General features: G+C 37.2%; 6 protein-coding genes across 11 annotated transcripts; 2 read left to right on the top strand and 4 right to left on the bottom strand.

Annotated features, from left to right (window-relative positions):
- Window positions 1-8: 8 nt before the first annotated feature.
- On the bottom strand, window positions 9-17,813 carry xirp2b (xin actin binding repeat containing 2b). 3 transcript variants are annotated; one of them, XM_030125796.1, is made up of 8 exons: window positions 17,699-17,813; window positions 14,893-15,052; window positions 14,154-14,282; window positions 12,842-12,931; window positions 12,449-12,589; window positions 2,330-11,789; window positions 988-1,118; window positions 9-141 (listed from the first exon to the last, which is right to left on the bottom strand). In XM_030125796.1, exons 2-7 carry the CDS (start codon window positions 14,941-14,943, stop codon window positions 1,027-1,029), a joined length of 9,963 nt encoding a protein of 3,320 aa, XP_029981656.1. In that variant the 5' UTR covers window positions 14,944-15,052; window positions 17,699-17,813; the 3' UTR covers window positions 9-141; window positions 988-1,026. The 3 variants fall into 3 exon arrangements, with proteins under 3 accessions (XP_029981656.1, XP_029981658.1, XP_029981657.1); XM_030125798.1 differs by having other exon boundaries at window positions 14,235-14,282; XM_030125797.1 differs by lacking the exon at window positions 14,893-15,052.
- A 24,654-nt stretch (window positions 17,814-42,467) lies between these two features.
- Window positions 42,468-67,359, top strand: csrnp3 (cysteine-serine-rich nuclear protein 3). Of its 3 annotated transcripts, none has more exons than XM_030125323.1 (6): window positions 42,468-42,727; window positions 43,741-43,781; window positions 58,186-58,360; window positions 62,033-62,292; window positions 62,464-62,760; window positions 64,710-67,359. In XM_030125323.1, the coding sequence occupies exons 3-6, from the start codon at window positions 58,192-58,194 to the stop codon at window positions 65,832-65,834; spliced, it is 1,851 nt and encodes a 616-aa protein (XP_029981183.1). In that variant the 5' UTR covers window positions 42,468-42,727; window positions 43,741-43,781; window positions 58,186-58,191; the 3' UTR covers window positions 65,835-67,359. The 3 variants fall into 3 exon arrangements, with proteins under 3 accessions (XP_029981183.1, XP_029981185.1, XP_029981184.1); XM_030125325.1 differs by having other exon boundaries at window positions 42,469-42,727; window positions 58,186-58,354; XM_030125324.1 differs by lacking the exons at window positions 42,468-42,727; window positions 43,741-43,781 and adding an exon at window positions 54,935-55,343.
- Window positions 67,360-70,514: 3,155 nt separating this feature from the next.
- galnt3 (UDP-N-acetyl-alpha-D-galactosamine:polypeptide N-acetylgalactosaminyltransferase 3 (GalNAc-T3)) lies at window positions 70,515-76,848 on the bottom strand. Its single transcript, XM_030124440.1, has 13 exons — window positions 76,711-76,848; window positions 76,322-76,423; window positions 75,949-76,224; window positions 74,985-75,524; window positions 74,137-74,309; window positions 73,402-73,551; window positions 72,965-73,199; window positions 72,776-72,893; window positions 72,430-72,630; window positions 71,359-71,490; window positions 71,030-71,131; window positions 70,750-70,902; window positions 70,515-70,663 (listed from the first exon to the last, which is right to left on the bottom strand). The coding sequence occupies exons 4-13, from the start codon at window positions 75,479-75,481 to the stop codon at window positions 70,550-70,552; spliced, it is 1,875 nt and encodes a 624-aa protein (XP_029980300.1). The 5' UTR covers window positions 75,482-75,524; window positions 75,949-76,224; window positions 76,322-76,423; window positions 76,711-76,848; the 3' UTR covers window positions 70,515-70,549.
- A 222-nt stretch (window positions 76,849-77,070) lies between these two features.
- ttc21b (tetratricopeptide repeat domain 21B) lies at window positions 77,071-89,727 on the bottom strand. Of its 2 annotated transcripts, none has more exons than XM_030124438.1 (29): window positions 89,543-89,727; window positions 88,331-88,460; window positions 88,113-88,223; window positions 87,842-88,008; window positions 87,588-87,710; window positions 86,918-87,075; window positions 86,174-86,258; window positions 85,948-86,046; window positions 85,641-85,833; window positions 85,443-85,540; window positions 85,130-85,330; window positions 84,650-84,779; window positions 84,409-84,566; window positions 83,756-83,980; window positions 82,948-83,186; window positions 82,711-82,783; window positions 80,745-80,855; window positions 80,524-80,662; window positions 80,223-80,329; window positions 79,878-80,066; window positions 79,549-79,659; window positions 79,367-79,463; window positions 79,105-79,255; window positions 78,862-79,023; window positions 78,548-78,743; window positions 78,098-78,322; window positions 77,819-77,939; window positions 77,657-77,724; window positions 77,071-77,577 (listed from the first exon to the last, which is right to left on the bottom strand). In XM_030124438.1, the coding sequence occupies exons 1-29, from the start codon at window positions 89,564-89,566 to the stop codon at window positions 77,500-77,502; spliced, it is 3,969 nt and encodes a 1,322-aa protein (XP_029980298.1). In that variant the 5' UTR covers window positions 89,567-89,727; the 3' UTR covers window positions 77,071-77,499. The 2 variants fall into 2 exon arrangements, with proteins under 2 accessions (XP_029980298.1, XP_029980299.1); XM_030124439.1 differs by having other exon boundaries at window positions 79,382-79,463; window positions 89,543-89,726.
- Window positions 89,728-94,215: 4,488 nt separating this feature from the next.
- scn1laa (sodium channel, voltage-gated, type I-like, alpha) lies at window positions 94,216-127,548 on the bottom strand. The gene is made up of 26 exons (XM_030124437.1): window positions 127,337-127,548; window positions 122,550-122,863; window positions 120,260-120,378; window positions 120,002-120,091; window positions 119,778-119,906; window positions 119,576-119,667; window positions 118,140-118,310; window positions 117,944-118,007; window positions 117,682-117,823; window positions 113,226-113,432; window positions 110,780-111,049; window positions 107,895-108,027; window positions 107,564-107,802; window positions 107,300-107,473; window positions 106,850-107,206; window positions 106,213-106,695; window positions 104,650-104,782; window positions 103,769-103,923; window positions 102,783-102,956; window positions 102,453-102,575; window positions 98,347-98,613; window positions 98,182-98,235; window positions 97,939-98,076; window positions 97,698-97,802; window positions 97,330-97,600; window positions 94,216-97,226 (listed from the first exon to the last, which is right to left on the bottom strand). Exons 2-26 carry the CDS (start codon window positions 122,811-122,813, stop codon window positions 96,043-96,045), a joined length of 5,538 nt encoding a protein of 1,845 aa, XP_029980297.1. The 5' UTR covers window positions 122,814-122,863; window positions 127,337-127,548; the 3' UTR covers window positions 94,216-96,042.
- Window positions 127,549-128,810: 1,262 nt separating this feature from the next.
- Window positions 128,811-135,283, top strand: slc38a11 (solute carrier family 38 member 11). The gene is made up of 12 exons (XM_030124966.1): window positions 128,811-128,983; window positions 129,066-129,198; window positions 130,166-130,240; window positions 130,328-130,462; window positions 132,104-132,169; window positions 132,274-132,380; window positions 132,539-132,618; window positions 132,727-132,797; window positions 133,940-134,101; window positions 134,200-134,312; window positions 134,666-134,797; window positions 134,902-135,283. Exons 1-12 carry the CDS (start codon window positions 128,972-128,974, stop codon window positions 135,139-135,141), a joined length of 1,326 nt encoding a protein of 441 aa, XP_029980826.1. The 5' UTR covers window positions 128,811-128,971; the 3' UTR covers window positions 135,142-135,283.
- The last annotated feature ends 2,089 nt before the right edge of the window (window positions 135,284-137,372 follow it).

The raw sequence follows: 137,372 nt of genomic DNA, 5'->3' as shown, positions 1-137,372 counted from the left end.
TCAAGTTTCTCATCAGATCCACCACTTCCTGCAGGGGGTTGCGGCATAAGTTCGTTATCGTAGTTCCCTTTGGATTTGAGGAGTTGTTTGTAATGGTGTAGACAGTAGAAGTGTCCATGGAGAGATACGTAATTTCCTAGACTGAAAAAATAAGAAGAAAAACAAAACCTGTTAAGATCTGTATCATATAAAAAACAAGACAACAAACTTTGACCTACTGTTCCCAAAATGTACTGAGATCTATTCTGGGGCACTGGCACTCTATAAACTAAATTTGGTATGAATTCAACCAATAGTTTTGCTGCTACAGACATGTGCAATTCTGCCCATTATAAGTAAATGGGGGAAAAACAGAATTAATAAATTCATAAAAAATGGAAACTTTCACCTATTTTTCCCAAAATGTAATGACTTCTATTCTTGGTCATCAGCAATCTATGAACCAAATTTGGTATGAATTCACCCGATAGTTTTGCTGCTATAGAAATTTGAAATTTCACCAATTATAAGTAAATGGTGGGGGGGGGGTTTAAAAAATCATAAAAAATTTGAACTTTGATCTACTGTTCCCAAAATGTAATCACATCTATTCTGGGTCACTAGCAATCTATAAACCAAATTTGGTATGGATTCACCCAATAGTTTTGGTGCTACAGACATTTGAAATTTCACCCATTATAAGTACATGGGGAAAAAAAAGTTTTTAAAAATTCATGAGAAATTTTAACTTTCACCTGCTTTTCCCAAAATGTAATAAGATCCATTTTCGATCACTGGCAATCTATAAAGTCAGTCTGGTATGAATTCAACCAATAGTTTTGCTGCCAGAGTATTAACAAACAAACAAACTGAACCAAAAACGATACCCCTTGCCTCCCCTTCAGGGGGCGGAGTACTAATCAAATACCATTATCAATTATGCATGTAAAACACTTAGCAATGCAAAGTCCACTTCTTTATGTTTGAATTTTTTTGTATTATATTTACCTTAATGTATTTCTGCAGTGCTCACAGCGGAAACAGGTTTTATGGTACTTTTTTTTGTCCACTATCAGCGCATCCATCGGATAAGCTCTCCGCCGACATACTGTACACAGCTCCGACTTCGGAACTCGAGCCTGTTACAACGACATAAAATGTAATTCATTACATCTTTTCATTCATGTTACAGACATTGTCTTTAGGATGCTTCACAAGGCAACAGGCGGTTCTCTCCAAAGCATCAGCCGATCTTGCAGTGGTTTTAAGATGAAGAAGGACTTCACTGACATGTGCATGCAAAGATATTCATGCATCTGTCTCAGTTGTGCTTGGGTAGAATTTTTGAGCACAACAAATAAGCTGCAACTTGATTAAGTGTGATTATGACTAGAAGTCATTGTCAGTATGCTGGGGAAAAGGCAAAGCTAATGGACAGCTGTTCAAAAATCAGTCCATTCTAATTATAACTGCATACAGATCAGTCTTGAGACGGCATTCTTATCAGAACCATTGCACCAAACATCACGGTTCACTGGCTTGTTTGCAGTTTTCAATCGATTCTCACAATGTTCCTCAGCACAAGGATGGCTGGGTGTTATCAGTGACTTAAATAGGCCACTGAAATGCAGCTAACCTTTAAATACCTCTTTTTGCAATGACTTCCAAATGAAATTTTCTCATTTGTTCTTCAACCTTTCTTAAGTGATTTATCATCCTTTTAATATTTTATCCTCTGTACTTTTCAGTGAAAATAAGACATTTCCTATACTTAATTTACTGTTCATGTAGATGTTCATAAAAGGTCAAAGTTAATTCAAAGTTTATTATATAAGAACAAACGACATTGAAGCAAAAGGGACTTTTTCGGCAAAATGCATTATTTAAATGTATTGATAGGATTAGTGGATTAAAAGTTATTAAAATTTTAAATCAGTTGATGCTTTTGGTTGTTTGTGGCTGTGATCTTCGGGGTTTAAGCCATGTCAGATGGTTCTATAAGTGGGTAAATCATCAGAGTAACTTATAGAGTTACTTGCTTCTATTTTCATTCCACATCAAAGCTTCTCCCTGAACTCCATGCAGACTATATAACTCCATTCTCTGAGGAGGACAACAAGGTCTGGTTGAAAATGTCAGGAAAACCAAGTAACTGTCATTTCATCATTCATGTATTTGTAACATTACAAACTTTCAGAATCTGTTACCAGTACTTTTAATGTTCCTGCATATTTCGTATGATGCACACCATCTTGGTAACAATCCCAAGCAAATATTTATTCAAAGAAAATCCATCCATCCATGAATACATGCCATTAGTCACTGGTGTTACATGCTTGTGGTTCTTTACCAGATGAGCCAATCTCCGTATGATGTGACATAACTTGTGATGTCTCCTCAGATACTGTGTAGCCAAGACTCTTGAAAACTGTCTCACTCTCTGTCCACGTTTTGTGGAAATTCCTCAGCAAGTTCTCAGTCGCTTCTTCATCGTAGGTTTCTGTTCGCCTCGCTGCTTTTCGTTTAACTGCATCAGCGTAGGAGAAAGGAACCCGCTGAGTGCTCTCGGAGTGCTCAGTGACAGTTGTCCTTGTTCCAGTGACCTTGTTACCAAACTCATCAACATTTGAGAAATGTTCTGTGATTGATTTGGCTTGAGAGATGGCTGCTGGTTCAGCTGGCACACTTTCTACTTCATTTTTCTGAGGAGGAAGGGGGGTGCTCTGCCGTGAGCCTCCTTTTTTCTCTTGAGACTTTTCCCTCTTTGAAGTGTCTGCTGTTGTTTCAGTCAGGCTTGACACAAGCTCCTCCTCATCCTTTTTCTCATCTGTGAATAAAGAACTTTGCTCTCCGAGTTCAAAAACATTTTTAATAGCCTGGATGTCAAAAGTTGGCATTTCCTGTTCTAGGATGTCCGCTTTCTCTTTGTCACACTCTGTGCTTTCGGAGCTATTGTGAAGCCGCCCTGCTGGTGGGATAAGCTCTTTTCTGATATATGTTTTCTCTTCTGCTGATTCAAATTTGTTTACAAGACTAGACAGGTCTGCTCGGGGAATCTCATCCTTTTCTTTGTTCTTACTTTCTGCAACGCATTCTTCCATGTCTGGGCCCAAACGTTCAGGAATAGCAATCGGCTCCTTGCGTACATAAGTCTTATTAATTCCAGCCTTTTGAGCCTCTTCAAAAAACTCTCTCTTTTCTCTTACAGATGCAGATGACAACTCCTCAGTATCGTCCAGATCATCTGGGTCATTTTCACATGAAGGCAGGTGAGAGTCAGACTTATTTTGTACTTCAGTTAGATTGAAACACTCTGGATCAGATGTTAATTTTACATCTACCTTCTTTTTAGTTTTTTCTTTATCCTCCACAACCTGGGTGTCAATTTTGATTTGCCGATGGAACGATGGAGGAGATTCGACTATCTCTGATTTCTTCTCTGAGATTTGCTGCTGAGAGAGAATTGGTGGTGGGGTGACACCACGCGACAGCTTGGCTGTTGTGTCTTTAAGTCGAGCCAGATTTTCAGCCCTGTCGAAGGTGGGAGATGGTGTGATTCTAGTCATGCGTGATGGGGTGTCACACCTGCGTGGTGGTGGTGTTGGAGGTGTGGGTGGCCTGTGCAGCAGGGTGGGCGATGGAGTAACTCTCTGGGGTGAGTCAGTTCTCCGGGTGGATTCGATGGTGATAAATGAGGGTGAAGGAGAACGCATCTTCAGTAAGGGTGAAGGTGCACGAAGGTCCATAGATTTAACATAACTTACTTCTTCTTTTCTTCTCTCCTGTGTGGTTGTTTTCTTTGTTTGATATTCTACTTTTGCAGAACCAATGCTGATCTTTGATATTCTCGGTGACGCTCCACCTGCAACAGCTTTCTCAGAAACCGCCTCACACTCATGTTTCTCCATTGTCTCATTATCTTCCAGATCCATGAGTTTACTCTCTGCTACTTTCATCAAATGTGAAAGAATTTCCTCATTTTTTTGTGCATCACTTTTGGCCACAGTTTGCTCTAATTCACATTTTGTCTCTGGGCTTATGAGCCAGTCTGGAACCGTATTAAGCAGAGTCTTCACAGATTTCCAGTCAGATTTTTCTGAAACTCTTTGTAAATCCATGATGTGAGAGATTAACAATTGGACCTGCTGCCTCTGAGATCCATCTGATCTTCCTGTTGCGGACTTGAACAGTTCACTTTGCTCTGATTTGCCTGTTACTGTAATTGGGACAACCCTGCTGTCTTCTGGGGGTTCCTGCGACACTGAGACTTCTTTTTTCGTCACAGATCCCTTCACATCCTTTTGAACAACTTTTAGTTCATGGGAATTCTGATTGTCTTTGCTCTCCTGGGTAAAGACTTCTTTCTTGATGTGAATCTGCTCTTGTTTTACACTTGTGTGAACTTGGGCGACAGAAATTGTTTCCTGAATTTGAGTTTCAGATGTTGACTTTTTGTTTTCTATAACCTCCATTTTTGATTCTATGCAGATCTCTTTTCCTTGGCCTGACTGCACCACACCTTTGGATTTTTTGTTCTTCTTTTTCTTCTTTGCTGGTGTTTGACTTTCTGAAGTTGAGCTCACAGAAGCACCGTTGGCAGAACGAGATGGACTAACCTTCTTCACCTCCTGTTTTGACTCCGTCTTAACTTCACTGATCACTTTCACCTCTGTAGCTTCCTTTACCTCTTCTTTTAAATCTACACAAATACCCTGTTTCTCATTCTCACTGGATACTTTTATATCTACTTGCTTTTCTTGCTTGTTGTTCTTTTTGGCCTTGTGGTTCTGCTTGCCGTTTTTTCCATTTCCATTTACGGGTTTGTCTGTTTGCACTGGTTGATTGGAAACCTTTTCTGGGCTCTTGGTCAGAGAATGATCACTTTTCTTCTTGTTCTCATGCTGTTGTGATTTTGGTGCCTTTTCTTCTCTTTGAGCAGCCAATTCTACCACTGTTTTATCTTTGATTGTCTTGTTCTCAGTTTGTACTTTATTGAAATTTACACTCTGCACAGTTGTAAGAGCAGTATCAGGGTTTACTGTTTGAGCAGAGATTTTCTGTGAAGATTTAAGCATTTCAGCTTCAGATTTGTCCCAGTCCTTTGTCTTCTGATTCATTAATTCTTTCTTTCCAGCACTTGTCATGTATTCTATTTTTGCACCGTCAGTGATCTGGCCCTGGACTCTGTCAGCCATGACAGACTGAGTGGATTGTTTGGAGGAAACAGAGACTGTTTTCTGAGTGGCTGTATGCATCTCTTTCTTAACAACTGCAACAGATGAAGTCTTTTGAATAGAGACCACCTTAGAACTGTCATTAGAAACCATTTGCTGTTTGGAGGAAATAACTGTTGAATCTTGGAGGAATTTCTCTTGATTGGCACTGACAATGGCATTGCTTTTGGAGCTGTCTGAGACTACAGCATGCTTGGATAATTCGCATGATGGGGAGTCTGAGGGCACAGTTAATGCTGCCTTTTTATCCTTCTGCCGTGTTACATCTGATCCACTGTTATTTAACAGATCTGAATCTCTGGTGGAAATCACTTCAAGAGCAGCAGTGACTGAGTCGTGTATATATGTGGGAGTTGGAGTGGTTGGTGGTGTGTTTTCCTCCCTTAGCTTCCGATACTTTCCCTCTGCTTGTATCAGTGGTGTGTTAAATTTAGTCATTTTCCCTTTCGTGGAGGGAGGAGGAGAGGGCGGCGGAGTGAATTTTACAGGCATGATATGAACTTTCTTTAATGGCTGTGGTGATTCAGGTGGTGCAGGGATTTCGCTTCTAACTGTTTTTGTTGTCTGTGTCATTGTTTTTGATTGGTTCTGACTCATTTGTACCATTTTTCCTGATGTTACCTCCGCTGTTTGTGTTTTATTGATTTCTACTTTATGCTCCAGCTTCGGGACTGGGTGTAGATTAGGACCTTTTACTTTTTTGACCGTCATCTTCTTTGCTCTCCCTGGTGAAGGATGAGCTGCCTGTGCTGGCATATTCTCCAGTTCATGCGGAGAGGGAGGAGGGGGGAGGAAGTCCTGCTCGCTGGGAAGTGGAGGTGGTGGAGGAGGAAGGTGATCAATGTCAGAATCAGCAGATGGAGGAGGAGGAGGAGGAGTGGGAGGAGGAGGAAGAAGGTCAGTATCTACTAGAGCTGGAGGTGGTGGTGGGAGGGGCAGGTCAGGCTCTGGGGCTTGAGGCTTCATAATGTAAACATCAGTTTGTACTTTAGTTTTATCGAGTTTTATCATGCCCTTTGGATTTGACTTTAGATTACGGAACTCAGTCTTCAGTGTTTTTATTCCATGGTTTTGGGTTATGGTTCTGTGCTCCACCACCGTCTTGGTCTGATGAGCTGACTGCTCCACCACTTCTGATTTAGTTTCACATTCTTTAGTGATGGTGTGATTTTCTTTTGATGTTTCAGTCACATTAGCTGTTTTTATCTTTTGTATGTTTCTCTGTGTGTCAGGATTTAAGTTTTTAACCGGAGGGCTCTGCTTCACCTTCACTCTTCTGTAAGCACCGAGTCTGACTTTGGGAGTTTGACGTTGTGCTGTTTCTAGCAGTGATTTAATAGTGCCTTTAACGTCACCCTTTATCACTTCTTCTTTCTCCAGCTGGGTTTGCTCCTGAGACTCATACAATGACCTGATCGACATCTTGACATCACCTTTTACATCACCCTCCAAACTTGCGCTCCTTTGCAATCTTGGTGATGGTGGAGGTTCCATGAAGAGCTGGATTGTTCCCCTTACGTCACCCTGAACATCAATTTCTTGCTGGAACTTCTTCCGTTCACTAGATGCATCTTGAAGATTTTGCATTGCCATATGAATATCCCCTCTCACAATTTCTTCCTTTTCAACTTCCTTCACTGCTTGCTTTGCTAGCTCCAGAGATTTGAGAGTTGCCTTAACATCACCAGGAACTAAGTCCTCAACAACTGCTTCAGTTCTGGAGGTTGCTGATTTCTCGAGGGATCTCAGGGCACCTCTAATATTCCCTGGTATGATATCTGGCTTCTCTACCTCCTTATAGCGCCTTTGAGCCCTCTCAAGACACCGCAGAGCTTTTGGTATGTTGCCTTTCACCACCTCTTCTTTTTCTACAACAACTGACTGATTCGCTGACTCAGACAATGAGCTCAAAGCAGCTCTTAAATCACCTTTAACTATTTCCTCCTTTTGTAGTTTTTCTAATGAGATGCTCGGTTCTGACATGAAGACTTTAACAGCATTGTGAACATCTCCAGGTATGACATCTTCCACCGTGCGCTCAATTTGTGCTTGACTTTGACTGAGGATGAGTTTTGTACCTTTAATGTCACCTCCGACGATCCTTTCTTTTTCTACTTTTTCTGCTGTTTCATCTGGTTCTACATGGAGCTGTTTGAGATAGTCGAGAGACCCAGACTCAATACATGTGGAGTAAAAACTGACGTGTCCTTTTTCTGTCTCATCTACTTTTATCTTCACAGACTGACTGAGTTTGTCTGCACTTGATAGTTTTTGGAGAGCACTTTTTATATCACCTCTAACAATGTCCTCTTTTTCAACAGAGGCAGCCTCTTGTTTATTTAGGAGGGAGTATAATGTCATCTGTACGTCTCCTTTTTCATCCTCCTGAATGAGTATTCCATGTTTTGCTGACCTGCCCTCTTGGAAAAGCTTGTTTATAGCTTCCTGAATGTCACCACGTAATATTTCCTCCCTTTCAATACTGCTGTCTCTCTCCTGGTTGAGGAGCTGCTGAACTGTTGAACTGATGTTACCCTTCTCTTCTGAGTCTATGACAACCTGGCGCTCCTGTCTTTCGTTTCTGTTCAGCAGGTTCATCATGATTGTCTGCAGATCTCCCCTGATGATGTCTTCTCGTTGAATCTCTGGAGCTTGTTGATTCATTAGCTGGTATTTTGCCATCCTAACATCGCCAATTTCATCTGCTTCAATTAGTATTCCCTTTGACTTCACCATCTGTTGGCTGTAAAGTTCCTCAAGAGTTCCTTTGACACTCTTGCCTATTATCTCTGTCTTCTCCATTTTTGACTCATTAAAGTCATCAAAAGGTGTTGTTTCAAAGAGCCATGTTGTTGTCTTTACATCTGCTTTGGGAATTTCCTCTTGAGTGACAGTAGTATCCACCTCTTCATCGGTTTCCTTAATATGGTCAAGAGGATTTTTCTCAAAGAGCCAGACTGAATGTTTGACATCTCCTTTTGCAACATCCTCTTTTTGAACAGTTTCAATCAGATTTTCAGAGCTCATGCTTCTTATTTTGTCAATAGACTGGGTTTCAAATCTCCACTTTGCTGTCCTGACGTCACCTTTTTGTATTTCACTCACATTAACTGTTTTGACAGATTCTGCAGACAGGGCGTCAGATTCAAAACGATGTTTATTCATTCTAACATTGCCGCCTTGAATATCATCCACTGTTTTTATCAAAGCCTTTCTTTCTTCAGCAATCCTATCAAGAGGCTGCGTCTCAAATTTCCACTTGGCAGATGTGACATCTCCTTTTTGCACATCCTGTTGCGTGACAGATTTGATTATATACACTTCATCTGTGTCTTTGATGGCATCTAGGGGCTTGGTTTCAAACAACCACCGAGTTCCGACTACATCTCCATGCGTTACTTCCTCACTTGTGACTGTGGTGACCTCATGGTAGTGACCCTCTTTATCCTGAATGGCATACAGAGGCTGAGTTTCAAACATCATGGTGTAATTCCTCACATCGCCCTTCTCATCCTCTTCACGGACAATTTTTTGTCTTTTCAGCTCTGTATCAGTCTCGGATGAAACCTCCTGAATTTTATCCAAAGAGTATGTCTCAAATATGAAGCGACCCTGATTTACATTTCCACCTTGTACATCATACACAGTGCGGTTGCTGATTGATTCCTCCTGGCTGTCATGTATTGTGTCTATAGACTGGTTTTCAAAGAGCCATTTGCAGTTCACCACATTTCCTTTCTGAATGTCCTCTGTCTGAACTTTCTTGAGGTTTTGCATGGCTTCCTCAGATGTAGAGGTCATGATATCAGATGTCTGGTTTTCAAAAATGTACTTCATCCTTGACACATCTCCAGATCCAATATCTATCTCAGTGATGCGCTTAAAAGAGCCAGCCTCCTCCCCAGAAAGGTTTTCAAGTTTTTCTGTCTCAAAAAGGAAACAGGCCGTCCTCACATCTTTCCCTCTAATATCCTCCTGATTCACAGTGCAAGTTTTCATGACAGTCTCAGTCTCATCATGAATGGTATCAAGTGCTTGTGTCTCAAAAAGCCATGTGCAAGTTTTCACATCTCCCTTGGGCATTTGTTCCAATTCATTTTCACCTTTTAAGTCTGCTCTCTCATACAGAATGTCCATCGGTTTTGTCTCAAATAACCATTTGCAGGTTTTCACATCACCTTTCATGGTTTCATCATAGCTTCGACGAGTCGCTACCATTTCCTCATCTTCTATATTGCTGAAATACTTAATAGCATCCAGGGGCTGTGTTTCAAACAACCATTTGGCTGTTTTAACGTCACCAGATTCAATTTCTTCTTTGGATATACCCTTGATAATTTGGTATTTTGTAATGCTTTCATCAAACTGGTCTATTGGCCGGGTTTCAAACATCCATTTGCATGTTGTTACATCTCCTTTTACAACCTCTTCCCGGCGAACTGTTTTTACCTCATGGAAGTGTCCTGAGCTGTCCTGCATTGCATAAAGCTGAGAAGACTCGAACAGATTTTTATTTGATTGCACAGAGCCAGATGTTACACCCTCTATCAGTATTTTTTGTGATTCATCTATTTTGTTTAATGCTGAAGTTTCAAAGATTTGCTTGTAGTTTAAAACATCTACTTTGTCAATTTCTTCCAGGTCGATTGTGCGGATGACTTCCTTCTTTTCCTCTCTGATCTGTTCCAGGGGTTGGCTCTCAAACCTCCATCTCTGATGTCTGACATCACCTCTCTCCTCCTCAAGTGCTACAGTTTTCTTCAGTTTGCCAACCTCAGCAAGCTCCTTAATCTCATCAGGTGTAGCCGTTTCAAAATAATGTCTTGCAGATTTCACATTACCTGCAATTATTTCCTCTTTTGTTAAGGTTGGAGTGTTTGAATCATCTTTTAATGTATCCATTGGCTGTGTCTCAAAAACCCAACAGTTCTTTCGAACATCTGCCTTGCAGCTTGTGCCATCCTCCTGTGTGAGGTCGTCCTCAACATTCACCGTACGAGTGACCTCTTTCTTCTCTTCTCTTATGTGCTCTAAAGGCTGACTCTCAAAGCGCCACTTTTGGTGTCTCACATCTCCCTTCATGTCTTCATTTACTGTTGCCTTTTTAAGTTTTCCAACCTCAGGGCAATTCTTCCTGGCTACTTGAGGGCTGCTTTCAAAAAAGTTTCTTGCAGATCTAACATTGCCCCCAATAATTTCTTCCATAGACTGAGGTCTGGCATTTGAATCATCTTTCAGAGAATCCATTGGCTGAGTTTCAAACACCAGGCAGTGTTTGCGCACATCAGCTCCAACAATCTCTTTCTTCTCCATTTGTGAGCTTTCCCAATCGGTGAGAGAATTTAATGTCTTTATCTCAAACAACCACCTGCCCCAGTCTCCCTTATTGCTGTCCTCCATGGAGAGACTACAAACAAGCTTGTAAGATGAGGATTCAGTGTTTGTTATGTCCAGGGGCTGGGTGTCAAAAAGCCAACGTGAAGCAATGGAATTCTCCAGTTCAGTCTCAATTTTACGCACAGATTTAATCTCTAGCATCTGGCTCGACTGTCCCATGAGGATGCATTTAAACTGAGTGTCAAAAGTACTTGTTACTGTTTTCACCTCTCCATTAATTTCCTCTAACACTGACCTTAGGATCAGGAGGTGGCTCTCATCAATGGTCTCAGTGTGTCCTAAACTTTCCATGTACTTATTGTCAATCATGTAAATGGTAGCATTTTCATCCTCCTCCGTGAAAACAATCTCTTTTGTTAAATCCTCCTCTTTATGCATTTTGTTTAGGCTGTCCATGGTCTGAGTTTCAAATAGCCAGGCTGCAGCACGCACATCTCCTTTGTTAAACTTATTGAATTTATTTTTATATTCTGTAGAGCTCATATCTTGAGAGCCCAGCTCATCCATGGGCTTAGTCTCAAACATCCAAGCAGTGCGTCGCACATCCTTTCCAAGAATTACCTCCTGTTGAGTTATTTTCTTGTTGTCATCTTCATCCAGAGTTTCATCCTTGATGGTATCCAATGGCTTATTTTCAAACATCCAACGCATCGTTTGCACCTCTCCAGGTAGAATCTCTTCCCATTCCCCGTATTCTTCATCTGGATTCATATCATTTGGGCTGTCACCGTCCTCCTCATACATGTACTCTTGACTCTCGACGTGGTTGTTTTCAGTTTCATTAAAGTCAGTGAGGAGCTCTTTCTCAATATTTTTCCGAACTTCTGGATGAATATGCTTGTAGAGACGTTTCAGCTCAGACATGCTCCTCTGTTTGAAGTATGCTTCTTTACTGAGGGGGTATTTGGAGGGGTTTGGTGCTTCTTGAGGCTCAAGTGAGTAATCACATGCTGGAATATGTTGACTCTCAGATGGCATTTGCAGTAAGTCTGGAGGTGGGGGTGGAAGGTAGTCAGAATCATCAGTTGGCGGGGGTGGAAAGTCATCATAATCCATCACTGCAGCTGTGGTGTCTTGTGTTGCTGCTGTAGCTGATGCTTCACACACCTCACTAGTCACCACGTTGTTTTGTGTAACATGTGATGACCACTTAGATCGATTGATGTCATGGTGACCAATCTTTTTAAGGGACAAAAACAACATTCATCAGTAAGTAACTATAAACTCATCACGTTACTCATGTCAAAGTAACTGCTTATTTTCTTTCATGTTTCACCTTATTGTAACACTTAACAGATAAAGTGTAAAAATTGCATCATAAAACATGAAGAATAAAAAAACACACCAGATACAATAGATCTTGAGATATTTGCAGTCTTGAAAAAAAAAACATCATCGTGAGTTATTCATTATGTCAGTTTCTCAAACTACATGTAATACAAAAGTGAAAATAACTAAATATACTGAGTAGAGAGAGTGAAACTTGGAAATCCTAGGCGCATTCACTTTCATGTCTAGAGAGAAAAGAAGACTAAAGCATCTTGTGGCATTCTGTTCAACAATGAAGCTGAGTATCTTAATAAAGACTGAAAGCAGGGACAAACAGCTCGCCTTGCTCAGTCCAAAACCACTAATTAAAACATTAAATGTTTTTGTTAATTTGTGAAGTGAAGCTCCAGGAAGGACATTTTTTATTCTGTCTTACATTTACATTGAACTGACAGTTTTAATTGTGGTACTAATCTCTCAATTCTCAGCAAAAACAAATAAATAAGCAAATGGTGACCTTGAGATATTCTTCAGTTTTTAACTGTTTCAGGTGAAATGGAAATAATTACCCTAACTGGTTTGTGTGGCGCAGCTTCCTCTATTGTTCTCTCAAAGTGATCTCTCAGTTCTTTTGTAGTGTATCTGGGAAACTCGTCTTCATTTTGATGGTTTTCATAGCTGGATGCGAAGGTGTTATCACTGTAAGACATCTATTTACAAAGAGAAAAAATAAAAGGAAATTAGTAAATGAGGACAGTATAGAATGGTTAAGAGGCAGTATCATTATCATATATGCTACACATTTCTAAACTATCAGTCTGTTAAACAAACATTAATTATACAAATCTGATTGATTGCAATCAGGTTCAGTTTTACTCAATAAGACAGTCTGAGTATTTAGCTCATTAACAAGGCCTTTTCACAGAGCCTGCAGGAACGCAGTGTTGTAATATGTTCAGTACCATCATTTCTTGGTTGGAATTTAGCTGCTGACTGCCTGGGAGGACCTGCCTGCTGCCACTCGACACAGTCACCTCCGTGTTAGACATTTCCTGTGATAATGAAGACAGTGGGTGTCAAACACAGTGAAAAATATGCACACACCACACACACACTGACACATGCATACAGATGAATTCCGTCGTCTAATTTCACCACCTCAAACCCTCTTTGTCAGAGCCACAGATGTGAGTTTACTCCACTCCAATTTACTGTGCCAGCCAAAGCAAAATAGTAGACAACTGAATACCATGCAGAGAAGATGCTGGACCAGATTGCTTGCTGCAGTTTGAAATTACTAATCACAGATGGAGTCAAGATGACAAAAAAGATTCCAAGCTGTTTGCTCATACTGTATCACAGCAATCTAAGCAATAGCACAATCCTTTCTATTGCTCTGTTAAGTTTCTGTCGACGATAAATGGCTACAGTAAAAGCAATATGGAAGTGCCCTGGAGGCTCTGAGGGCTGTTACCATTAGTGTCAACGATTCTGTTCACTACAAAAAACAGACACTAGACAGAAGCCAAATATTCCTAAACAATGTCTCGTATCAAACCAAAAAAATCTCCCAATGGGGTGAATAAATTATGTTTGGCTGGATTTCATTTAAAAAAAAATCCCAATTACCAAAAGAACATATTGGGTTTTAAAACTACAAATAAAGGCCAAAAATCGATGCAAATTATTACAAGTGACAAAAACATTTAAGACAGACTTCATGTTCTTAAATTGAGAGTTTAAAAGAAAACAACACAAACAACCCGGATCTCTGTTAATTCTATGAAAACCATTGTCATTGGTGAAAGTCGGCTCAACATAAGGAGGAGTATCTTATTAAAAAAAAAACTAAGTTATACATACAAAGATATAGCTATATTAAAGTAATAGTACTTAGCCAATGAAAAACATGCTCAACAAGAGTATTTTTTATTTTTTCTCCTCAGAAAGACTAATTTCCCAGAAAGTAGGCTTTGCTTTCTTGGAATTCTTTTTATCCAGACTGTGGCTTAAAAAAAACACACTTATTGCACGCTCTAGTACTGGAGCATTAAGATGTAATACAACTCTCAATGTTAATATTTAGCCCTTAATGTGCATATTTTACTTGCGAAGGTCCTCATGCAGTAATACAGATGGAAAGCAAATGGAAGCAGGCAATCAGAAAAAAGCACAGGAAAAAAAAGGCGTGTTACTGTGTTTTGACCACAGGCTTTTCATTCTCTTTCATGCTGATATTATCCGCCTGATGCATGTACAGCTTAATATGTATACCTGTACAGTTCTGTGTTGAAAATGAAACTGGGTAACATTGTGTGATGTTGCAATTTCCTGGGCTTCAAATTGTCTCCTTACACTGGCAAGTCCCCCAGGCAGGGAACAGACCTCCGACTCCTCCATGACCTAATGAAGCAGGAAATATCATTAGCTGTCTCCACTTCTACATGACCTGAAATCAGACGGATGCTTAATAGGCCTATTCTGTCTGGTAAGCATGAAGCGCGGGCTGTTTATAAATGCACTCCAGCTAATGGTTGTGTACACTTCAAGGGCCGTCTCAGCAGACACACAAATTTGCAGCATATAATGTTAAAATAACACTTTTACATTTAGACACAAGCTGGAATTGTGAGAGTGCTTTCGAGGTAACAATACTATTTTCAGGTTTTTTTTTTCTATGTTTTGCCCTTGGCAGGTAGTTTCATGTTCCCATCTATTTATACATATATGCAAGTATGCTGACCCCCATTTTTCCAACTTCAAAACTGTCATCACCCACACTTATTCTACATGACAACAGCAACAACAATGTTGACAATTCCGACTTAATGCAGACTCTCCAAGCACTGTAATTGAAGACTAAGCGTCGCAACATACAACAGGGAGTCTAATGGAAGCACAATATGGCCACTTAGAAAATTGGAATGTAATTATGCAAGTGTACTTGTCACTGCTGGTAGCTCATACATGCTGTAGCCAAAGCGATACATTGTCCATGCACAAACTAAAGTACCCCGCTGGGGATGGTGTTGTCTGCTCGCTTGGAGACAGCTGCCTGGTACATGGCCTCACAGTTGGTCAGTGGGATGACCTCTGAGTCCTCAGAGTGAATCCGGTTCCTCTGGTTTAAAACTTTAAGGAAGTCCTGCCCTGGTTAAACACGCTGCCAGCAGCTACAACATAAACAGCCAAAGTACCACTCAGTCTTAAAAAGAAAATACTATGGGTTTGCAGCTGAGGAATGCCTTCACTCATTTTTCAGAAGCATTTAGTGGTGTAAACACTGGCAAATTAAGCATCCTTTATAGATATGGGGATGCTTTGTTTCCAGGGCCAGACTAGTTTCTATTAAACAAAGCATTACTGCATTAGAGGCAGTACATTAAAGATTATTCAGCTGTACATTACTGAAATAGAATGACTTGAAACTACACACAACACAGAAAATCCATTATTTCATGTATTATTTATGTATTATATGTCTTTTATTATGCTCTGAGAAAAATAATAATTATATATTTTTGTATTGTTTATAGTTTTTGCAAACTACGACCATATCTCATATGTTTTCTTTACTTAGTGAATGTACAGTATGGGTTTTTTGTGAACCCTTACATTTCTCCAAGATGATATGACAGTGGTAGTAGGTGATATCTGCCAATCCATTTACATTAGACTTTTGTATTAACAGTAGTATTAACAGTTATGGACATTTGTTCTAGCTATTGGTAATAATACTAGGACCAGCCGTTCTACTTTTTAACAGGTCAAGTTCAGTTTGCTGTCCATCCATGTGTCTTCCCCTATTTCCCCCCTCCTCCCCCTCTCCCCCATTCTCTCTCTCTCTGTCTCTCTTTAACCCCAACTGGTAAAGGCAGAGTGTCATGAGATAACTTGTTATGATTTGGTAGTATGTAAATAAAATTTGATTGAAGTTGATTGATTTCGGTATCTTCTTCAGGATACTAATCATCCTCAGTATCAGTAATTCTAACATTTAACATTCTTAAACTAGTGTTTCACCTTGAGATGTTCACTTTGATAACTTCATGATTATTATTATTAATGACTGTAATCATAATTTGTTGGCAAAGAAGGCACTGGTGGTATTCTATAAATCTAACCCATATTGGAATGTATATTGAGATTTAGGTGATAGGTGGTATGACAGTATGTGCAGCAGGTTTATGTGTAAAATTACATCTGCTAACAGTCCAGAAAAAGAAAAAAACAGTCAGATAAAAAACCTTTTGAGCCATTAACACTCACAGACTCTGTATACAGACAGCTGCTGACACAATATATTTATGTGTTTGTGAAATCAAAGTATTCACACCTCAGCTATTGCAGTTATATTAACATGTTGATGCAAATAACAGGATGAATAATGAACAGTGTATGATGTTTGCAGTAAAAAAAATTACATCCATTCTTTACTTTTGCCTTATGGTGAAGTAGCACAACGTCTACAATATATCTATCACACTATAATATTAAGAATAATGCAGGCAAAAGCTGCCAGACTGAAGATATGAAACGATAGTTCAGATATGTAATATTCTGGCCACAAAGCACAGATTTAATCATGTCTCATCATTTTTCAGTCTACTGAAAGTTCAATAAAGTAGAAAGGTAATGAAATGCCAAATTAGGTCAAACATAGTATAAATCTTAATCACTTTTTAACGTATGCAAAAGAGGAAATGATAAGATTTTATAAAGCCAAGCCTTAGACTTGGGCAGGAACTATTTGTCGTTGGTTTCTAGATATTGTGACAAATATTTGTTTTTTTGGGTTTTTTTTTTCCACCACCATTCTGTAACCACACTGCTGTTAGATGTTTCTGATTAACCACCTACCAGTGTACCCTAGGATCAACTATTTTAGCCTTGGAGGAATGGTGGGTATGTTTGTGTAAACCTATCAGTCTATGAAGACAGATGAGTGACGACTATTGCAAACTAAATTTCTTCTTCTTGCTTACATCTCTATTTTAACAGGTGAGAATTAATAGGCACAAGACTGTGGATGGAACTCAAATATTTGTTTTTTTTTTTTGTGGTAGAAACTAAATTTTGCAGCCAAAAAAAATCTGTCAACAGTCTGTGGCTATCTCATGACACGTTGTCGAGTTGACAGCTCAAATAACAAGAAAGTGAAGTAATCTAGGCGCCATGTACATGCAAAAATAAATCAAGCCTATTTTAAACTTAACCATGAAGGGTCGTGTTTCTCTTTGAAATATAGAGGAAACTTAGGAGGTCAAGGTTTTCCTTTTCAAAAGCTCTTTGAATTACTGCTCTGATTGTCCCTGTATTTGCAATTACACTTCAGTATTTTCATTGCTTCATGACAACAGACAGTACAAAGTGTAAAATGACACAAAATCTCAAGAAACTGTCCTTGACGGTCTGTTTGACATAACTGAAAAGAATAAATGTAATCTCTCCTTGAACATAGATGTGAGAGTTTATTGAGTGTTTTAGTTGTGGTTTGTTTGCCTGAATCCAACATAAGAGTTATTTGTCTTGTATCATCATTTTAAGTGAAAGTGGTGAGGATAATGAATAATGTACATAAAATATACTCTTAATATTCATAGCTGAAAAATTACATCTTTTCATGCTTACTTGTTTTTTCCACTTTAGATGCTAAAAAGCACATCAGTGGAGTCATCACTGTCCACTGCTTTCTATGCATGCAGATTTCTCTATATTAAACTGTGGTTTAAAAAGACACATAAATCATGGCATTATTAAATTAGAATTCTAAAATAACAATGCACACAAACTCCTCCCTCACTGTATTCATTACCTACCAGGTAAGAGGGATAATGGTATAAAAATATGAGCTCAGTAGGTAGAATCCCACACGATGACCAATGCACCCCCGGCCTGCAGGGTCGTTCCAAGCCAAAAGCAAATCCCAGTCAGTGTTGGAGACCAGCTCCAGTACTATGTATTCACTTCTGTCCAACGAGCACACAGTGACAGCTGATTTTATTTTAGACCCTCCGCCCACTTTCAAAAGAAGGGCCTGGGGTGTTTTTTTTAGAGAGTGAGGCCTCCGTGCCTCTCATGTCAAGTCCCCAAAAAATCTATATGGAAGTATTTCCTGTGACTCCTCTGCAGACCCTTGTGTACTAATAAATCAGGTCACTCTGGTTTCATCATCACAGCTTCCACCAGAGTACACTGCATACTCCAGCAGCTGTTACCGCCTGTCATGATATGCCAGATTATGCACATACAAATGCATAACAAATACACAGAGAATCTCATCATTCACTGCTCCTGAAAATCCCAACACAAAGTGCGTGTCAGACAGGTGCGAAATCAAGTGACAGTACACAGTGGTGAAATGTGGCGGCCGTACACTGCGCTTTGCACTTGGTATGAAATGGGGTCAATGATGTAATGCTGTGTGTTGAGGAGAGGTAGGTTAAGGGGGCCGTAAATACGACAAGAGACACTCCTGAGTGGAAGTGTGGAAGTGCTAGCCAGCTCATCTCGTTTAGCCCAGCTGGAGACAGTGGCGCCAGGCTGACTCTGGTATCCTGTGGAAGTGAGGCCAGTGTTTGGAGACTAGACATGTCTGCCAGGCATCTGCACAACCCTGCTCATCTGCAGCATGTGTAACTCATACCTGCCGCTCCACAGGCCACCTGTCTTTAAGAGACTCTCAGAGGAATTCACACATTGGACTAAGATCCAAAGCAGGCTGAGGGAGATTTAACTAATGCAAGGACTAAAAGTAGAAGCAAAACTGAATATTTAGTTTGAACTAAAATTTAATGGAAGCTAAATTAACCATGTAACATGAGCTACAAAAAAAGAGTGAGAGAAACAGGTAAAATATATGCTATTTAACCCATAAAGACCCAGTGCTACTTTTCTGGCTGTTCCCAAATGAATTTTTGTCTCTACTTAACCTTTATTAAGTGATTTATCATCATTTTATTATCATATTATCCTCTTTATTTTGCAAGTTTCAGGGCAAATCATGTATTTTCCTATATTTAATTTGAAAGAAAATGTAACTTGTTTAGCAAAATACATCATTAACTGACCATAAACAAAGTGTCTCCATCCACTGTCATTTATCAAACTCTATGGATTTTATTGGTGAATCAATGTTGTAGAAGATGACAGTGTTTCCACGGTAACTACGAGCCTCTGAACATCCAAATGGGTCCTGCAACGATGACAAACTGCATTTTACACAAATTATTTACATGTATTGATAGAATTTGTGGATTAACAGTAGATAAACAGTTTACATGAGCAGATGCTTTTCTGTCATTGGTGGATGTTTGGGTCTTTATGGGTTAATAGAGAACTAAAGTCCCATCACTTCTATTGTGCCCTATTGGACCTAACTGTAGCAAAAATCTAAACTTTGTGATCCTGTGTGAATTGTGTCATCATTTACACATTTGTGAATTTAAAAGAGAATTTTAGGAGCCAAGAAACTCATGGTCCGCATAGCAAAGAGAGGACAGAAACACCTTTGTTTAGTGTTCAACAGTTGAATGGAATGCTACTCTCATCACAGATACACATCTAACACCAACACAGCTGTTACATCAACACATTTCATGTCAGTCATTGAGTGAGAGGCTAAACAGTAATAAAAGAAGCAAAAATCATTACTTGTCTGGTCCCATTAAAGCTGCAGATGCACCTTCAGTGACTCTGAACAGATTGTGGAAGGGTTTAGCTTATTACACTATTTGTAGATTTTCTCAACCTGATAGTTTTACATCAGCTTTTACATAAACATCATATACACAAATGATAATCAGTGAATAATTCTAACTATTTGTCTCTTACTGACTTGTCATTTACTGCAACACAATTTTTGTCCCGAAAATAATGTCCCATGGGGAACAACCACAAGGGACTGGATTGCAGCTTTCTACTCATAAGCAATGCTTTTGTAAATCATTTTTAGGTCATGCATTTTTTGCTCAAACTTTAAAAAAAGAAATCTAATAAGTTCTTCAAGATAAAAATGAAACTCATGCACTAAGAACTAAAATTAATTGAAAATTAATGATTAATGAATGAAATCAAAACCAAATTGAAACAATAAATAAAAATAAACTTGATATAAATGTTAAAAAAACCCTGATAAAGAGGTCACATTTATGTTTTTGTGTTCATTCAGGAAATTAATCATCCTCAGTACCAATGATTCTTCTAACATTTAACATTCTTAAACTGGTGTTTCACCTTGAGACGTTCACTTAGGTAATGACTTCATTATTGATGTAAATAACAAATGGCTGTAATTGTATTTTATTGGCAAAGGCATTGCTTGTACACTATAAATCTAACCCATATTGGAATTTATAATGAGATTTGGGTGATAATTCAATGATAAGTGGTGTGACAGTATGTGCAGATTTATGTGTGGAATTACATCAATGAACCCTAATGAAATCAAAACCAAATTAAAATACAAAATACAAATAAAAACTTGATGAAATGTGAAATATCCCTGATGCAGAGGTCACATTTATGTTTTCATGTTTTCATTAAAATGATCGATCTCGCTGCTTTTAAACTTGCAATGGACATTTTTTTTTTTTTTTAAACTGTCTTTACATTTCTTATTGCACATGCATAGATATTGTGTTTATTTGTCTGTAGTGTATGAAAACTATTTGATGTTGATTTGATTTCAGTCTCAATCAGGATTTAATTGTTTTCATTTAGTCAAATTAAATACTACTACTACTACTACTACAACTACTACTACTACTACTACTACTACTACTACTAAGAAGAAGAAGAAGAAGAAGAAGAAGAAGAAGAAGAAGAAGAAGAAGAAGAAGAAGAAGATGTTAGTGGAGTATTTCAGAAATGTTTTATATTTTAAACGAAAGCAGAAGTCATTTAACTGTCCCATCTTATCAAATACAGGAAAAAAACATTGAGGAAATCAGACGATTGTAGTCAGTGTTTCAAGGTCTCATGTTCTTTTCATGACAGCCCTGCTTTATTCAGCTCAAAACCAGTCCTCTGTGATCCATAGCGGAGTTAAGCCATGCAGTGAGGGCAAAAGGCAAGGCAAGAAAAGATTGTATTTAATTCTCTATCTCTGTGTCACACAGTTACACACATTCACTCACACAGTGTTTTTGGAGCAGCACCAGCCCCGATCAAGAGAATTATTTTTCTTCAAACACTATAGGCTTTTATGTTTTTCCAGAATCTGTCCTTCTAGCAATTATAGTCCGTACATAAAAGCAGTACTGTCTGTCTTTTATCCATAATATAGGTGGACAGTTGGACTGCAGTGTGCACAGTCTCCCTGCTCTATTTACACAGTATAATTATCAACTGAAGGTTCACATTACTGTTTTATTTCAGATCAACTGTATTGGAACATAGAGCTACAAAATGAGTCACCATCCAAGTACATGAACCCTGCATACATGAGTATTATTGATTTCTGTATTGACCAGTATTCGCTTTATATGTAACATTTCCTTTTAAAATTACATGAACGGGCTCATAATATAAAACGAGTGTTAAAGTGTAGGACGTGGTATCGCATAAATAATCCAGTACAAATATAAAAAAAAAACAGGGTTGGCATTGCTTGATGTATTTTCTGCCAATATGTCCTTGAGCAGGAAAAACTCCTGGTTCTTCCTCCAGAGAAATTACCCATTGCTATAACCTATCAGTGGGGAGTCTTACAGTGTAAATGTGCAAACCTCACTCCTCATGCAGCTCCTCACCCAGGCTGCTGCTGTAAATATCTGTGAGCTCTTTGTCACAGTGCCTGATTAAATAAGAGCAAGGTCCCAAGGAGGGGCCTCTGAGCTATTTACATTACAACAGTTAATTTGATTTTTGAAGAAACAAAGGAAATGTCATAGAGGCTGACAGGCATTTTGCCTGCTGTGCAGTGGCTTTACTCATAATAAGTATGATTCTGATGTCAGCCGCAATGAGCACATTGTGTACTATCTGAGGATCATAATGAAAGAATGGTGTTGCCTAATTACAGTATAATTAAAACACACACATTCTATTTGAATGTAATTTTCATGTATTGTTTATATCAATTATAAATGCATAAAAAATATAAATAAAAATAAAATCAGCAGTATAATTGTATTTATGGCTGTTTATGTGATTTCAGTCTGTAAATACATTTCCCTGTTTCATAAACAAGCAACAACACATTTAATTTATTACTAACATCCGCCTGACATTAAGTGCAATGCATACATTTGCCTGTACAGAATAAATCCATCATTTCATAAACAGACAGAATATAGACTCTGCTAATTACCAGGCCTGACATGACTGCCACAAATTTATTGCAACAAAAATAGTCATAAAATCTGCAATAGAAGTGACATATGACAGCTGCTGTATGGTACCTCCCGATGACATAAAAAGTAATATATAAACAAATTGCAAATGAATTTATGCAACTCAGCTACATTGTTTGAATAAGTCAGACAGCAAATTTCTCACTGTGCTTTGGAAGTTGTGTTGAAATATTGCCAACAGTGTTTCCATTTTGATCCTCTCCCCGGTAGAGGCTTGGTGTGGTTCACATCAGTGAGCACTGCATGCGGACCACAGGCAGATCGCACGATGGGGTGCATGACAATGAGCCGCATCCCCACCAGCCATTAGAAATGAGGCTGTGATTCACAAGAATTCATAGAGTTGTTTATACTTGGACAGATTTAGATTTAGAGTGATAGATCCAGACTTCAAAAACTGTGGTGGAGCTCTTTCACCTTAGATTATTTACATTGAGTTCTAATACTATAGCTGTCAGAGATTACAGGTGGAGGGATGCAACGTGTAAGAATAGAGATGAAGCATGTACCATGAATCCCAAGAAGTCGAAAGGATGACATCAGATGCGACACTATTTTAAGAAATGGTATGATGCAGCTCCCAAGTGTCTGTACACTGTGGCGTCACATTGAGTAACAGACAGAGGCTGCTCTGTGTGGTGGTATCTGCAACACACAGAAAGTATCACGCTGTCCTCTTGAACACAGGCCACCTGGTCATACTAAACAGAATGACACACTGCTACACCCAGAAACACTACAAAACAAAAGTCCGAGAGCAAACAAGATAAAATGAAATGATTTGTTTGGGGGGCAGGGGAATAGCACTTTTCTCTCTATCAGAAAATTCCACAGTGGATCCAATTAAAAGAAAAAAGTGCAATTTTTAGAGGAGAGCTACAGTAAAGCAACAAAACAGTGTGTGACACTTACGTGTGATTGGTACTAACTCTGTAGTGGGAGAGCCAAATAATAGAGGATTTGTTCATTATCAGGAAGGCTATTATCTTTGACAAGCTAGGTCTCTTGTGGTCCAAAAAACATTACAAGATCCAATTTGTACCAGACACACAGTACATCCACACACTTCCTCTGCTCTGAAATGACAGTCCATCATGTTTGTCGACAACCAGGGCTGACATAAAACAAAATGTTAGGTTTTAAAACTGGTCACTTTTTATTCAATGCATAATACTGTGCAGAAGTCTTTACCTAACAACCTTTAGTATTATTGTTTTTCCCAGGTTGAAATGACCATACATTTATTTTATTATTTATTGATTTTTATTTATTTCTCATTCTCTTTTACTCCCTGTTCCTTCAGATACAACAAGAAAAAAAAAAAAGAAATATGTGCACAGCCTTGAAAGACACAGAAAAACTCAACTAAATGGGTTGTAAAGGTTAATGTGTCTATTTAGTGTGACCCCTGACCCCATGACAAGCAGGAGTATAAACAGTCAGAAACATTTGACATGTGCTGAAAGAAACCTGGTTTCAAACATCAGAAAATGAATGCAATAAATCGCATATTGTCTGAAAAAAAAAGCGCTTAAGATGTGTTAAGTGCAAAGGGAGGTCACATTAAAAATGACCACTTTGTATTAAGATACAATCAGGATATATATCAAGTATGAACAGCAGTAAAAATAAAAGTTTTTGGGGAAAAAAAAATGCTTCTATAACCAGAGACTGAGAAATGCAGATGTGTATTTGCAACTTTACTAAACTAAAAACCTACTTTGGCACATTACTGTATATGCATTTGTACATATGTAATGAATATACAGCAAGAGACCACTGTAATTTCCTCTGAAATCAGTATGTGTGCATGTATGACAGCCATTCCATTCCTGTGTCTGTTGAGTTCTAACACAAGTACACCTTATTCTACTGAATAAATACCTGATCTATGTCTTGTTTAAGAGGAAGAAGTAAAAACACCACTACTACAGCAACAACTACTGCTACCACCACTACTGTGGCCATCACTATCTTCTTGCAATAGGAAAAAACAGTGTCATTAGTACTGCAAAAGTAATTGGAATACAAAAATAACTACTGAAAACTATTGGACTTCTGCGCTGACAATATTCCCAAACTCTGAGGACTGGTTTTTCTATCAGGACAATGCTCCTGGCCTCAGCTAGGTCAATAAGGGTGTGGATGACGGACCACCAGATGAAGACCCTGTCATGGCCAGCCCAATCTCCAGACCTGAACCCACTTTGAAAACTTCTGGAATAAGATGGATGGTCACAAGCCATCGAACATTGCTGAGCTTCTTGAATTTCTTTGCCAGGAGCTGCATAAAGTCATCCAACAGCAATGGTGAGGAGCCAAGAAATGTGAAAGCTGTGATGGAAAATCAGAGTTATTCCACCAAATATTGATGTCTGAACTTTTTCCAAGTTACATCATTAGTATTGTGTTGTTTAGAAATGAATATGAACTGGTTTTCTTTGCATTAGTTGAGGTCTGAAAACACCAGCATTTTTTTTGTTATTTTGACCATGTGTCGTGTTCTGCAAATACATGCTCTAAATAACAATAATTGTATTTGGAATTTGGGAGAAATGTTGTTGGTAGTTTAGAGAATAAAACAAAAATACAAAAATGAATCTATAAATGGTAAAATCAGAGAAAGTGATAGTTCTGCAGTGGTTTCTTTTTTTTTTTTTTTCCAGAGCCGTATATATTTGCAATGCTTTCAAAATAGAAAGAGATTTCTAATATTCGTACTTGTACATTGCAAATATACTAGATATGTGACTAGATATGAAGGAAAATGTAACACAGGCAAATGATAATGACGGTAATGATAAGTGATAAAGTATCATTTCTAATTATATGCAAAGTGTTTAGCTTTATGTATGCAAATGCTCTCAGCGGGCTGCAGAAATACGGCAATGAGAATATACTTCTCAGCTGCTAATCGACACCTCAAGGCTCAGAAATACCTCTCCTTTGGTTTTCAAATTGTTTGCAAATTAAATAAGCCCCTGAAGGTGCTTCTCCCACCGCCTCTTTAGAAAATTAGGCAGAACGAGTCTGAAGTCGAGGCAGTGCCACCCTTTCACTTGGAACCTGCAGCAATGAACCTTCTCACACAAAGCTCAGCCCTCACATCAAAACATGTTACAGACTGAAATCAAATTCTAGCAAGAGAGGAAAAATGCTAAACAGGCATCTGAGAGAGGCAAAAACAAAACTAAAGGCAGAAATCCTCAGGAGGCGTCTTTCACCGGATCAAAATATGTCTTTGCTAACTGTCTTCAAACTATCTGTGCTTACTCTGAAATTGACACTATGATCTAATATCTCCTCCACTTCCACTCACTCGAAATAATACAGGTGCTGTTGCTCTGGGCATAAATACAGAAAATCTCCACAAACTGTCATGCTAACACTGCTATTTTTGACATTTTAGTGCTGCTGTGCAGGGATTAGATGTTCACTTTAGACCTGAAGTGGTTTACAGTATTTGGAAGGCAGTTAAAGCTTCCCAGACTCTATGTTTGTCACTGATATATTTAGTGTGGTGTTGGGTCACTGGCTTCTGTAGAAAGGTGGTTTCCAACATGATCACTCAATCTGAATACAAATAGAACACGCAAAAACACAAATTAAAAAAACAAGTGTTAATATTGAGAAGCTCAGACACCAAATACAATAAGGTATAACTAGGTAACTAGTAATGATTCAGTATGAACTATAGGCATTTAGCATGTAAATACAAGTACAGCATTTAAAAAAAGTCTGAATCATACACTGTATATAAAGATGGATGCTGTGTCAGGTTTCCTCCCACTGTGTAAAAATGAAATTGAAATCCCATAGTCATGGGCGCCGCCATGATAGATAGATAGATAGATAGATAGATAGATAGATAGATAGATAGATAGATAGATAGATAGATAGATAGATAGATAGATAGATAGATAGATAGATAGATAGACAGACAGACAGACAGACAGACAGACAGACAGATAGATAGATAGATAGATAGATTAAAAAGTGAATATGAAAACGAAAATCAAAGTGTTGCAGAAAAAATCAGAAATTTTCATAATGAAAGTCACAAATTTACAAAAAAAAAAAAAAAAAAGCTAAATGTCTTGTTTGCAGGAGTGGCACCTGCCAGACTGGGACTTATGCCTGGATGAAATATATTAATAACAAAATAAGTAGCTGGGATCGGCTCCAGCGACCCCCATGACCCCAGTGAGATAAAGCGTTTTTAGACGATGAATGAAAGAATAAATGAAAAAAAAAAAACGTTAGCTGTGCCATCTATCTCATCTGATTTCCTATTTTTCTCATTTTTATTCTCATAAAGTTGTATTTCCGGGGTGTGTGTGGGGGGGGGGTTGTCAGAATTTCATATTCTTGCAAATTCATGAATTCAACCTCAGAGAACATGAAGGTTTTGTTCTTATAACCCTTTTGGAAAATTGCATCACTCTCCATAACATAGTTTATTTATTATAAAACACCAGTGAAAAACAAATGCTTTTAAAAGTACTATTTTACAGATTTGTCCAGCAGATTTCCTGTTGTGATTTATTACTGTTTATCACACCGCCAGACCGAGCTGTGAATATTGAACATTTGTATCTAATAAGACTGAACACAGGGATTTCTCTGAAATCTCCACTCACTTAGTGCCAGCTGTCCAAAGCTGCCCTTTATGGGAAAACACTGATTGGAGGATGGTGATGGACATCTGATAGAAGCAGCTCATTTGTAAATATCTACGATGGGAATTACACGATTTATATTCCATCTCTCTGTGCTGTTTAACGTCCTCATCATTTTACACATAATTATCTTTTTATCCTCCTTTCATGCACGTGTAGCTACCTGTTCATTTTATCTCACCGCTCAAAAATGATGTGAATTTCCCAGAAAAATAAATCAACCCTCAAAAATCCTTCTGACTAGTGATTATAACAAACCTCACACACATGAAAGACATTTCTGTCAAAGAAGCGAGCCAAACAAGCTCCATACAGAGAAAATACAGATCTGAATCCACAATCCAAACTGCCAATTAAGCAAGAAAATATACTCATTACTGCAGTATATGTGGCTGTGAGGATAAAACACATAAAAACTCATGGATTGGTCTCTATACGGCAGCTTTCGTACCCTTGAAGCTGCTGTGTTAGTTGTAATGTTCAGTCTATTCAACTGTAACCCCAGAGATTTTTTACATACTCATTAAAACACTGTGAAAGTACCGGATGAGACAGTTTAACTTCCCATGGTAGAGTTATAACACTCTTTGTTGTACAGAGACAAATGTCATCTGGAGGAAATAACCCGTCTTCTCCGCTGACCCACACATACAGGTGCTTTTAAGATTCCTCACAACCTTCAGAGCTGATCATCAAAAACAGAAAGACCTTTGTCTGTGCTGCTCAGTGGAGTGAGGTCTCCTGGTCCACACTGTCCAAGGCCTGTATGTGTGTGTACTCGAGCTGTGTCGTGCATCCAGAGGTGGCTGTGTATGTGTAGTGGTAATTGAATGGATGCGGTGTCTTTCCTCATGACTGGACTGAACTGAATTGGTTGACTACACACCCATGCACCACTCCCACTGTGGTATTGCAAATGTTCAAGACGTGCTTTTGGACTCCCACACTGGCTCAGCGACTCTACTTCTGGGAATCCTGGATGAATGCCAGTCAGTATGACAGTAACTAAATTAATATTAACTGCGTGGCACACTACTGAGAAGTCAGTCTCACAGCAAGAGTAAAGTGCTACAATAACACGAAGGGATTCTGTGCAAAGATTTTCTCAGATTTGTGAGCTGTTGTTGAAAAGGCCATTGTGCTGTCAGCATGAAATTAATTCAAATTCTGTTTTCACTCAAGCCTTACAATCTAATTTTCTGAGAAATATCATTATTATCTCAATGAACTGCTTATTAAATGGGTTAAATTCCTGGATCAAATAAAGGGTGGATTGACAGTGGATTACAACAACTTATTAGTATTGACTGAATTTATATATATATATATATATATATATATATATAAATAATATTGGAATAAAAATGAGTAATATCATTCATATTTCACTTTGTTAGACACTGCTTTGTCAAGAGTCTTCAGTGACATTATATTACATGATGAATAAATATGATAAATAATGAGATGAGATATTCAGTTCAATTCAATTCAATTCAATTCAATTCAATTCAATTCAATTCAATTCAATTCAATTTGAGTTTATTCATACAGTATATACAACATTCCCTGTCTCTAAACTATTGGTTCAATAGAAAAATTCTCCCCTCAAAAATGCTTTTCCAGAGAAATTTTCTTCAGCGAACTCAGGAAGAGCCATAGAGTAGGGATCTGTCTTCCAGGACAGACAGACTACAGACAGACAGTAGGTACAGTGTGTACTGATGTTTAGATTAATCAATGAATGCTGCAAATGTAAATGTAAATGAAAATGTAATGTACAACAGGAATTTACTTGTATTACTTCTAGAAGGTAATAGTATTCCAATGTGTCTTAACCCTTTATCGGGCAAGTGACTATTTTTGGTCATTTCCACATGCATTACAAGACAGTGACAGCAGCAGTTCCAGTGAGGACAGTGAGTCAACAATCTCAGGTCTCAGCGATGGTCTCCAGGGTCTGTAAGGTCCACCTCTGCATGAACAGTGAGTGTACCTGCTTTGTTAGGTACCATGAAGTAATGGTACTAATGTAACGAATGATGTTCAAAGGGATAATGTGGATGTGGACAGGTGTCTGGATCAGCACTTATGATGGTCTAATGTTCTAAAATACATGTTCCTTTCACTTTACATGTGTTTTTCTTGTATTTTTCATATACACTTCTTAATTTTTTTTTTTTTTGGCCACTTATGGGTAAGGAACCAAATATGATAACTTCATTAACCTTGATTTTCTACATAGCGATAAAAAATTTTGAAAAATTTTACAAAAGTAATGAAGTCTTATGTCCTCCAGTAACACACTAAGGTTGAGGTGTTGAATCTCAGAGTATTTTTATGAGCGTCCTATAAAGGGTTAAAGGTTCAACGTATAATCTTCACTGACATCAAGTGGTGATGCTGCCGTTTGCACTGTTCTACCTTCATCTCGCCCTTTGTTGAATGTTAAAGAACTCAGCGGTCACTTGTTAGAATTAGTGTTTGTTTTGTCTGTTTTAAGGTTTTTATTTAAAGCTGAAATAGCTGAAATTAGGGGGGAAGTCCCTGAATTTGAAGCGCACTCATTATTACTTAGCAAAAAAACTAAAAATTAATGGAGATGACGTTTTTCGATGCTGTTACAGAAAAGTGAGGGAACTTTTCCATGTTTATGTGTCACAGGCCACATCATCATATCAGAATATAAGTGAGAATTAAAGCTGTCAACCACCTATTTAACCCCTGTCTTGCCTAAAAACACAAGTGATTAGACAAAATTGGAGATCACAGATTAGATTTTTTATTGTATATCCTAAAACATAGGCAAAGAATATATGCAGGAGACTTGTATGCTTGCAGACCACTTGAATTCGAATATACGGATGGGTAATTATGGACTTTTTATTTATATATTTTTTTACATCAAGCACTGCAGGTTTAAGGGAATGTTATCTCTGATCCACATTTATGCACCTTAATGTTGGTATAAAACTAGTATAAAACAGAATATAGAAGATAAAGTCTGTTTGGAGCTACACTAGATAAAACATCATGGAGAGGTGATGACCTGCTCCGTCTGCAAACATAAACAACTCATACTAACATAACAAAAACATAGTGATGCTTTCAGATTGTACACTATTTCTGTTCCTTTATCTCCAAAGCACTTCACCTATAAAAACTCAAGGTTAATATTCGCATGTGCTTTGTGTTTGTCATCAATAAATCAAATAAATGAATGGTTCCAGAAGAAATAAGTAAACAAAATCAAAGCAAGTCTTACTTATTTCATTTACATTTGACTTATAATTATGCATCAAATTTGTTTATTGTTAACCCATAAGGACTCAGTGCTGCTTTTGTGGCAGTTCCTAAATGCATATTTCTCTATTTTTAACCTTTCTTAAGTGATTTATCACCATTTACTCTAATATTATGCTCTGTGTTTTTCATTTTTAAGTAAAAATCAAGTATTTTCCTATATTTAATGTACTGATTATGTAGATGCTCATTAAGCCATAAAGACCCAAACAGCCACTGTCAAACAAAACCATGTACTGATGTAAATGTTTAATACCTGCTGATCCACTAATCCTATCAATACATGTAATAATTGGTGCAAAATGCAGTTTGTCATCTTTTCATGGTCATTAGATATGACCCATTTGGACATTCAGAGGCTCTGTAGTTACCGTGGAAACACTGTCATCTTCTACAACATAGGTTCACCAGTAAAACCCATGGAGTTTGATACATGACAGTGAATGGAGACGCTTGTTTTTATGTGTTTTTTTTTTTTTTTAAAGTCACTTTTTCTTTAGTTTTCTCTGTTTCTGACATAATAATCCTTAACTTTAATCTGAGCTTTTACAAACATCTACATGATCGGTAAATTAAATATAGTCAAATACCTGATTTGCTCTGAAATAATACAAAATACAGAGGATAATATTAGAATAAATGGTGACAAATCACTTCAGAAAGGTTAAATAGAGAGAAAAATTCTTTTAGGAACTGACATAAATGTAACACTGGGGCTTTATGGGTTAAAGGTCAGATTAAAGTTGAGGGTTATCATATCCAAAACAGAAAAAAACTGGAGAAAAACATTGTTTTTTCTGCAAAATATATTGTTAACAGAACATAAAATAAGTGTCTCCATCCACTGTCACTGATCAAACTCCATAGGTCTTATTGGTGAATGAATGTTGTAGAAGATGCCGGTGTTTCTACGTTCACTACGGAGCCTCTGAACGTCCAAATGGGTCATATCTGATCACCATGAAAAGATGACAAACTGCATTTTACACCAATTATTTAGATGTATTGATAGGATAAGTGGATCAGCAGGTATTAAACATGTTAGATCAGTGAGTGAGTTTGGTCGCCAGTATATGTTTGGGTCTTTATGGGTTAACTGAGACAAGAACAAACAAAAAGGCATGCCAGAAAAGTACATATAGACATATTAAATATACACCTTGGTCACATTTTTGTCCTATCATGAATGCAAATCCACACACACATACCAAAAAAGAATCAATCAACAAAACATATGAATTAATAAGTAAAATATATGTAGTTAATGGGGAGACCCACAAAAAACCTTGTTAAACTCTGATAAGGCTTTTCGAATTCCAATTCAGCTGGATCTTTCTGTTAAAAATCCAAATGGACAGATATTTTACATGAGATTAAAACACTATTTAAACTAAAGGTCTTTGCTCATGACTGACACATATAATTCATCTGTCTTCTCAGTGAAAGGCTGGTGTGTTCGGAGAATTGGCCGTCCCTCCTCCCTACTGAGGGTTGACATGTGACTGGAATGCATTGAGGCATTTTAAATATTTTAGCATGTTTGCTCAAACCAGCCAATGGGATCGCAGAGCAGTGACCCCTATCAATAAACCAGAGACCACCTTCAGTAACCACTGGCAGAGTTCAACACCCTTTCCTATTCCTTGGAAATACACTCATTAGAATTTGGGTTTTAAAACATCTTTAATAGTGAGTATGAATCAAAAGTCACATCTAATCCACTTAAATACCCCTTTACCTTTTTACAGTGATGAAAAAAAAAAGTAAAAGACAAATTGAGAACAAAATGAAGTACATACTCCTTATAGCAGCTTAATTAGAACTGTGGTGTCCAAGTGCAGATTATAAAGCATTAACCATTAACTGACCTGACGACTTTTGAAGATTACTTTTCAGAATGACTAAAATGACGATATTACTGCACCGCTATGGGGGAAGAATTTCTATGCTACTCCGCTCCTCATATCCCATCACAATATGATTGACTGAACTTTTACGAGAAGCTGCAAAAACAAATGTTACAAATAGCCTAAAACTGGGTCATTCTCGCCGAGGAGGAACATCATTAAAATAGAATGACAGGAATGTGTTTCTTATAATCATCGAGTGGGAGTATAGACGATAGTGCACATGGCTCTTGAATACCTCCACCCACCGCTGTCCATCAATTACAGTGTCAGGTTTCTGTAAAATAATCACCCAGTGCTTATTCCCTGATCTTTAAAGAGTTTTGTTTCTGAACTTTTGAAGCTCAGCGCGACCAAAAAACTGAAAGACCATGGATATAAAAATGGCAACCTGAAGAAATACTGCAAGAAATAAAAGTCATGGGGATAATAAATGTGAAATGGAATGGTATGAAGCGTAAAAGTTGAAGAAAGGCAGTCATTTTACATACACAGATCCAGGTACCTCTCATGAACAGCATTTATCAAGTAAAACTGTCTCTGAAACAATAACACAATTTGCCAAAAACACATAACATCACTTACATTCATAGCAACAGTGCATATATTTAGCCGCTGCTTGTCCTATGACATAGTCATGCCTGACACCCTATCTCGGCACCAAAAGCCACGACGGAAACTCAAAAAGAACCTAAAAATAACTGTCTCAAGTGACAAAAGACTGAGCACCATGACTCAAAGAAGGGTGACCTACATTGCTACCAATTCTTGTAAAATGTTTAGTACAGCCATTTATATAGTCATGATAAATTTGTAACTATCTCAGTGGGTCTAAATAAAACTGATAGAGTAGATCCAGTGGGTAAATAATTCAGCTAAACAGTGACTTTTATCTTCTCCCCTCATGACACTATGGGGTTCTTTGTTGGCGCTGATCGCTGTTTATCCTCCATAAGACACATGTTTTTGCACTTGTCAACCTTTTCCACACTCATCCCTCAATAATCTGTTTACGCACCACTGGTCCATTCCGTTCTGGTCATTTCTCTACAACAAGTCAGTGCAAGTTCAAGTTCCAAAAGTAGGTTCAAGTGAACATGTTGAGCCACACTTCAGCATCAGTGTTAGCCATACTCTGACTTTGTACGCCAATTCATAGTTGAAAGAAAGAACTGAAACTCAAGCATTTTGCTAAAACTGGTTGCTTGTAATTTTATGACAGAAAAATGTCTTCATAGTAGTTTGATGATATATTGTTAAAAGGTGTTTTGATACCTGTAATACTGTGCATGGGATTAAATAGTGGGAAAAAAAGATGTTAAATAAAACTGCCATTAACAGTAAATGCCACATGAAGAATAGTTTATTCTCTTTGAAGTAATTTTATTAAATGATAAACTTCTTAAATATGACTATCCAGTGTTACGAAGCACCTAAAGTCCTAAAAAGTGATATCTTTTAATGTTGTGTGAAAAAAATATTATCTTATGTGTAAAAGTTATGTTAGTTAATTATTATCTTGTGTGAATAAATTCTAATTTTATGTGAACAAGTGTTATTCTTGTGCATATAAGTTAGAATTTTGGGTGTGTGAGTTATTATCTCTTGTTTATAACATAATATTGTACAAAGAAGCTATTATTTTGTGAGGATATTTTTTTTATTTTGTGTGAACAGAAATTTTATTGAGTTACATAAACGCTAATCGAGTACATATAAGTTCTTATCTTATACATTAAAGTTAGAATCTAGTACAGGGGTGTCAAACATACGGCCCGGGGGCCAAAACCGGCCTACTGAAGGGTCCAATCCGGCCCATGAGATGAATTTGCAAAGTGCGAAAATTACACTGAAGATATTAACAGTCAATGGTTTCAAAGTCATTTTAGTTCAGGGTCCACATTCAGCTAAAATCAATCTCAAGCAGGTTAGACCAGTAAAATACTATCATAATAACCTATAAATAATGACAACTCCAAATTTTTCTTTTTGTTTTCCTGTAAAAAAAAATAAAATAAAAATACCTGAAAATATTTACATTTACAAACTATGCTTTCACGATAAAATGTGAATACCATGAACAACCTGAAACGTCTTAAAGACAAATAAGTGTAACTTTACTAATTTCTGCCTGTTATTAAATGTTTTGTGCATTTGTAGATCCACTGGGATCTGTAAGTTGTAATGCACATGTGTAGATGATAAACTGAGACATAATATTGTTAAAATTGCACTTATTTTTCTAAAGAAATTTCAGGTTGTTCATGTTATTCACATTTTTTTAAGATTGTAGATTTAAAAACATTTTCATCATGTAACTTAAAATTTTTCACTCTAAAACATAGAGAAAAGTTTGTAGTTGTCATTATTTATAGGTTATTATGTTATTATTTTACTGGTCCGTCCCACTTGAGATTGTGTTGGCCTAAATATGGCCCTTGAACTACGATGAGTCTGGCACCCCTGATCTAGTACATACAAGTTCTTATCTTGTACATTTAAGTTCTTATCTAGTACATACAAGTTCTTATCTTGTACATTTAAGTTCTTATCTTGTACATATATGTTATTATCTTGTACATTTAAATTATAATCTTGTACATATATGTTATTATCTTGTACATTTAAGTTATTATCTTGTACATGTAAGTTATTATGTTGTACATTTAACTTATTATCTTGTACATATATATTACTATCTTGTACATTTAAGTTATTATCTTGTACATATACAATACAATGTTGTGCAAAAAATTTATTATTTTGTGTGTTCAAGATTTTTATTTTGTGTGAACAGATTATTTTCTGGTGTCTATAAATTATAATCAAGTGTGAGTAAATTATTATCAGGATTTTAGGGGCTTTGTCCAGTGCTGATTATTTTAAATAGGTCAGTGTATACACAACATAAAAACATTTTCTTTCCTTGAAATTATGACAGTTAAAAAAAACCCTAAAAATTAACCAGTTTCTTTATGCTGAATGAAAAGCTTCCAATTATGTTCCTCCACACTGAAAAGTATCAGCACATTACATATGAAACACATGACAACAGCTGCCATGACAAAAGAGAACAACACAGCCGACATAATAAACACAGTCCATCAGAAACACTTTATTTTACTGTAGTTCATAGGTTGAATCTGAGAATTGTATTACATCTAATACAATATTTTGGCTCTCATTAATTAATAGGGAAGTCATAAGACACTCCTAATTTAATGTCGCATTTAACTATGAGCTATGAAGTCGCAGTATACCCAGCAGACTGTGGAAAATCTTTGGTTTAGGGCAGATTTGTCTCTTTAATCATTATCTGACTGCCCATAGTGATTTATGTTTGATGAAATTGTTTACCAAACACAAATGCCCATTATGCAAAATGTATCACGCTTAATTAATCTTTGCCGCAGTGAGAGTGTCTTTGGGTGTAAGCATATTGAATCATAAGTCATAGTAACTAAAGTAGAAACATCGTCACAGCAATGGCTTTGGCTCATGACAGATTAATAGTAGAGCTGGAATACTTAGAAATTTAGTTTAATCAGTGTTTTACTAATACTGTTTTAGAAGAACAATATGCTCATTAGAATTGCATATTGTTTTTAATATTCTTTTTTTTTTTGTGGCTTAAACAGCAGTGCATCTATGTAATTATTAACTCTTTAAAACCTGACATGTCATCGCTGACACACCCTGCACTTATGTATTTTGGCTGTAACTCTTTCACTGTTTGTGCAAATGGAAATATTCCAATGGTTTCTGAAACCTGAGACGTGCTTTATGTGCTTTGTTGGGTCATTATGGTAATTTCACTCATGTCTGTGCTAGAAGCTTGAGAAGAAGCCATTTTAGCAGTTTTATAACATGCAGTAAATTGTAAATGACTGCTAGATTTTGAAAGTTCTAAGTGCTCTGCAAAAATGGGCAAAAGAAGTCACTCACAATTTATTTTCTAACCTTTTTATAGCCAAAACAAGTGGTTCCAGGCTCAACAAACCCCACCCCTTGCATGTATTGTAGCTTCTTTTGGCATCAATCCAGCTGATGTCATCATATCTATGTATGTGCTGATGTCAGCATAGACATAGACAGCATTGACAAATTTTGGCCATTATAAGTAAATGGGGGGGGGGGGGGGGGTATTGAAAATTCATTAAAAAATTGAACTTTGACCGACTTTTCCCAAAATGTAATGACATCTATTCTGGATCACTGGTAACCTATAAACCCAATTTGGTATGAATTCAACCAATAGTTTTGCTGCTACAGACTTTTGAAATTTCACCTATTATAAGTAAATAAGAAAAAAAAAAAAAAGATTTATAAAAATTCATAAAAATTTTGAACTTTGACCTACTGTTCTCAAAATGTAATCAGATTTATTTTGGGTCACTGGAAATTTATAAACCCAATTTGGTATGAATTCAACCAATAGTTTTGCTACTAGAGTGTTAAAAAGCAAACAAACAAACAAATAAACTGAACCAAAAACAATACCCCTCACCTCACCTTCGGAAGGTGGGGTAATATGAAGTCCAGATGAACCATTGCAGGCTTAGGGTTTAATTCTGTCCTTATACAGATGCAAAAAATGCCCCAACTACTGAAGAATCCTAAAGTGTCTTTATATTGGTAAGTACAATTCAAGTGTAATGTTGCTCCTCTAGTTTCTCTTCTACTTTTGCCTCAAGAAATAGTTCAGTCTGAGAAAATGCAAATCACAAAGCAAGTCAACAAAATCTCAATGACAATGTCCTTATGATTTCTGCATGGACCTACTGGCCATCTTGTGGTAACATATAGTTATTACAACACTACACTGCTTAATAAGATGAAGGTGTAAACCAATGGGGGATTTTATTACTTTTTTGCTGCCTGCTTTATCCTGTTTAGGATCATGAGGACTTACATGCACAAGACATAAACACTGCACCTGGACTCCAAATATACCAGAAAAATGACAGAGGCAGGTGATATTTTTCTTTCTTTTTGCAGTGAAGTAGTAATTGCTGGGCCATTTTTATCTGCTTTGACTGCTTTTTAATCATACGACGCAGCATGGACCACCTGAGGGTTTTTAAGGAGGCAGGAAAATATTTTACTATTGTAGGGCAGGAAAGACATTCACTATATCATCTGTAAGTGGGGTGTGAGAGAAAATGAGATGCATGCATAAAGCAAGACAGTCCATTGAAACAGTAATTCACAGCTCCTAGGCCCTACATACGGTGGTATTAAACTCATCTAAACCTTGTGCTGTTATTATGTATGTAAAGCAAATGCTGTGTGAATACTGTGCAAAGCTGACAGACATGAAAAATAACCCTCCAACAGGCTAATACACTACACAGCCCATTTGACATCCATGCTGAACCTTTCAACTAATTGAGAATTTACTGTGTGCACACCATCATTTGTAAAAGTTGTCATGGATACCCTGTCATTCAAATTCATCAGCAGTTCGGAATATGACATGATTGGCTCACACACAGGACTAATCATGCAGTTCTGCTTTCTGCCAGAGCGTCTTCCACTGTGAAAATCATTCATGTTAGACTGATTACACTCACTGTCGTCCTCATAGCGCAAATTACTGCGAACAATAGCCTGTGATTTAACCCAACTTTCATACTTGTAATCACATTAACAATAGCACTTTCAAGAAATCTGCATTCTGATTTTGAGAGAGAGATTTAAAAAAAAAAAAAGTCAGAAAATTCATGATAGATATTAGCACTTTAGATTTACTCATAATGACTGCGAGCTCCTTACTTTCATAGTTAATTAAATCTACAGGCTTGGACCTCTTAAAAATATGAGTCTCGAGGCCTTTCTGCAATCTATGTCATTAACTAAAAACCTCTCCGTTTTCATCTTATTTAATGGTTCATCATTTCTCCACTAAATCAGTGGATTCTGCATCAGTCTAACTTCTCCAAATGCGGAACATTCCACTATGCAAATAACACATGTATCACACAAGCAGAAGTTACACCTTCTTTGGAACATTCTTTGCGAAGGTGAAGCTGTTTCCTCACTTTTGTGGAGAGAAAATCAAACCACTTTGCCTGTTTTCAATGTATAATTGAAAGCCAACAATGCACCACGTCTGATTGTGCAAACTGAATCACCATGGATACGGTGTCAACACTTCCTGCTAACAGCTGACAAGTGCAATCCACTATTTACCTTTTTTTTTAATTCTAATGTGGAAATCTCAAGAGTTTTTTTTTTTTTTTTTTTTTTACAGAATAACACTCAGCACTGAAGTACTAATAAGAAGGAGATCATTTTGGAAATGAGCTGAAGCCTTGTAGATAATTGGCTTGTTATTGTTTATAAGGAAATGAGCTTAAGTGGAAATGACATGTCTTTTAATAGAATCCTTACTGTTTACTAGCTGAAATGTTAGTTTGTATTATCTTTAATGTTATTCCTTTATGCTAGATATACATGAATAATGGCTACTTTTGTTTACATGTCTATGCATCTGTCAACAAACTGATAATGTTGATATTAACTGGACAGCATCTTCCCTGAAAATGTGCATGGTATTACTAAAAAAAAAAAAAAAAAATTAAATGTAAGTAATAACCACTAAATGATCTTTGTGACTATTACTGGGAGCATTCACAAATACACACAGGCATGAGCACAACACCACAAGTACTCACATTTAGACCAAACAATGTTTATAGTCTTCTCTCCAATCCACCTTCCAGAAGAAAAGACTGTTAAATCCAGATGTTTTCAGTTTGTCTTTAGATTAAGCGATTGATTAGCCGGCGTGCTGAGAGAGACACGAAGAGGAGATGCTACTCACTCTGGTCCATCTCTTGATTGAATTTCCATTGTGGTGCAACGGTATCACCAGGTACTCTGACCACAGGAGGGATAGGACACAGGTCAGTGCACTCAGCAGGGTTCCACTTTCTTTCTGCCTGAGGGGCCTCTGTCAGCGGCTCCACTGCATTGACAGGCTCTGCACAAAAGACAGACACACTTAATGATTCTGATACTATGCTCTGTATGACGGCACGCAAACACACATGCACACACGGGTATGCACATAATCACCTCTCAGTGTCATATGCAATAAATAAATAAGGTATAATATAAATAATTTGCATGAACTGGAGGTAAATGTTGAAGCTCACCCTTTTTTTCCCTGTGTATCCGAAAGATTCTTACAGCTGCTCCATGGAAAGAAAAAAATATTCATGACAGAACCATGATGAGGAGTTGAATGAAGGACACCGGATATCCACTGTTAACCCGAGAGGAATGCATAATTCAGAATAGGATAGAGCTGAGTGTCATGTATTCCCCGATCCTTTATCTATTCACAACCATCAGGTTACACTGATAACGACCACTTTCCTTCACAGTTTTCCGATAATGTACAAGACATTTTTATACACAAATGATAAAGGGAAGCAGGGGATGACAAAACATTTCATGTAGAATTTGTGCACATATATTCAGATTTTTTCAGTGCTAACTTTGCAGGATTCTAACAGGCTGAATATGTGAACGCCACAGTCTCATTAGCACTAATGAGGATGCCAAAATATCACACAGTCATGCCAAAACACCAAACACAGCATTTGGGAAAAGAAAAACACAAAAACATTTTTCATTTGTGATAAAGACACTCAATATCAGAATAGTTGGTGCACTAGGAAAATAAAAAATTAGTTTCTTTCATTTGTTTTTGTTTCATGATGTTCTTCAGGGTTATGCTTTAGAAATATGTTGTGCACTTTTAGTGTAGCGTTGTTGTGTAGTTCCTTTTTATTTTTATGACCTCTTGATAATTTCTGTTCTAAAGAAGCTATAATTTCACTTGAGGGGATAGCAGCCACTAAAATGACAAGTCAAAGAGAAAAAGATGAAATTTAACTAAAATAATGATCAAGACCTCAAGTTCTTTACAAATATACTGGCTTGAATTACATGTCTTTCTGAATAATATAACCAAGGCCATGGGCTGAAACAAATCAACCATAAAACCCCCTTTTCTAAAATGCCAATACTGGCCTTTTCCCTTTTAAGCATGCATCAGTTTGCATGAAAAGGTTTAACTCCACACTCTCTATGTTTAAGTATTTACAGCACCTTCACTGGGGGAAATTTGCATGTACATGGCATGCAGCTATACCACTACAATGTGACCTGCATGTATTAGTGTTTGGCCTTTGTGCGCAGCTGGCACTATTTCTGTTTGCCTTGTATCTATGCACAGATCGTGCTTGAACTGTATTGGCAGAGGTATAAGGGTGCATAGATTTTTCTTTTCTCTTTTGCTTTTTTTTTTTTTTTTAAAGAATGTGTGTTTTAGCATCCTCTACTGTGCATTGCAAGAAGTTCACCGCATGTAGCAGCCAAGTTGTTTGGATCTATTTGGAAATGTGATACCAAAGTGAACGCGATAACTGGTGGAAAAGATTAGAGAAGCTCCTGAGCGGCTGGGTTGGTAATTTAGTAACTAGGATAAAGGTTGATCACCGGACTGGGGTAGGGGATCAAACTACACCCATAAAACACTGGCTGACAGAGGATGTTTGTGGTAGACAACTCCAGGTATGAACAGCTTTGATAATAATAATAATATGTACTTGGCCTTAGCCCACCTTCTGCAGACCCTTACTCCCTTAAATCACCTCCACCACACTGAAATAATCCCACTTTCCTGTGAAAACACTTAAAGAAGCCTTCACTGTTGTCCATAAAGTTAGAGTAATTTAGTTTTGAGACACTTTCTATCAGTAATCCCCTTTAACAAGGTGTAATGATTACATACTGAGTCCTAGTTACACTTTATCGATCAAGAATAAATCACATTTGAAAAAATAAAAAAACAAAGAGCATATGACATCCTCCGTGTGTGTTTTGTTTTGTTTTATTTTGTCTCTTCTCTTGTTGTTACTGTTGTTTTGTCTGGTTTTGTTTGGTTTGGTACATATGTTATGTGCGTATTTATTTATTCACCCCTTTGGGAACTTATAGTATATACATATGGATCTCATTGTACCTTGTTTGAAATGTACCTGTATTTAAAATAAATAAATAAATAAATAAAGAGAAGTTTAAATAAAAGAAAAGAATAAATCACATTGTTACAATCATTTCACGAGAGGAGCTAAAAATGATATATTCCAACTTAATGGGCAACCTAAGACATATATCAGTCCTTTGACCCTTAGGCATAACCCCAGGGTTTGTATTTGTGTTTTATTAACTGTTTTGAGTTTTTTTCTGGTGGAGCGACCATGATTTTAGTGCAAATACTCAATGCATATGGTAAATATAATAAAGACCTACCATGTGTGAGGTTTTTGAGCTGAAATGTACTTTTTTTTATTTATACACGGAGAAATACTGCAATACATACAACATATTTCCACACAGATACAAACAATAGTCTTTTCTCTTTGCAAATTTAGACTATCTCCTGACTGGAAATGAAAATGACACTGTTTTCTGTCTAAATCTAAACATCTGTAGTATGTCACTACGGCCACAAGATGGCGTAATTCACTGATGAATACAACCAGCCACACTGCTAAACCAAAATGTGGATTACTTCTAGTTTAATTCCACTACAAAAGGAACATGAGAGTTATATTTTACTCTAACCTATCATGGGCCTTTAACGCTTGGTGGATCTACCTAACATAAGCCAACATGGACTGATTCAATTTGATTTGTTTAATAAGCGTGCAGATGTTTGCCAAAGCAGATGTTTGTTTTTATAAGCCTCTTAACTTCATCAGTTTCATTTCTGTGTGATATGTTAAAACTATAACAGACACCACGGTGATACAGTGAGTTATGAAGGATGATGTGGCAAAGAATCTAATATTAATCCAAACCAGTGGAGACAAACAAAAAAAAAAAAAAATAAATCACACATTTGATAACATCATCACTTGATGACTCATAGAGTGATGGCAGATTATTTCTTCAGTCTATTTTTTGTTTGGTTATCTTTGTTAATCCTGAACTGATGGAAAAAAGTGACTCTCCTCCAGGGGATCAGTAAAGTTCATTTGTATAAATAAGAGTAAAAGACAAAGAAAATGTGTGTGTTAGTGCAGACCTGGGGATTTTACACCTGAATGACTGGGAATCCACTCACAGTCAGATCATAACATGGATCTCTATTTATTGTAAAGTGTGGATTGGTAAAATAGTGGTTTTAAATCAAAGCCCACCTTCTTGGAGCATGATGATACAGCGGTCTGTGCGTGGAAAGCCCACTGTGGGCAGGCGGCAGCGCTCTGCGGCTGATTCCTGCTTTATAAACCCATGATTGGACAGAGTGAGTCACGTTGTCCATGGAGCTGTCAGTCCGATGCTGCACCATTGTTCCCTGAGCAGCCGGAAGGAGTGCTACCTCTACCACTCATATATGCGACAATTGTACCGGTTTACCCAGTACTATTCCGGATTCACGCACCGGCATTGAAGATCCCACGGCGCTGGATGCTTTGCGCAAAACACAAGCGTGAAATGGTTTAAGGGGGAAAATTTGTCCAGTCCACTGAGAGAGAGGGGCGTCATTGACTGGCAGGATACTGATGATTGTAACGAAATGAATGGTGAGTATGAATTAAAGCTCATGGGCCTGTATTTTAACACATGTATATTGATTACATCATAAATCATCTTCGCTCTTCGCATCTTTACGCAACGTGTGCCAAACATTTTATCACCTGTGCATGTGGGGACCCATCCCTGAACGGTCCATTTGTCAAACTCTGCTGAGCATCTACACCTTTACTGCCACTCACACTCCTGAAAGTCTGCTCCAACTATATGATCATTATCATTATTCAGTCATAACAGAATTATTTACATTACAGCAGCCAGACCCAGTTTTCTTTGTTCCACTTGAATCAATGCCCACGTGTTTTATTTTACAATGAAGGTTTTTTTTTTTTTTTTTTTCAACCATTGTCCACTTTTTTTTTTTTTAATGTTTGTCTACAAAAGACAAGAGAGCTCTCTGGGGGATCATGTGCATGTGAGAGCTGCTATGCCTTTGTGTGTTGTTATTGAGGGCACACATGTACAGTATGTCATACTGGTTCCAGGAGCCAGCTGACTGGTATATGGCCAAATGGCAGAGAGCCTCCCATACGGACCACTGGGGGAGCAGAGTTTGAGTCCCTACAGAGCTTCCTGCAGAACAGGCAGAGGAGGCACAGAGTCTGTTCCCCTCCTGTCTCCCTGGGAATACCACCCCCCACCCCCTCAGCTATAAAAGGAAAGAGTGGCTCACAAAGAGATTTAGATAAAGCTCTGCCAATCATCCATACATCCCAGTTTAAATGGCAAAGTTTCCTTGACTAAACCTCTGCACTGCTGCTGTGTAAAAATAAAATAATAAAATAAAATAAAATAAAAACAAACAGGCGTTACAATATTACAACCTTATATGCAGTAACAGTGCATGTTTTATTAGCAACTTACAGCACATGGTTCAACAAATAACATTAAACACCATTTTTCCAACCCTTTGTGTGATCTTTTTGACCCCAGAAAAATAATTGTACTTGCAGTTGCCATTTGTGCATTAATAAAACATATTTATCCTCTCTTTTTTCCACAGAACAAAAGCGGGTTGCTGCGGTTTAATATATTTTGCTAAAGGTAAGCTGTTCCTCTTGCTGTCTGAGACATCATACTGCCAGTCTCCTCTCCACACATTAACATATTGAATTCATGCCTGCGAGATAGATGATGTTCAAAGCTCGCACAACTGTTGCCACGTTGCCACAAAAGACCCTCTGATAACAAGATATGATGTGATATTGAAGCAGACAATGCTGTTTAGTCAATACAGACAGCTGCGATATTCTCACTGGATTGTAGTAGAGAGATGCCTCTGATATCACAATGATGAAAAGAAGGCATCTTTCGAGAATATGTTGTATTATTTGATTCATATTTATTTCTTTGTAAATCAATAATTAGAGCTTTAGAAATACGGAGTCACATGCCTCTGCTCTGCATATATGTAAACAAAGTAGTAAATGGTAAGTTTTTTGGTATTATTATGCATTGTTTGCATTTTAGATGAATATAATTAACAGATAGATGTTTTCCATTCATTTAAATTCATAATGCAATATCGTCACTATCCAGCTTTGCCTCTTTTATTGTTCATCCTCTGGCTTCTTTTGTCAGAAAAAAATCAAGAAAATAAGAGTCCATGAGCAGACATGTAACCATGCACACACAATCACACAACCATTTCCATCTTTGTGATCGAGATCTGAAAGGTGATGGGGGTGGGTGGTGTGTGTGTGTGTGTGTGTGTGTGTGTGTGTGTCTGTGTGTTCAGAGATTGGGGCCTTTCTTCATATGACTGTATTTTTTTTTTCTCCTCAATCCATCTGCTTCCTCAATCTATCAGCACCCAGTCCTCAGAGGAGCAGAATTTAATTAGTACATGTGGCATAGAGTTAAAGGACATTGAAACATTAAATAGATGTATTTACTTGTGAAAAGCTGCATCATTAAGCTGGCTTATTTGAATAAGTGATTCAGCCATGCTGGTATTACATACTGTAGCACAGATGGCTAAAGCTCAATAACAGTGAATGCGGTCCATTAAAGATTCACAGGAAAGGTGTTATGGCTTAACGGCACTAAGCAGAGTCCCCACAGGAGTGGTGTGGGTGAGTTGTCTCCACACAAAGGTTCACATGTGTGAAATCAATTTTATTTCCTTTTCATGTGGCAACAACATGAATTCATGGCTTTGGGCTTGACCTGGAGGTCTGTGCAGATTTACAGACTCAGGTTAAGGGTCAGGTTGAGAGTTGATGTGTTAGATTTTTCTTCACATTATGTAAGACAAAAAAAAACCCAATCTGTTTGAGTGGTAAATGACATTGTGCTAAGTGTTAAGGGTGGTTTGACAGCTTGCTTGATATCACCTGCATGACATGTGTCTGATAAATCTAAAGAAGCATTGGAAGTGATTTGTTTGCTTTACACATTTTACTCCCCAACATAAAACGAGTACCTATGTGAGGCAGCGTTGGTTTTATTATATTTCATATGTCTGCTGTTAATTGCCACTGTGCATATTTTAATTGATGTTTTTCTTCACAAGCACCGAATTAAAGGAGCAGCATCAATGGAGTATACAGTAGGAGTGTAGAGTGAGCTAATATCAACCTTTTAGATTACAGAGCAGCTTTGTGTGTCTCAGCAGGGTTCATGGTTCCAGTTTAGTAGCTTTTGATGTGACTCTTTTTGTTTCTTTGGCTGCTTCCTGGCTGAGCTCTGGGCTTTCACGGTCAGGATTGCGCTCTCTTGAGATGTTGCCATGACACCTTTTTGGAATCTTTTGTCTGTTGCCAGCTAATTAAATGTTGAAGAAAAAAGACACTTTCCTACCTTAATGAATTTTGTTTGCTGGTGCATTGCATGTCACCACACAAAGCATATTTAAAAGTGTTGTGTGATTCCTTCAGAAAGTGAAGATATGCAAAAATACATGAGATCCATCCACACTAATATTAATTTCATGTCATAAAAATAAACATGATGATGTGTTATGATTATTTATGTTAATATTTAAACAATTGACTACAATAGCAAATTAGTGAAGTCACTTGCAAAGATAAACCCATGTTGCCGGCTTAAGTCGTTAAGCTTCTTCCTATTATTTATTTAGTGTGTATGGTGTTATTAGTGCAAATAGGTAGAATACATCTGCACCTGTCATTGCATTCATCAAACCTTTCCCTGTGTTTCCAGCGCAATTTAATTGAAAGCCTGATTTAATCTCTCATAAACTTTAATATATGTACAAAAAGGGGTTTGACACCATCATCATAGTTATCATAGTTAATGATTCCAGTTTGGTTTTCATTCATATGATTGTATTTTAAACCGTTAAATGTCTCTTTTCACACAGTGATGTAGAAACATTCATTTTCCCGAGGCAAATATATCCACACTGGAGGTGAAAATGAAGATAATATTGCTCAGTTTATTTCACACATCTTGTCTTGATGGAATTGTCTGGTAGAATATCGTATTTCATACATGTACGCTCTTGATCAGATTTTACCTGGACTTTTCATTTGCAGCTTACAAGGACATAAAAAACCCCCAAAACATTTGATAAGATTTAATATCTTAGTCAAAAATACACTTTCTTTTCAAGTGTTGGCAACTAATATAAAGTATTTCATAGCATTTCATACTAAGTTTTTGTGTGACTTTGTTCCTGGATAACATTAATTCACTATAAACTGTAGAAATGCTGTTTTATTTTATACATTTTCTCCACAGTCTCCATTATCTCCACAAATGTTTTCACATAAAAGACTATTCATGATCTCAGCATGATTAAAATATATATGACTGATTCCTACTATCATTAACTAATTTAGAATAAAAAATAAAAATAACTGGGATGGCGTATGTTATGATCATTTCAGTTTAGCCCATTAGATAAACCAGTTGTACATCCTGGGCAAAGAAAACAAGGTAAAGTAAATGTTGAATAAGTAACCGTTATTGCATGCATGAGATGATAAAAAACCCATAAAAAAGCCCCCTCCCCTCAGATATATTATATTATGTGTGCAGTTTTGTGCAACAGATAAAATATATCTTCAGTAGTTCAGTCACTAAGAACTTAAACTGTTTTCCTGAAGTGAGAGTTTAATAAGAATATATATGTAAAAAGCACTGATAGAAGAAAAGGGGTAGTTATGATATATAGATGAAATCAACATTGTAACTACTATCACTCTTAAATAATTTATGACATTTTCATTCAATAACAGTTTAATACTGTTATATGTCAGTTTTTAATAATACCTGCTTCTCTCAATGCGATTATGTACAATATTTTTTACAAACAGTAACATGAAAATGAGCTACAATTCACAAACTGACACAATAATATTCATTATCCAAGCACGGCTATATCCACAATGGAGGTGAAAATGAACATAATGTCACCTACACTATTGTATTTCACACATTCTTTGTGTTGATTAAATTGTCTGAGGGATTATTTTTCATTCATTTTATACACACTCTTGATTATTTGCATCATAGATTTAACATTTAACAGCCAACATAAATAATCGCTTTACAAATACTTGAGTGCAATCTAATCTCTCAATCAATATAACTCTCTTTATATTAGGTTTGTAACACCTAATACAATGGGTTTGGTAACACTTCCCATTCATTTTTATTAGTGAGACTTTGTTTCTGGATAACCCTAATTCACTATAAACTGTAGTCACATGAAAAGCTGGCCTACTTTACGAATTTTCTCAGATAACTGTGCGAATGTTTTGCATATAAAAAATTATTCAAGATCTCAACATGATACTGGCTATATATAAATGATAAGGCTTGTCTGCAGAATATGAACCCCACATCCCTCAGCTTTCCCAGCCTGTGTGAGAGATGAAAGCAGCCCTGTCTCTATGAAATGCTTTGGCAGCTCTGTTTCTGCCAGCAAACCGGCTTTTGCGAACTTTCAGGTGGCATGGGAAAATATAGTCATAAATAAAATATAGAGCCATGAATAATTTAGTTGAGCATTGTGATTGACATGAGGGTGAGAGTACCTGATTATGCCTCCACACTGTGTGACTTGAATTACAGCAAATCAAAACATTAGTCTGAATGTGGAGACTGTGTGTTTGTACGTGTCTGCTACGCTTTATTTTGATCAGTACTTGTATCAACATAGACTGTTAAGATGTTGGTTAAATGCCCTCTCAAGGATTACACTGCAATTTAAGCGTGCAACCTTATTTCATTAAAAACGCGGCTAATTTTAATCGACTGCAATTTGGTGCTATGAATGTTATTTTACTGTACATGATGTTAAAAGTCAAATGAGTTCACAAGCTCAAGAAATTCCCCCTGAAGATTAGATAATTCAGGTTATTTACCACAGAAATACACTGACCGCCATCATTACAGAGGTAGTCATTTTCAACTTCTAATGCCACAGTATGATGCTACAATAACATTACAGTAGAGTAGGTGTGTAGTAGTGAAGCTGTAAGCAGCCTGTTTCTCAGATTATAGTTACCCTTTGCTCTGGACCCATGTGCTTAATAAGGAGTCGTGCTTCCTCTATTGTTCTATGAAGAGGAAGAGCAGATCAATGATTCCCAGCACCAGCCTGGTCTGTAGCTGCAGGAGGGAGGCTGCAGCAGGCATCACCAGGCTGCAGCTCCTCCGTGTGCTGAGTGCTGAGCAGTGGGCTGCAAATCCCCCCCCCCATAGCCCACACCACCACCACCACCACCACCACCACCTCCCTCTCCTGCCCCCCACCTCCCCTTTTCATGTGTGTAGAGCAGATCTGTCTGCAGCCCCAGGCAAGTGCAAGTTAACAAATGTACAGAGCGCATGTGAAGTCTCATTTGCATAAATCTGTAGATGTCGCTACATTTCCTTAAATGGATTCCTTTGTGCTTAATTGTGGCATGTTTTTCCTTGTGCATGTGTAATTCTTTCAAAGCTGACTGAGAATGTGGATGACTGGATGTGACAATTACTGTTGTTTATTGGCATAATTTGTCATTTTACTAGAACTGGCGGAGAAATTTTACTGTCACTGTCAGTTAACAAATTGCCAGGTGGTTTTCTTACAGGTCTATACCTGACAGACTGTATTTAGGGTTTTGGATCATACATGCTGGTGGAAAATGTACCATAATTGTCACAGGGCCTTTTTTTTAATGTAACAAAGTGACCTATGGGTTTTCTTCTGCTCCTATATCCTATATTAATTTGAATGATTAATATAATTTTTTTGATGTGTAGTCCCATTGTGTAGTCACCATGGCCTTTCCTGTTACAAATGGATGCAAATCACTGTCTATTGTCTAATTTATGAGCATCATGGGAGCAGATGTAACCAGAATCTTCTGTCACAGTATGTGCAATTTTATAGCACAGTAATAATATACACAATATGGACAAAAATATATAGCAATACATCACAGATACAGACTGTAGGACTTCTGATTCTGATTGACTTCGTACCAGATGGTTAGCTGTGTTTTAAAATAATTATTATCATTAGAATGTGGCATTTTAGACAACAGTTTTAGAAAATTTAACCATAAAGACACAATAAAAACATTTACTGCAGTAATATTTATCATATGATAAAATTATATTATGGCACCTGTCTTTATTTTGTAGCCCTGCTTGCAATAAAATGCCTGGATAGTGTATATGAAGATATAGTAAATGTCCTGCTAATTCAGTTAAAAGGTGGTTTTGAATAATCATAGAGGACTTCAGGACATTTTGTTTCTTTTATTGGGATCTTCCATACAGGTACCTTATGTTCAGAATCATCCTGTTCTGTGTCATCGTCCTCTAGGCATGTTTGTGTTTGTGTTGTTAATTTTACTGCTTGCATCTGGTTTGAAAATGATTATATATATCTATATATCTATATCTATATCTATATCTATATCTATCTATCTATCTATCTATCTATCTATATATATATATATATATATATATGTGTATATATGATTTTTTGAACATAATATGAAATAATATACATTATTCTGTTGTCAGATAATATATTATGGCACATCCCTAATACAGGTCAAGGCAGATATCCTCCTTTGTCTGTTTTGTTTCATTTGTATGTTAAGAATCTGCCTTTGGATGCTCTACAAAACGGTGAACAGTGTGTTTGCAGTGGCAGGGATCCTCCACTGACATCATCTGTAGCTGTATAATCATCCAGGCCACAGCCTCTCCTCAGGGGAGTCCAGCTGAGACCTAGCCTCTCCCTCTGTCGGTCTATCTGTTTATCTCGTGCGCTCTGCCTTGCTTTCTCCCTCTCTTTCAAGGTTGCCGTTTATGGCGTGTGTGACACCGGTGATGGATGAGTTCGAACACAGCCTCAGTCTGCCTGCATTGCCCAGAATCTGTTGTGGTTTTACAGGGTTTGTCTTGGCTCTGTGATCCCATCAGCTGGTTCCGCATGAATACATCCCCAGTCACTCAGGGTGTACTGCAATAAAATAATAAAAAAATATCATATTAAGAAAGACAGAATTAATAAAACGATCTGCCAAGCCATCTGGGCTTATAAGTGTGTGCTTCATTACTGTGGAAAGTATTCTGTGATGTGACCAGCCATATTGAACAGCACTAGCAATTGGCAGGCATGATATATAACAAGGAAGCAAATTTTCTATAATATATGTCAATCGTTAACCAACCCCAACCTCCTACACACACATCTTTGGCAGTCATTCAAATAGCAGTCTGATTTTCCACACAGAGAAAATGTACCTACTAAAAATTGTATCAAACAAACTGAGTATATTCAAACTTATGAAATATTCATTAAAATATATTCTACAAAGGATAATCAAATTTACTCAATGCAGCCTAAATATTTAATGTAGTAATTTAATAAGAAAAGTAGAGTCTTAATTAAAGATTTGAAAAAAAAAAATCAAGTATTCAGATTCACTAACAATCATTTAGATTAGAGACATAGTAAATCATTTTTCCACTTTCCTTAATAATGTCTGTTATTGTTTAGAAGATATAAATAAATAGTATAAATAGCCCATAATAAAGGAAGGTAATGCATAAAAACGTCTTTTACAGCAGTAATGTTTTAACAGCCAAAATATCATTGCATAACATTAAATCTTGTTGAAGTTCAAAATGAATGAATGAAAAAGGAATGAAATAAATCAATTGTCTCATGCCTTTAATCTTAAAGTCTACTCACTGTTATAAAGTTAGATAGTTTTTCCACTAAAATGGTTTAAGACGTAAACAATAAGTGATTTAAATATGTTTAATTCATCTTAATATCTAGTATATTTTATTAAATGTTGAATTTACTTATCGCGTTAATATAACATACACTATGCTGGACAAAAATGCTCATTATGGGATACATCACTCTTAGAGGCTGAAAAATGAATCATTCCTGTCTGAAATATTATCATGATGAATACATCCACGTCAGTTGTTGTCAATAATTATCATGGGAAATGTTAAATCAATATTTCTTTTAACATTAGAGGAACATTAAGAAACCAGACGGTAACATGATGATTTATGGGCAGTATATGACAAATATTTGAGAAATCTAGAGATAGGCCATTTAAAACAGTTGTTATGATAATAATAATTTTCAAAGTTAAGTAAAAACAAACTCTGAAGCATTTTCTAAGTGTTTTAGATGGCAATATTAAGAAAATTAACCCAAATAAAAGTGTTTATTGGGGTGTTATTTATTGCAATATATCATCATGACATTTCTTCTTATTTCCTTTTAGGTTGAATTCAATCTCACAATGTTTACATATAATATAATCCCTCTCTACAATGTATAATATTACAAACATGAAATAATGATGTATGTTCCCTGACAATATTTAAACCTAACGAACACAGTAGTTTATGTTAATTAGGGTAGGTGTGGGGCTTTATTTTGACTCTAACTTTGATCACTCTAGATGCTAACGTTGTTATTTTTATTATTTAAGATGCACTGTGTAATTGGGGCAGTGGGGGTATTTCAAAGCTGTCTTGGAGGTAGAGCTGTTACATAGGCTAATCATGTTTGCACAACTAATATGCTTGCAAAACATTTATTTATAATCACACAAGCACCACCTGATTAACGTCTGTCGAATATTCAGTGGTCTTTTTGGCCAACTCTTTATATAAATATGTGGGTGCTTGACTTTATTGCAAACCTGTTTACTTTGGCTCTGTTGCTGTTTACTGCTAGACATTTAGCGTGCACTTAGTGTGTCACTTGGCATTGCAAATCTGTCCGAGTGGGTTTTTTGACGATAGTAGTACAAATCCAGTCAGTAGCCGACTTTATGGTCTGTATGCTCTGCTTTCTGTATTCGTCACAGCTTTGGACTTCTAACATATTGGTTGAAGACTCTGCCACCTGTCCTGTGAGGTACTGAGGCAAACTGGGTAATGAAATGGATAAAGCCTGTAATGAATGAACGGAAAAACAGTGGGGGTAATGATTCATCTTTAGTTCAAGCCGGCTGACTGAACAGTGGGTGACAGGCCATAAAGCCGGGCCGTTCAGAGTCAGATGTTTTGTGAGATCAGTGATTATTAATGATGACTTTTACATATTAACACACACATTTGCAAAGGGTCTTAGTGTGGCTGCAGTTCCTCCAAAGGACCATGAAAATAGCGGTGACAGGAAACATTTGTAAAGCCAGTGCGATTATAAACAACCTCTATTATGAGCATCCTCTATGATACAGAAAACAGCTTTAATTAACCTGCACTTATTTTATGGTTTGTTTTTTTTTTTATCCTGTTTTCTGATTCACTTTCGTAGAATCAGTTTTGGCAGTAAGGTTAATAACCGGTGAACTGGTATTTTCTTGCTTATTTTAACAAAAGGGTTTTGTTTTGAGGGACATATATCTCAAAATTTGCTATTTGTTACAATGGGAGTTTGAAGGTCTTTTGCATCTGACCTCAATTACAGTGCAGCTGCACAAATGAAGTGAGATTAATTTGAAACCATTTTGTTTATACTTGCTGTCTTCAGTTTCCTAGATTGAAATAAAAAAGCCTCTTGCACGTAAGAGCAAATATAGGTCACCACCACTGGTGCAATGGTGTAACAAATGTCTTCTCTCCAGTTTATTTATTTTTTTGCATTTTAAATACGTAATAGAGTAGCATGTATGTAGTGTGTGCTGCTTATGGATGCATCATTAAAGTAATGCAGATTAGGTCCTCAAAGGTTCTATGAAAAGTGCTAACAAAAGAGCTCTCAACCTGATTGTAACATTATAGTAATCATTATAATAAGACATATAAACACTCCAAGTTTGATGAGGTTTATGATTATTATTTTCTCATTTAACCTTTAACATAATTATTTCCTGATTATTGTAATGCTAGTGCTGAACAGTTCACTAACTGGTTAACGTCGTTTCGTCCAATTTATTGAGCCTGCTGGGATAAAAATATATATTATTTAACGTGGGAGGCCGTGATTAGATGATTAATTTAATAAAAAATGAATGTATGTATGAAAAATAAATCTGTATCTATTGAAGTAGCTGTTTAAAAGAATTATAAATGCAGTTCATTTAGATATATAATAGCCACGAGTATAGCAAACACTTTGTGCACACCTGCTTTCAACATACATACATGTTTAGATATAGATATTTTTAGTCTGGTTATTTTTTGTGTTTTTGGCTGAAAAGGTGTCCTATGTAATTACAGGTATTACGTCCTCTTCATGCAGTTATTATCTGCGCTTGTATGATGGACTAAGAATATAAACTTTTTAATAATGTAGTATTTTTACCACTACTACCTCTGCTACTCTGTGGGGCAGCTCTGCCTGAGGTGATCGTCCACAAACACCCGGGTTGGTGAATCGATCCCGGCATCCACGCCGAAGTGTCCTTGGGCAAGACGGTTCTATCTATCTGGACTAAAACTGCATGGTTCGTTTCATGCAGAACTGACAGAATTTATGACTGCTTATGTGTGGTGGAGTGTGGCAGGGTGATGTTACTGTATATACTGTAGTGTACTGAAAGGAGGCGTAGGAGCAGTGTGAGGGAGAGACGATGAGATGGAGGAGTGCGATGCTGTCAAGGCGAGGTTCAGTCAGGACACTGGTGAGGAAGCAGAGGTGGGGTCAAATGACAGTTGTGGTTACATCAGAGGAACAAATACAAATGATACAAATCTTTTACATACATAAAATTGTAAATAAATATGAGCGTCACAAGAAACTCCATCTATTATATCACGTCCTTTTCAAGATCCCTTAATAATCTAAAAGTGCTTATTTATTTGACAGTTTAGTGTTGGTAATGAACAAGCAAGGTAGCCCACTGACATTCTTCCTCTATGCATTGGTCTATTAGTCCTAGATTTTGCAGCATTTTCCAGCATCATTTTCCCTCCCACTGCATTGTATCCTGTGTTTGTGCTCAGTAACTGTCATTTGTTTGTAATGACTGTAATACTGAGCTCCCTCTAGGCTTAAAGCTTTCCTGTACGAGGAAGTGCAGGACCTTTATGTTGACATACGACCCAGTGGACTGATATCATGGCTCTGACTGCACAGGCTTATGTCCCACGGACTCTTCAGCAGAACTTCCTGGCATAGGAAGCGGTAGGACCATGTTCACTACAATACTGACAAATGCTATTTCCTGTATATGAGGAACAGGAGTGTAATTCATCTTCGGGTTTATTGTGCACAGTTTGTGTGCAGGTTTGCAGCTGCATAATTGTTATTTCCCCATATTTTATGGAAACAGTGTTCAGTATTGTATCATCTCATTCTGATGATTTTGTTGCTTGTGCCTTTGAATGTTGTGCTCTAACTCTTGATAGTCATTATGGTTTTTTCTTGGCATCAGATGTTCTTTTTTTCTGTCCTTTGCCCCATTCTCCCTCTCACTCCACCTCTTCTTCACCCCCCTCCCTTTTACTATTCCCCTCTGAATCCTCCCCTCTGTTACACCCCCTCCTTCCCCACTGCCCTGCTTCTCCCATATATCAGTCCTATACATTGCTCCAACATTCAGTGTTTCTGACCCCCCCCCTTCATACCTCCGCCTCCCTCCCCATCCCTATTCCTCTCCCCTCCCCAGCTCATGTTGGTAAAAATATCTGCAGACAGCAGGAGCAGAGGCACGCCTGACTCTCTCTCTCTCTCTCTCAGACATCCCACCCATGTGATCTCACAGGCTGCCTCTGCTCTGCTCCACTCTGCTCCAGTCAGGCTTCTGCCTTTCTGCTGGCTGCAGCTAATGAGCCTTTGTGTGGCCACAGAGAGAGAGCGAAAGAGAGAGAGAGAGGGAGAGAGAGGGAGAGAGAGAGAGAGAGAGAGAGAGAGGAACCCAGTGACAGAGAGGGAGTTAAAGTGAGAAAGACTGTCGTCTTGCAACAATAAAGCATATGGAAGCGACAGTGCAGCCAGAGCTGGAAAATTACAAGTCTCTCTCACACTCCTGCACCCTTTTTTCTCTGACCATGGACCTCTGGGGTCGCTGCAACTCAGCAGACTGAAACAAAATGGGAACCTCTTCATTCATCATGTCTCACCTTCTTCTGAATAGCCACATTTATGATTGTCTGGCTGTGCTGCTGTGAGGAGAGGTGAAAGGAGTCACAGTCTGCCAGTGGATACAGGTCAGTTGTTCCTGTGAGGGCCTGCAGACACACCAGTGTAATGTGGTCATTGTAGGACTGATGTGTCATGACTTGCTCCAGATGCCATAGGCTTGTTGGCATCACTTGGAATGAATGTTTTGAGCCTTGTGTTGTCACATCAGTTTATCGTGATAGTGGGAACCTTGTGAATGACTAGGGGAAAATAATTACATTCAGTATGCGAGCATGCTACATTGCTGTGAGCGCTGTTGATTAAGGACAGGAGTTGCTTTCCACAGATGATGTGTGTGCTCAGAGAAGCAAACACAGGGAGGGGCTTTCCAAGCTGGCTTTTGCTGCATTATTCTCAGGGATTTTTCGCTTGTACTATAGTGCATGTTGTCCACCCTTGATTAGTGGCAAGGCAGGAAAAAAAGGAACAAAAACCTTACATTTCTGTTTTGAAATGGGTTTGCCCTATATTACGTACAGCTCTTTGGCCTATGAGGCTGTTCCTATCAGTGTCAAGACCTAAAGTTGCTCTCACAGGTTGTAACTGGCAATTAGAAATGTACTGATTTGATAAATATCATTTGTACTCATTGACTTAATTTACTCTAACATTGCTACTTCATTAAAAGAACCCTCATACACAGCATGTCACACTGGAAACACTGTGATATGGGGAAGCACTAGTTGTGAGCGTACATTATAATCTCCATGGAAACCACTTTTGGTATCAAAGCATAGTGCAGCATCAGCTGAGGGCCAAGCCTATGAATAGGTTTCCTACAATGGCATGTAATTAGGACCCTTGCTAGGAAATAGATGAAAATTACACAGGTCACTTCTCATGGAAATTTCCTCTTCTACCTGTCTATGTGATTACTGGCTGTGTTGATCAACATTTTAAATCTCAGAGTTTGGATCCATTTCATGTATTTCTGGATAATCTCGTCCTTCTCCAGGCTGTGTCATTATTTCTAGTCATAACCTTTCACAGAGTAAATCAACCATCTGTTTCTCGTCAGCCAGTACAGTTATTTGCCTTTGTAAAATACATTTCGCTGTAGCTCAGATTCCAGCCTCTTGGAGATTTTTGCTTCTAAATTAACAGCATTTGTGTTTGAAAGAGAAATATCTAAAAGAAGGCTATTCTGACTGTCTGCCTTTTTTCCTGTGCTTTCTCCCAGATGTAGGATGCCTCACATTCCTCAGTTGTAGGTAGAGTTGTTGACTCTGGAGGTTCTCCAAATGCTGGCGGTGCCATGTCACTGCACTGAACAAGCACAGCCTCCTGGGAACAATGACCCTCTTGCTGGCAGTGCTAGTCCTCTCTGGGTTGTACCTCTTTCTCTCAGGCAGCATGTCTCTCAGGCAGCATTTGCATCTGTAATGACTCGATAGCAGGGCCCAGATGAAACGCTGTGGCTGTCTGTGAATGGAACTCCCCCACAAGCTGCTCTGGCAGATATACAGAGTGGGACTGGGTGAAGATGCATGCTGTCTATTCTGATTCCAGCTTCCAAGAGAGAAAGCAGTGAAGGGAAAAGCTGCCAGTCATATCAATCTTTGCTTTGCTAAAGCAGAACATTTGTGTTACTGAGTTTATTTTAAAATGAGACATGACATTCACGCTCCTGCTGGTAAAGCAAAGAACACAAGGCTGCTCAAGAAAATATTATTACTTTCATTTCAAAGTTGTCTGATTAACATTAAATTAGGTCGACTAAATTACAGTAGGCAGGATATGATTTAACAGGAAAGAATAGTGATTAAAGTAATATTTTATTTGACAGACAGCAAGAGCAGTTATTAGAGCCAGTTCCAGTGTAATGGTGATTAGTTTTAGTGTAGTTGACTGATGAGCTTGTCCTTGTTTGTTTGTCTAATTGCATCATCAGTCAGATGGAGTTAATGGCCCCTCTCAATTGACATTGAAGTGGTCTGTAACACTTCTATCACAATAGCCTCTGCATGAAGTACAATAACCACAAATATTTAGCTGCACCTGTGCAGAGATCCAAGAACAGCATTTTCCTTTTTTTCAAAATGAACATCTGCCTATTAATGATACCATTATTGTGCAAAGTAGAAATTTACTGACATGTTTGTTGAAGTAATATTGTCAGTTTTTGTGGCTGTATTATATTTAATGATTGACTGCATGTGTGTCAGATTTTTGGGAAAATTACAGCTTGTCAGTATAGATGTTGTTCTCATTACAGATATGCTCTGTATGAGACAGACGTCACTAATTACACTGCCAGCGGTAACGTCTGTGTGATGTGTGATGTTTTCATAAATCACTTACTCTTGTGCAGATGTTTTGTTACCACACTTCACTGGATAAAGATGTATATCGTGTGTACCTGTGTAAAAACAAACAAAAGACAAGCAAGAGTATATACAGCTACACTAGTAATAGGAATAATTTATCCAGTAGTGTGTGTTGGATGTTTTCATTTTGATTCTGTCTAGAAGCAGCAATGATTAAACCCACTAATAATTCATGAACTATCCTATCTATATGTAATAATATTTTGAAGACACACTGACCCTGACCTCTACCACTGTAAGACAAGCTGGTCCAGTCTCTTTTTTTCTCCAGCTGCTCAATCAAAGACAGTGGAATGAACTTCCTGTGAAGCAGACGTAGTATGTAATTAGCAGCTTCTTCCTCCCATCTCAGCTCCTTTGTGCCAAGGTGATCAATTGTCCAGGGAACGCCTGGGAGCCGGGAGAGCGGCAGGAGAGTCTGTGTGTGAGCAAAGGGAGGGGTAGTCTGGGTCTCATGGCTAATTGAGTGTGTTGAGGATTATGAAGGCCCTAAACTGGATATTAAATAATGTGTGGCCCCTCTGCTGTCTTTTGGTTTCAGGTGCAGATGCAGAGGGCCATGAGTGGAATACTGAAGAGGAAATTTGAGGAGGTGGAAGCCTCCTCCTCCCCGTGCTCTTCCTTGCGGGAGTCTGATGATGAGGTCTCCTGCAGTGAGAGTGGGGATAGCAGTGACAGTGTCAACCCCTCTGCCTCAGGCCCATTCACCCGTGAGTGTCTTTTATACCCACGCATTCATTGTCTTCACTGTGTCTAACATCTACTATTGACAACACGATTAATATCCTCATTTCATCTCAACAAAAACATATCTGCAATGATTTTTAATCAAGATGGAAATAATACTCATTTCAAGTCTGGTTTTGAAGATGTCCTGACTGGCATCCTGTATTATGAAGGACGCACATCAACAAAAGCAAATCAGCATCTCTATTGAAAAGAGACATATAAAGAAGGGAGTGACGGGAAGAGTCTGGTGCTTTTATAAAGAGGAAGGATGCACAGGCAACCTTCCTCATCAGGAACAGCATTAGTGTACAGACATAACCGAATAAACAAGCTGATGCAGTCAAGCTGTAAGTGAGTGATGCTGCTGATAGTGCACATGTACGTCTGTACCATGTAACCCTGCTGTAAATGTCACAGCATACACTCTAAAGGGGGTCCGTCTGCAAGAAATTATATAAATTAGTTATTCGGTTAGAAATAATATATTTGGTCAAATAATACTTTGCTCACAGATTATATTTGTATAGGAGGTCCCCAAATGGTTTGCTAAGGGATTTTTTTTTTTTTTTTAAAGGTAATAGGTGATTAAACTGAGTAAAGACTACAGATATGTAAAGCCAGGCAGTGTTTGTATAGAAAAATAATGTTGCATCATAGATTTTGTGTAGCTTAACATTTGTCCTGTTAGAATCTAAGTACTGCTCTATGTCAGTCACAAAAGACATGTTGCTGTTGCAGGTTGAAACAAACACTGACCGGTTCATCTTTATAGGACGACAAGGGCGCTAATGTGACTGTTACTGTCATAGAAAAGGACCAGGCCATGAGTGACACAGATCATAAAGTGGAAGTTTAATCATCCTTTAGGGGATTTTGAAAGTAAACAAAAAAACATTAAAAATATCACGGTTTAGCAAAATGAATTCACCTCAGCTACTTCGCACACAGGAAAAATTACTGAGCATTTTTTCTGGAGTCAAAAAAATTTTTCTCAAAAAGAATAAATTTTGCTCTTTATTGAGTAAATTTGGCTCTAAATTGAGTTTGGAGAGCTCTACCCAAAGAGTAACTTTTAAATGTTATCTGATTAGAGTAAAATTTTCTTCCAATTGAATAAATTTTATTCAGGCAAATTTCCTGTGCAAAACAAAAATCATAGAGGTAAATGATTCCAAATTTGCTTCATTTTTTTTTTGTGTCAGTCAGATGTAAATTTGTGTTGATGATGCACTATTTTTTGTCAGTGTGAATGACATGCCGGGTCCCCTTCCCTGTAGAGCCAAGGCTTAGAGACATAAGTAGGGTGCTGTGTCCCTAGAGGCTGCTCTTGGCCTCTGTGTCAGCTGCAGCTGCTGGTAGCTGGGGGCTCTAGAAGGTCAGCTAACAGCGACAAGGGGATTGTGCACTATGAAGACTCGCTCCTGTGAAGTGACATGCAACTACAACGGCTGAGTACTTGGCAGGAAGATGAAACAGTTAAATTGCGTGTGGTTTTATATCAGTGAGAGGAAGAAAAGCATCTTTATTGTGTTTGTTATTTTGAGAATCTGAGAGAGTATTTAAAGGATAAAACAGCGCTTCAGATTATAGCTAGTGAAACTCTTTATGAAGTACTGTTTTTCATATGGCCTTTATATGGCTTCATTAAAAAGCTCATTATGTTAAATATAAGATCTGCTCTTTTTTTATGCCTACAACAAGCTGATAGCTGGTTTTGCATTTCTTTTATACCCAATAAATTCAGGCTCTGTGCAGTTCCCTCACTGTGACAGCTCCATGTCTGTAATAAAAAGCATTGTCCTTTTTTCGTGGGGTGGAGAGCTGTTGGAAGCAGATGGTTTCTATTTGTCCTGTCTGTCTGATATGGTTTGAGCGCTGGGAACACTGCCTCTGTGAACCAGCACTCTTCATCTCTGGGCCATGCAGGGGATTATTTATGCTCCACCGTTGCCCTCCTCTCTGCCCCTCCCTCCTGTAGAGCTCTCCTTAAAAAGACACACAGAGGACTTGCATGCCAAGCTGAAGCACAGAGATGTGATGAAATCCTTCCCTACAAAGCTGTGCTAAGTCCAAGATATGTAGAAGTCCTCTGCAAAGCTGGCAAGAAAAAAAAAAATCCTAATATTTCAGGCATTTACGGACAATACTCCCACATTTTTCCGTAACATGTCACTTATCTTAACAGGCTTTAAATGATTACAAGACTGCTTTACTTTAACATGAGAGAATCTGAACATATAAAGGATTTGACGAATAAACCGTGCTTGGTGTTAATTGACATAATAATGTGCAGGGCTTCAGTTCTTATTTATTTATTTGTTTATTAGGAACAGTGCATATTAATGAACATCTACAACAACTGCAGCTGTAAATATGCCAGATTGTAGCAGCAGTACTAATTTCCATCTGTAGTTCCTAGGCAGGTGACAAAGAAAGACAATCGACAAAAGGCAAAACATAAAAACACACAAAACAACACAGTGTGGACAATCTACTGATGGTCACAGGCTTGGTTTTCCTTCATCCAATGTTGAAATTGTGATTTGAAGGAGGCATATGATTGTGAGTCTCTTTATTTTAAGCTGTAAACTGTTCCAATATTCAGTGCAGTGACAGAAAGTGTAGTTTGTCCAAAAGTAGTGCACCTACATGGCACCTCACAGTCTCCTGGAGCTGTGGCCCTGGGGACCATCCCACTGACAGACCGGGATTTGATAAAATCTGTCAAGGGAGGAGGGGAAAATCCATGCAAGACTTTAATTATCAGGCAAGCATTTTTAAAATTCACAAAATTATTAAAAATTAAGAAATTTATATTTATCAAAAACAGGGGCGTCAAACTCATTTTAGTTCAGGGGCCACATTGACCCCAATATGATCTGAAGTGGGCCGAACCAGTGAATTAATAACATAATAATATAAAAATAATGCCAACTCCAAACATTTCAATGTGTTTTATAGTGAAAAAAGTAAGATTACATATGGAAACATTTCTATCTGTAAACTGTCCTTTTAAAAATGTGAATAACATGAACAACCATGAAAAAACTGAAATTTATTAAGAAAAATAAGTGCAATTTTAACTATGTTTTGCCTCTGCTTATCATTTGTAAATGTGCATTACAACTTACAGATCACAATGGATCTGCAAATTTACAAAACATTTTAGTAACTGGCAGAAAATTAGTAAAATTGCACTTACTTCTCTTAACACATTTCTAGTTTTTCATATTTTTTGTGAAAGGCTAGTTTGTAAATTTACACATTTTCATTTAATTTCACTTTTTTAAGCTGAAACAGAGGAAAAATTCGGAATTGTCATTATTTGTAGGTTTTTATGGTAGTATTTTACTGATCTGACCCACTTGAGACTAAAGTAGGGCTTTATATGGCCCCTAAAGTAAAACGACTGACTGTTAATATCTTGAGTGTAACTTTTGTATTTCACAAATTCATCCCAAGGGCCGGATTTGACCCCTGGGCCACATGTTTGACACCTGTGATCTAAAACAATGCAGTGGTGGAAATTAAATGTTTTTTTGTCAAATATTTCTTGCAACGTAAAATGAATGAACTGTCAAAAAGAGATGAGAAGGACAACCAGTCTATCCTTTTTTTTTTTTTTTTCCAACATTCCAACTCCTGCATTTTATTTGCAGCTGACTCAATATTGAAGAGGGAGAAGCGCCTGCGGACCAGGAGGGTACATTTTGAGAATGTGACCGTGTACTACTTTGGTCGGCGGCAGGGCTTCACCAGTGTGCCGAGCCAGGGCGGCAGCACACTGGGCATGTCCAACAGGCACAGCTGGGTCAGGCAGTACTCCCTGGGAGAATTCGCCCTGGAGCAAGAGAGACTCCACAGAGACATGCTGAGAGACCACCTAAAAGAGGAAAAACTCAACTCAATCAAACTTAAGGTAAACGTTCAGTAATGCCAATAGAAGCGTATTTGTCATAGATGCTCAAAGAATTTGTAAAGCGGTACTTATTGGGCTGTAGTATCTGTAATCTCAGCATAGTCGTCTGCCTCAGCTATTTTCTCCCTTTCGTATAAAAACAGCTTGGTTGTGATTCTTTCATGTTTTTAGCTGACTAAGAATGGCACAGTGGAGTCTGAAGAGGCCAACACGCTCACGGCGGAGGACATTTCTGATGATGACATTGATCTGGACAACACAGAGGTAGACGAGTACTTCTTCCTGCAGCCTCTAACAACTAAAAAGCGCCGGGCACTGCTCCGATCCTCTGGGGTAAAGAAAATTGACGTGGAAGAGAAACATGAACTGCGGGCCATCCGGATGTCCAGAGAGGACTGCGGCTGTGATTGTAGAGTGTTCTGCGACCCAGAGACCTGCGCCTGCAGCATAGCAGGAATCAAGTGCCAGGTAAATCCCATAGCAGGCACTTTTTACTTAGGAAACTGAAGCTGAATTATTATAGGTTTGAATTTTCATCTTTTAGTTTCACCTTTGATTTCGGTTTAGTTTTTGGAGTTTTATGAGGAAACCCTTTATTTATAGAAACAAAAAATGTAAGACTGTGTTTTTCATAACAAATCATTTATTCTTGTAGACCATGAGCCAGGAGAAAATTAAAATAAAGCTGATTTTACCTGCAATTCTATTTCATTTTAGCTTGTGCTGCTCTGCTCATGCTACTTTTGAAAATTGACTTTTTTTATTTTAGTTCATTATTTTATTATCTAACCAGTCACTGAATTACTGTTTAATCAAGTAATTTTCAGACATTGAATAATTAAGTCTTTTGCCTTTAGGGGGGTACAGTTGGTTTTAACAAATAAATACTTAGATGATAGAACAATGTGGTGCTTCATTTGTTCCAGCTGTTAGAATAACAGCATAATATTATTAGTGGATGCCACTACAAAAAAAGATTTACTATTTGAAGCATTAATTTGACACAGGGATATTAATGAAGTAGCACTCTGACAGATCTCCAATAGTTTGAGAGACCCTGTGATTCATCAGTTTTTAACAAATACTGAAACAGATGAATATATTGTAATCTTATAAAGGATTGTGAGACTATCTTAATCCATAAAGACCCAAACATCCATCAGCGACCAAAATCATCTACTGATCTAAAATGTTTAATACCTGTTGATCCACTAAACCTATTAATACATGTTAATAATTTGTGTAAAATGCCATTTTTCATCTTTTCATGGTCATCAGATATGACCCATTTGGACGTAGTGAACATGGAAACACCGTCATCTTCTACAACATTGATTTGCCAGTAAAACCCATTGAGTTTGATCAGTGACAGTAGATGAATACACTTGTTTTTGGTGCAGTTAATGATACATTTACTGAAAGTTACTTTATCCTCAGTTTTCTGTGTTTTTGATATAATAACCCTCAACTTTAATTTGAGCTTTTATAAACATTTTCATGATCAGTGAATTAAATATAGGAAAATACCTGATTTTCACTGGAAAAAACTAAATACAGAGGATAATATTATAATAAATGGTGATAAATCACTTAAGAAATGTTAAATAGAGAGAAAAAATCATTTGGAAACTGCCACAAAAGTAGCATTGGGTCTTTATGGGTTAAAGCTGGGGTGTCAAACTCATTTAAATTCAGGGGCCAGTTTCAGCTAAATTTCATATGCAGTGGGCCGAACCAGTAAAATAATAACATAATAATATATAAATAATGTCAACTCCAAACTTTTCTCAATTTTTTAGAGCGAAAAAAAGTTCATTTACATTATGAAAAGGTTTAGATCTACAAACTATCCTTTCAAAAGATGTGAATAACATGAACAAACTGAAAAAATAAGTGTAATTTTAACAATATTCTGCCTCAGTTTATCATTTACACGTACATTATAACTTACAGATCACAGTGGATCTACAAACACCCAAAACATTGAGCAACATGCAGAATATTGTTAAAATTGTACTTACTTCTCACGACATTTCAGGTTATTCGCATTTTTTACAAAATTATACTTTGTTTTAGTGTAAATACATAAAAAATATTTACATTTACAAACAAACATTTGGAGTTGTCATTATTTCTATGTTATTATGATAGTATTATACTGAATCCTGCCCACTTGAGATTGAATTGTTCTGAATGTGAAGCCTGAACTAAAAGGATTGTTAATATTTTAATGTAATTTTTGCATTTCACAAATTCATCCCGCGGGCCAGATTGGACCCTTTGGCGGGCCAGATTTGGCCCCCGGGCTGCATGTTTGACACCTGTGGGTTAAAGGCTCTTTCATTAAATTCTGCTAATAACACATTGCATAATCCTGTTTAAAGTGATGAAGCAGTAAAGAGTTTTGTTTTGTTTAGGTGGATCGTATGTCATTTCCATGTGGCTGCACAAAAGAGGGCTGCAGCAATTCAACCGGAAGAGTGGAATTTAATCCCATCCGTGTTCGGACCCATTTCTTGCACACTATAATGAAGCTTGAACTGGAGAAGAGTCGTGAGCAGCAGCAAGCTTCCCCCACCAACGGGTACCACAGCGAAAATAATGACCCTCTGGTTCAGTCCCAGCACAGGTTGGAGTATTCTCTGTCAGACGCTGTTCCACAGACTGCCAGCATGCACCTGCAGACTGAGGAGATGGAGGAGCCACTAGATGAAGAAGACGAGGACGAGGATGAAGAGGATGATGAGGAGGAGGAAGAAAATGAAGAGGACGAGGAGGATGATGAGGATAGTAGCAGCGTTTGCAGCGGACTGTCTGACTCCAGCACTCAGAGCTTGGCAAACAGCGACTCGGAGGATGAAGAGGAAGACGACGAGGATGAGGAAAAGTCAGAGAACTTTGAGGAGGACATGGCGACTCCATCTGTGTCCCACACTGCAGTTGTTCCCTTATCATCCGTGTTGTGTTACAGTGACGCCTCTGTGGCACATGATAACCATATGAATGGAAATACCTATTTAATGAACTCTTCTTCAGCTGAGTACTATCAGCTGGGGAGCTCCAGTGCCATATCCAATGGCCAAAACAGCCAACCCAGTGAACCTTACGGGGAAGCCTTAGCATTTCCAGATCCAGTCAGCACGTCAAACGGCAGCGTGACCCAGGGACCCTTCAACATGACTGCCGAGCAGTACACAGACTACCCAAACCAGACTGAGGAACAGTACTCGGCCAATCAGCACTTCCCTCTGACCAATGGGAACCCTACTACCCATTTGCCCTGCTACACACCTGATCAGGAGAAGAAGGTGATGTCCAAAACAGCCTTTGTGGAGCAGCCGGAGAACAAGAATCAGACACAGTTCCAAAACTACCTGAACAATAACAACCAGGGTTCGTACAGCAGTCAGAGCTCATGTATGACATCAGAACAGCCACAGCAAGAGTCCGACGTTAATGGGCATTCTGACCTAACCTTACTAGCGAACAATACCAAGAACCTCCCATTACCGGACCATTGCCCCGAGGTCACAGCCATTTAGTAGACCTCGCCTTTTTAAGTGTTCTTTCATTATCGTGTCTTTACTTGAGAGGAACTCTGACCAAGTGGTATTTCAAGGGGATATATTCATGGCCTTTTGCATTATCTGACCTTAAACTTAAAGCAATTTACAGCACCATATAGTACATTTTCATCTGTAACTATAAAGCCATAGGTTCATGATGGAAATGTTTTGAGGAATTTGCAGTCTTGAGGTTTCTTCACCACAGTGTGATAAACTCCAAGAAAGATCAAAACATAAATAATGTCATGCTGTGCAATGTATCTTGTAATTTCAGATGTAAAGTTCTAGTTTTAAGCAGATATTGTACTGTAGATGGAACTTTTCTATGTCTACTGTATGTGTCAAATGTGCAAAAAAAAGTTTATTGTCAGTTTATTTATTGTTTCTGAATTATGTGCATACTTATATATTGTAAATGTTTTGATAACAATAAGCATGCTGTTTTGGGAATCTCAGTGACATTTAGGAAAAAAATTGCCATTGTTTTATATGAAAATGTGTTGTATACATTATGTACATTTTTCTCTTTCTTTTTGTCACTATTATATGCTTTTCTATGTTTTGGGAAAGCATGAAACAGCTTGAAATCTTATTTGTATGTTTGGATTACAGCATCAATAGCATCAAGACATAAAATAATTCAGTCTTTTGCACTTAAGGGTCCAGTTGGTTTTAACTGAGAAATATTTGGACGGTGGAAAAATATGGCACTACATTTGTTCCTGCTATTCACTCTTAGGATAATGTGATTAGTGGGTGCAGCTAAAAAAAAAAAAATATTTGAAACGTTAATTTGATACAGGGATATTAATGAAGTAGCACTTTGACATATCTCCAATAGTATGAGAAACCCTCTGATTCATCATAGACATTAAATCAGCTTCATAGGATTCATTTGAGATGAACTTGCAACAGTAGTCATCTCCATTAGTAAAAAAATTATAATAAAAAAATTTTAAAAAAATATTAACATACTGACCCAAAATAACGTGTCAGTGTTTTTACACTAACTGCTTATGGGATTTCTGCTTTTGAATGTGGTTATTCTGTCTAATAAGGAAGATGTTTATTTATGTGGATCCAATAATGATGTTGATTTGTTCAACTGAAGTGCAATAGTCAGAGGGTTATCTAATAGTCTTTCTCTTTTAGATAAGAATCCGTGGACTGAGACTGCTTTTGATTGACCTTCATGGTACTTTACATTTGCGCTTACATTGTACGTAAAGCACCATTAGTTTCGTAAAAAAATAAATAAATAAATGAATAAGCCACAGTTTAGTAATTGTATATGGGTAAACAAATGTTCAAGGTTGACAATCAAAGCTTATTGTTAAACATGATTCATATTAGTAATAATTAATAACTAAACGACTTGACTGGTCCTATGAGCCATGAATGACAGATATAAAAACAGTTAACCAAAAATCTGTAAATAACCTTTTCCACATCTTGGTAAAAAAAAAAAAAAAAACAGACTATATCACTCGACAATTGGGCAACTATCACGAGTACTTCTGAAGGAAGACATTTTCTACCTTTACCTTGAGCTGTGCTCCTGCATGAATACAGACATCTGTCCTTTTTCCAAGCTTGCAAAAATATACCTATCTATCATTCAGAAGGGTCAGTACTGGAGGTTTGGTGGTTGTGTGTGTCTGTTGGGTATCTGGGATCTGTCATGCCACTTCTGTGGTACAGTTAAGTGGACAGACTGCTTTCAGGCAATCGGTGGCATCAACATGTCCAACAGTACAGACAATTGTGCCAAAGCATACAGTATGACAAGGCTAGATTCAACGACACTGCATCCAAGAATCCTGTATTTGATTTATTTTCCAGTATTTATTATGAATAATATATTAAAATGTGTATTTATTGTGGTTTACTAAAAGTCTGTATTGAGTAAATTGCTTCACTATCTTAAAATTGTCTTTTGTTTCATGCTGGTTGTGAGTTGTAAAGCTTCATGTGCCTGATTTATTTAATTCTATTTCATATTCTGTGAAATGCATACGTTTTGCACAATGGTACAAAATTTTCAGTGTGTTTGGTTCTCAAGTGTAGATAGTCTACTTCATTTCAGATGTTTCATTTTTACCATGATTTTGAAATAAATTTAATTAAAATTGCTCTTTTGATCTCAGTACCTTATGCTGGTCTTATATTTATACATGCATCACATCCCTGCACTGAGACTGTTAGTGCTACATGAAGAGCATGTGCTTCATGCATTGGATTGTACTAGTTAGTACAAAGCGCCCTCTGCAGACCACAAGGAGAAACTAAACACTAAACTAAAACTATTGCTCTCCTGTGGATCACAAAACAAAATGTTAAAGAGCCAAACGGGTGTGTTAAATGATTAACATATTTACATATACTACAAAGAAAAAGTTAAGGATATTTCTTTTGTTTTGTCTTTTTTTGTCGTTTTTGCCATTTGTAAATAAAACTATGTCTGGTCGTTAAAAAAATGTTTTTCAATTCAGTTCACACACAAAAAAGTAAAAAGTGCTGTGCAAGAATCGCAACTGACAAAAATAGCCCAAAAATTAAAAATATCCTTAACTTTTTGTTTGTAGTGTATTTCCTGAATGCTGAATCCATGTTTTCATTTTAGATAGTGCTGTCAACTGTAATTGCTGTGACACTTTTATTTCCTTTTTCCAAATTTTAAATGTTGAACAGCAATTCAGTCTGTACAAATAATTTTTATTACACAAATGTCAACTGCAATAACAAAAAAGAAATGCTTGTCACGCTAACCATCTGCATTTATTGAGTTCAAAAATAACAAAATCCTTACACCAGGGCACTCTGATAACATAAGACAGTTTCCATTTTATAGGCCAAAAAACACAGATCTGTTCTTTTCCTCATCACAAAGAAAATTCCCACAGCCGTCTAAACACTAGCGCCTGCACCAGATATTCATTGGTGGACTGCAGTGAGGTGCAAATCACTACAAACACATTTGATCAACAAATAGAGCCCCCTTTTGGATTATTTTTACAATAAAAATACCCTTTGCCAAAACCCTCAGCATAAAGTTCGATCTCATGGGGAAAATCTGCAACAGTTATCAGATAAATCATTGATGCCTCACTGCAATGTTGGTAAATAAGCACAGATACTAGGTCCATTTTAATCTTTAATAATAGATAACTTGGTTTTGCAGCAAAAATTCGCTACTGTAACTGAAATGTAGCAATGGACCTTCTAATATGAAAGTCATTTTTATGGGACAAATCAGTTTCCCTTAACTTAAAAGTCAAGTCCAAAGTAGTGTTGAAAGGATCATTCATCAGTGTGTAAAGAAAATACGACCTTTTATTAACATTTTCCGATCTTAAAATACGAAGCCAAAAAAAAAAAAAAAAAATCTTAACCTGAAGGTCCTTTTGATCTCCACATCATAGAAGCCCTCAGACGGCTGCATCAACCCCATCACACCACAACCACTTCCCCACACCGCATAAAAGTACATGAAAGGCACTTGACAGTAGCACATAGGAACTCTTGTATTATAAAACAGAAAATGCATGTCAGATTTGTGTTTCGGGTTTTCACTTGTCAATCTCTTTGGTGCACGTTTGTTGTCTGGGAGTATTCTTTAATTTCTGTAGATGATTCTGATTTAGAATCATGTCTACAAAACAATTCACTGTGGGTTTTTTCGTGGTTAATACTGCTTGTGTTGGTACTGTTGGTGTAGAGTAGTGAAAACACCTCAAACACAAAAGAGGCACTTGTCAGCACAGAGTATCTTCACTGATTCAAGAGGCTCAGTTTGATCCTTCCAGCAGTGGCACTGTGCTTTCTCCAGACTTCGCAGCAAACAGCAGTTTAGTTCTTCTATATATAAAAATAAATTAGAGTGGTCATTAATCTAAAAAGCTGCAAACAGTATAAAATACTCATAGTCCTAGTGCGGTCACTTATACAGAGTGTCCCAAAAAAATGTATACACACTTTTAATAACTGTAAAGTAGGTGTTTATTAAAATTCATTTAATTTTCAAAATGTAATAGAATTTACAAACATTTTATCGTTTTGTCACCGCCTGTTCTGGTCCAGACACTGCTGACAACGCCAAGCAATGGAATCACACACATCACAAAACAATTCCCATGATATTTGCGTGCATTCACATTCAATGGCTGCTCTCAATTTAGCGACTGTTGCAGGTCTCATAGCGTAGACTTCGTCTTTTAGGTATCTCCATAAAAAAAAAGTCTAGTGGTGTGAGGTCTGGTGAAGTTGGCAAACAGGTGGATTGGACAGAGGGGTTTCGTTGAATACCCTCCGCATTCACCGGACCTCACACCACTAGCTTTTTTTTTTTAAAATGGGGATACCTTAAAGACAAAGTCTATGCTATGAGACCTACAACAGTTGCTAAATTGACAGCAGCCATTGAATGTGAATGCACGCAGATACCAAGGGAATTGTTTGGTGATGTGTGCGATTCCATTACTGCGCGTTGTCAGCAGTGTCTGGACCAGAACGGATGTCAGTTTGAGAAGAGGCGGTGACAAAACAATAATATGATGTTTGTAAATTCTATTGCATTCTAAAAATTAAATGAATTTTAATAAACACCTACTTTACAATTATTTGAAGTGTGTACACATTTTTTTGGGACACCCTGTGTTTTTTTTTTTTTGTAAAAGTGTTCGTTTGCAGACTCAGATGAAAGACCAAAGTTGGAATCTATCCAAGGGGTTACAGGGGGCCAGAGAGGGATGTTCATGACGAGCACTGAGACACATCTCCAACCCTGGCATGTAGAATAACTGGTTCTGTAGCGAGAAAGAAAAAGGAACCATAAAAGTACCTGAAGCCACAAATTAATGCACATAGCAGGAGAATCAAAAACCGCACTCACATCTTTCAGTTCCCATTTTTGCTCTGCTCCGACAAATGTGTTTCTGCCTTTATACTGGCAGTCCTCCAGTTTTACAGCCCCGTCTGCCCCTTGCAAACACAGCTCCTTCTGAATGTTGTGTCTAATCTCATGATGTGTGGAGTACTCAAAATACTACAGCATGGGAATCAGAAAAAAAAACATGCCACTTATTTCTGCAACTAAAGTGAGTCATATATTCTTTTTTTTTTTTTTTTTTTTCTTTTTTAAATCGGAGATCAGAGGTACGAGAATAACTGACCTGGTTTCCACCTAGGCCATGGCATGGGTACATGATCAGCTGTTTCCCACCCTCATTGTTCTCTCCAGCATCCAGACAGGATTCTTTGCCCACGTTTTTTACCTACAGAGAAACGGAGAGGGGAAGGGGAAAGCATTGAGAGGAAGCAAAATAAAAACCTAACATCCAGTGCAAGCTGTTCAAACAACTTTAGTCTCAGGAGTGCTTTCAGTGGTGTCAAATTGGAACTGCTCAGTACCCTCTGGAGATCCTAAGTGGAAACCCACGGTGGCTAGACAGAGCTCTGAGGTTTGGAACGAGAAGAGCAGTGGTGGGGAGTGTGATCTTACCGAGCCAAAGCGGAGTGGGTTGAGATCAGGCATGAAGACCTCTGGAAAGACGTTCTGCAAATACCAGGAGAAGCTCTTGCACTGCAGCCGCTCTCGGAGGTCCACACGCTTGGAAATATCTCCAAAAGTTTTCTGTTGAAATTGTCATTTAATTGGTGAGAAATTACAACTGGACAACTTCTAAGTCTGAGCAGAGTCATGTTTCTTTACCTTACTCCTGAACCTTGCCAAATCACACTGCAAACGCCCTGAATAATAACAATCTAAACTGTCAGACACTTAACACACACAATATAAAAATATGACTATCACAAATCAAATAGCTACAATCCTATGGATATAAAAATTACACCACTTTAGAAGTCTTTTTTAAACTTTTAATATTATCAACACTTCACTCCCGTGATATGAATAGCTATGTTCCTCTTAGTCTTTTGTTAAACAAGTTAAGTGGAAAAACATTGCAGACACGTCTCTGTTTCTTTTTAACTGTGCTGTAGCAGCATATTTTAAAGCATTTCTGGACACTTTACGCCCTTGAATAATAAGAGCTCTTACTATAATGATGAAGAGGCTGCACACATTAGAGTGCACTGATAGCTACTACAGTGGATTCCTTCAGGCAGCTGATGATAGCTTGTCTGTTTGAAGCCAATGGGAGAGGGCTGGCCCACTGTGTGAGGTATAGCCCTGAGGGAACTGTTTATGGCACCTATGGGACCACGTGTTGGGAATCGCTGAGAGCCTATGTCATTTACCAGAGCTGACTTCCTTCAGATTCCGTTTTAGCCATTTAAAAACTTCACCCTAATTACTGTCAGTGAGGGTTTCCAATTACAAATTAGTGCATTGAGGATAATGTAGTGAGATGTTATGTTTTCTCCTGAACTGAGGGGTGTGTGTCTACAAGTAACTTGAGTAATAAGTACTTTTCTCATGGTGGGTAACAAATGAGATGCACTGTATACATGAGGTGGAAGTAGTTATGATAATATGCTGCAATGTATTCAACACAAGAGGAATGAAAGTGGACCAGATTTCAAAGGTGTGTCAGTGAGAGACAGTACATACATCTTTGGCCATCTGTGCAGCTTGCTGGTTACGACGGTAAAAAATCTCCTTGTAGTTGTCCATCCAGACTTCGGCTAGTCGTACCTGGTTACGAGCAATCACTTGAGTGCCCTTGGGGAAGGTGTGGGGGCTCTTAGTGCGGAAAACATGACCAACAACTGAGCAGGGGATGATCTCCAGCTGTCCTCCACACTGCCACACCTGCAGGATAAATGGGAAACAACGCTAGCAGATGGGTGATGACATGTTTTAGACACACCTGTACATCTGTTTGAATAATGGAACGATTGTCTTTACAAAGGGTAACTGACAACCAACAATAAAAAACTACTTGGTGTTGTCTTACCCTAAATGACATTTCAATATTCTCTCCACCCCAGATTTCCATTTCTTCGTCATAGCTTCCAATATGGTAGAAATATTCTTTAGAGATGGAGAAAAGTCCACCCGCAAAGGTAGGAGTCCTGTAGAGAAGTTAATGTTTTAATTGTGTGTATAAAGACCATATTCTATGTTTATACATCTGTTTGCTTACTTAATGGGATAAGTTTCATCCTTTCTCCTTTGTTTCTCATGATCAGGCAGGCTTTCCCAGCCAAAGGACAGGCCCCAGTCGAAGTTTCCCCGGTTGTGGTTCTGCCCATATGGAGACGGTTTCATGAACTCAAAGGTATTCAGATCAATAGTGGTTATATCAGGACTGACTACTGCTGTAGAGTTCTCTGCGATCCTGGCCAGCAAAGGCTCCAGCCAACCATTGAAGCATTCACCTGTAAATACACAGATACGTCACATTTCATCACATGCTCTTTCTTATCGATAACCACTGAATGGTTATTGTTCTAAAATTATAAGGTAAATACACATAGTAAAGCAACTGAATGAGCTGTTGAGTTCCAGGTGTACAGGAATGGGTGTGGCTCATGTCAAACATTGTGTTTTATGTGAGTAATCTGAGGGGTGTTGACTAACAGTGAGCATCCAGAAAGGTGAGTGTGTCACCCGTAGCGACGGAAGCGCCCAGTAACCGAGCAGTGATGAGTCCTTTTCTTTCTCGCTGACGAACAACTCGCACAATACTCAGCTGCTTCAAATACTCATCCAGATTATCCTTCAGAATATCTGGAAAGAGAATATCCATTAGACATAGAGTTAACAGAGGATGTCAAGAATATTATGGAAAACAGGATGACTTTACATGACTGAATGCTGCCACAAATCCATAAACACTTGACATGCCAGAAACAGACAAAACATCTAAAACCTGTAAGTTACAACATCAAGCATATGAAAAAGACAGAGGTGTCTGCCTTTCATATTCAACATGTCTGACTTTAAAGAAAACTGTCACACAGCAGTGCTCCCACTGTGGCCTGTTCCCAACAATTAACAGAGTTCACAAAATCAGATGCTCTACATTCTCTGAAACCTCTCTCCCATCCAGCATATCATTTCCTTCCTACATCAGACCTGTTTACAACAGTGAACTCTGCCTCATTTCTGAGCACAACCATGGCTGGCTCCTCTGAGGAAAGTATTCCCTTGAGCAGACCCTGTCTTCCCCTTGTAACCCACTTCATGGGCCACAGAAGGAGTGGGAGCTCCTCAGTGCACATTTCATAGAGGAGCTGCCCACCCAAAGCGCTCCATGAAACTGACACCAAAAAAAAGAGCAAGGCGGTCCTGAAGGGTAGTGCTCAATTTTACCATCCACGCTGGCGTCGTCCACTAGGATGATCTCTTTGAGGAGAATGGCTGGAGACGTGTGGAGGACACTGTACACCGTCCTGAGCAGAGTGCTCCAGGCCTCATTGTGAAACACAATTATCACGCTGGTGGTCGGCAAGGGGGGGCATCGCTTGAAAGTTTGCTCAATACATCTACAAAAAGAAGGAGAAAGAAAACAAAGATCTAACTGTCCTGTATAATTCCTGGGTGGCACAGCAGTGTAGTTATTACATCTGCAGACTCTCCCCTGTGGGGTGTCCATTTCAGCGGTGACACCACATGTGTGGCAGCCTTTGAAATAGCTGCCATATCAGAGTGGAGGACTGTGTAATTTACTCTAATAAGATACAGTACATGGATCCACTTTATGTCTGTGTCATGTACTCACTGTGTACTGACATGTACTTGGACTTCCATGTACTTGGATGTACTATAATTAGCCAAACAAAACTGATTCTTCCTGGACTGGCCACAGTAACTGGGCAGGCATGCTAAAGCAAAGTTTCAGTCAGAACAATCATCTCTGTGGTTTCTCCATTAAATTTCCCCTCGCTGCAAAAAAAAAAGCCCATATGATGACTTTTCTTGAGTTAGACGATCAATTTTTGAATTGCACATCCTTATTAAACACTGATGATTCCTTCAGTGTTTGGTTTTAGGTTAAACCCACAGTCATATTTACCACTAGATGGTGTAATAACATGATATATCTGATTTGAAATTAACTGAAAAATCATATATTAGCTGATGAAATGTGATCCCCTAATGCTTTTTGGAATATTTTGATTACGGAATATGAGCTACACAGACTGCACATAATAACGTACTCTGGTGGTCTTGTGTCAGCCCCCAGGTCTCTGCTCAGAGACACACGGTCACTGGCATACAGGTTAAAGCAATGTTTCTCTTCACCCCTCTCCTTTTCCTTTTGCTCCTCGGGGCTCAGTGAGTCTGTGTGGAAAGGCTTCCCAGCAGCTCCAGGAGCGAGGGGACTCTGTGGTGGCCTCTCCAGAGCCGGTCTCAGCTCTGAGGCAGTGTAGTGACCAGGGAGACACGACACGCTGTCCCCACTGTCCTGCTGACGCACTGGGGCTCTGATCTGCATCTTTGGCATCGCAACCCTGAAGTTATTGACAGCTCCAATCACCATGCCCAGCATAGCATCCCGCTTCACTGCCATTTCTTTGAGCCACGGGTCCTCCTGTGGACTCTGGCTCCCCACTTCCCATTGTATGAAGAACACAAATGTCACAAAGACCAGACCCACTATGACCAGTTTAAGTGGGTGCAGGCGCCTTCGGAGCACTCTGCGGAGAGTTGTCATTCTTCTTGGGTGGAGAGGTGGCTGGTTCAGGATGGAAGGTCAGCTACAATGAATAAACAAACACATTACACCACAAACACACACATATAACAACTAAAAGGGTTCTATCTGCACTCTTCTCTTTTACTTTATTTTAACTGATTATTATTTGTTTAATTGATCATTTTTTAATTGGAATTGTGTTTTTAACTTGTCTCCTTTCCATTTTTGTAAAGCACTGTGAATTGCCCTGTGTATGAATTGTGCAATACAAGTAAATTTACCTTGTCTTGCTTTAACCTCTTAGGTGTTTCTATTACAGACAGTGTAAAGCCACATTAATGTCACCACAGAACATCTTTATACTCTACTGTACATATAGAAACATTCCTGGTGTAGTGTGTAGCTGCTATCCACAAATTACAAATGTGAATCAACAAACTGCACTGAAGTCCGTCAGAGGAAAAAAAAAAACAAATCCCACCTACCATGAGTCGCTGAAATGTACGTCAGTGTTAGAAAAGTTCTTCTAAAATCTTCTGACACAATCCAGTGGATGACATCCTTGCTTGACTGCTGATTCTGTTTTTGCTCCGTGAAATCCAAAGAAACTTGTCTTTAAGGAGGACAAAAAGATTTGCTGTGTGTTGTGACTCCATAAAACTTCCGTCTCGTTGGATTCCAGGTGCACCTCTCTCAGGTAGAGGGAGGAGACGTGGTGACGCGCTTGCGCAGAAAGGATTCCTGCGCGTCCAAATCCATACCTGAAAAAAAAAAAAAAAAAAATCCGATTGGAAGATGAGAGGAGAGTGGAGGTAGAAGTTTTGTTGCGTGTTTGTTTTTAACTCTAATGCTTCTTACCCATTCAGACTTTAACCCTGGCTGCACCACCGGTCTGCTCTGCGCGTTTTCCTGCGTGGTTTTGGAGACTCCCACATGAGACAAGTTGTGGAGACGGAGGTGCTGTGATTCAACAATGGTGTCATTAATAGGATTTGTTCAACTGGTCATTCACTGGGACAGTTGCTGGGATACAAATAACGGAGGAACGCGCATCGCCCCTCTCACAGACCACCGCATCCAATCAGGTCCCCTTCAGGAACGCACCGCGCACAGTTCCAACTAATGAACGGGAACACTGAAACCCCCACGGACACCCTGACTCAAACACATTTCACGTCTAAAAGCCACATCTGCAAAGTTTATCAGCCTTCTTCTGACTCCATTATTATAAAATAGCGGACACTCACCAGCGTTGCGGTCTATTTATCCATGTGATTACGCATGTTTCCCACAGCGGATGGTCTTCATGAAGTGTCCGTGGGAGTGGAGACGTGGACTCCATCCGCTGCCCCTGTGCCCAGTTTGAGGTCTGCCTTTCAGTTACACACACTGACTTCATGTGAGGCGACTGTGTTCCCCAGCACTTCCTATCCGCTGCAGGCATCCACTTTATTATGACCATTAAAACGTTCACTGTGTCCTGAGCTTTTTTTTTATAGTCTTGCATGTCATGTTTGTCTATGTGGTAATAGTCTGAAGGGATATTTATGATGTAAATAGTCAACTCAGTGTCCATTTAATGACAAAACAGGCAAAGGCATAGATTAAAAAAAAAGTGTTGAATTTATTTTTATATATGACATGAAAAGTACACTTAAATAGAAATCAACACAGGATTAAAAAAAAGCCCATGGTGGTGACCTGAAAGCCAACATGTTCTAGATTTAAACTCTTCCACAGTATAAGTAATAAATAAACTCACACATACTGGTTTCATACAGTAATGTGCAAATATCGTCAGTCAACATTAGGTTTGTTGGTTTAGTAAAATTAGAATGACCACACATGGGGACAGAGGCCACACCAAAGAGTGACTTTAACCATTATTTTATTATTTTTTGTGCGTCTTTCCTGTTGTATCTGACGAAATAAAAATGAGAAATGAATGCATGCCCATTTCAACTCTGCAAAAACAACAAAGCTAAGACTTTTGTGCAGTACTGTATATTTCACACACATTGCAGCTCTGACACCTGCTAAGATCTCAGTGCAGCTCGTGCTTTGTCCAGGATGTCCTTTCTCATTCTTGGATAATTTGGATGAGCAGCCAAAACCTAATGACAGAATCAGAGGTTAATCACTGGTTACAAACTGTTCCACAGTCCTAATGTATAAAAGCTCAAGATGTCTCACCTTATGACACACATCTATAGCATCGACGTGCCTCTTTGCTTTTAGGTAGTTGAAAGCAAGTTTGTATCCTAAACAAAAACAGACATGGTGCATTATAAATGTAGTTTCTGATTAATTTTGTCCTTATACATAGAACTGGATATGTGATTTTCGTTGACGTACCAATAGTTGGATTAGTTCGGTTTCCATATTTCCAGGCCAGTTCATAGTGGAGTGCTGCATCACAGAATGCCTGTTCTTTTTCCATTATGTATCCCAGATATTCATAAGCTTTACAGCATGACTAGGGAAAAAGGTACAATTATTATCACAGAGAAAGGCAGAAAAAAAATGTGCATCGGAATCACAGAAAACACAAATGACAAATATCAGGAAAAATGTGCAAATAGAACAACTTTGTAACTCACAGAAAATTTGAACAGTAAATATTTCCAGAACTACCTTGTTATGGTTGAGGCATCTTTTGAGGAGGTCTGTGGCCATGTCATACTTCCCCGAATGGATGTAAATGTCTGCCAGGAGCAGCCAGCTCTTCTCAAACTCATCGGCGTCAACAATGGTCCAGTTCATCTTAGCTATGCGTTTCAGCTGGTTTCTTGCTCTGGGAGTTTGTTTTAGCATCATGTAAGCTGTCGCCATAGCCAACAGTCCTGGCACATGGTCTTTCTGAATTCAATTAAAGGACTGTGGTTAGACAGGATGGCTCTGACAACACCTCACCCCACTAGACGACTACACTGAACATAAATAATAATAAAAAGTGATGAATTGATAAATATTTCTTGAACATTACGTTGAACTAAACCACACCAGTAATGACATGAACAGCATTTGGGTATATTTACATAAGGGGGAGGGAGAACCTATGCAAACCATCTGGAGTTTACCTACCTCATTGTTTGCAATCTCTGTGAAAACATTAAGTGCTTTCTCCACATTGGCCTTTTGTTTAGTCGCCAGTAGACAGTAGTTCTCCAGGATGCGGAGCTGTAAATGTCCGCCTGGTGTTTGAGGCTTTAACTCCTTCAGCAGCTTCTCAGCTGTTCTCACAGCAAGCTGCTCTGACTCCTGCTTCTCTGTGGAGTTCCTATGAAAGAGAGAGAACCAGCAGTATTAGTTTGCAAACAGTGGGTTTAATTCTATAAAATACATGTATGAATGTTTTACCTAATTTTCATTTCAAATACTGTTTTAAGTTCACTCACCCAAGTTCACCCTCTAAATTCTCAAACACTTCTCCCCCCATAGTGTCATTGTCTGGGTTTAAATAGATTTCAATCATGTTATACACAGCGTTTTGACCCCAATCATTGTCCTTCCGTGCCTTGTTAAAGTGTCGCAGAGCATCATTAGGTTCTCCTGTGTACCTGAGCAACAACCACAAGTTTAGAGTTACATACTGCTTTAAATGTAAACCAGATGTCACCACAAAAACACACCAAACATACCAAAGGTAAAGGCCTTTGCAGTAGTTAAACCCAGGGTCAAACTTAGTCCTGGAAGAATGTTTTTCTGCCATATCAAGAAAACGTGGAATCTCCTCCAATTTCCCAGCTCTTCTCAACAGGTCAATGAGACGTGACAGTGTGAGGTAATTGTCTGAAAACAACAGGAAAAAGATCATCCATCCATTTACATTTCAATTCATCAAAAGAATTCTTTGAAAACTCCACAATTTGCACTGTTTTTGAGGAGGGTTAGTGTAGAGACATTTCTCTGCTGAACCTGGTTTTCGCTCCAGAAGTTGTTGAAAGTGGAAAACTGCTTTTTCATAGTCTTGCTTCCTGAACATTAAATCAGCCATCATCTAGGGACAAACAAGCATAAAAAAAAAAATCAATAAATGAAATTCAAAAATGACTATGATCAAAACAGAGGTAGACAGTACAAACCAGAGTTGCATCTTCATTAAACTGGTCATTCTTTAAAATGACACTGCACTGCTCCTGGCAGGCATCGACCTCGTCCAGAGTAAGGTATAACCGAGCCAACTCCAGCATCACCTGGGAACAGGGAGTGCATTCATATAGACTGAGTTGATGTGACAGCATTTTTTGTGGAATAGTGTAATGTAGATAGATCAGGCTTTCTGCCTCAAACAAACTATTAAGTTAGATCACAACATTTTAGAAACACAGTGCTGAGACATTAAAAGATGCCAAGGCCTGTCAACCACAGCTGCAGTGAGGACACAGGACGTTTTGATTCCTGCTGCACTGACCTTGCGATCTGTCTCACAATACACAAGAGCTTCTTTGTAGAATTTGACTGCTCTCTCATAGCCCCTCTGACTTGTGTAGTATTTAGCGATTTCAGCGCAGATCTCTGCAGCAAGCTGCTTCTGCATGGGGATGGCGTCAGGCTGCTCCAACTGCACTCGCTTCAGCACCTTGGCCTGAACATCCCGGGCCTGAAAATAATGATGAAAGTAACAACACCCACCGTTGTCATTTTTGTCATCATCTCCCAAAAAGTCAGATGGAGTGATTGATTTGACTTAGATTTTTACTATGTTTTATATTAAACAGGGAAGGGCATAATAAAATGTATAATTGTAACTACTTACTTTTTGTAGGGAAAGTAAAGCTTCCTCATTTTTGTCAACTTTATTCTGAACCTTAGCCAGCAAGACCAGATATCTGCAATCATCTGAGAGTCCTGGTAGTTCATTCACTAGATTTATAAGCAAAAAAATTATAAAGACAAAAAGGCAGTAATACCTTAAACTGTAGAAGTGTAGTAAATATAAACAATATTGCAAAACATTATCATGTATTTCAGCCTGTTTCTTATTTATTGTTATGTCCTTCAGCAGCACTCCTGTACAGGGTTTATCACCTTGTGAAACACTGCTATGTTTTAAGTACCTGGGTCATGGCTCAGTGCATCATTCAGGACTTTCTCACAGCGCTCATATTGCTTCATCTTCAGCAGCAGCTCGGCCAGGTCATAGCGCAGGAAGTTCTGTTGCTCAGTCTTCAGGGCAGCCTCATAGTAATTTATTGCCTGAGTGATGGCAGCTTTATGTCAACACTGCTTGGTCTTTGAGTGAGCTGTGTTTATCTTTAAACAAGTGTACAATACAAACCTTGACGTAGTTGTGAGTCTTGACCAGCGCTTTCCCAATTTTACTGGCTAAAGCACCATCTTTGGGGTTTTTCTTCAGAGCTTGTTCATAAATCTCAATGGCCTTCTCTGGCTGTGGATAAACACATTTTACAATAAATGGTGTCACAATTTGTTGTTTTGAAGCTTTTATAAATATTATTCAGGAAGTATGGCAACCTTCATTGTTTACTTAATTCAATAAATGCCCAGCAAGCTGTTACTGCATATTTCGATTTAGGATCTAGTGAGCAGGGAATGTTCCCACGACATTGGCAAACATTACCTACACATTGTAATTTTTTTAGACAAATATTTTAATCTAATGTTTGAATAATATTTCCAGGACATTTATCATTTCAAATAATGTTCCTGTTAAGTAACATCTTAATAAAGGAGGAACACCCTCATCGTAGCATTTAGAAGATATTTAGAGCCTGTTTTTAGAAAAAACTCCTGCAATTTGATGTTTTCACAGAGGCAAAATATTTGGCCTGGAACCAAGAATGTAACAGCAAACCTGCAGCTAATTAGCTTAAACTTCACTCACATGGATCACTGTGAGCAAACGGTATCCATTTTGTGGCATCACTCAACATTCTCCAAATATTTACAACAGTCAGTCTTAAGGTACACTAGAGCAGATTTCTTAGCTGTAGGGAGTAGAATCGCTGATGTGTTGAGTGAGCTTAGATACTTTTTAACTTTGGTGGCAACAGAACTGCATTGCAGCAGGGCTACACCTCCACCATGGAATGAAAGCCGTTGTCAAAAACAGCACCAGAGTTTTGCCTGTTTGCTTCCATAATCTTTAATGATAACAAGGAAGAATCTTCTCATTGCAAAGTTTGGAACTGTTTTCAGGATGTTACTAAGGCCTCAAATGATAAAAGCCTTTACTAAATATTCTGATACTATGACATGCTCACAGAGGTGTGACATTTTGTCTGCAACATTGTAATGATCTGTTGAGATTATGTTGAACTACAAATGTTTTGCTCAAAAATGTGGCTTTGCATTTGTTCTTGGAATGTTTTTAGCTGTAACATTTTCCCCAAAATTACTTTCTTAAATGCAGCATAAGAATCCTTAAAACATTCTAAAAATGTGTGGTGATAACATTGTTATAACACCATACCCAAACTTTCTTAGAACATTTTCAGAGGGAATTTTTTTCCATTCCAGCAAAAAGTATTTTGTTCAAAAACATCCTGAGAAAAGTACTTATAATGTTTTGCTTATGTTTTTAGATGGAATGGCTTTACTTCGTAGAATGTTTACAAAATTTTGTATTAAAAATTCTTTTAAAATACTATAAAAATATCAGGTGTAGGAATTCAATATTAGTGTATGATGCTATTTTTGCAGATATGCCTTTTAAAAATTCTTTTAAAATACTATAAAAATATCAGGTGTAGGAATTCAATATTAGTGGATGATGCTATTTTTGCAGATATGCCTCAATTGTAACTGAAATTAGAGGTTAGTTATTACCCTGCAGGGATTTCATTGGTTTTTTTTTTCTTACCAGATATTATTATAATACTCATCATAAATTGTATGATAGGGCTAGGTGATCTTCCCTCTGTCAGATGTGATGACATGAAGAACAACACTTATTGGCTGTTTTCTATTAATGTGACACCTAATCACCAATGATCAAATGATTGCATTCTGTTGTAAGCTGATTTATAGGTATATATTTTTTAATATATATATTTCTGGTCCAATATTATCTTTCAATGTTACTAATGACAACACTAGAGATTTCACTACCCTTAACCATCGTGGATTTTTAATTCAGTCAATACTTCACATATATAGACTCCACATGTGTAGTTAAAGCTGGTCTAGGTTTAAAATGACCAAGAAAACCTCAAAAAATCTTTTTTCTGTGAAAAAAGAACAACACAATTGCAATACACAGATGTATCTAATTTTCCACTTACTTCTTGAATATTCATGTAAGCATCACCAAGTAAGAGGTATGTGTGAGGACTGGGCAATTTCTCCACAATTTCTCTGAAGAGAAAACATGGATATCATTCTGATGCATTTATTGATCTGAAGTTGAATCATGTTTGATGCAGTGTATTCCTTCATAAGCTCAGCTATTATCCACCATTAAAATCGCTTTAAGATTTCAGTCAGTGTTTTTCTACTTGGGACTCAAATTTACTGCTCACCTGTAACAGCTTGCATAAAGACTCTTCTCTTTTCTGTGGTTTAGATATATGTCTGCCATTTTCTCCTTGGCCTGGATGTAGTAGGGCTGCTCTGGGGTAATGTTTCGGAGCATACTCAGTGCCAGCTCAGTGTCACCACGCAGCAGGGCCAGGTCTGCATTGGCAATAGTAACACGTAGTTCCTCAGGGGTGCCCGAGAACTCGATGATTGCATCCTGCATCACTTTGGCTGCTTCATGCTGAAATATTAAATGAATTTGTAAGCTTAAAATCCAGAAACACTAATGAGAAATAACTCTCATTTGAACAGCCAATTGAGATTTGTCCACTTGGGGGCACCAGAGTAAACTATAAAGACAACACTCATATTGTAAATAGATAATTACTCTAATTACTCATTTTTATTCCCCATCTGTAATTATTGCAGGAAGTACTAACTCACACACTTTTTAGGTGTTACATGTTATACTGTACTGAGCAGGTACCCTCTTTCTTGGTACTTTCTTTCGTATTTGTTGCCAGGTAAGAAATATACAGAACCGTTTGTTTCTTGAAAACAGCTGTCAGGGGCTGTAAATGATGAGAATCATGAGAGCAAGGCAGCAGCAAAAGTGCAGCCAGGGATAAACTCTGCTGTAAGATTCCATGGAGCAGAGGGGAACAGGAAAGTCTTGAGAAAAGTCTAAGTGGGTTTGTCACGATCAGTAATACTTCTCATTTTATGCATGTTCATTTGATCCATTGTTGTTGTAAAATATATAATATTCTAGAGTTTATGCACGATGCTATCATCTTAAAAATATTTTACCTGTTCACCATTAAGCCACAGGGCTTCAGCTAACTCCAAGAAGACAGAGACACAGTCAGCAGGACTCAGCTCAGTTTTCTTATTCTTGGACTTGGATGAGGATCCAGCTCTGCGGACACCTGGAAGACTCATGGCCATTTGTAACGTTTGAATAGCCTCCGTTAACTCACCCATTTTCTTCTTTGCCTGAGCCTTGATCAGATGATACAAAGGATGTTCTCTGATCTGAAATGGGCAACAAGTCAAGATACTTGTCAAACTCCTGCACATACATGAAATGACTGTAGTGAAAAGTATTTAACACCAGAACCCTTTTGATAATAATTCAAAAGAAGTTGAAGTGATGGTGATGATACTGATAAAAAAGTATGCATGAAACTGATAACAAATGCAGAATTTAATGAGCTGAGTTAGAAGATGTGTTGGTGCTATTGGAATTTAACAGCACAAACTCACATCATACCACCTTTCACAATATATTCAAAGATCTGTAATTCTGCAGACTTACTATTTATAGCAACCTATATTCACTTAAATCTATTTTCTTAAGCTTTAAAAATGATTATACATCACAGAAATATGGATACTAAGTACCTTATGAGGAGTTTTATGAGGAACAATTTATAACAATGTCACCTTATTGGCAATCTTACCTCAAAGTTATGGCTTAGGCAGAGTTCAAGAGACTGGGAACACAATGTGAAGTTACCCTGCACCAAATGGATCTGAGCCATCAGCAGATGAGCATCTGCATGAGAAGGACACTGTTCCAGACAATGATGTAGGCTGCTCTGACCTGCTTCAATATCACCTGAAGAAAGAAAAAGGCAAGTGTTTTATATAGCAGTAAGTGGAAAAAACAAATATAATCCTTATTTTAAGTGCTGCACTGACCAGACTGATATCTGACTTTGGCCAACAGAAAAACCCCTTGAAGGAGACCTGGTACAATCTTGACCACAGTATCCAATAATGTGGCACAATGCTGCAGCTGAGGGGCAGGAGGCTGACCCTGAGCTGGAGGCTAGACCATGGACAGTAAAAACAGTTACTTACTGAAAACCTCTACCAGCTTTTCACAAGTCTCAGTACAAAAAATAAGTATGCATACCTCAGCTCATACCATGAAATGAAAAACACAACTGTACTTGGAAACATTTTACATAACAGCCTCTGATCCTCACCACTGTGTCTGAGATTTATTTGGAGGTACTAAATTATCATAGAAATATTTAGACAAGTGGGATCTGAATCAGGCATCATTCTCTCTCACACTCAGAAGTTGTAAAGCAGTACCTTTCTTTAAGGTTTCTAATTTGCTCAAGTTATAAAGACCCACATATTCATTTTCATTCAGGACTTCTCCAATCATACCTTAGCAGGACACAGTGCAAGATACACTTTAACAATCTCCAAAAGGAAGTCAGGGTTGAGCTTCTCAAAGTATTCCACACCCAGAGGCAGACCTTGTAGAGTGGAGAAGTGAGTGTCAACTGCATCATTTAGCAGGTTGGTCACCTCTTCTTGAGGTCGATGCTTTTTCACTGCCAGAACAGCTCGCAGGTACATTAACTCCTATTTGAGTAAAAAGAGATGATTTAGAAACAAAACAGAACCTAACTTATAAAGGATAAACAGAGTATAAAACAGAGTTTCTTCAAACAGAATATCATCTCTCAACATTTACCCCAGATTTCCCAATGGACTGTTGAATCTCTGTAAGAAACTCTAACTGTTGTTCTGCATCTTCAAGCTGGCCCTCTATCAGCTGGCAACGAATTATACCTTTGTAAAAAAAAAAAAATCAACAAACATGCTTCCCCTTAAGAAATATTATACATAATGCATATACGGTGATTTGGGTCATGAAGACTTGTCCCGTTACCAGTCAAAGCAGCAACACTAGTCTCATCCAAAGTCATGGCAGTCTTGTACCACTTTGTGGCTTCCTTGATTTTGCCCTGAAGTACCATCTGGTAACCCATCTCTGTGGCTAATTCTGAGTCCCCTGATGCCACAGAAAGGGCCTTTTCCACCATTCTGAATGTCTGCTCAATCACTTTTTCATTCCGTCCACACTGTAAGGAGACATGAATGATAAGCTTTGTTAAAAAATGGTGATATCCTCTTCATCCTCTAAAAAAGATGAAAAAAAAGTTGCATTTTGTAAAGAATACTAAAAATCTTCTTACAACACGGGTAAAGGCCAGAGACATCCTGTACAAAAGCTCTGGGTTACGTGGTTCCACAATGTCCAAACTGCTGATGAGGTTTGACAGATGCTTTACAGACTAAAAAGAGAGACAAAAACTGTTCCTGTAAAATTATTTTGCCATTGCTGTATGAAAAATATCTCTACTTACTATTTCAGAATTTTTACTACTCTATGAGATCAGCATATGTATATGTGAACTTTACCTCAGTAATATCACCATCTCTGCACAAAGAATGCAAAGCTAGCATCCTTAGAGCCTCCAGGTTATTTTTATCCTTCTGTAAAAGCCTGAAACATAACACAGGTGCCTGTGAATGAAGTCCATCTCTGACATCTCAATGAGCTTGGATTTCTTTGATTGGTAGTAATAGAATATCTGATACTGCAACAGTAGTGTATTGAACTTCCACACAAATAACATTAAAACTAAAAGGAGGAGTGAAACTTCCAAAAGATGATAGGTATCCTGTTAACTTGCTGCACCCTCTGGCTTCATCTGAGTGAGGGCAGAACAGCAGCTCTGATACTGGTGCAACCTGAATAATGAGTTCACCCTGTTCAGCAATCCTGAGGCAGTGAATCCTTGAAATTGTGTGATCCTTTCTCTCAAAGGGCTTTTTGGATGCAGGCTAAAATTGGCTAAGGTCCAAAAGGGTGAGTTAGCACAAACAATGGCTCACTCAGTATGCACTGGTTTGAGCAGTCTTGCTTGTGTTTAATTTGCACTTGAATGCTAAGCCATTTGTAAAGAAAGACTGTGTTTTTTCTTAAATTCATGGTGGTTATTACAAATATTTTTTGGCACTTTTTAATCTCATCAGAGACATTGTGAACTTTTTTAATTTTTAAGAGTGCTGAATTTATGAAATAAGGTTAGGATATATTTAAGTAGAATTTAACTTCAGTATATTGTGAGTGTGAAACATTCTGACCTCTTCTTTGGTTACCTGTGTGCTGCATCTACAGTTTGCTCCCAGTCTTGAAGGCTCAGCAACAGCTTCATCTTCTTGACCAGGGCAGGCAAGAATGCAGGGAAACTAACGATGACTTGGTTAACCATCTCTAATGCTCCAGAATAGTTCTGACGATATTCATAGTATTGTGCCTAAAACAGACCATATGTCACTTAGAATGTACAATATCCAAAGACAGGTAAACACATTCATATAAGCGAGCAACTAATAATTAGAAATAAAGTAGTTTATATCTAGCAATAACCAAATAAAATCCTGTCCTGACTGAAATAAATAAATAAACACACACACACACACACATATATATATATATATATATATATATATATATATATATATATATATATATACATACACATACATACATACATACATACATATACATAAATATATATATATATATATATATATATATATATATATATATATATATATATATATATATATATATATAGTAGTGAATAGAACACTGAAAGAATATGAAGAATATAAATTTCAACGGTGTCAAGAGTCATAGTAAATCATGCATAAACAGAAACAAAACACTATTAAAGGCAGAGGAAATCGGGTGTAATAAGAGCTTGATATATCCAGTTATGATCGAAGAATACCATTTCATTCAGAACTGTATTTCCAACCTTACCTTTCCCATCAGCCCAAACACATCTGGTCTCTCTTTCAGTCCCTCATCAAAGTATTTTCCAGCCTTTCTTGCATATGCATCTTTACCAGATGTCACATCTATCCAGGCTTTTAGGATGATCCCCTGAAAAACAGATACAATATCAGTCTATTTTTTTTCCTAAGTGCAAGTAAGGAAGAAGCCTGAAGGCCACCTTTATTGTTTCATATAAATGACTCAGTAACAATGAAGCTTTCCTCAAACACATGTCTCACCTCTCTAGAGCCATTGGAGAGTTTGATCATTCTCTCTATGTACTCCCTTGCTTTATCGTTTCTTCCTAACAGCCACAAAAACATTCCAGCATAATAAAGACTCTTTGGAGAGGCACTTTTACGATCTTCTTTGACCTTTGCATCAAGTTCTTGAATGATTTCTCGGTCTGGGAATATAGAAACATTTATTATGACACTTTAAAAGGTATACAGTATGGCCGCCTTTAGGAGATGTCTGGGAAAAATGAATAACGTGGTAGAAATGGCTTGCCTGGGTTTGTCTTTTTCTTTTCAGCATAGACAAGGGCCATTAAAGTGCAAAGAGACACATCACGACTGTCTCTTATTGAGTCCAACTCTACTGTGGCGTTATGAATTTGATCTGGATAAAAACATTTACATAAATGCATATTAGTAGTAGACAGTAAGGTATGCACGGCACAAAGTAAGAGACACTGGTATCTCTTCACGATCACTTGATGTGCTTACCTTGCATTAGGACACCATATGCATGTAGAAAAGTATAGATAGGATCATTGCTGAATTTCCTCTGTGCAGCTGTTGCAAGATTTACAGCATGATGGAAATATTTCTCATAGCAGTAGTGCCGGATCAATGCCTGAAATACAGACACAAGGTAAATTAGGAGTTTAAATTCATCCTTAACCAGACAGTCAGACATTGCAGACCCTTGCTACATCAGATCATAAAATGCACTCCTGCATAATTCCACCATGATGTGCATACACCAAACAAAACATATATATTATAATTCAAGGTTTGGATTCACGTTTCAGTCATTGTTTAAGTTTTAATGTCAGTTCAATTATCACAATCAGTGTGAATTGGTCTTACATGAAAACAAAATATTTAATCTGTGTAAATAATAAATCTGTTGTTAGTTGATGTTTCAAACTGAGTTGAGGAGCTCTCATAAAAATGTCAGATTTAGAAATGAAAACATATCCCCTCTTCTGGATGTCTGTACGGATCACCAAGAGACCGGTGACGTTGACATGTATATTTTCATGCAGCATGTGTGCGTTCAAAGTAATTACTAGTACGTGACAGAAATTCACCGAAATGTTAAAAGTGCCCTATATCCCAATGGTGAAGTGGAGTTCCTTATCCTGATACGGACCCTCTTCATGGACAGACCTAATGTACCTTGTGTGAAACGTTCAAGTCGACATGCCTGTACTTTTTGCCACAAGACGAGGGTTGACTTTACACCCATTAGCAACAACGCAGGCTCTCAAGTACATCCCTCCAGTCTTCTCATATAAGTAACGTAAACAGAAAAATCTCATAAAACAAGATAAGCTACCTGACAAGTACGTATAGCTAAGGTAGTGGCAGGTCGTTAGCTTGATGTGGATAAACGATTACTTGCGCCAAGGAAACATATCTATCATTCATATCATTACCATAAATCATGTAGCTGTACCAAACAGATTAGATTAGAGAGACATTATTGTTTATTTACTTTGTTAATACTGTTAACTTTAGCCTTAGATATATTGAAATTATAATGATGCTAGCAGTTTTTACGAATTACGAACTGTCTGGCGTATCTGTATGCATTTGCAAAACCCCAGACTAACAGAGTTCTATAAGTACAGATTTTAATATTTTTAGTTTTATGCTAGCTTACATGGTTTTAGTTTATTAGCGTTATCTCATTACAACGTGTTCACTCACCAGCACTGTCTCTTCGTCCTCCATCTTTGCGTGTAAGCTTTGTGCTTCGGAGGTACTTAAAAATCGTGGAAACAGTTTATAAATTTATGCTGTTAAGGCAATAGTGTTGTTAAAGTGCGATATTAACACAGCGTCAGTCGTGAGGTCGCCATCTTGCACCAACTCCTTCGCGTTGCCTGGTAACTTGGTACTGACTTATATAATTATTTTACCCGAGTCTATCCTTTTAGGCAATATTTACTCCCTTGTGTAGGTGTCAGCCGTCTCCTTTGTTATAATAACAGATCAACACCCCAAACATATAGCTCACTATGCTTGAAACTAGTAAAATATTTACTTGGAGACTGTACTGCGCGATGCAAAGAAGTAAGAAGGAAGCCTGAAAGGTATTACTCAGGGATATAGAGCTCTAATGTTATGACCGCCATCATTGTATTTGAGTTGACGTCGAACTACTGTCCCAAGTATGTCTCCTGGGGGCGCACTTATCCTATAAAAAGTCAAAGTAGTCTAATTGTCCAATTGTGCGGTGTATTCCTCCAACAGAAACAAGAGCAACAAAAATATGTATTTTATAAAACAACAACAACAACAACAACAACAACAATAATAATAATAATAATAATAATAATAATAATAATAATAATAATAATAATAATGAAAAGAATCACCATCATCATAATCATAAAATAAAAATTATACTACAACAACAACAACTACTACTACTACTACTACTACTACTACTACTACTACTACTACTAATAATAATAATAATAATAATGAAAAGAATCACCATCATCATAATTATAAAATAAAAATCATACTACTACTACTACTACTACTACTACTAATACTACTACTAATAATAATAATAATAATAATGTAGAAAGAGTTATGGGAACATAGAGAAAATAAAGTAAATTACTGTACAGTCGGTATTTAAAGCAGCACACTGAAAAAAAAAAAAAAAAAAAAGGCTACATGTTAAAGTTTGACCTACGTACTTTGAATATATGGAAATAACCCAAGAGAGGTCAGTGGCTGGGATCACACTCCCAGATACTGGATTAATGTGGTAAGCAGGCATGGTGTTGGGCTGCCCACTGTGCTGCCAGACCTTCACAATTTAATATCCTCAATTTAGCAAATATATGTAGAGATTATCATCTCATTTTGTCATTCTCTAATGTAAATTGCATTATTGCAGCTCACCAGACCATCAAGCATGCATGCAAACAAACATACAAACATACATACCAGTAGGATTAATTATACCATAGGCTGTGGAAACATACTTCCATCCAGTCAGTGTTAACTGGTGTCCTGGTGTTATGCAACACCATGCATTGACTGTTAAGTATGAACCCCTGATGTCTACAGTACAGTGAAATGTTGAGTCCATAGCAGACACTAGCATCCAGAGTGGGCACAACTGTTCCAAGAGAGGCCTTTCCATGCCTTGTCAGATACTATTTAGCACTAACTCTGGCACATAATCATTACCCTCTGCAGCACACATCAATGGAAGAGTAAATCAGGTTCGTATCGAGCTTTGTGCATGTGCAGCAATGGGAAATGTCTGTACGCTGTAGCTTACAGGTCTGAACCCATAGTATTAAAGGTTATTAGCTTATACTGTCATTAATACTTACTGTAAATAATATTAACACTGTGTTAATACATTTATTAGTTCAAATTTGATAAATGACATTTTCAGTAATACCAATTCAGAGCATTTACATGATGGATAATTGAGGTGTTGTACTTAGCAAAGTGTGATAAATACTGCATGCGTTGTTGCACTAACAAAGAAGGCATCTCAAAACCTATTAGAGGAAAGATTGTGGAATATGTACCCCCTGGGATATTTGCTATAGCATTGTAATGGCTATATCCATTGTGGTTTGTACAGACCATTATTGATCAAAGAGCTATGCTCAATAATACAAGCAGCTCACTTGCTAATGAACTCTTTCATTTCTTTTTCCATATGTGCTGCAGTATAAAAGAGTTGTTTTAGATTTGGTTGGACCTCAATGAACTTACATGCATGTGAAAGTTTACTTCTACATCACAAGATACAGTAGAACAGGTTGGGGAGTAGAAAACGCTGTTTGTAATATCTGATTAAACAGATACAGAAAATAAAAATGGTGTAATCCTCTGTTGTATTTCTGTTAGGCAAAGTGTTTGTACACTGCAGCATTTGTATTTGTGAGTGCTGTGAATTACTGAGGGAGTGGTTCCCTTGAAACTGCACAGTGTGTGTGTGGTTAGTGTGTGTGTGTGTGTGTGTGTGTGTGTGTGTGTGTGTGTGTGTGTGTGTGTGTGTGTGTGTGTGTGTGTGTGCGCGCGCGCAAGCGCATATTCGCGTGCATGTACTGTTTAGTGGTTGGGATAAAATGTGAGTGTGTGTGTGTGCATGTCTGGCTGTCAGTCTGTGTGTCTGTCTATTAGCACATTGGGAAGGTAGAAGGGAACTCACCACTACCTAATATAATATGATTTTCTCCCCATCTATCTACAGAAAATAAAATTATAGAGCAGTTATGGGTAGCATTCTCAGATTTCTCACTGAATTGTTTTTTCACTCATCCATGCATGCCAATGGCAGGATCCCAGTCCACACAGATCCTTCCGCATACACTGCATCATGTCTTCATACAGTATCGGCTATCTTGTGAAAGTCCGGGGTGGAGACGGCAGACCAACATCCGACCTTCCACCCTAATCCACTCTAATAAAGGACTTTGATGTCATGTTGCTGAGCAACCGGTGAATCTGCAGATTCACTCCTGATTTACTGCTCTTTAAAATAAACTATCTGTAACCCACCTGTTGCCATGACTGTACAGCAGTTTCACTGATGCTGCATTTCAGAGCAGGGGTTCTCCACATCAGCTGGTGCATGACATAATTCACCAAGAAAGTTTTTAACCAATTCATTTAGAAAGAAATACATCATTGTTTGTATGATACTGTCTGCAGTTTTGGAGGATCCTGATAAACATTTATGTAGAAACAGCCTGTCAGGAAAACAACACGTGAGCAATAAAGCACTGTAAGTGGGTGTGGCACAAACTAATCATATCATCGATGTGAGACAGAATGGCAAGAATAATTAGCACTTTGCCATCAATCCCTTGTTTACTGCCCTCAGGATTCAGCTGCCACAGTAGGTAAAAGTGATGTAGGACTGTAATGAATCTTTGGACTATAATTAATAATTAATAAAATGTTCCACCCACTTAAGATGATAATAGTTTCCGGTAGAAGCCACAAAGCGCACTCAGAAACCAGATTGTAACTTGCACAGATGTTTACCGAAACATAGAGTACTACACACTGAAATTAAAATATTATAAAAAGGTACAAGTGTTTCAGATTGTAAACTTTTAAAGAAATGTTTACATGTAATATTGTCACTCAAGAGAATTTGCCTAATGTAACACATAATCAGGCAATATCCGCAGATCAATATGAGCTGAACCAAATGTAATTTAAGTGCTGTTTACATTTTGCACAGGAAATGACGCTAATGCCCACTGAGGTTTGATAGCCATCAGGATCATAACAGTCATACAGCTTATAACTGTAAAAGCTGACTGTATATGAACTATCTACATGGTTAGCAATGAAACTGATGAACAAAAACAATGATGTTGAAAAAGACTAAATGCTTCTAAAAATGCACCTTAAATGAAAATGGATAACAGTACAAAAATGTGTATTTTACTTAAAAGGAATTATAGAAGATGACTATGAGACTTTAACAGTTGTGGGAAAAAAATATTAGACCACCCTTGTTTTCTTTAATTTCATGTTCATTTTAATGCCTGGTTCAACTAAAGGTACATTTGTTTGGACAAAAATAATAATAACAACAAAAATGGCTCATAAGAGTTTACTTTGAGAGCTGATATCAAGACATTTTCCATGGTCTTCTTGATAACCAAAATCACTTAAGTTCTTACATCAGTAGCTATGGCATTGTCCTGCCAAAAACAGTGCTTTTAGGCATTCCATGTTTTCTTTTCTGTCTGTTTTACTCACATGAAACACACAGGAGTGTGTATCATGTGATTGCATAACCATTGCATAACCATTGTTTTTGATGACTTTTGATGGTCTAATAAGTTTTTACGCAACTGTATACTATGCCACCACACCACCCAGAAAAATACTGTAGTACTGTTTCAAACCAGTCCTTTTTTGTATTTTGTTCCTATATGAATTATATACAGTACCTCTCTCTCTCTCTCTCTCTCTCTCTCTATATATATATATATATATATATATATATATATATATATATATATATATATATATATATATATATGCTCACAAATATTGCACACATTTACTTAAAAAAAAATTAATGCAAGTTAAAAACTAAAATTTAAAAAGTGCTGAATGTCACCACATAAATGACAACATAGTTAACAGGTAATTTGTGAAGGAAAGAGACAGACAAAAAGTAATAAACAATGTTACCAAAACAATAGAATAAGATGTAAAGGAACAATATTACAAATAAGCAAAGTGAACAACGTGTAATGACTGGAGGAGTTAGACTCATGGGAAGGAATCTACTTTAAGTGAAAGAAAATAAGGAACACTAATTAAAACATCTTTTACATAGCATAAAAAACAAAAGAGTATTTTAGGCATACTCAAGTTTTATGTCATCTTTATTCTCTTGGCTTTTCAGTGAAATGGGTTATAGCAATGTCTTGCATGCAATTAATTTCTTCACTTAAAGCATTATGCATATGAATGATGGAAGATGTTCTATGTGATCAAAGCATTCTTTGTTTAGGTATAAAGTATAGGGTAAGTAATAAACCTTTAAAATACATGCAAAATATGCTCACATGAGTAGGATTATAATTTTCCTAGCGTGGAAAAACAGATAATTGTGACAAAGACGGGTGGATTTCGTAGCTTTGGGAAGAACTGAAAGGAACACAACTGCTGTGATGAAATGTAAACAGAAGCAGGAAACAGCAACAGGCACACGAGATGTGTGATGCCATATCCTTTAGACAATCGTTCAGAATGTTCTGAGCCATCAGTCATCCAACTAAGATATTTATCATGATAAAGATTGAGGTAAACTGTCATCAGAGCTTACAAACCACACAGACAAACACAAAATATCAGTGTCCTTTTTTTCCAGTCACAACTGTGAAATAAAATATAAGGTTACCAGTACTTACATATGGGCCATATTGAGAGAAATTAGCATCCATATAACCGTTTTCATACACTTACATAAACATACATTTTTCACTTCTCAGCTGGAATACAGCAGAAAGATTTCATTTACTCCATAAATTACATCATTTTATATTCATTATAGAATATACATTGTGGTTCATCATCAAAACAGCTTAAAAAAATGAAAGTGGAAAAGCAGATGTTAAAAAGAAAGTCATAGTTTGGAGATATCAAAACATCAGACGTACTGACTCGTGATGGTCCTGTCCTACAAATGGACAACATTACAGACAATGTTTCAGCAATAATCTCCATCTACAGAAACTATCAGAGGTTTGGGGTAAAGTGAGGTAACTTATAACAGGATCATTAACAGTGTGCAAACAACACAGACTTCGTCTTGATCATTACAACACTTGAGTGCAGGACTCTGCTTTTAGCACAATTAAATGATAAAAGTAGTATACAGTAAATGTTACCATGGGTGACACACAGAGGAAGAACTAAATGATGTGATGATTCAACAAAAATGAATGTGCAAAGTATTTCTGCCCAGTGTTACTTTTGTCATGTACTTTATGAACATTGGTGTGTTTGTTTGAACTGTAGGCTATGTTTGTAATGTGTACAAACCATACTATCATGAAGCATTATGCACAGGGAGAGAGCCTGATGAAATAGTACACTCTGGCATGCATAATGACGGACGAACATTCATGCAGGTATACATTTCTAATTAACCACAGCAGCTCTAACATTGTCCCCTGGATCTGTAGAGTATTTTAAGTGCTATCAGTAAAAGCAACACTGACTATTGTAAAGATTAACCTTAAAGGAATAACTTCTGAGAGTAAAAAAAAAATGTATAAAAAGTCAAATAACCAAGCTGCAAATTTGAAAAGTAATAACATTAAAACTGCTTGGACAAATAAGAAGGTTAGGTCATACAACAGTCAATGATATAACAATAATTCAAGACACTGTCAAGCAGAGCTAGCTGCAATAGAAGTTAAAGCATTAACTAATTAATGAGTCTTTTAGATCCTCATAAACAGCCAGAAGGCATCCTTGGTCCTGAACACAGCCAAAACACAATGGTCCCAATACAGCCTGCATATCAGTCACTTTTCTGTTTTGGGCACCATCTTTGAGACTCAAGCACGGTCACTTTTGGCATATGAAATTCATTCTCAGAAAGGGAGTCCACTGGATGTTGCCTTTAAAGGTTGTAAACATTTTTGTCATACATTTAAGTGTTTCTTTGTTGCATCTTGATTCTTTTAATTATCATGCTCCCTGACATCTTTGCCAACGACCTCCTTTTCACTTTTGTCTTTTTCATATTTATTTTTCCCATTTGATGTTGCACATGGAGGTGGAGAGGCTGTAGAAGGTGGTAGGTCATTTTTCTCTGTGTTAGAAATGTCATTGACCTTGTCTGTGGCAACATCTGCTTTGTCAGTGAGTGTCTCATCGCTCTGAATGTTCTCATTGGATGTGCCACAAGGCTTATTTGCAATATGTTTCTTTGCATACTGTCTGTATGCTCTCTGAATGACAACAGCTGATGTGTCCTCCTGTTTGCGACGGAGGGTCGTAGTTATTGGCTCATAGGAGACTTTCGAAGGATTGGAGGCCATGAAGCGCTCCTCCATCTGCCCCCTGAGGATGTCCATCTCCCCACCCTCACCTAAAACACGTTTTGTGAATGCAAACAGGATGTCCAGGCAGTGAATGCGTTCACCGCTCACCATGGGTAAATCCATAGAGATCAATTCAATCTTGTTTGGTTTGGGTATACGCAGTGGTGAAGCCAGAGCATCTGCAAAATCAGACAATTTATTGTATTCCATGAACTGGGATGCGTGAGGGTCAAACTTTTCCCAGACCTCGTAAAACATTTCAAAATCATCCTCATTCAGTGGTTCTGCACTCTCCTCGGTGGCCACACCAAAGTTTTCCAGGATGACAGCAATGTACATATTCACCACAATAAGGAAACAGATGATGATGTAGCTCACAAAGAAGGCAATTCCCACAGGAGGATTTCCACAGTCTCCTACCACAGTACTGCCAGGATGCTCGAATGTAGGGTCACAGTCTTGTCCTCTGTTGAGGATGGGGGCTAGAAGGCCATCCCATCCTGCTGAGGTGGTGATCTGGAACAAACAGATCATGCTGTTGGGGAATGTCTCAAAATTAAAAAGGTCATCAATGCCTGATTCCTTCTTGACGTAAGCAAAGTTGGACATGCCAAAGATGGCATAGATAAACATCACCAAGAAGAGTAGGAGACCGATGTTGAACAAGGCAGGAAGTGACATCATCAAGGCAAACAAAAGAGTGCGGATTCCTTTGGCACTTTTAATGAGACGGAGGACGCGTCCTATGCGAGCCAACCGGATAACTCGGAACAGGGTTGGTGAGACAAAATATTGCTTAATCAGCTCAGAGAGAAACATCCCTGAAACAGGAAAACAAAGGAGTTAAATTGTAACAGTACATACTCACTGACAGTAATCATTTTAATTCATTTGAGCATAAAAGTAGACAAATGACGTTCATACCAATGACTGACAGAATGACTACGATGAAGTCAAATATGTTCCAACCATTTGTAAAATAGTACTGACGGAGGGCAATCATCTTCAGCAAACACTCTCCCGTGAATACACTGATGAAGATCACATTTATGTGGTAGAGAACTTTGGTCTTTTCTTGTGATTGATCATCTGTTTCAACCATCATGGCTACCATATTTAGCCAGATCAAAACCATTATTGCGATATCAAATGCTTGATTTGTTGTGAGGTCAAAGATGTAGCCTTGAAGCTTGTTCTGAAAAAAATACAAGATGCAGAGAGAAAATAAATTTACTATCAAAAGAACACATCTGATAATGCAAATGAAAGGCCTAATGATTAATGTTACATACTGATGGTCTAGGAATAGGTTTTTGTGGTTTTTTTGACCCCAACTTTTTCATGGCATTGTAGTATTTCTTTTGTTCTTCAGTCATGAAGATGTCTTGGCCTCCAAAGTAAAGAGAGGATGCAAGCAAAGTTAATCATTGAAAAGTGACAGAGAAAAAGTCTTTTTCTTTAAATCATGCATTTCAATTCTGTTAAAATGGTAGATGCCATTTTTTTTTTAAACAAAGCAGGGTTGCTACTTATCTTTTTCTTTTGCTGATTGAAATTGTCTATGATGACACCGATAAAGAGGTTGAGTGTGAAGAAGGCTCCCAAAATAATGAAAACAACAAAATACATGTACATCTTTAGGTTGATCTCATAGTCTGGCTGCTCATTTAGCTATAATAACACACAAAACAATAACATCAGAACAGCAGTATAAGAGTATTAATGTTAAGCATAAACAAAAAAATCTAGATTGAGTTTTAGATCAAATTTAAGCACCTTTCGTGAGTCCACAGCAGCGTACATGATATCCATCCAGCCCTTAAATGTAGCCTGTAAGCAAACACAGAAAGAATATCAGGAAAAATTAAATTTCAGCCTTTTTATGTTTCCATCATTACACATATTTAAATGCTTAAACTTGTGGATTTGTGAATTACTTACCACTTGCAACAGTGCAAGGTAACCCAAACCAACATTGTCAAAGTTAATTTTGAGGTTCTTCCATCGAGCATCTTTCCCCACACAATCTGTCATGTTGTTCACTTCTTTTGGAGAGAAAAGCTCATCTGTTGTGGTATTAACACAACGGTAGTACTTCCCCGCAAAAAGGTTGACTCCCATGATGCTGAAGATGAGCCAGAAGATGAGACAGACCAGCAGCACGTTGAAGATGGAGGGAATGGCTCCCAGTAATGCGTTAACAACCACCTGCACGCCAACACACAAATATAAGCCAACTTTACTGCCTGCAGATATCACTGAAAGTAGAGAAAAAACTATACTTTGGTCATGGTAAGAATAGGAAAACACAAGAGTGAATGTTCAGCACGTTAGCATGACCTCATCACAACATAAAATGACTAACACCAGAACTCATTCACAGTGACAGCTATATGGAAAAAGTGCGGAAAGAATTAGGAGAGGAGGAAGGAGACTGATTAAATGTAATATGCTATTAATTAAAGTGTTTTATGGGATTAGAACTGAATGATTAAAAAAACAAACAAACATTGAAACAGAACACCTTGTAGAGGCAGGAGGATGCAACAAAATGTGCTTACTGTAAATGAAAAACATAAATAAAAAATATCATGTTAAAGAACCCAGAAAACAATATCCAAACAGTACAATTTTAATGCATTATAATGTAGCACTAATTAACTGAAAATGTGTTCATGCAAAAGAGGTATTTCACCGGAAGGAACACCTACACACTGTCTCCAAGACGCAACATTAATTCAAAAACATTTTAAATAAACTTTCTTCTTTATCAGGTCTACATGAGACAATGTGCAGATGCTTCTTCTTTCATTTACTATAGGCCTGTTGCTTAATAGTCTTCTTCCTCCATGATGTGCACATACTGTAATGACTCCCCCAACCGTAAGAGGAAAGACCGTCATCCTAACAGTGCAGTAAATCTAGACCATCACAATATGAAGGCAACTTATCAATACATGCTACATTGATTTCAGCAGCTGACAATCCTCCCCCAACAGTTACATAACATATCAACACTTTTTAGGCCACGCTTGGATTGCATAACATACTGTAATGGTATTAAAAGTAAATGCAAAATATGATTTCATTTCAAGACGCATTGGGAAATATTCACTTTCTTGCTGAGACTGACAAACACTCAACAAAAATATAAACGCACCACTTTTGTTTTTGCTCCCATTTTTCATGAGCTGAACTCAAAGATCTAAAACTTCTTCTATGTACACAAAAGGCCTATTTCTCTCAAATATTGTTCATAAATTTGTCTAAATCTGTGTTAGTGAGCACTTCTCCTTTGTCCTTTGCTGAGATAATCCATCTACCTCACAGGTGTGGCATATCAAGATGCTGATTAGACAGCAGGATTATTGCACAGGTGTGACTTAGGCTGGCCACAATAAAAGGCCACTCTAAAATGTGCAGTTTTACTGTATTGGGTGGTCCAGGGGGGTCAGAAAACCAGTCAGTATTTGGTGTGACCACCATTTTCCTCCACAGTCTTCTTCATGAATTCTCTGAAACAGCTTTGGAGATGGCTGATGGTAGAGAAATGAACATTCAATTCACAGGCAAAAGCTCTGGTGGAGATTCCTGAAGTCAGCATGCCAATTGCATATTCCCTCAAAACTTGTGACATCTGTGGTATTGTGCTGTGTGATAAAACTGCACATTTTGGAGTGGCCTTTTATTGTGGCCAGCCTAAGGCACACCTGTGCAAAAATCATGCTGTCTAATCAGCATCTTGATATGCCACACCTGTGAGGTGGATGGGTTATCTCAGCAAAGAAGAAGTATTCACTAACACAAATTTAGACAGATTTGTGAACAATATTTGAGAGAAATAAACCTTGTGTGTACACAGAAAAAGTTTTATATCTTTGAGTTCAGCTCATGACAAATGGGAGCAAAAACAAAAGTGGTGTGTTTATATTTTTGTTGAGTGTATATACACAGGGTTATACAAAAAGAATAAACTGATTTCATGACGCATTGCATCAGTTCTCAAGCATCATCATGGAATGAGTCAGTGACCATTTGAAAGAGGAGTTTTCTAAGTTTGTGCTTTTTTAAAAGAAAAATGTACCCCAGTGATGGATAGGTTGGAAGGGGGCCCAAGACCTTGCTCTTTGTGCTTGGCCTGCGAGATCCCCAGACCTCACCGTGTGTGATTTTTTCTTGTGGGGATACGAGAAAGATCATGTTTATGTTCCACTGCTACCTGCTAATCTCGATGACCTTAAACATCGAATAACAACAGCGATCAACTCAGTGGATCGTGATATGCTCATACGCGTCTGGGAGGAATTCTCTTATCGTATTGATGTTGCCTGTGCTGCAGGTTGTGGCCACACTGAACACTTGTAAGACAGGAAATAAAAGTTGATTCTGAGTAGAATACTTGTGGCTTGGCTGGACTTTTCTATTGCTTTTCCTTATTAAAATATTGCATGATGAAATCGGTTCAGTCTTTTGAATAACCCTGTATATCACAGTGATGTCACTCTCATGTCTCATAGTCTAATATGAAGTTAGAGCCAGAAGCTTGGAATATTAGTTTAGTATGAAGACAACAAGCAAGCAGAAGCAGTTACCCTGTCCCTGTTCAAAAGCAAACAAATTATCCTCTGCTAATGACTAATGCCTTTATACAATTTCTTTAATTGCAATAACAGATAGTTGCAACAATTGGACATTACAGTAGTTTGTGGCAGGGAGGAAGGATTTCCTACATGTATCCCTTGTACACTGACCATAACGACAATACTGCATTTATGACATGCATTTGATGATACTATTAAACTGTAAAAAGGAACAGATAATTGGGGATAAATATTCACGCTGCTTTAATATTTTGCAGTAGGCTTAGAATCATAATATCTCCCACTTGGCAGTCAGGATTGTGAACACAGATGTATCTAGAAAAGGGCAAAACTTAATGTCATTTTTTAAAGTAAGTTTTTATCAGGAATAAGTGTACATATGATATAGCAAAACAGCATTTCGTCATGTCCCATTTTGTTATATTATGATTAAAAAGAAAAGAATATTGAAAGTACACTGATGAAAGTAACAATCATTTGTAAAAAGCTGAAGTAAGAACTAGATGATGAAAAAGGTGAATAAAAACATACAAGAAAATTCTGAAGTTTGACGCTAAAAGATGTAAATGAAAGAAGGTAAAATAAACATAAAATTAATAATATCTAAATATATATCTGAAATTTGTTAAGGTGGTGACTACAAACACATACGCAGAGGAAAAGAAGACCATAAAAACCTTGTGGAATGGACTCTTGAGCATCTTAACAGTTAATGGGAATTTATGAGTCAGTTTAATCCATTAGTTTTCACAAAGTCTGATCTTTATGGAGATAAATATTCAGCCCACGGTTTCCAGCAGTTTTCAAACTCTTCTGGTTCCAGTCTTGGAATAAATGTTAGTTTCTAGCCAAAAAAAACAAAAGTTTGTTTGTTTATTTATCTATTTATTCTACATTTACAAGTAAAACTGACTTTAAACTTAAATGTTTTCATATAGTTCATTTTATAATTAAATTAGACAAACAAATAATGGTTTTTAGTGTCACCTTAATGTAACAGATTTTTAAAAATACATGTATTTTAGACTTCCTTCTATTTCTTGCTGCTTTGTTAATACTAAGAAAAATTAACCATCTCCTGGTTCCAACTTCAAGGTTAACAGGCATATTTAAGAGTTATGTCATTCTTCTTAAGTCTCAGCAATGAATATTTTCCCAAAATGTCTAGTTCTCTATCATAATATTGCATCACTGGTGTACAGTATTATTGGAGGCTAATTTAAAATGAACAACTTTATAATTTAGCAAGAATTTTCAAAGTCAACCTTAACAACAAACAGCTGGAGAAAGAGGATTAGGGAAGAAGAGGAATGCCTCCTTTACATGCATCACATTTTATATCATATAATGCTGTCTGCCAGATTGCAAAGGCCCGGTGCTTTGTATCAGTGCAGTGAGATGTAGCACTGTGAGCCAGAGTGGGTGAGAAAATCAAGTGACTCTTACCCTCATGCCTTCAAACCGTGACAGGGCTCTCAGGGGCCTCAGTGCTCGCAGTGTTCTCAGAGACTTGATGGCACCAAGCTCAGAAAATCCCATCGCATTGGCTACCAGACTGACGAGTGAAACCTGGATCACACACAGACACACAGATGTTATGTGATAAGTAGAGATGGTGAATTCACCGCTGCCAGTGCTGAGGATTAATTAACACATTCTCAGTAAATTCCAATCATGCCTAGAGATCTTTATGTGTGAGTCGTCTACAAGAACATCAAACAGAAAAACTATTCTATCTTTTCATTTTTACCTGAGATAAGAGTTGTTTCAACTTACATCAACAATGAGGAAGTCCAGCCAGCACCAGGCATTTGTGAAATATTTGGCAAATCCATATGCCACCCACTTCAGTAACATCTCCAGAATGAAGATGTAGGTGAAGATCTTATCTGCAAACTCCAACACTGTTTTAATGGTCTTTCTCTTTTCGATATAGATGTCTTCAAATGCCTATGAATAAGAACAATTCATGCAAATGTCAGTCATGTGAACACAAAAAAGAAAAACTGAGCAATTGCGAAAAAATTATGTTTTTGTCCTTAACTGAAACTGGTTGCTCTTATTCAAAATATTAATATCACTTGTAGTTGATTCGGAAAATTTGTTCGAAAATGTCTAGAGAAAACATTCTTAAAGGAGTGATATTTAGCTTTTTTTAAAACGAATTATGCATTTTAAAACACTTCCCTGTGGTCTACATAAACTGTAAATGCTCTGCTTGGGTCTGAATTCTTCATTAATTCAACTCCACAGGTCCATCTTCAACCCTAGTTCTGACTAATGACACCAGAAAGGACATTTTGAGCGCTGGCTCTTTAAATGCAAATGAGCCACTTCATGCCCCACCCCCTCCAGGTTGTTGGCGGTGCTGCTCTGTCCAGTTCAACCAACAACTGAACATTTTAGGTAATCGGCTCAAAGTTTGGACATATTTTCAGTATGGACTACAACGGCTCCTGCTGACAAGCAATTATGGTGTACTCTGAGAAATGTTCTTCGGAAGTCTTGACCTTATATTTGCACATGTTGTGATGTAACTAATTATAGACACAACAAATTAGGCCGGAATTAAAACAGGTTGTGGAAATTCACTCAATTTTTGCCAAAATGAATATAAAGATAGCTTTGCAGCCCCTGGAGGGCTCAAATTCAAACTTTTTGAACTCTTAGGGTCCCCAAATACACAAAAAAATGTACCAAAGATTAATAAAAATGGGTTTAGCAAAATATGAGCCCTTTGAATGACACTGTTTGTGTCTTACCAAGGCTCCACTGCTGAGCAGGATCATCAAGATGATGAAGCTTTCAAACCAGTTGTGCTCCACTATCCGGTAGCAGGTTTTCCGTAGCGTCCACCACATCTTCCACCAGCCTACCTCCACATTCACCTGACAGCATGGCAACTTTTGCACACAACCTGAGCAGAGACAAAGGAAATGGTGATTAAAAAGTGCAATTTTAATACCAAAGCTGTCATGTCTGAGTACACGACAGTAGTTACAGTAGAGGAAAAAAGTTTTTGGACACCCCATACATTTGTGACATATTGCATTCAGAATCACTCTTAAATCAGTGAACTCAGCCATGTATTGTTCCATTCTCCAAACCCACATGCGCCCTTCTGCACATGCTCTGTTCTGTCGAGGTCAAAACTGGATGTTTCAGCAAGATAATGAAACACATTCAGGGCATGAGATGTTAAGAATTTAGTTTTGTTATTTTTTCTTGCTAACATTAAACAAAGAAATAATTTGCATGTATAACTGGAAAAGCACTCGGAGAGCGCAGACCTCTACCAAGGCAGATCAGTGTCCCCCCCCCCCCCCCCCCTAATCACCACCAAAATTTCATAATTTGTTCCTTGCACCAATATCAACATTTCCTGAAAATTTCATCAAAATCCATCCATAACTTTTTGACTTATCTTGCTAACAGACAAACAGATAAACAAAAAGATAAACCCAGATGAAAACATAAACTCTGCCGTTCTTGGGGGAGGTAAAAAATATAATTTTTTGTCTGTCTGTCTGATACACCCACACCTTTTAAAACATAAAAAAGATTTTCCCACTAATATTTCATAATATTTGAGGGTTTTTTTTCCCCTACTGTATCTGAAAGCAACAATTGCATTAGTATTTACATTCAACAAAGCAGGCGTCAGGTTCCATAAATTCTTCCAGTTCAAAGTCGATGGACTCTCCTCTGTCCCTGGCTGAACCGAAATCCACTGTGCTGCCTTCAGATGAGCTGAGCTGACCGTCATCATCTACATTCTGAAAACGGAGTTAAACTGGTGTTAGATGACCAAATATACCATATCAATTCATCTTATCAATTTGAGAAAAAAATTATCAATTTGTAATCATCAATTTACTGCTGTAAGAGATTGCTTTGTCTTGATTTATTTTCCTAGTAAGAATGACTTCAAATGTATGACTTTCATGCATCCACTTAAATGAATGAAAGCACATATAATGAGCAAGAGGTGAATCAATATTTTCATCATCTCTGTTGCATTGTTTTCTTATCCCATATTTAATTCCTGACATGAAAACACACCTGCCTGCCCTCTCTCTGTGTAGTAGACAACATAAAACAACACTTGGGCATCCTAATTACAGTAGCTTGACAGTAGAAGAGGAGTCAAGTGCTGGTCACCAGAGAAGTCATTGCAGAGTCTACATTTCAGCTGCTACTACCGTCTGGCCTCCCCATCATCAACTCTGCTTAATGTAGGAGAAGAAATATGACTCCCACAGACATGACAACTTGGTTGGTCATCATGTCAAAGGTGATTTTGACATGCATTAGTCACTGTACTTTTCCATTTAAGCTGTACACTGGCAGATGTATATTTAGATAAATAAAAACACAACTATATCTTTCTATGCTATATCAATTTCCCTAGTGTGGTTAAATAAAGTAAAATCACATAAAAAGCAAAAAGTATCTTAAAACTGTCAATACTGTGGAGAAACTACATGGTCTCTCCCTGAGTCGGTTACTGTGCAGCTTCCTACAGGGTGTGTCTCCTAATAGCCAGTAGATGAGAACAGCCTGAATGCCTTCCTGGAGAATGCGGGAGTACTTGGTTGTCCTGGGAGCAGCTAATGCAGTGCAGAGAATGATGTAAGCATGTTGCTGCAAAACACTGAGAGTTCTAAATTCTTTGTTTTTCACCACATGGAAATTAATCTGCATTTAAAAATCATTCAAGAAATGCCAATTCAACACTTAAAGTAAGATAAGTTATGTTATAAATAAATAAATGTAATCCTTAATAATTATTATCAACATATAAAATACCAAATAAATTCAAATATAGCAGTAACATTTTTGATAAACTATTATATGATTCCTTTCTTTCGCATTCTCAGCTTTACTTCCAACACAAAACAACCTCCCCCCCTTTAAGAGGAGGATGGAGCTACCCAGCACTCAAGACTTAAATGGCACATAATGTAATCTGCACACTAGTATTTTCCTGTTTATATGGCCTCTCCTCGTTAAAGAGCCGCTTTATATAGGATCTTCAGGGGAAACGCCATGTTACGCGTTCATACCTTATTGGCATGAACTGTGGACTAAGTGCTTCATACTTCTATCTGTAATAGATATGATCATCGAGGACAGACACAACCAGTGCTGAAATCCTTTCCACTACACATCATAAAAAGTATTATTTAATCTTTTGCATCCTTACCAGGTGGCATCCTGGTGCATCAGATGAGGCACTGCTGAAGTCCTCTGTGTTTAGGTTTTCAAAGTCAGATTCTCCCACAGCAATAGGAACACTGACTGTGAGACTGGGATTGTTGATGAAAGACATTATAGAATCATCACTTTTGCTGCACACTATATACTTGTCTCCATTTTTGTCCACTCCAGTCACTTCCCCGTTGCCGCTCCGAGGAAAATCTTTGATGGTATGATTGGGAACACCATTCGGCCCTAGAGGTTTGTGGAGCTCGTCGAGGGCTCCACAAACCTCATCCGGCTTCTTCTCCTTATCCCTGAGACAGACACTGTTGCAGGAGCTTCGAAGCATAGACTTTGTGAAGGCAATTCCTCTGTGAATCCGTCCAAGAGCGATCTGCAGGTTGTTCATCTCGCTGTCATCATCTGTCGCTGCCAGGTTATCTGCACTGAATGAACTCAGCAGCAGAGCCAGAAACAGGTTCAGCACCTATCACATAAGGATATGACTTTACATAAAACTGCATATGATATCATTAAAAACTATAAGACTGCATCATGGATTGTTCTTTATATATCGCTGAGATAATGCTACATTTAGATGTGATGGGCTCATGAGTTGACAATAAAAGATGATAATGTACCACAAGGTTTCCAATAACCATGACCATCATGTAGACAATGATGCACATGGTCGTCCCAGACACCTGCATACAGTCCCACATGGTCTCTATCCACTCTCCACAAAGCACTCGGAACACAATGAGGAATGAATGGAAGAAGTCATTCATATGCCAGCGGGGCAGTGTGCAGTCTTTAGAGATTTTACACACACAGTCCTTGTAGTTTTTTCCAAACAGCTGCATGCCCACCACAGCAAAAATGAAGACGATGATGGCCAGAACCAGAGTCAGGTTGCCCAAAGCTCCTACTGAGTTTCCAATTATTTTGATCAATGTGTTCAGAGTGGGCCAGGATTTAGCCAACTTAAATACTCTCAGCTGTAAAAAACAGGAAAAACAAGGGTTTTATTCATGCTCAGAGTGTACCTGAAGACCACATGTAGCGCTGACATAGTTTATATTTAATCTTACCAATCTGAAAGATCTCAGAACAGACATGCCCTGGACATCTGCCAAACAAAGCTCCATCAAGCTTAGGGTGACAATGATTGAATCAAAAATATTCCATCTCTCCTGAAAGTAATAATACGGGTCCAACGCAATAATCTTGAGGACCATTTCAGTCGTGAAAATGCCAGTGAAGACCTTTAAGACAAATACCAGAAACATTGACTTCCAAAAACATGGCAGCTATCTGTAAGAACATTTTCATTTCATACTCTATGGTCTACTCACCAGATTACCGACAAACAGCATGTTGCTGAAGATAGGGGACATTGGATGATGCTCCATGGCCATAAACAGTGTGTTGAGCACAATGCAGATTGTTATAGTAAGGTCTGAAAATGGATCCATCACAATTATCTTAACCACCTTTTTGATCTCCATCCACAATGGGCAACATTCCCAAATGAGGAATTTGTGGGCAAAATTGTTCCAGCAAGGATGACACTTCTGTCTTGACTCCTCAAGCTCTGATGACAGAATATAACAGATTTATTTAATGTGGAATCAGCTGTAATGTATTTTAACGTTCAAGATAAAATAAAAATGATGCAATGCATACCCTCCATGGTGCTTGTTATGACACTGTTTACACTATAAGCTCTATCTCTGACTGCTGGGCTCTCAAGGAAGACCATAGCTTCCTGGTAGGTTCCTCCACTACCTTGTCTGCACTCTGTGTCAGTGGTGTCAGCCTGGAAAAAGAAAATATTGTTTACTGTTTCCAAGACCATTATAAATCGCAACTGTAGAGGTTAGCCCTAGTGTCTACTATGGCATAACACTTGGCCTTGGGATCTAGGGGTCAGGACAGCATTAGGAAAAATTCATCTTTAAATTCAGTCAAAATACAGGTATTCAAAGTTATATTTCTGCTACAGTATTATTTAATGATATGGAGTAGTTCTATGAATTCCACGAAGTTGTGTTTCATTAGATTTTCTAACATAAGGGCTAGATATCCAACAAGCCTCTATTATCATGGGTACTGTAGCTCCCTCTGACCCATGATCTCAGATGCTTTAAGTCAGGGGTCTCAAACTCATTTTCTTTCAGGGGCCACATTCAGCCCGATTTGATCTCAAGTGAGCTGGACTGGTAAAATAATAGCATAATAACCCATAAATAATGACAACTCCAAATTTTTGTCTTTGTTTTAGTGCAAAAAAACCCCAAAAATTATGAAAATACTTACTTTTATAAACTATACAAACAAAAAAGATGTAAATAACCTGAAAAAACTTGCATTTCTTAAGAAAAATAAATGCAATTTTAACAACATTTTGCCTCAACTTATCATTTGTACATGTGCATTATGGATCAGATGTACAAAGACACTAAATACTTAGTAACAGGCAGAAAATTGTTAAAATTGTGCTTAATTTTCTTTAGACATTTCAGGTTGTTCATATTTGTTCAGGTTATTCACATTTTATTGTTACAGGATAGTTTGGAAATGTAAATATTTTCTGCAGTAAAACAGAGACAAAAATTTGAAGTTGTTATTATTTATAGGCATTGTGTAATATTCTTTTTTTTCACATCTACCAAGAAGAAAATACGGAGTAATTATTTTTTGTAGGTTATTGTGCTATTATTTTACTTTAGCTCAAATTGATCTGTATGTGGAACCTGAACTGAAATGAGCCTTGACTGTGGAATTTTTGCACTTTGCAAATTCATCCCGTGGGCCGGATTGGAACCTTTGGCGGGCCACATGTTTGAGACCCCTGCTTTAAGTGGAACATGACTGCAACACATGCATTATTAGCACAACATGAATTATGCAGCATTAACACACAACAACTAAATACATGTAACACAAAAAGCTGAAATAAACAAAGATCAATGGCTGCCCAAAAACAATCCAAAACTTTTGGCATGCTTTGGAAAACATCCTGTAATATGTGTCATTTTTGGTGCTGATGCTGTATGTAAACCTAAACACATGAGAGACAGCGCACACTAACGTGGTCATGGAAAAAAGTAAAAAGAAAAGAAAAAAGCGTAAGCACCAACGACGCAACAGATATTCAGTCAGTCAATATGGTGCCATCTGGCCAGACAACACATTCTTACATTGTCTCCAGTGGAGGCGGGGTATATTGTCAATGAAGGCACAAGAAGCCCCAGGGGTGACGGTGGGAGTGAACTCCCACCTACCAGTGATACAACCCCATTGTAGTCCACAGAGCTATGCTTGATGTCATTTGGTGGAAGCAGGAGATGTGGCAAGAAGCTGGTTTGGCTCAAACTGCTGCTGTGGCGATCACACCTCCGAGGGAAAAAAACAGAACCCCGAAGACTCAGGGTGTCCTCAAAAATACTGTTCTCGTCATCAGCAAATTCATTTTCAGAGCCCATGTCCTGTGCTTGGCTTCGGAAACTGAAAAGGCTGTTTCTGCTGTTACGTCTGGATGAGAACAGTGGTCCGCGAAAACTCAGAAAGGACTAAGAGAGAAAGATTTAGTTCAGTTGGGAACAACAATATGCACTTAACATTCTGTTCATAAGAGAAAAAAAAGAACCGTGAGGACGATGGGGTGACGTGTGTAAGAATGAAGAAAAGGATGTTGATGAAATGACATGAGGTGATGCTGATGATGACGATGATAGTGAAAATGATGATGATGATGATGACAATAGTAAAGATGACAATAATGGTGGTGATGATGATGATGATGATGGTAAAGATGACAATAATGGTGGTGATGATGATGATGATGATGATGACAATAATGGTGGTGATGATCAAGATGGTAAAGATGACAATAATGGTGGTGATGATGATGATTATGATGATAATAATGATGATGATGATGACAATAATGGTGGTGGTGATGATGATAATGATGATGATGATCGTCAAGATGACAATCATGGTGGTGATGATGATGACAGTAAAGATGACAATAATGGTGATCATAATAGTGACGAAGATAATGATGGTAAAGATTACAATCACGGTGAAGATGATGGTAAAGATGACAATAACGATGAAAAACTCTAAAATGAAATCTGCATCCTGATGCTGACCATCAATGACAAGAAACTAGTCGACAAAGACCTTAAAGAAAACACCAACAATGATGATGATGACGATGAAGAAAATGATGATGAGGAAAAGGCACAATGTGTTGGCTTCTCCTGCCTGTCACTCTTTTATAGAACAGCTGACAATAATAAAAACGGAGCTATGATTTTATTTTTTGGTGAAGCCTTGAATAAAGATCTTTTCATTCTTGAGGTGCAGTTTTGCATTACTCTGAAAACAAACATGTTAATTTACAATATTGTGGGATTAGAATACAACAGTTGGAATGTCTGAAAACACTTAATATCTTCTTACTGGTAAAATAGATTAGACACATTTTAAGATGAAAGATGGACAATAATTAAAGGTAAATAGGTCAAAAAAACAGATTCTTCTAACTCAAGATACTGAACCTGGTGTGTTGGCGTATATTTCGTGTCATAATTGAGCAGGTTTCCATCCTCTAAGAAGTGGCAGCGAGTCTTCTTTATACTGTCCTGGGACTCAGATTTAGGGAACCTCTCTTCGGCCCCTTTGCCCTCCTCTTCCTTTCTTTTTTTCCGCCTGTTTCGTCTCTCTTTGGCACTTTTGGAGCTAAGCTTGGACATGTCAGAGGAACTCTCAGTGCCACCGCCATTTTCACCCTTCCCCCCTCCCTCTGCAGCAGCTGCTGTTGCTGCTGCCTAGAAGGGAAAACACAAACAAATAAGCTTTGTGAATATTGTGTAGCAGATATTGACTCAGTTTGGTGCTTATGTTATTGTATTTTTATTACTTTGCATGACTGGGCCTTTATAGTATATGTTTGTTCTAATATTCTACTGTAAGGAACACATAAAACCATTGTAATTCTGTCATGTATATATGATATGTTCTGGTGCACCTTTTGACCCTTTGTCTTTTGTGTGTGTTTGTTGTTCTTTTTTTTTTTATAATTCTCAATTCTTTTGTTAAGTAATCATTGCTCCTTCTTTATTGGTATTATTGCCTTTCTAATATTTTTGTATTATATTTCGTATTCTGTGGTCTTTTGGTAAACAGCCAATTAGTTTCTCGCCATCACAGAGTTTATAAATTGGACACTGGCACCAGCCTCGCCTCCTGCTCCAGCTCCGACACCAGGGTCCAGGACGGGCACGCCAGGGCGCGTGCACCAGGGGTTTGAGCTGCTGTCCTGAAGCGGTATGTTGGCTGCGCTTTAGCTTTTGTTAGGCGTTGCTTTTGTTTGACCAGGTGAGTCTGGACGTCCTGTTTTCAGCTTTTCTTTTGACAGGATTTTGTTGTGGGGTTGTGTTTGATAGGGTAGGGGTAGCGGTATGTGGTCAGCTCCGAAGGTCCTGTAACCCACATACCATCCTTGTGTTGAGTTGGCCGGCTCACCTTGGTCCTTGTTTTTTTTTGAAACTTTGTTTTTTTTTTTGTTGTTTTCTTTTTTTGTTTAGGGCATGGGAAGGGGTTAAATCAGAAACAAATCAACACCTACCTTTAATTGAAAATAAAGAATTTTACAATTTGAACCCTTTTGACTCCTGTGTCCTCTGTAAAATATGTTACAACCTTCAGGCCATAACAATATAATTAAAATTTTGATTAATGAGTTTGCTTGGCTCTAAAAAATGGTACCATAGTCTACATGAAGTAATTAGTATGCATAGAACAGCTGCAACTTTTTATAGTAAAACAGAACTCGCAATTGTATAAATATAATACCTATTACGTGTAATTAAAATACATCAAATCATAAAGTCTGAACTTGTCTTTTTTAACTATTTGCGCTTCAATAGGTCGACTATGACAGCATTCATAGTGTTGGAGTGAGAGTTAATTTGCAGGTAATTGATTGTTATGTTTTATAAAGTTACAACCATAAGTATAAAGTGTACAGCTCTTCACTGGATCTATAGCAACCATTGTTTAATTTGTTGCTTATCAAAGCATTACAGCTGCCATGTCATCTTTACTATACTATAAAACAATCATATAACACAGGAAATTAAACCTAAGCTGTTTCTAAGCGTGTTATATCATTTTTATCTTTGTTGGCTAGACATGCAGTTTTAACCTGATGGAAAGGTGCTGCCCCACCCACTCATGCTCAATGGGTGGAGGACCGTCTTGTCTTGTCTTGGTCTGGAAAAAGTCCACTATTCCCTTTACTTCTCTGATATGAAATTTAACAAGATATGGGGGCCCTTGATCAACTTCCACAACTCAAAAAACCCTCTGACTTCTGCAAACTCTAACACCCAGCTCATTATTTTATTTATTGTATCATGTGGGGTTCTAAAGGCAGTAAATCAATGGTCCTCATTTTTCTTTTCTTTTCTTTTCTTTTCTTTTCTTTTTTTTTGGGGGGGGGGGTTAATGTAATTTAATTTAATTTAATTTTACTATTATTATTTTTCTTTTCTTTTCTTTTCTTTTCTTTGTTTTGCTTTGTTTTGTTTCATTTTGTTTTGTTTTGGTGGTTGGGAGTTTGATGTTTATTTTATGTAGTGAAAAACTTTGTCTTTAATTGAACATGTACTGTATCTCTTCTTTCACAGCAGAAAATTAATAAAAATAAAAATATTTGATTTAAAAAACTAAGTTGTTTCACCCGTTAATTACATGTACAGTAAACCTTTGTTCACAGTGCACTGTAGGGTAGATTTTAAGCATAAAAACAAGTAATTAATGCAAATAATCACCAATATTAAAGGAGGCAACTCAGGCTGCACTTTAAATTTAAAGAGATGTTGGTATAAAACTACTGTTCATCTGTTTATCCCACATTTCAACATTTTCTATCTAATTTTTACATTAAATATTGTATGTTATAGCATATGACATATATGTAGGTTCTGAATTGTCCCATACCAGAGATTCTTCTTGTTGCCGTCTCAGCTGCTCCATCATGGCCTGAAACTCCTCCTCTTTCTCTTTGGCCTCCTTTATGGTGGCCTGGCTCTGCTCCTCATAGGCCATAGCGACTACAGCCAAGATAAGGTTGATGAGGTAGAAGGAGCCGAGGAAGATCACCAGCACAAAAAACACCATGTAGGTTTTTCCAGCTGCCCGCAGTGTCTGGAACACAAACAACATTCTGGTATTACAGAGTGGAGATAGATGATTGGTAGTCACAATGTTGTTTACATTTTTTAGTACTCTTTGTACTTTAAATTTTACTGTTTCTATTTCTGGCTTTGGTTGAAATATCAAGTTGAATATTGTGACTCCATTTACCTGATGTTTAATTCTCAAATGACTGTATATTACAGTTAATTAAAAACGTTAATTGAAATTTGCTGTGAAGATTCATACCTTGTTCTAGTGTCACTTTTTGAACAATTGTCTCATTTATCCATTTTAATAGACACAATCTTTTATCCTCCCCTGTTATTTTTTCCTTTAAAATGGTTCCTTTTATTCACTGCATGGATTATGAAATTTGGTTTAAAGTTATACAAGGTTCAATAACTTTGGAAGCACTAAAACCATTATTGCACTTAAATATTCATGTAAACTACAGTTTCTTTTGTTGGCATCAGAAGTGTCTCATTTGGATGTTCAGAGACAGTAGTGAACGTGGAAACACCCACACTAATAAAACCCATGTAGATTTTTAGGTTGAGTTAATGATATAGCTTTACATCAGCATGGTCTGTTAATTAAATATAGTAAAATATCTGCTTTTATTTAAAAAATGAGAGAATAATAATAATAACAAAAGGTTGAAAATCACTTAAAAGGTTAAATGTAGAGAAACATTTATTTCATAGTTTCACTTGGTCTAATTTGGCCTGCTGTGAGATCACATGGTAGTATTTAAAGAAAGTCATTCATTCTTAAACAAAGCAAATGTAAAACTGGGACTTAAATCAAAGTAGATCCTCCTGAATCACATGGTGTTTGACACTGATGCTGACTGGAAAAACAGGTTAGAAATACAAAAGAATGTTCTAGGTCTTTAAGGGTTCTGTCCAAGGGAAGATTGGTAAGTTGAAGTCATGATCCATAAGATGTTCTTGAGATAACACATTAACGCATTTGGACCCAGTGTTACTTTTGTGTCAGTTCCCAAATGATTTTTTCTTTATATTTAACCTTCCTTAAGCGATTTATCACCATTTATTCTAATATTATCTTCTGTATTTTGTGTTTTTTTCCGGTGAAAATCAGATATTTTCTCACATTTAATTTACTGATCATGTAGACGTTCATAAAAACTCAGAGTAAAGTTGAGGGTTATTATATCAAAAACAGAAAAAACTGAAGAAAAAGTGACTTTTTCAGCAAATCTATCATTAACTGAACATAAATTCAGTGTGTGCATCCACTATCATTGATCAAATTCCATGGCTTTTACTGGTGAATCAAAGTTGTAGAAGATGACGGTGTTCCCACATTCACTACGGAGCCTCTGACCATGAAAAGATGACAAACTGTATTTTACACCAATTGTTTACATTTATTGGTAGGATTAATGGATCAACAGGAATTAAACAGTTTGATCAGTAGAAGGTTTTGGTAGATGGTGGACGTTAGGGTCTTTAGGGGTTAATGAAAAAGAGTTAACCTGAAAACACTCTACCTCTTGCCATTGCAGCTGCTGATGTAGAGGCATAAAAATGAACAGGTAATGCCTGACTAAGAGATATTAAACCTACAAAGGAGAACTAGCTGATCCTACCAGTTAGTTTATTGCTCACAGAAGCTTTGTTGTACTATTGTTTGCTTTATTGCTAGGATTACAACCAGCTTTTTCCTATTTATCCATTCACCTTTTTAAGGCTATTCATATTGTGTTTACTTAAATCATCTTTGTTCCCATCTCTACATGTTTGTTCAAAGGTTTGTTTGAACAGGGTCTCTCAGAATATTCTCTTCAGTACAAATATTTTAATATAAGCACGCTTTGTCTTTTATGGAGCCCCACCTTAAAACTGTGAGCACAGCCTGTATTCAAAGACAGAACAAACACAGCATCATGAACAACCCATGAGGCCAATCTTTCATCAGCCAATCGTTCATATTTTATAGTTATACCAAGGACAATTCATTTAAAAGATTAAAACATAAGCCTTACAAATAAAATGGTCCCAAAGTCCTAACAGCAGTTTTTCAAGACTGTGATATGTACTAACCCTTGCTACTGTACATTTAACCCTATGGTATCCGGGTGCGCCTTTTAGGCACACTTTGTACTTCGTTTTAAAAAACTTCGTATTATTTTTCACAATTTAAATAAGGTTAGAATTCAAAAGTTGTTCATTTTTGCATGATCTTTAAAATTCTGGCCACCAACTAAAATTTGCACAGTGTAAACAAAAGAAAATTACAAGACTAACATCTGTCTCCCATTTGTGCCTAAAATGCACTATTTCTTCCATTTGAGGTATGGTTAGGGCTGACCTTGATTTACAAAAATAAAATCAAATTAGAGCAGAAAAATAAATCAATATATAACATTTAATAGTTTGATTTATAGGTGTGCATTTTACGCACACTTGGTGACAGATGCTAGTATTTTTGAACATTTGACCTGCTGCCAAAAATAATAATGCAAATTAATCAATGTTGCTGTTAATCATTGACATACGCCAGACTGCAAAAATCAAATAATATGTGATCCACTTTTTATGTAGTATATTGAAAAAAAAATTTTTTGGGTTTTTTTGGGGGGTTTTTTGCATCCAAACAAATGGTTTGTTTACATTATAAACACGACATTTAAAGGGTTAAAAATGTGACAACTATTGGGTATTTGGTATTTTTATTTATGGCTCAAGTTGATGAAATAGAAAAAAAGTGTAAAAGAATTAAAAACAAAGTGTATGAAATTTTTTTTGACATTATTCCACAAGTGTGCATAAAAGGCACACTTGGTGCTTAGTAAGGGCCTTGCTGGACGGGATACCGGAGGGTTAAACTAATGGCAAGACATGTATGGGCCTGTGGTCTGAATATACTCCTCCTGTTTAACCCCTTACTGTGCCTTTTTTTTTTTTTCTTTTTAACAAAACTCCCCTTTTAGTTCATTTATATTTTGCAAACAAAAAGTCCAACTCAGTACACAACTTCATGGCTTAGAAACATTTTGACCTTTACTCAGGCTACTTTTTGGATATTGCATTCTATTTCTTGGGATATACAGCGCTGTGCTAAAGTGTTCAGCCACCTTTGGCTTTGTTGTCTTTGCAGAGATGCCATGGGCCTACATTTATTGCATACATTTACAAAGACATAGTTTTATTTCTCAGTCTCTTTTAACTGAGATACAACAAGAAAATACATAAAATAGCACAAATGTATAGTGACACACATACCCAAACATAAAACAGAGCTACATGGCCTCTACGTGCAAAAGTCAGTATTTAGTGTGACCTTTACTTGCATTTAACATACCTTGAAGTGTCTTGGGTCAAATGTCTTAAACGTTTTCTGAAGTGGTACATTACACCAAGCTTCCATTGAGTTCTTCTGAAGATTTTTTTCAGTCTTTTCTCCCCCCTACCAGCAAGTCCGTAGAACTCTGATACTGTTCTTCTTTTTTTTTAATGCTGTTGACATATTTCCTACCCTATCCTCTGATTGTGGCCTGAGACTTTTGCATGGTCCGGCTAATTGCTGCCAAATTGTTAATTCTATAATTTCATTAGATCTGATACATAACATTTGAAGGAAAATGTTACACTAAAAGTCATTAAGAAATATACAATAACATCTGGCCATAATTAAAGCACAATTTCTGACAACTGTGCAAATCTGTACGTAATAGAGCTGCACAATATATCGTTTGAGCATCATCACTGTTATGTACGTTTGCACAAAAGTCACATCGCAGGTCCTGCGATGTAGGAGGCAAATGAACTCGACGTGTTCTCATCTAATTTCAAGGGTACCTGACACACACTGCGGGCAGCGATCCACCAATCACAATCGTTTTTAATCAGTTTGCCAAAGCAGACCACGCCCCTGCACATGGAGTGAATCACTGGTAACAACATTGAAAAATGAGCAATGAACAAGAGAAAATCACCAAAAACGAAGACTTGGTGCCAAAAAGAAAAGCAACGTCAGTTATCTGGAATTATTTTAGCTACAAGAAGGATGATATTGAAACACGTCTTCTGAACGAGAAGAAACACAAGTAATTTGTTTGACCATTTGCATCGGCACTACACAGCTGTTATATCCTCCTGAGTAGTTTTTCATATCGCAGTATATATCGCAGGGTTAAAAAAAATCACAATGTCAGTTTTTTTCAAATATCATGCAGCCCTAGTGCATATAGGTACAAGCTGTTCTACTTTTCTACTATGTTTTTGCCTACCTGCTGGTAAAGGTTTTCCCAGTAATCCTGTGTCATCAGTCTAAACAGGGAAAGGAAGGCCCAACCAAATGAGTCAAAGCTGGTGTAACCATAGTCTGGGTTGTCTCCCACCTTGCGGCATTCATACCCCTCTGGACAGTGCCTGCAACAAACAGAAAATGTGTGAAAGGCTTTTAAGCACCTAAGAAGACTGAAGAATGATGCATTGATTCATTCTCACTCACATAGAGCTTATCTTGTAGTAGTTTGGCAGTGAACTTACCCAGCCTCACTGGCATTTCCACAAAGAAGCGGATCTCGTTTGCCTTTAAGGTAGTAAAAACTACCTGGTGGGAAAACAAGATAAGTCATTTATAGTATGATAGCTTCACACAAGATCCCCTGCATCTCTGATTTCAGTTTTTTAATTATTTTTCCATGTTGTAATCAGCTCTAAGCAGAACTCAGGAAATACTCACTCGAATTGACATCCGTTCCAGTAGTATTTAATACACATTTGTTCTTTAAATTCCCCATAAACAGTTGTAACCCTATCAGAGCAAAGACGCTCAAGCAGAAAACAGTGAGGATCATCACATCGGACAGTTTCTTTACGGACTGGAACAATGCACCAACAATGGTCTTCAGGCCTGGCAAACAGAGAGTCACTGGTTACTCCTGTAGTCTATTAAAACAGGTTGATGTTATCTTAAAGTGTGCACAAATTATGCATGATTATGGCAAGTGAGGTCTTTCTTAAGTTTGTCATTCATGTCATCTACAAAGGGATGAGATGTGGATCTTTCATAGTTTAGTAATAGTTTTACAGATATAAATTGACAATGAAAAACATCTTAAGATAAGATAAGATAAGATTAGATAAGATAAGATAAGATTCTTTTTTTTTTTCATTATTTATTTGTTTGTTTTGAGCAGAAGAAAAAAAATTGTATACAAGGAACTAATATCCGAACAAATACATTAATAAATAAAGATGATCAAGACATAATAGCAATTGCCATGCACACTAGTAATAACAAACTAAATTCAGTATGTACTGCTCAAAAAGGAGTGGGAAGAAGAAAACATATTAAATTCCACTCCCATCTCGCAAGATAAGATAAGATAAGATAAGATAAGATAAGATAAGATAAGATAAGATAAGATAAGATAAGACTTTATTGATCCCACCATGGGGAAATTTCACAGTTGACAGCAGCAACATACAACACACCAGTGCAAAAAACAGGTAGAAACAAACCACAAGTGAGAGTGAAATATATGGAAAATGAGAAATTTTGTATTTACATTAATACATATTTATAAAACTAGAGAATTTAGAATTAAACATTGTTAAAATTTAAATGGTATTTATGTCTTATCTTACTTTATCTTATCTTATCTTTGTACTATATTTAATCTCAACCCTTTTGCTCTAAACAATGATACAGTTTACAATGTAACAGTGGAAACTACTAGTATGTGTGTCTACATACAGTACATACATACAACATACATGCAGCAAAAATGGGATCATGGGACACACCCTCACCAAAGGATAAACAAGCAAAGAAGGGGAGCATCACAAAAGCATCAGTGCAATGTTCTTGCATGATGGACAAAAACAAATGGTACAGATCTCAAAGTAGGAAATGGAAGCTGTCATTCAGTACATATATTGTAGCTGTATAGTGTTTGGTTACTTCAAAACACTCCAATTTGGCCTAGATCTCATTATAATGTGACCTTAAACATGTTCTAATGTATTAAAAAACACTGTGACGTATCTATGGTTATGAGTCATGGTAAGTGGGTTTGAGAAATGATGCACAAGTGACGACAATTATTATAGGAGACAAGGTATTATAGTCGGAGGAGGAGAGACTATAAACATTCACTTTTTCCTGAAGCTTACCTGGAATAACTGAAATAGCCTTAAAAGCTCTGAGCACTCTGAATGTGCGAAGAGCTGAAAAATTGCCTAGGGGTACAAACTCAGTGACATACCTGCAGAAAAACTGAGAGTTACTATAGAATATTGACTTAGACCATTATAAATGTAGCATAAACCGGACATAAATACAGTATACATTTACACATATACAGAATATACTTACGCCATGACGATGACACAGAAATCCAGCCAATTCCATGGATCTCTCAGAAATGTGAACTTTCCTATACAAAACCCTCGTGCTAATATTTTAACAAGGGATTCGAACGTATAGATCGCAGTAAATGTGTACCTGTTGGAAATAAAATGTATCTGTAACTAGACGACAAGCTGAGGGTGATATATAAACAGTAGAAATTCAATATGAATTTTGTTGTTGGAACTCACTCTACATTCTTTGCCCACTCAGGCTGCCTGGTCAGTGTCATAAATACACAGTTGGTGAGGATAGTGCACATGATCACCACGTTGAACAATCTGCAGGAGGCAGTTAAGGACGCCACTTATTGGAAACAACCACTGTCGACGTATCATCATGACCATTATGATACCGCAAACAATTCAGCTTTGACTGAGACTGAGAGTTACCAAAAACATGATTCAAGTTCATGAAATCAGCATCATTCAAAAGGTTTGAAAGGATATGAGTGAACTAAAATCTTAATTGATATTCTCCTCAGGATGTTAAATGGGCTCAGGAGGTACAAGGCAGGAGTGGCGTTGAAGCGGTAGATGAACTTCCCTTTGTTTAATACTATGAAAGTCTGCAAGAAAGAGAACAAATTCAACATGTCACAATAATCATTTTATATTAGACTGTTTTCAGGATGCAAGATTACTTGTTAGTTCATTTAAAGGAGTGATATTTTGCTTTTTTAAATGGAATTATGCATTTTAAAACATTCCCCTGTGGTCTGCATAAACTGTAAATGCTATGCTTGGGTCTGAATTCTTCATTAATTAAACTCCACAGGTCCGTCTTCAACAATATTTCTGAATAATGACACCAGAAAGGTCATTTTGAGCGCTGGCCCTTTAAATCCAAATGATTCACTTCACGCCCCACCCTCTCCAGGTTGTTGACTGTGCTGCTCTGTCCCATTCAGCCACTTGTGTTCATTAATACAACCAACAACTGAACATTTTAAGTAATCAGCTCAAAGTTTGGACATATTTTCAGTTTCTTCTACAACCGCTGCTGCTGACAAACAATTATATCGTACTCGCAGAAATGTGCAAATGTCGTGACGTAACTAGTTATGAAACGAAACAAATTAAGACGGAATTAAAACAGGTTGTAGAAATCCACTCGATTTTTACCATAATGAATATAAAGATAGCTTTGCAGCACCTGGAGGGTTCAAATTTAAACTTTATGAACTATTAGGGTCCAAATACACAAATAAATGTACCAAAGACTAATAAAAGTGGGTTTAGCAAAATATGACCTCTTTAAAGAATTTGGCATTTCTTTCTTTTTTTTTTTTTTTATTTAATTTTTTTTTTTTTTTTGTGTATGTTTTAACCTATCCTATGGACCTAGTTTTTGTGTCCTTAAAAAGCTTGAATGAATACCTTAGTTCCATGTTTATTGCTCTAACGCCTGAACATCAGTACTACATGGTTAACAGCTGCTCACAGTACAAGATCAGAATATCCCAACTTCAGTTTATTACTCCTGTTCAACCATTTCATAGGTTTATAGAAATGCTCCTGCCCCGTGGGACCTTATTTCAGATAAATATTAGATTATAGACAATAATGAGAGACAAGTAATTTTTTGGTCCTGTTTGAATTATGGCGTCATTTACACATTAAATATTTGTTGATTGAAAATGATAACTTTACAAGCCAAGAAAATTGTCGTTTCTGTAAAAACTGTTGAACTATATGACTGGAATAACATAAATAAATAGAGTACACACCAGAAAGTAATAGAGGAAATGTCAGTGCAAATGAGTTGTTTTTATGAATTGTTTGGAGCTGTTGAAGACGTCTCTGCAGTTTTAACCTAACCTCTCACCTCACTCTCGAAAATTAAGGTAAAATGCACCACTGTAGCAGCTGTTGCGGTGTTGGTGACACGAATCATGTGTAATGACTATAAAAAGTCCATTCATATGTCAAACACAAAACTTAATGTTTCTTTACCACGTTTGGCACGAACCATGACTTTTTTTGCTCCTAAAATGATGTTTTACGTTGACAAACATCACACATGTAAATGGTAGCACACTTGATTCATTCAGTCATTCATTCATCATCTGACCCCGCTTCATCCTCACTAGGGTCGCTGGAGCCTATCCCAGCTACTTATGGGCGAAGGCGGGGTACACCCTGGATGAGTCACCAGTTCATCACAGGGCTGACTAGCACAGTTCATACAGAACTAAAATGTATTTGTCTCTCTCCATTGACCACCACTTATACACTACAAACAAAAAGTTAAGGATATTTCTTTTTTTTTTTTGTCTTTTTTTTTTTTGTCATTTTTGCCATTTGTAAATAAAACTATGTCCAGTCATTAAAAAAATGTGTTTCAATTCACACACAAAAAAGTAAAAAGCGCTGTGCAAGAATCCCAACTGAAAAAAATAGCCCAAAAATTAGAAATATCCTTAACTTTTTGTTCGCAGTGTATGTTTACCTAAGTTAAGTCCAGTGGGGCACATCAGAAAGGACAGCTCTTTTGTAAACCAAAATAATGCTTTATGACCTTATACAGTCAATCCAATATGACTGTGCTAGGTTATTTTTCAACTCTTTGGTCTTTAGATCAGGTGATGAATAATGACTCACTGCAAAGTTACAAGTGAAAGATGTTTTCATGTCAAAATTACTGGACTCTACTATATGAGATTTATAGCAATTTCATGTTCAGGTCTCCATCCAATCTTTAGAACTCATGCTCAAGAGTGAAATCGGGCAAACATACTTTCTGATTACTGTAGTATGGATCCAGGTCCTCCAGTGGTGTCGACACCAGTCCTGTAGGAATGTCCCCGTACAAAAGAGGGAGGGATTTGCCCGCCTCCAGGTCACGGCTCGGCTTAAGGTCATTATCACCATTGCTTCTCTTTTTCTCCCCCTTTGGCTTCTTGGCATTCTCCTCTGCAATTCGTTTCTCAATAGCAGTGAGGGACTCACGACTAAAGCGGCGGAAACTATCTGGTCCTGGTGGTACAAGCAGCTGTTCCATCTTTTCATCCTGTACCTTCAGAGTGAACAGCTGATCTCCAACATAAACTCCTGAGGATCAGATCAGATGAAGAGCTGCATTAGAGGTTTAGAAAGTTTGAAAATGCAGAGTTTTTGTTATGAAATAAAATGAAAATGCATAACTGAAAGATTTGTGATTAATGAGTAATGATGAAAGTAATGAAACCTGTGTTTCTGGCAACAAATTTCCACTGTCAGATTAGCACTAATTTCAGCAGAGAAGAGTTGGGTGTGGTTTAGGTCTTTGGTCAGAGATCAGCTCAGGAAGTGGCAGGCTATAATGAGACCAGAGATGACTGTCATACACATAAATTCCAGACAGCTATGGTAAAATTAGATCTAATTATCCACCCTTCTGTAGATAAAATTAAGATTTGACATGACAATGATCAATTCCAGGTGAAATTCATGCTCCTCGGTTCCATCCTTCAAAATGCAGAGTCCACTTTTCCCTCGGAGCCAGAGCGGTGGGTGGAATAGATTCATCCTACTAATAGGCCTGGTATGATGTGTTAGGCAGAACTATGCGGTATTAAATATGAATGCACTACAGACTGCACTGCATCTCCATGGTGTCCTGCCATGGAGAGCCTTTGTTTGATCTAAATGTAACTGTGAAATAGAATACTTCCACATTTTGTGCTGTGATGCAAGAAATCAATCAGTAACACACTGGTCAATCAACTGCCCACAGCTCTGGATTTTACATGTGGCATGTAATAGTGACAACAACATAAATACAAAATATTATTTAAAAAGCTAAGAGTTTTAACACTTTTTAATATATAGGATGTGCATCTTTTACCTTCTATAACCCTTATGAAAACAACAGACACAGGTGACAACAGAGAATAAAGATTAAACACAGAATATTGACCCTAATCTAAATTTTGATCTCACTGTCATAAATTTAAAATTATTGTACATTAAATCATGTTTATGAAAAATATTTGGACCAATATGGTGCATGAACATCACATGGATACAGAGATCATTAGCACGTGTCTGAGCGGTGCTGGTTTGTCTGGGCAGAAGGAGGCAGGCTGGGCTCTCATTTATGCACATTTTCCATTACATGGATCTGCATCTAACATTACGTTAGAGAACAAAACAAGTCATTTACAGTAACTCACACCTATGCCAGTACCGCTGCACACAAAATAGTGGTTAATACTCTTTATGAAATTTCACAAATGTTTATAGATGAGTGAAAATGATTGGTATTGTTATCATTTTGATGTGATAGATAGCCGATGAAGGAAGTATATTTGGTTATGAATCTGACACTAAAAAGTAAGGAAGGGGCAGGACTAGATAAGCCATTGCTTCTTTCTGTCCCTTCTCAAACCGTGATTATGAGTTGATTCATATGTACATTTATGTTAAATTTATTGTATTTCATGACTTTTTCTGTGATTAATGACCATTGATGGGTGCAAATGTAACTCACTTCTTGCTTTTATCGTTGTTTTAGTTCCTTTTTTTACTTCAAAGTGTGAGACAAATAAACAAAATAAATCATTTAAAAAATAAGAATTAAAAAAAAAAAAATAGTAGAATACATTTGCTAGCTCTGCATGTGTTTTGGTGAATGGTGCTTTATGCTTCAAATATTCTTCCCTCTTCACACAACATAAATAAAAACCAATTATGCTGCGTTGTGTGCATAGAATATATTGATCACTGACATAGCAAATAGTAAAAGGTGTGGCCCTTTGCAATAGAGAACCTTCTTTTGATTTGCAGGATAAAGGTATAGTACAATATGTACTGAGCCCATTCTTTTTCTAAATAAACTGTATGTGATCATCCATATAAGTACACAGAGGAAAACTGAACACCTGAATAACAACAAAGCCAAAGAAAAAGTTTAACTATCACACATCAGACAAATATAAAATCAGTCTTGGTATGAAACACCAATGAAGGTCAACAAACAGTGACTAACCTTTACAGAAGTATGTGTCATTCTCTTCCTCTCAACTCATTACAAACAACTTGAGATATGAGCTGCCACTCTGAACCTTCAAACAGATCCACTTCAGTTTATCTCCAACCTGTCAGCATCATGACCTTGTGGTAACCCAAAAAGAACAAGCATGTTTCTCTAACACGATATACAAACACAATGTGCGATATAATATAATAGGATATAATACAAGTTTAATATTTGTCATTCAGTATCTATTTAACTCTGTCCTGTTGATAATCTTTAAGTGATGACTGACCTTGGCCTTGGTCCACCTGATTCACCTATGAGAATACAGAATATCTCACAGTGTCAAGGGAAGCTCAGCTTGAATATTTAATGTACACTACTCAATCAAAAATAAATTTTATTGACCTCAAAATGCTTCTCTCTACTTAGATTAAGTAAATGATGATGTGTGACAAATCTGGAAGTCTGTTGCTTTTAGACAAACAAATGGATTCAATGCAACATCAAACTACAACAGGTGTTATGAGGAAATGATACGTCCTAACTCCTCTACCACACTGTAAAAAAAATCCCGTTGTTTTTACGGAAAAACTGGTAGCTGTGGTTACCAGAACAATACTGTAAAAAAGACATCAAACCATAAACATATTTACAGAGTGACATGTACATTTAACATTTTAAATGGTAAATAGACTGCACTTATATAGGGCATTTTATACACCTTCATGGTGCCCAAAGTGCTTTACAAATCCAACAGGCCCTACTGGGAGCAATTTAGGGTTCAGTATCTGGCAAGGACACTTCAACATGTGGACAGTCAGAGCCAGGATTTGATCCATTGAACCCTTTGGTCATTGGACGACCCACTCTACCAACTGAGCCATAGCCGCCCCTTAATTTACATGTTTGAAAAGTTAAATTGTTAAATGTTTCCTTTTTTTTTTTACTTACTTTTTTATTAAAAAAAAAAAAAAAAAGCTAATAGACTGTTATTTCAACATTGTGGTCTTGCGATTTAAATGACAGCACATTGTTTTTCAATTTACAGTTTTATTTTCTCAAAACAATAGAAATACATCATTTCTACATACAAATCTGATTTTGATAACATACTCTTCCTGTAAAAACTATTGCTATGTTTGATTTAATCATTAACACCAAAATCTTTTCAAATAAACAACTTTGCATTGCATTTTCACTTACAGTATTTTTATGTTGCAATTTTACAACTTTTTGGTGTTAATTCTACGGTCATTTTCTACAGTGATTTACATTATATGAAAATTATGTTTTGTCTCAACATGAAGTTTAGAGATATTTTGAAAAGCTGTTCATAACTGTAATACAGTGATGTTATGTTTTGTTTTGTTTTTTTACCCCAGCATTACATTAGTAGCATCACACAACTTCAGACAGAATTTTGTTCACAATATAAAACAGATTATGATCAACATTATGATAACAAACTGGATCCTCCATTTACAAACAATGCTCGTATTTAAATAAACACAAGTACACCAAGTACAGCATGAAGGAAGACTAACAACAGCACAACAGAAGAGATTCATCAGTTTGTCCTGTCACAGATTCTGTCTGTAGGGGCTAAAAGTTTATCACTGAGAACAGAAACTACTTTCTGACAAACATATGAACTGTTCACTTTGTCTCTGAAGTGATTAAGTGTAATTATAGACAGCTGACATGACATGTGTAAGTAGACATACATGCACAGAGTATGATGCCCTTTCCTTTTCGGCTGAAACATACCTGCAAACTAAGTGATCACAGTGCAGTCATTACAGACTCCTCAGGGACCAACACACTCACAGCTCCTAAGTGCTCACATGAAATGCTTGCTGCTGCCTCCTACAGACTACAGGATTAGATTTTCCTCATTCGGGGCGTTGGCAAAACAGCTGGTGATGAGGTGCTGGTAACATAGGTCTCTGGTATGTATTTGCTTTAAATGTACAAACTGGCAGGGTACACACAACAGACTGTGGACATGCTGGAGGCAAACAGAGCAGTCTAATCTGTAATTGACAGCAATCTAATAGTGATGTTGACAGTCATGCAAGCAGGAAGTCTTGTAAACTGGAGTGTGGGCCAATAATTACTGCCATGCCCATTAACAGCTGTAATATATTGTAACTCATGTTTGCACTCAGATCTGTGTCAATATAGCAAAACAAGATAAATCACTTGTTTTCCACAGTGGGTTTTCACTATGGGAGCATCCTTAGAGGTAACATTAAAAAAAAGAAACTCAGAACAGAATGTTATATATAAAGAATGCATCATATTGTCTTGTGTGAATGCTCTCAGGCACAATATGTTAAATAAAAATCCCTTTCTGAACGTTAAAAACATTCATAAGATACTTTCTACCAAAGATACACATCCTGAAAGTGAGAAATTAAAGTTTATTTGTTTTCTTCCACTACTGAGTTACAGAAATTATTTCCAAGAAAACAACACGATCTTCTCATTTAAGCTTAATTTGTTGAGAAAAAGCATTTCCAGTGTAGGATCTAACTTGTCACTGCACATTACTGTCAACTCACCATCAGTTTTCTGTCCTCGACAGGTGAACGCAGGAGGAAAATGTTGAAAAGCTTCACTGTGAAGAAAATGTTTATACACAAACTTTCCGTGCGCTTAAGGTGATTTCTCGCTTCTCTGGTAATTTCCACGACTTCAACAGGAAAAGCTCGATAGTTTGTTCGCAGTGTTTCATCCGCCCCTCCGTGCGGCACTCAGAGCACTGTGCGCTGCGCTTCCGGATGTTCCAAGGTACCAAATGAGGGCAGGGATGCCAGGATGGCTGTCCGGATAGTACTGTGGAACTGTGAGTAATTGTCAGGAATACAGATGTGTACAGTCCGGACGGAATTAAAAACTAAAAGCTTTAACCACAACTATAATTATTTATTAATTAATTATTTAATTTTTTTCCCCCCTTTTCTGTTTTTTGCAGTAGTGTGTCAGTGTGGGCTGAGTCTTTATTGCGTAATGAGGGTTTAATCTGTTTCAATTCTCAGTAGGGAATAAAAAACACATCCTGATAACATCAATAATTAAAATGAGGGTTAAGAGATGATTAGGGTTAGAGCTTTGTTACGGTCAGGGGTAGGGTTAGGAATGGTGTGTCCAGGAAATGAATGAAGTCTATGTCACTTAAATGCGTGGAAACATAACGTGTTCGTGTGCGTGGGGAGTGCGCAAACCTGGTGAGAAAAGCTTAGAAATATCATGTGTGTATTATCTGGCAAAAATTTAATCATCTGTTAATTTCTTACAAATATGACCATAACACGTACATACTTTCTTTAAAACGGGGTTATAAGCAGAATAAATTGAATAAATATGTGTTTGATGTTTTATTAATATTTTCAACACAAAAAAATGTTTCAGAAAGTTAGCTGTGGTTTAAGTGAAAAGGTCACGTTGAGTCGGATGCCACCTGGTGGTCTTACAGAGCTTTACAATGGTTTAATGTGGAAGTTAAAGTATCTGAAAAGTTTTGAGAAGTTACAGAAAATAGACAAATGCTGGGTACATGTGAGATTTACATATTAATAATTTATAATAAAGTGTGAAAAGGGGATTATAATAGTATGTTTAGTTGTTGTCATCAAATAAGTGTTATGAATTATTTATTGTTTCAGTGCAAATAAAGCTATATAATATAAATAGCCTAGTTTGGATACAGATCTGTCTTAGTTTATTATCCAGATTTCCGCATTACGTTCTTTTGTCACAGTTTCTAACTATGAACAAAGGGTTCTTTTTGACAGCTTCAAATATAATCCCTCATATTAATCCTCTGATTCCTATTGTATATCCTATTGTGTATCCTTTTGGCATTAAATGTCATGAGGATAAAGGTATTCTCCGGAAATAATATATTAATAAAAAAAACAAAACAAAACAAAAAAAACAAAAACATCAACATAACAGAGTCTAGGTGTGGGAGAAAGTGGCGTGAACCACAGCCGTGCGTCACGTTACGCTCTGGCTCAGTTTGGTTTCTCGTGTTTCCACGACTAGGGGCGCTGTTGCTGTTTTCTTCAATTGCAATAATCGAGTTCCATTCATGACACACTCCTCAAAAACCTTTCTAAATTCAGAACACCGGCAGATATGTGAGAGTTAACCCCAGCAGAACTGGACAAAGTGGAACCAAATCTTTGTGCACAATGGCTCAACAGGTGGGTTGGAAGTGCGTAAAAGTTGGATTAAAACAGGGATTTTATTACCTTTATCGATGCATTTGTGTGTGTTTTCCCACAGCAAAATAATGAAGAAGGGACAATATTGATTTCTTCCCAAAAAGTGACTGATGCAGCTGCTGGAGAGTCGAGAAGTTCAACGATATCTGCGTCTTTTAATTTTATTAATTCCATCATTGGATCCGGAATAATAGGTATGCTTGAGTATTCTTAAAACAGAAACACTATTTGGAAGCAAAACAAAACCAGTGTCGCTTGAATACATCCATGTGTGTTTCTGGAGTACACATCAATAACAAATCAAATCCTGGGTCTTTATCTGTTGATTCTGAGAAGACCGAATAATAAGTTATTTGCACATTTTTGTCAGAGTATAAAGAGAAGCTTTCATCCGATTCAAGCCCTGCAGCGGTAAACCTTTCATATCATATGACTAGCGCCTGTTGACCCCAATACTCCCCTGTAACTCTTTCAGCCTCCAAAAAAGTCTGAGTCATTCTGCACTTTACTCAAGTAGTGGATGGATTTACATAAGGCTGTTTTAACACTATACCCTAAACCACCTGCACACACATAAAACACACACAAAATTCAACTTTGTATAAGTTTTATATCTATTATTAGGTTATCTAACAACATTATTCATTAAAAAAAAAAAAAAATCAGTCACAGTTTGTTGGTTTAAGTATTTCTGAGTCAAGTAAACACACCACACCGCAAATTATTTAACCCTATGTTGACAAATTTATCAGCTTTTTTTTCATTTTCTTTCTTTACTTCATTAACAGTCCATGACATGCACCTTTTAGGAAGTTTCATCATAGAATAGAATAGAATAGAATAGAATAGAATAGAATAGAATGTCAGTGCGTGTCATCCATACAAAGAAAATCAATTGCATTCTATCGTGACTACATTGTTTTTGTTGACCGTAAATAAGAGATGGCATCAATATCCATAACTATATTTAATGCAAAAATAAATTAAAATATTAGTTGTGAAGGTAAAAAAGAAGTATTTGATGAAGGCTAGAATTTCCAAATGTATTGAATTCATTGAAGTATTTTATATTGATGTGACGTTTACTGACTTGGTAACTTCTACATTCTTTATGTAAATTCTCCAGCTAAAACCCAACACTTTCTGTGTTTAAAAACCCAGGTTTACCATATGCTTTAAACCAGGCTGGGCTCCCGTTTGGTCTTCTGCTTTTGATAGTGGTAGGTGTCATCACAGGTAAGTACCCTGTAAGTATAAGCTACTTTTAAAAGGTTATATAAACTGAATTATCGAAATAACACACAGACTCTCATCTCATGACAGATTACTCAATCATTTTACTGATTAAAGGAGGAAACCTGTCAGGGACAAACAGCTATCAGGCTTTGGTGCAGAGCACATTTGGTTTCCCTGGATTCTTGATTTTGTCTGGACTGCAGTTCCTTTATCCTTTCATTGGTGAGTTTGTTGAATTTCCACTTTGGTAGAGCTTCAATTCAGTTTGGGTCTTCACACTATTCACTCAATTACTCACTCAGCGAAATTATTTAATGTACATTTTACCACTAATGTGATGCTATCCAGTATATTTGACTATTTTTGCATTACACATATATCAGATCACATATATTGGATAGATAGATAGATAGATAGATAGATAGATAGATAGATAGATAGATAGATAGATAGATAGATAGATAGATAGATAGATAGATAGATAGATAAGCTTTATTATAGCCTCATGGTCCACATTAAAACGCAAACAGATAAATACAAACACAATAAAAAACTCTTTACTTTCAAGAGGCAGTCATACCAGTGTTTCCAGAACTGAGATGTGTAATGTACAGCTCTAAATGCAAGATTAGTCAGCAATAAAATTACAGTATTTTTTGAATGATTCATGCAACACATAAACTTAAACATCAGATTTCTCAAAACTGCACACAATGAATTTACATGATTAGACATAAACAATTCACTATTCTATTTCCCTTAAAATATGCATATTCTGTTTTTCTTATGTGTCTGTTTTAATTTTAACATACTCTGCCTGGCCAAAAAAGTCCCACATATAATATTTCATTGAACCACCTTTAGTTTTGATGCCAGGGCACATTTTCATGGTTTATTCCACACATAATGTTTATGCAGTGTCACTATAAATAACATTTTTACATCCATAGTTGTGTTAATTGTTTACCAAGAAATTGTATTGATGATGAAGAGTCATAATGCTCTGTAAATTCCTCTTCATCACATCCTAAATATTCTCAATGGGGTTCAGGTCTGGGTTCTGTAGTGGCCAGTCCATGTGTGAAAATGATGTCTTATGCTCCTTGAACAAGTCTTTAAAAGGCCTGGCATCGTCCAGTCTTTATTCTCTCTATCAAACTGATGATGGTTCAAGAAATGAGAAGTTACGCATTGTATCAGTTAGAGTTAAATAACCTGCTGCAGCTGGAACGTATTAATCCCTGCAGTAATTAACCCATGGAAGGATCTGAACTATTTACATAGTTAAATCCAGATGTAAGCTTTTTTTCTGTCCTGGCAGTGTATGTGAATTCTGTCTGAATTTTGTTCAATATTACGCTGTAATAAATGAACAGTACACTGCAAAAATCAAAATTTTACTAAGTGTATTTTTCCCATTTCTAGTCAAAATATCTCATCACACATAAAATAAGACATAATCGCCAAAAGGGTAACTTTTCAGTGAGATATAAGAATTAATTTTTAGACAATAGATCTTGAAAATCTTATTTCGAGAAATCTTATCAAGATAATTTTCACTTGTTCCATTGGCAGATTTTTTTGTTTAATTGAAGATTTTTGTTGCTTAATTCAAGCAACAACAAAAAAATCTGCCAGTGGAACAAGTGAAAATTATCTTGATAAGATTTCTTGAAATACGATTTTCAAGATCTGTTGTCTAAAAATAAGATCTTATATCTCACTTACAAATTACCCTTTAGTTGATTATGTCTTATTTTAAGTGTGATGAGATATTTTGACTAGAAATGAGAAAAATACACTTGGTAACATTTAGATTTTTTCTAATGTAGAGAGAAACCTCACTTCTGTTTTGTCCTTCAGCTATGATTAGTTACAACATCACAACTGGTGACACACTGACCAAAGTATTTCAGAGAATACCAGGAGGTACGCTGCAAAAACTTCAAATAAAATCCAAAATAAACAGATTATCCCAGTGTTTAAGGTGATAAACATATATATTTATGTGCCGTCAAATATCCTGTTTGCAGTTGGTCCTGACCACATACTCGCTGAGCGTCACTTTGTGATCTTGATGTCAACCATTGTCTTCACACTACCGCTTTCACTTTATCGAAATGTGGAAAAACTTGGGAAGGTGAGTGTATTTATTTATATTTTTTATAATTTTATTTTTGGATTTTCAACAGCATAACATGGATGCATCATACAGTGTGTACATTTTTGCTGTCCTTGTGAGTGTATTTATTAATGTGTATTTGAAAGCTGCTATAAAACATCTGTATGTGTTACTAGGTTTCCTTCCTGTCAATGGTGCTGACACTAACCATCGTCATCATCGTAATAATCAGAGCAGCGACCCTTGGACCGCAAATGTACGACTGCATATTCTGTTTAGGTTTTAAGTTGCATGTCCTTGTGAGTGAATTTGGGAAACCTGATCAGTACTTTATTTTTCTTTGAATATGATGATCACTCTGTAGAAACCCAACAGAGAATGCATGGGCTTTTGCAAAGTGGAATGCAATTCAGGCAGTTGGCGTGATGTCTTTTGGTGAGTTTTTCTACATGATGCAAACTCCATCATAAGGTAAAAAGCCCAAAACTGTCACTGTTACAATTTCCGTAAACTGCCTGCTCAACATAATGGATGCTTGATGATAGGATGACAGAAGTTACTTTACAATATTTATTTTACAGTACGTTGCAGAATGTCTAAATATGTTTTGGGTAAATTACTCCAAAACATTTCAAATATGAGACTCCTGTGCAAACTTATAACTCAGATAAGGCGGAAAAGGAATTCTAACTGTATTTATATTAATAGACATGACTGCTACAAATGAGATTATGCAGGAAAGTGGATTCACTACAAAATATACAGAGCTAACAAGGGTATATTTTACAATTGCACAGTCTTATAGTGGACTAAATACACATTTTATCACCAGGTCTATTATGTTACAAGGATAGTACAAGGATAATATACAGTGAATATTCCATTGTTTTATAGCTATATTATTTCCTCCTGAGTCCCAGCAATGCATTTTTGTCCTCTGTAGGGGACAAAAGTTTGACAGTTTTACTTAAAAAATGCTGTCCATTGCAAAGGATATTCTATTGAAAAATAAATAAAAATAATTTTAAAAATGTATCTGGAAAAAAATCTGTTGCATTATGCAGTTTCCAATCAAGACAGTTGTTTAAAAGAAAAAAGCTAAAATTTTCACTTTCCTGGGTCTGAGGAGATTATGGACAAAAATGTCAGAACACATCACACCTGATCTGAAATATTATCATGATAAAAATGATTATATAAATTATTGTCAATTACTATTAGAATAGATGTAAAAACAGTATTTCTTTTATATTTTTCTCCCAGACAGTTACTTGTAGTTTGAAATGATTATTTATGGTCAGAACATGTCAAATATTTCATAAATCTTGAGGTTTGATGAAATAACTTTTTTTTATTGTAATGATATTTATTATAATTAGTCTTTCTGAATTCAATGTATCCCAATAGTTATATGTATTTATGGTACTGATGACCTATGTTTTAGTGTTGTTGTATTTAATATCTTAAAAAGCGTTTGAAGTATGTCTTTATTTTTCAATGTTTTTTTTTTTTTTTTTTTTGCATCATAATGGAACTGTATTATTGAAGTATTGTCTTGTGTCCCTGTGTCCCCTCAGCCTTCATATGCCACCACAACAGCTTTCTCATTTATGGATCCCTGCAGCAGCCCACACTGGCTAACTGGTCACGGGTTACCCACATTTCTGTCGGTTCTGCGCTAATAATCAGTACTGTATTTGCTGTCGCTGGATATTCCACCTTCACGGGCTACACTCAAGGTACTAATGTCTGTGATGCAGAGGGTATTAAACCACAATATGCCTCTTATTTTTCTCACAATGCTTTTATTTATTATACATCTATATTTACATTTTAGGAGACGTATTTGAGAACTACTGTCGGAACGACAACCTGGCAACATTTGGTCGCTTCTGTTTCGGCCTCAGCATAATAACCACGTTTCCATTGGAGTGTTTTGTTACACGAGAGGTAAGTAGTGCTCTTCCATTTGTCAACCTCAGAATTATACTTGGTTAAACATTTACATATGTGAGGAAAAGTGGTATTCTGAAGGTCTAAGAAGTGGCTTGTGTCAAAATGAAGAAAACAAATAGTTGGCAAAATAATACCCAGTTACTCCTGCTGAGTTTTTTTTTTTTTTTTTTTTTTTTTTTTTTAACAACAACCTGTAGTGGTTTTTTGGCAGTTATTTATAAAATGTATGTGCTTCTGTGGGATTTGATCTCAACTTTCAAATACGCGGTTAAAATCTTACTTTCCATGCAAGCAGTCAAAACATTCACAGGGACCATTTGTTGTATATTTTCTTTTCTTTTTTTTAGGTGCTGTCCAATGTTTTTTGTAATAGGAATCTCTCAAAAGCTGAACATGTGGCCATAACCATGCTCATTATTACACTGTGCACATCAATATCTTTGGCCTATGACTGTCTTGGAATTGTTTTGGAGTTAAATGTAAGTCGTATCTTCCCATTTGCCCTGTATCTATGCATGAAATTGTCTATAGTATTAATATATGTGTGCATTTATCTGGGTCTTTTTCTGTCTTCTTCTTCCAGGGAGCTCTCAGTGCCATCCCTCTGATCTTCATCATCCCATCTGCATGCTTCCTCAAACTCTCATCTGGTCGCTGGTTCCAGAGGGAAAACCTGATACCTAGTATTCTGATAATACTTGGGTTGTTTGTCATGATTACTGGTTTGACCATGACTGGTGTTTTCCCTCAACAGTGTTCACATGGTGTGGAGATGTTTTACTGTGCAGATGCCAATGTTTCTACTGCTGTACCTCCTGCATGAATACATGGGGTTATTTATATACAAACAGGTGACAGGTTAATACAATAGAGAAGTATTGAGGCTAATTTTAACATCGATCGAGCTGATGTTATCATGTCTATGCATGTGCTGATGTCAGCATAGACAAATTTCAGCCATTGTAAGAAAACGGGAAAAAAAAAAAAGATTTAAAAAATTCATTAAAAATTTAAACTTTGACCTACTTTTCCCAAAATTCAGTCACATCTGTTCTGGGTCACTTGCAATCTATAAACCCAATTTGGTGTTAATTCAACCAGTAGTTATGCTGCTAAAGTGTTAAAAAACAAACAAAGAAACAAGTGGTGCCAAGCACAATAAACCCCACCCCTTAAATATATTTTGTCCATTATAAGTAAATGGGAATAGTTTAAAAATTCATAAAAAAGTTGTCATTTTGACCTGCTTTTCCCAAAATGTAATGAGATCTATTCTGGGTCCCTGGCAATGTATAAACCAAATTTGGTATGAATTCAACCAATAGTTTTTGCTGCTAAACTGTTAACAAACAAACAAACCAAACCAAAAACAATACCCCTTGCCTCCCCTTCGGGGGGTGGGGTAATAAGGTCCAGGTTCTTGTTCAGTCTCACCAGTAGAATGTAATAAATTACAGTATCAGATGTGAAAATGTCAATGTCATATTTTAACAGTGCAATAGCTTTGAAACTCATGGAAAAAACTAGAAAGGATGCTGCCACAACAGCATCAATGTGCCTTTTGCAAATTTGGTTCTACAGTCCATTAACTTTAAGATGAACACCACTCATCTAAGATATTCTCTCATTTTGGTGTTTTATTTAATATCTTCATCAGTCCAAAATATCCCATAGGTGTTCACCTGGTTTGAGATCTGGCATCTGTTAAGGCCATTGCTTATGCTTCAGATCATTATCGTAATCATTAAACCTTTTACTCAGCCCTCATACCCTATATATGGAGGCTTCGTCATACTGGAAGAGAACATCAGGTTTTTCCTTTAATTTGTCACCTGTTTGTAGAAGTTTATACACTCTATATGGACAAAATATTGGCACACATTGAATTCAGGTGTTTCACTGCTAACGGGGCTGTTATACAACAATACTACAATAACTTAATTTACAATAATAGCATTAAATAAACATTTTGTTTCATCAGTAGGGCTAATTTTGTTTACACTGTCATCTATAAGTATTACAAAATGCTTCAGGGCTTGTTTTTATATGATTTATACACAAAGCTGACAATTTTTATTATTATAATAGTTTTACATATTTTATCTCTAGATTTCTGAAATATTTTCTATGTTCTTACTACAAATACTACAAGTAACTGCCTGGTTTCTGCAACTCTCCCTCAGGAAGAAAAATCTGCATTTAAGCTATGACTTTTGACATTTATCATGATAATTATTGATAACAAGTGGCATAAACGTGTTTGTCGTATTAACACACTGTTACACATGAAGTTAGAATAAAATATTTTTACCTCTTCTCATGAAATGATTGTGACAGTGTGATTTATTCTTGCTTTACTCTTCATGTAAATATTGTACCTGGTCAAAGGTGATTAATATTTGTATAAATGGGAATTAAAAATGTGTCTGAAATTAAAATCATTCCATCTTTATGGCAAACAGTATATTTCAACTCAACAGCAACCAGTATCAGAGTCAGTTTTATCGGTGAAGTTATGCACACAAACAATGAATTTGACACCTGTTTATCCTTAGCTGTCACATACTAAAAATTTTAATTCATTCATTCATTGATTTGTTTTGAGAACAAAAAAAAAAAAAAAAAAATTGGCGTACAAGGAACTAATAGCAGAGCAAATATATTAATAAACAAAGGTCATCAAGACAACATAGCAATTGCCATGTACATTAGTAATAACATAATAAATTCAATATATACTGCTCAAAAAGGAGTGGGAAGAAGAAAACTTATTAAATTCCACCCCCATCTCACAATTATACAGCATAACACATTACTTTTGCTTCCTTAATGATAAAGTTACATCTGTTTAGAGTCCTAATAATGTAAATAGTAAACAGATTAGGAAAGCAATAGGTACTATAGAATTAAAGTTAAAAACATAGTAAAAAAGCATTTTTTCCACAAAACTGTTCAAAATAATATAAATGCATTAGTGCTTTTATACTGTTTTGTGCAGCTTTGGAAGTCACATAAGCTCTAGGTGTGACATGTCCTTGTATATGTGTTCATATA

Source organism: Sphaeramia orbicularis, chromosome 21, assembly GCF_902148855.1.
Source record: "Sphaeramia orbicularis chromosome 21, fSphaOr1.1, whole genome shotgun sequence".
NCBI lineage: Eukaryota > Metazoa > Chordata > Actinopteri > Kurtiformes > Apogonidae > Sphaeramia > Sphaeramia orbicularis.
This window is presented reverse-complemented; position numbering and strand designations above follow the sequence as displayed.

Coding starts and splice junctions, on each gene's coding strand:
- xirp2b (XM_030125796.1), bottom strand. CDS start 14,943: ATGTACCAGGCAGCTGTCTCCAAGCGAGCAGACAACACCATCCCCAGC. Junction 14,283..14,892: donor ACAACACCATCCCCAGCGGG/GTACTTTAGTTT, acceptor CTGCTTCATTAG/GTCATGGAGGAGTCGGAGGT. Junction 12,590..12,841: donor ATTCCAACCAAGAAATGATG/GTACTGAACATA, acceptor CTTTGTAAATAG/ATGTCTTACAGTGATAACAC.
- csrnp3 (XM_030125323.1), top strand. CDS start 58,192: ATGCAGAGGGCCATGAGTGGAATACTGAAGAGGAAATTTGAGGAGGTG. Junction 58,361..62,032: donor AGGCCCATTCACCCGTGAGT/GTCTTTTATACC, acceptor TTTTATTTGCAG/CTGACTCAATATTGAAGAGG. Junction 62,293..62,463: donor TCAACTCAATCAAACTTAAG/GTAAACGTTCAG, acceptor TCATGTTTTTAG/CTGACTAAGAATGGCACAGT.
- galnt3 (XM_030124440.1), bottom strand. CDS start 75,481: ATGACAACTCTCCGCAGAGTGCTCCGAAGGCGCCTGCACCCACTTAAA. Junction 73,552..74,136: donor GGACGACGCCAGCGTGGATG/GTAAAATTGAGC, acceptor TTCTCTTTCCAG/ATATTCTGAAGGATAATCTG. Junction 70,664..70,749: donor AAAAATGGGAACTGAAAGAT/GTGAGTGCGGTT, acceptor TTCTCGCTACAG/AACCAGTTATTCTACATGCC.
- ttc21b (XM_030124438.1), bottom strand. CDS start 89,566: ATGGAGGACGAAGAGACAGTGCTG. Junction 83,981..84,408: donor GCCTAAGCCATAACTTTGAG/GTAAGATTGCCA, acceptor TGCCCATTTCAG/ATCAGAGAACATCCTTTGTA. Junction 78,744..78,861: donor AATTTAGAGGGTGAACTTGG/GTGAGTGAACTT, acceptor TCTCTTTCATAG/GAACTCCACAGAGAAGCAGG.
- scn1laa (XM_030124437.1), bottom strand. CDS start 122,813: ATGGAACAGCTGCTTGTACCACCAGGACCAGATAGTTTCCGCCGCTTT. Junction 120,092..120,259: donor ATTAAGATTTTAGTTCACTC/ATATCCTTTCAA, acceptor TGCCTCCTGCAG/ATTGTTCAACGTGGTGATCA. Junction 98,077..98,181: donor CTGCTGTGGACTCACGAAAG/GTGCTTAAATTT, acceptor GTGTTATTATAG/CTAAATGAGCAGCCAGACTA.
- slc38a11 (XM_030124966.1), top strand. Junction 132,619..132,726: donor GCGACCCTTGGACCGCAAAT/GTACGACTGCAT, acceptor ATCACTCTGTAG/AAACCCAACAGAGAATGCAT. Junction 134,102..134,199: donor CTTCACGGGCTACACTCAAG/GTACTAATGTCT, acceptor TTTACATTTTAG/GAGACGTATTTGAGAACTAC.